Source organism: Amblyomma maculatum, chromosome 6 (genome assembly GCF_055883805.1).
Source record: "Amblyomma maculatum isolate TAMU_Amacu chromosome 6, ASM5588380v1, whole genome shotgun sequence".
Lineage (NCBI taxonomy): Eukaryota > Metazoa > Arthropoda > Arachnida > Ixodida > Ixodidae > Amblyomma > Amblyomma maculatum.
In genome coordinates, this window is record NC_139349.1 from 48,077,883 (window position 1) to 48,206,430 (window position 128,548).

The following is a 128,548-nucleotide window of genomic DNA, read 5'->3' on the forward strand; positions in this document are numbered from 1 at the left end:
ACTGGACGTAAGGTCGATGAGCGCAGCCTGTCTAGGGCAGAGGAGGCTCCCCAATCATGCTGTCAAGGTATTTATTTATTTATTTATTTATTTATTTATTTATTTATTTATTTATTTATTTATTTATTTATTTATTTATTTATTTATTTATTTATTTATTTATTTATTTATTTATTTATTTATTTATTTATTTATTTATTTATTTATTTATTTATTTATTTATTTATTTATTTATTAGTGCTAAGCCAATGACAAACCAGCTGTCAGCAAAAGCGACTTGTGCTACGAATGCGGTATCAAGAAAAAGCAATATCATAGAGCAATGGTCTCAGTGCAAGAGTTGAAATTATCTCGTAACCGAACAATATAATAAATAAATTTCAGCACCATTTTATAATAAATCAGCACCTTTGGCATTCAATACTACCAGCTGTGAATATCTTCCATATAGGAAATGTCCTAGGGAGAAATCTGTTGACTACTTCGGCATGTTAGCATTTCTTTGTAATGACGATGATAATGACACCATCGTCTGGGTTGCTTGTGGACTGAGTCTGTTAAGGACGAGACTGCAGCGTGGCCAATTTAATAAACAGTGACTTTAATTAGCAATCAGCAGGGCGTTGCAATATCTTCAATGCAGGCATCAGTAGCCCGAGCATAAATGTGAAAGTGACTGATTAAAAAGTATCACTTAATGTTTCCAAACACATCTATAAAATATATGCTGTTTTTATGTACGGAACAGCCCACTGTTATTCTATACAAAAACAATGTGCTCCTTTAAATATACAGGGTCGTCCACACTTAGTCGGAACACTGTGGCGGTCTTCAGAATGCGATTACGTCCGACGCGGCCGCTTATGGCAGCAAAAGAATGTCAGCACAGAGGGGCATGGAATGTAAGCGGCCTCTTACGTCGGTGGACAAATAAAGTTTTACTAGGGAGCCTACATGTTGTGCCGCGGCACCCGGGCGCATCGGCGCAACATGTAGGCATTTAGTTTCACTCAACTCAGCTCAAACTGGAGGCAGTGCTGCGCATGGCCTGTCAGTCTGCTTCAATGCGCGGTTATATGCAACGGCGCTTTGAAGGCAGCTACAGTGTCCAAACTAAGCATGGACGACCCTGGAAGGGCAGTCTCTTTGCCATAAACTGATAAAAATGCACTCCGGTAATCAGAACTTCGCCGTACTCGCGTTGTGCCTCATAAGTTCGGCTTCTGCCAAACAATGCTATCTTCTTTCTTTTTAATGCAGGAATGCCTTTTAGTGCCATATAGTAGGGTGCAACCTAAAAATAAAAAAAAAAGTAGTTTACGAATATGGGCAGCCGTCCACGGCATGCTTGTTACTCCGCTGAATAGTAAACAGAAGTATATTTTAATATGTGACTATAGCAAACAAGCAGAGGCGTTGAAATTCTTGTTTTAAATTGGTCTGGTAAACAGCGGATACTTTCTCTCACGGAGGAAAGCACGTAACCTTTTCGACGACTTTTGAGTTCACACTCGTATTACGTTGATAAACTTCTAGTTCCAAGTTTACCTGTATAAAGCCTAAGGCTCGTTCTGAAAGCGCGTAGCCATGTATACAGGTTGGTGGTAGGTTATTCATGTTATTCAGGTAGGGTTGGAAGCAAAAGAAAATAGGCCCTCGGGTAGGTTTGTCAGTAAGCAGCGAGAAGTTCATTGCGTGTCTGTCATATTTTTTCCCCTCTAACTTGCTTGCACGGTGGTGGCTTTTAATTCATCCAGTAGGAAGTGTCTACTCCACGCTTTTCAGTCCTGAAGTACACTTATTATTGGGCTGTCCCAAAAACCATACTATAGCGCTAGGGTGCTAATTATTGCCGGTTCGCAGCGGTAGAAAGAACATGGTGGAGACACGAAACTGTCACCAATACAAAAGTTGGCGCTGCCTAGATCTTTCTCTGGTAGAAAAACCTGTATGTAGGGCATTTGCTTAGGCACTTGGGCAGGTTGTTTGGTAGCACAGAGATGCCTCGGTTGACCATCGGGGGCAAAACATTTCTGTACAAGTTGCATCAAGCTTTTAGCGGGTGTTTCACGTATATCTGCACTTCGTCTTTTTTTTTTTTAGTTTTTTAAGGAAGAGGCACGGATAGTCTATGAATTGAGCATGATTTCAAGCCTCCTAAGCCTCTTGTCGCAATTCACAAAGATGGTCGTGAGACTTTTCGTAACAAGTTTAAGTACTGTGTTCTTTATTAGTTCCAAACTGTTTTCATGGCTAGTTTAGCGGCACGCGATTTCTCTCTTATAATTCTGCACTACGGAGTTTCTTTTACTGGCAGTGGATACCAAATAAGGTTCGCACTGCAGCGAGATGTTTAGAATGCAATGGTCTCATGATTTCAAAAGCAGGCTGCCACTATGGGTAGGCAAATGACCAAGAGGATCGCAGATATTATGAAAGATGTTGGCTATGGACAGACGTGACGAACAATATTACCAGAGTAGAGTCGCGAAGGTGATCGCTCGAGCAGCGACCTAAACAAGAGCATCGCTGTGTTACGTCATCACCTTCGTGGCGAAGGAAACGTCAGTGTAGCTGACATCTCTCTTTTGTAGTTCCTCGAGCAGCAGTCATACTTTTCTATCGATGCGCAACTTTTCCTTGTTTTTTTTTTCTTTGTTTTTTTTTTTAACACTCCCCGGTTGCCCGCATAACAAGGGAAAATGAAGGCTATACAAGAGAGATAAAGCGGAGCCCATATAATATGTTTGGCGATAGGATAGTAGTGCTTCACTGAACACCCAAAGGCACAGGGAAGCCATCACGATTCAGCCTTTGTGCGGTAAAAACGCACTACGCAAAGACGCTGTTTTAAAGATTCGTCACCCTTCGCGATATAACCTTTAAATTCAATCTAATCACCTTATAAGCTTGCGCACATAGGCGTCGTTGTTAGCTGAGATATGAGCCAGCGGACCCACATATGATAACCATGAAAGGGAAACGAACACAGAAAAAAATGGGGAGAGTTACTGATGGGGGTGACGGTTGCGGCCCGGAAAAGCCAACTAAGGGAAGAGGACAGAGCTATGCAGTTCCGAAATCGGCCGCAGCTTGAAGGACCGGCTGGTCGATGCTCGAGCGATCACCTCAAATCGATCCCGACTGTACGGCTGTAAGACGAGAATGGCCATCGACACGCCTCACTCAAGCTCGTGTCTGCAGTGACACATGAAGACATCCATATAGTAGTGGATATAATTGTATAAATGAAGTTAGTAAGTGTTTAAGTGTGAGCCTGGTCAGCTAGGCGTGGTTGTATTTTTGGCTCTCCATTATGTTTCGTCTAAAGCTGCCTTTTTTAATCCCTCACATTATTTCTTGCCTATATTTCATAACAGCGTCACCTCCGCGTAAACCACTGCGCTGTTGTGCAACAATGCTACGCGCTGTCTCAAGTCGACGATATCTCATTTTATCTTAGACTTCCCAAATCCGATCAAACTCTGCCACATGTAGGGAAAAACGTTAGGCATGGCTGAACTATGGCTGAACCATTTGTTTTACCGAACGTGAGCTTTGCTTACGCCTTATATAGACACTAACCATGACGTTACATCACGCGATGCGAATGAAGCACCCCCACGCATAGCCGACAACGACCCAAAGGTCAGAGTCAAATATCATGTACACCATGGTGAACATGAACCATCTTGGTAAACCCTAGGTGGACATGATACAACGCTGCTTTAATTTATAGTTCCTCCATACAGTTCCTACTGTGCGCCTTCGCAACGCCAAATGAAGGCAAAACTTATGCACATCCTTGATATCAACTTTTGCATCTAGGGGATCTTACGCACTAAACAGTTCACAGATGATCAATATGCGATTAGTGCCATGGAGTTTGCGTTAGCACTAGTGTTTGGCAGGGGCAGAGCAGCCTAGTTCAAGCTATGAGAACGGACGGTGTAATCTAATCCTTCGAGCTCTTTGCGACACGTCGTACCCCTCGTGATTACCCCGATCCTCAGCTCTATTTGGTAACCGCAGTTTTCCTCTCGCATCAGCTGGTGTCGATCCCAACATCTCTCCCTCTTCCATCTTACCTCACCATCTTCTCTTTTAATGCGAGAAGAGTGAGAGAGAGAGAGAGATTTTCTCTCTTCACTTTACCTCCTATCCTTGGAGGCTACGCAATGCCGGACATGTTTTAGCGGTATTGAATGCTATAATGTTAACGCATTAAAAATGGTAAACTGAAAGGTGACGCCCTCAGCGTGCATGTTATTACCCCAGTTGTGTCTTCGAGTCACTGTCAGAATTTTACTGCTCTCGTACAAAGTGACCAAGCTTTTTTCTGCCACAGTGCGCTGCATCGCTACCAGTGCTATCATGCTCCTTTGCCGGCACACCGCTCTGTACACAAATAACAATTAGCCCCCCCCCCCCCCCCCACACACACACACACAAAAAGCAAACTTCTTTTAAAGTGTTTGCGTACTAACTGCATGACAGTCAAATATTTACCAGGATATTTCCTCTTTACCAGGAGATTTCCTCCTTGATACGTGATTCCCGGCGTTGTCTAACGTTTGTCCGCTTTTATCAGTTTTCAAACGAGCTAAAGAACGTCACTAGGCGCCGACATGGCAACTAAATGTAAACAAAAACAGAGTATGTTCACCTCATATTTTTAGATCTTTCTGCAATTCTAGGTAGATATGAGGGCTACACAAACTTCATGTCACAGCGTAGGATTGTGATTATTTATAGCCCTATTCTTGGCCTTACTCTTACTCTGCCACTGAAATAATATTTAGACTCTAAAATTTGTAGCTGCCATTTCTTATTTAGCGTTTTTTTTTCTTTTTGCTTTTGTGTTTTCGCAAGACGTCACATTCTGCTAGGGGACACGAATTGTTCGGGCTTTTTGGTCTCTTTCCATAGCTTCATACGTCGTCGCAGAATGGCAAAATATATAAATAAATTTACAGGGCGGCAGCCGTCGCCCTGACGCCGCCACGACTGATGCCTGGGCATGTGAATGCGTATGTCTACCCCTTTTAGGCGCCGAGCAAACATGACAAGAAAAGAAAAAGAAAGAAAAATATTTTGTTTCTCAAAATAAACAGTTGCTCTTTCGCCTCGCTCCGGTCATCTGCCTTGTATGTTCGTGGAACATGCCCCGATCCTTCATACGCAGCCTGCTCGCACATCAAGGTAAGACAATGCACGTTTCTGGGAAGAGGCCGCAGTCTTCATGGAAGGCGTGAAGCCATGAACGTCTCTGCGTCAAAGAGCCGACAACGGCCGAACCGAAGTAAGAGCGAACAATTACTTGTGTGCAACGTCAGCAACACTAACAAAAATAAGGCCGACTAAAGACAATAAGAACGCATCGTCAAGGACGTAAAGCAAGCACCCCCACCAAACATGTGGGGAAATTCCAAGTATTTTGTTATTACCAGCTTTAACCTAGCAGCTTCTAAGATATAGTAAATAAAAAATACTACAAAAATTGCTGCCACGGCTTGTTGAAATCACATAGCACGATCAACTTTATTCATTTATCGTTCGTTGTCAATGAAAGTAGATTCTCTTGGCTCTTTTGCTATGCTGACGTCTTTCCGACGAGAAAACATTAATTTTTCGGTGAGAAAATTGATTATTAAAATTTTCCCGCCGCTCGATTCAATCTCTTGACGTCCTTGTCGAAAAGGATCGATTATCACTGTTCTTAAGTAAACGGCAGTGTATACCGTAGCTTCCGGGATCGGCGCTAAAAATCTGACTCGACAAAGAAGGTTCGACACACGGATTTCGCTCGCGAAATTAATCAGTAATAGCGGCGCTTGTGTTATGTATATTTCATATTTTCTAGCTTCTAAAATCTTTTCCAGTGATATCTGCAAATAAGGTGCTTTTTCTCCTCAGTGTCCCTTTGTAAGATCTCACAGCGCTACTGCAATCATTGGTAATGGGTTATTACAATGCATAGATAGAAGCAAATTACGAGAGAGAGAGAGAGAGAGAGAGAGAGAGAGAGAGAGAGAGAGAGAGAGAGAGAGAGAGAGAGAGAGAGAGAGAGAGAGAGAGAGAGAGAGAGAGAGAGAGAGAAATAGAATAGAAAGGCAGGGAGGTTAACTAGGCGATGCACAGTAGGCTACAGGAAAAAGGAGAAAAAGGAGAGAAAGTGCGCCAAGGAAAGGAGTAGGTTACATGTCCAGAGATCTATGCTATGCAATGTCAATCGTTGGAATTATTGCGGATCTGTCTGCTACGGCGTCACTCTCTGCCTTGCCTATTTCTCTTTGCTCTCACCTCACGTCGCGATTTACTGCAGCGCGGTTGCTGTGGATAACAATATATGCATATGTTTTATTTCCATCGCATACAAGTTGACAGAGTAGGCGAGAAAAAATGTGGCAGTGCGCTTAATGAAGTTCTCGTCTCCCTACATATCAGGTGGCAAGGGAGTCGGGACGGATATCAGTTTAACAGAGTGCACATTTAATATGGCATGAAGGACGAAAGCATAAAGAAGAAAGATTTCTGCGATTTCGTGAGGAAGTCTTGTTGCTATTTGTCCATACCTACGCTTATTGAGGCAGCGAAGCGGCTCTCCCAGCTGGACCTCGACGGCTGAGGTGCTGAGCCTCTGCTTCGGCAGCTTTAACAGCTGTATGTGAGCTGCTTCTGAGCAGGCGCCGCATTTACGATTACCGAGTATCGTAATCGGACTAAGAGTTGTTTTTGGTTTTAATTATTGTGCCACGAGAACGTGCTGCCGAGCATCGTAGAAGAGTCCGTTTAAAATCAGAAGCTTTCTGTTGCAGCGTCATTGAACGCGTGAGCAGTTATACGGGGCAGTTCTCGCGTGGAAGTCTCGCGTAGATGAAATCCGTCTTAGGTCAGCGAGCGAAGCGGCCAAGAAAGAAAGTCGACAGCGCTGAGATCGGTGGCGATTGGAAAAAGAAGGGAAGAAGCAGGAGGAAGTAATGGAGAGATACTGAACCTGGCATACGGAGGACGTTATCGCTGGCAACAGTGCCGCCAGGCGTTTACAGCCCTCGTTGCGACTCCAGAAGCGAAAGTGCACGGCGAGATTCCCTCTGCGAGCCGTCGAAAAAAAAAAAAAGTATATATATATATATATATATATATATATATATATATATATATATATATATATATATATATATATATATATATATATATATATATATATATATATATATATATATATATATATATATATATATATATATATATATATATATATATATCGCAGTCGACTCGCCGCTGAGAGATGTAACCATGAAGTACAGGAAAGGCGTACCACACTCAAAGCCGTCTCATTTCTGCTTCGGCAAGTCTACCCTCTGGCACGCTATTGATGTGTCCACCGAGAAATAAAAAGATTTCGTACCGTCTCAATTTTGTGACAGTTCGTTTAGTGTTCGCTTCCGTGTTCACGGCACGTTTGAGGCGTCCGCCGAAAAAGGGAAATAGTTTGGCATGTTTTCAGCTTGGCGCAAAGAAGCCAATGCCTAGAGAAAGATGACACTCGTTGACATATGCAGGCGGTCCCAACGTTACTATAGAACCAGCGATCCAGCGGCAGCGCAGCACGTATATAGGCCCTCCGTGTTCGCCTCCAATTCGGAACCGTGTTCTACCCGGCGGTGCACCGAGAAAAGACGCTGAAAGCAGTGCTACGGGGGATAGCGAGGATGCCAGTTGCGCCCTAGAAGCTAGACGTCGGTGCAGACAAGACCAAGAAGCCGCTCTGCGATCTAGGCGCTGCGGGTGACGAAGACCTGAAACGAGAGCGGCCCCGGCCGCAAGCATACAGTACGCAACTTTAATTTTCGGAACTGCCCTCTTCGCGCTAGGAGGTTCCCGTTGAAGTGAGACCGTTGTAGACATCATCACGAGGCAAAAACCATCTCCCAGCCCTCGTTTACGCTAGCTATAGGCTGATGCGTATAGTTTTCTATAGACATTTTTTTTTTCTGGTTTGTTTTACTCTTTCCTTCACTATTTCACACCTGTTGCGATTGAGCTGTTGAGGTAATGGTTAGGACTCTTGGCTGTTGAGCCCGAGAGCGCGGCAACCAAGTTTCCATGGAAGCGAAACTCAAAAGGCGTCCACGTGTTGTGCGATGTCAATGCATGTTAAAAATCGGCATTATTCCGGAGCCCTTCACTGGGGGGAGGGGGCACCCCTCTCATTCCCGCCTTACTCCATTTCCTCATAGCTCTACAAGTGCCCTCCGAGAAGTGAGACAATTACCGTGGCTTCCATCCTAAAAGTAATTTTCATGATATCACTCACGTCAGACCGCATTACATCACTTCCTTGTTAAACACCTCACAATTTGCGGCGTATTGCATAATGGCTGGAAAGTACAAAACTTGCGTCGTTATGACTACCGAAATAAATAATTAGAATGTCTTGTACTTAAACGGTTAGAAAAAGAGAGGGACACAAAAGAACGGAAAGGCAGGAGGTTAACTGAGCAGATGCTCACTTTGCTATCTTGCTATTCGTCAGTTGAAAAAAAAAAAGAAAAAAAAAAAGCAAGCGTTAAAAGTGGCAGTCAGGGGCGTCGACAAAAAGCTTGTGTATGGATGGCCTGTGCGACAGGCTATGCGAGCTTGCGGGGGATGTATAGGGTAGATGGCCAAACGAATAAAAAAAAGAAAGAGTACGTAGTTGTCAGACCTAATTGTCTTTCAGACGAGGAAGCACTGATGTCGTATGAATCGGCAGAAGTAATTAACCTCGAGACGTGATTTTGAGCCGATTATACTGTGCTGACGAGATACGCTTGGTGCGCACTCCAGAGAGCAGAAGCGCATTTAAATAGTTTTGGTTTAGATATTTGCAGGCGAAAAGTCAACACTAACATGCCATAGACGCTTCAGAAATCTCATCTTTCATCTTTATCTTTATTTTTCACTGTGAGGTACATGTACATGGATTATTAGTATTACAGAAGGAGGTCCCGAAGTATAAACTGTCCGGGGGACCTCCTCAATTAGAGGACGTGCCAATGTTTTTTACGTGTGTGCAACAAGTGAACAAAAGACACCTGCGCTCTTGCTTTCACAGCACTACGAAGTCGAGGGCGATCTGGGCCAATCAGTATGAAGCGCTTATCACCCACGGTGCAGGAATGGCAGGAACGCGATCATGTTGTTCGCGTAGCGCTTATTGGGCGCCCTTATCTTTTCTAGTGATGCAAACAGCTTGTGTAAATGAGTATAGGTACTTACATGAAGATGCAGGCTCTGACGAGACGTTAGCACGTGATTAAACGAAAACGTGTGGATTGCACTACCGGTGAAATGCGAGCATTTACATTTATTTGCGACTTTAGACAATCATCATTTATCAGTGTCTTGCATTCTTTATGGGACACAAATAAAGGCATCATTTTTATTATTATTCGGTTTGTGGGGTTTAACGTCCCAAAGCGTCTCAGGCTATGAGAGACGCCGTAGTAGAGGGCTCCGGAAAATTTGACCACCTGGGGTTCTTTAACGCGCATGGACATCGCACAGCACACGAGCGCCTTGCTTTTCGCCTCCGTCGAAAAGCTGCCGCCGAGGCCGGGATTCGATCCAGCGTTCTTGGGAACAGTAGTCGAGCGCCGTAACCACTGCGCCACCTCGGAAGGGTTTTATTGCGAAAGCAAAACTACTCTAGGTTTCGAGCCTTCAGCGTAGCGCGGCGGCAGCCACGTACGTCTTACCCACGTGACGCCGTTACGTCACACCTGACGTGACACTAGGGTGAGAGCTGGGCTACCAACTCAAGCGGTCGGCGTAGCGCGGTGGTAGCCACGTCTTATCTACGTGACGCCGCAACAGCTTATTTAATTCCTCTAGCATAAAAGTTTGCCGCCTGGGAATTGAACCACTTGACAAAGGCTGTCTTGAGTTCTCGGTCGTCTTCGAACCGTTGTCGCACCAAGCTGATGTTTCAATTGCAAAAATAGGCGCAGGATATACACGCCTTACTACCCGCAGCCCTGTGGAAAAACGAGGCATCTCTGTCTTGGCGATAGCGGTCTGACAACGCTAGTCCACATAGCATTGTTTGTTCTTTGTATTGGCCGAAAATCATTTTTCGTACCCACCTGGCGCGTAATTTTCGATATCCGAGCTTTTCTTTAGCATCGTATAAATAAAAGTGCGCCTAACAAGAGGAGGTCTATCAGCCAGAACAGTCATAGGCAATCATCGTACCAATTGCATTTCTTGCTAGACGAAGACGACGACGACGATTAGGAATAGTTTTAGCAGTAAACACCTGTGCGGTACTATGTCAAAGGCTTTTGCAAAATCTAGAAAGATACCACCAGCCTCGAACCCTCCATCATTTCTTTCATGGTCCGGTTGAGGTGTCCACCGAGAAGTGAGACGTTCATTGAGCGTTAGCATTAAACTAGACCGATTTTCAGTGGTCCGATCTCGTCAGTCTCTGCTTCCTGACTTTTTTGTTATTGTTTACCTGAGCTCTTAGTACTTCTTGACTGACCTTGCATTTTTTTTTTTTTTCGAATGTGGAAGTGCTGTAGCTCGTATCATTTTACGAGTCGATGACAAAGGCTTGATCGCTCAGAATTTGTGGGTCCATCCTGGCGTGCCTGATTGGCGTCGGCCACAAATACTATATAGCTGTCACGCAGCAAACTACGGACGCCATGAATGTTTAGTGTGTGTCCAAAATAAAGTAGCTCATCGTTAGCAATTCAAACACAGTACTCACTTTTTGCCAGCAATATATTGGCGAATTTTTAACATAAACTGGATAATTAAATTACGGGGACACTTAATCGTAATCATTGTGACAATGTGACAGCATAGCGCCTCTGTGAAACTTACAACAGCATGTGACAACGTCGGACGCCGGATTTCTGCTTGAACGAGGCTTCTACGCTGCCACGAAAGATCCCGACAAGGCGACGTCGTTACGAAAGCATCCAGATCGTTGAAGCATCTAGAACGAAAAGTCTCGAAAGTATTTTATGGGAGGCTGAGGTTGACGTTGTTGCTAGCTACAGGTAGGGTTAGCCTTGCGGATTCTTCCAGCAACTTCTTCACCGTAGCGACACTTATATATTAAATAGTGTTCGCAAGTGAGGCAAATAACAATCACGTGTAACAGTTTCTAGTAACTCCTGCTGTCTACATCCATAGTCCTGATCCGTTCCCCGTTGAAAAATTAAAAGAAGGCGTGAAACCTTCTTTAATACAAGACTGATTTTCCCACTGGAGACAATGTCCTCAAGTGAACTGGGGTAGACTCCTGCTTCCTTGTGGGAAGCGAACAATACACTCCTTTCTACGCTGTACCCTGTACATAACATAATGCAATGTTCTATATCCCCGCACACAGCACATGTGGAACAGAATGGAGACGACGCCAGGCTCGTTTTATCACGCACGCACATGGTAAGAGCAGAGTCCGTGCGATTTCGATGTAATTAAGTGGCTTTGGATCTTTTTATTCCTGTGATATCACGCATAGCCTGTGGAGTGTATTCCACAGGGAACTGAAATGTCTAATTGCAGCTTCTGTGAAGATCACTTTGGTGTCTTGAGGTGCTCTTTTGGATGGATGTTCTCACAGCACTTTGCGGGCTAGTCTGTCCGCCACCGCGTTGGCTACGGCATCTATTTGTGAAGGTATTAATTGGAAACGTATCGAAAAGCCCCTGCTGTGCAAATCATGCACCAATCGCAGAGAGCTAAAGCACAGTGCATCTATAGGAACCTGCGCTTTAACCTTTGACGGGCGGATTTATACACAACCGGTCAGGATCACAAAAGGTTGAGCCGGACATGCCAGTAGCTTCCGTAAAGCTGCCTCAACAGCAAGGTGGTGTAAACCTTATTTGGCATTAAAATGCAGGTAGGGGGGCAGAGCCCCCTCATGGCATATGGGAGGGGCCCGCGCAACGGGTCCTCCCTTACAGATGGTGTGCCAGACCCTGGAGGGCCAGCTAGTGGCAGTAGTGATTGTGAGTCGTTGATCCTCTAGCGATGAACCCGACATGAGCTGTTCCCAATAAGTAACTGCCACCTTTGGGAAGGGAGGATGTGGGTATGTGGGACATGTGGAACATGTGAGTAGTACATGAAGGAAATCGGCTGGCTTGCCGCATAGTCTGCAGGAGGCGGAGAAAAGGTCGGGGAAACGTCAGTGCATGACTATCGGGTATGGGAGTTTGTAGCCGCCGCCAGAAGGTTGATTGCATGTTGAACAGCGATGGCTGAGAAGGTGCGTATATCTGTCTATTGCAGCGATAGTATTCAAGAATGTCTCTGAAGTTTAGCAGGCACTTCCCATCGACGGAGGCGACGTGGTGCTCTCCCGTCCGGAGGGTAAGATCTCGGGCGAGGACGTGTGCCTCTTCGTTTCCGGATAGTCCCGCATGGGCTGGCGCCCATATGAGCCTTACCTTTCTGGTGAAGGTCCAGCGCCTGAGTATGGCGCTGGCTGGCCGAGAGATGCGTTTAGAGCTACCTCAATGGCAACGCTTTCGGCCGTTGTGGAGGACGCGACTTCAGCAAAGCGTACAGACCACGAATTATTGAAAGAAGCAATGTGGAAAGCCGTTCTTCTAGCTCCTCTGACCTTGTCCACAGAACCATCAGTAAAACATTTAAGATGGCGGCTATACTCTGCTTCCAAATTCTCAAGTACGAGCGAACGCAGTGCCGCAAAAGAGTCCTGCGCTTCGCGCACGTAAGATATGATGACTGTAAAGTCAAGGCTCGAGAATGACCAAGGTGGTTTCAACCGCTTACTTTACTTTATAAATTTAGACATAAGTCACTAAGAGTCTTGTCTCTTCACAGAGAATACTAATGCAACTGGGCCGCCTCGAAGAAAGGGTAGCTGGGCGAGCCCTTCTCCAGCGGCTACTAAGCCTACTTGGAACTTAATACTCTTAGTTCGAGAGCATCTCAGTTCAAGCGTTTACTGGGTGCTTAAAGAGATTGTTGAAGCATTACCTTAAGGAATGGATATACAAATAACAGGACTTGTAGCACAACTTGCAGCTAATGACAACAGTCGGCAGATCAAAGCCACTTTTTATGTTTGTGCTGAAATTAGTCGGTTTCATAACAGTGCGGACAACAGCTGCAAAAGGAAGGAAAGGAATTAAAGCGAAATCTAACAATGCTCATCAGTACCATTCTCACAGTGGTCTCCAATATTTCTTCAAGCCCTGCCTAAAAACTAGGTAGCACGAGTTTTTTCTACATAAAAGTACTGATTATATCTGCTTAATAAAAAGCAGTTGCTGATTGACACCAAGTGCGTCCCCGCGCCGCATTTTTCGTCATCCCCATTCTGTCCCTATAAGCTTCTCAGCGCGTGAAACAATTTATACACGGGACACCCTGTGCAGCCTGAAGCTCAGTTCCTATCTTAATTTCTAAGCTTTGATTATCGGGTGTCTTTGTGCACAGTTTGTAGAAAAGCGCCCATTAACATTGGCTGCTACATGCCGCAGGAGCATGTGTGGTCGTGGAGCGCGAAGACAAGGGAGTGAGAAAGGGCATTGTTCTCCTCACCGGCAGCAGTGAAGCATGGGCTTCACCTGAAATACGAACGACCGATACAGCCGTACGTGCAGCATGCAGGTTGAGTAATTTCGCCACGACTGTATAAGAAGGAAACGCAGGAGCGCTTCCTACTGTACTTTGTCCAAATTGTGCGCTGTAATAAGAGTTTGTGGTTTAACACTAGCTCTTCGTCATTCACCACGACTGTCATTCATCACGCACCAGCAGGTCTACTGCACGCCATCGGCTCCTCCTTCCAATTATACACACTAATTATGGCTCACAAACAGTATAATTTAGGGAAGCTAACCTATGGAATAGTCTCGATTTCGATTAAAATTTTCAATGTTTGCCTACACTTCATGCATTTCAGAAAAAAACTAAAACTTTTCTTACTTAACTCGCCCTAGTTTGTATTTTGTTGTGATCGCGGATGTTGTTTGTAGTGTTTGAACAGTTGTGTTTATTTGATGTCACGATTGTCGTTAATTCTAACTGCTTTCATGTAATTTGTTAAATAGTTACGTTATGCTGTAGAAGAAATGATTAGTTTGTTTGTTGGGATCCTTAAACAAATTTAGTATCTGACGCATCATAGTGAAAGTTGCTGTTGCGCCATAAAACCCCATATAACTCAATAACTTTGGGTCCCTGAAGTTTCACTTTTGTATACTCATTTTCGTGTAATAAACGAAAAACTTTAAAAAAAAACTTAAAAAAAAAATGAGAAAAAGAAAGGCGCTGTAACCGTCACACTCAAGGTGGCAAAATCCTTGTGAGGCAGAAGACGGAGAGAATAACACTCAGAGAAATAAAAGAAAAATACTTTCCAAAAAAATACTTCGCTCGCACGGAGCCAACAGCGAGTCATAAAGCTGCGCCCCACTGTCAAAACTTAACCAGCAGCTATACAACGCGACCTAACCGAATAAATTTTCAAGCGCATGCTGACCTTGATCTACTTCATTAAAATTCTCATTACTTAATAGGCGTACGCGGTAGATTTCTGATACGGCATGCTACAACAGCGACGCCGACTGCGTCGTCGTTTACTACGTCAGTAAGGCCATTATGCGTCAGCTATCCATTTTTGGGTGTGTAGCAATAAACCTCAAAGCATGCATGCCACCTCAGAAAGCGCGTTCGAAGTCGCCCTGCGAAGGTACAGAAAAAGCAGGTGTCGTCACTCCGCCAGTACAAACAAATGAATCATCGCGTTTCCACGTTGGAGTTGTGTACAAACACAGCCATGTTCTCAGAGTCCCACGTACGCCAAGAAGGTGAGAAGGTTATAAGAACGAAGGCGGGAGGCCAGACAGCGCTGGGTTCACAAATGAGCGTCTCTTTCACACTTGGGAATATTCCCACACACACATTAGTAGCTTCGTGAGAATTCCTACTTGGAGCTGGGCCCAAAGGTCAAGCAGTCACGTGAAGTTTCGCGAGGAGGCAGTAGAGAGGAGGAGTTAGTCCCAAGAGGAGCATCTAGAAACGCGTCATTTAAAATAACAAGCCACCCTACCTTGACAATTACAGAGCGAGAGAAAGGGAGTTGAAGTCAAAGCTTGAACAATAGGTTGTAACGTGTAAACGGAAAGTTACGGCAAATGCAACGCCATACAGTCAGGGGTAAAAAGGAAAAATACAGCAGCCGTACATCACCAAAACAATCTCGGCCGGGGACCTCAGAAGTCCATCCGGAGCACGTTTGGCAACGTTCCCAAGGAGGAGACCAAACGTTGTTTACAAATGTAACCTTTATTTATCTTTTTACGGAAGTTTCCGTCTGTAACCGCACCACATCACGCGCGTCGAAAACAAGTGCTGAGTCACTCGCGTGACGAAGAGCTACGCTAAGCCAATACCTAATACCTGAAAGCAACCAAATGAGTTGCTCAGCGACGAACATGAAACAATGTGGCGTTTCACTAACCAAATGTTTCTTTTCTTTTTTTTTTTTTCGAAGTCGCGCCATTAAAAAGAATGGAGAATGAAATTAAGCTTTATATTCATTGACCTGTCATCGCAGTACACTCATCAAGTGCTGCAATATAGCAATGCCGCTGTTTCTGGTTTATTACCCGCAGAACCACAATTTGGCTAAGGGAAAATTTATTTTAACGATTTACCTTCTTATAGAAACGGTTCGAAGAAAGCTTATTCCGTTGCCTCATTCGAGGCTTATGTGGAGTTTAGTGACACAAAAGCAACAAAAGCTACAGTACTGATGATCATGCTTCGACTAACTAAATAAATTGATTCCCAGGTTACTAGTCCAAGCACTAAACGAAGTTACGGCAAGAGCTGTAATTCCAAAAAAAAATCAAGCAAAGTCAAATGAAATCAATTGCGTTTGTTTTCATATCGTAGCATGTTAAATTAGTAAAAATACAGTGTCCATAATTTATGGTTCTAACTGGTTCTCCTGTTGGGGGCAGTACGAAAAAAATAAAACTTGAAGCTGCAACAGAAGCAGCTGTAATGGATGGCTATAGTTAAGTGTTCTCACGAATATTTTCTAGGAAACAAACAATTGTACAAACTAGCAGTGAGGTGACAATAGGCTAACGATGAAGTATGTGGTGCTAAGTTACATGGTGCATTGCTTGGAGTTTCTCGTGCGCGCAAGAGAACAGCCCCGAAATAAATGTTCTATGTTGCTGCATATCGCATACATCATGCATTTCCAAGGCCTGCATCTAGGTATAGAGCACACCCGTACCCCGGTAAGCAAATGCAAAACCAGCTTGTGAGACGTGCGTAGGATGAGTGAGTGAGTGGCAGTAAATTAGTAAGAGGGAGTGAAAAAGCGAATGACAGTAGAAAAGTAAGAGAGAGTAAGTTGAAGCGAAAACAGTAAATTAGAGAGTGAAAGTAAATGAGCGAGCGAGAGTGGGCATAAATTAGTGAGTTAATGAACGGCCTGAGTGAGAACATGGGTGGCCGCAAATTATTTACAGAGAAAAAAAAAGTGAGTGAGTGAGTGAGTGAGTGAGTGAGTGAGTGAGTGAGTGAGTGAGTGAGTGAGTGAGTGAGTGAGTGAGTGAGTGAGTGAGTGAGTGAGTGAGTGAGTGAGTGAGTGATCATGGGAGTGAGAGAGTACCTGAATGTCAATGAGTGAGTTGGTGACAGTGAGTGGGATAACTGAGCGTTTATTGTAGCATGCGGACACAGTGGCGGCGCATATAATTTACGCCCATTCAAAATAATGCCGCGCTCTCATAGGCCAGCAATAGCATGACTACGCGGTCTTCTGTTAATTTACACACAGAAAAAGTAGAGAACAAGAAAATGTAGCCTTGTCATACTTTGAACCACCCGTCTTTTGCTGGCGGGACACAACTATTTAATAAAAGCAGCGCTCAGAAGCTAATGAATACTGCAATTTCCAGCACAACAGACATCAATGAGCCTTTGGCGTGCCTAAAGTGATTACGTAAATATCTGCAACATAATAAATGGTACATTAATAACAGAAGGAGATGGAATGGTGCGTAGACGTGAAAAAAAGAAAAAAGAACGATATTGTAGCTGTAACTGAAGGCTCCTTTGAATGTCCGAGTGTTAGGCTGCGTAATGGTTGAGTGGCAACGATAATTGCGTATCGTGTAATTGCTTCTATTCCGTCTATTATAATCAGTCGCGATAAGGACAGCACAGCGTTGAAGGAAACGCACGATGCGGGCGGACAAAAGTGCGGCAAGGCTGCGCCACTAGAGGAAGGTTGTTTCACTAATTACGCCCCAATTATTCTAATCGCTTCGAAACGTTGCCGTAGAAGGCGGTAACATTAGAAGACCAGGAAAAGATTCATGGCTTAGACGGACGCCTAGATGTGGGAGGAGATTTCTCTCTCGGAGTTGACAGGCAAAATAATGTTAGGCAAATCGGTAGATACGGCGGGACGAAATGCTGACTGCATGCATTAACTGCTGATGTTTGCTGTAAACGTGTCGTAAGTTGCTCGGCTTAACACCCTGAAGCCGCAAGTGTGCTATGAGGGACGCCATGGAGGAAGGCTCTGGATTTATTCCGCGGTCTCTCGGTGCTACCATGCAGTACCGGTAACGTTAAACAGCACACGGCCTACTGTCAATTTTGCCTCCGTTTCCCAAAAGCGGCGACCGCAGCAGCGGGATTCGGTCCCAAGACCTTGAAATCTACGCTTAACGCTAAATCCACTGGGCCCCCACAGCGGGTCCTTGCAAATTATTCGATTTAAGTTGAGCGCCTGTCGTGCAGTGCGTGTTATTGCCTCTTTTGACGCTGTGTGTAGAACAAGCAGCTTAGATTAAATTTATACAAAGTGGCCTAAGATATTCTGTTATGATTATACTAAATTATCCATTAGGATGTAGTATAAGTGTAGAGATAAGAAGTCAGATTTGACACTGTAATGAAGGACAGTGCATCTCTTGATTAAAGTACGGGAGAAAGATGCCTGGTTTCTTGTTCGATCCATGGATACCGGTAGAAATTGCCAGCACTCAGTATGAGCAAGGATTGTCGTAAAGAAATGAGAGGAGACAGCTTCGTCGGATGCTCTGCCATTATGAAGAAGCATCTCGACGTACTTTCTAACCTCCAACTACGGCAGGACAGCTTCTAAGGCATTCTAAAGACATTCTAGAAAATTTAAAAACAACTTAAATAGCCTTCGTTGGCCGATGTAAATGAGGAACTATCCCCGATGGCATCTCTAGAAGCCTATGGGCAACTTTGGGACATTAAACCCCACCATATCAGAACGTATAGCATATAATACCCAATTTTGCTCGTTAAATTTCAGTAATCAAATCCCCTCGTCCGCTTTCATCCGGCTACTCGTGCTCAAGAAAAAAAACAAGAAGAGATCACAAAAAGCAAGAAAGAGGTCATACATACGCACATACAACTACTCCTGGCGACATGGTGACGCAATCGAGATGTTTTTTTTCCTGCATGCACGTCATAGCCGCGCGCCTTCGCAACTGAACCTCGCTGTCGCAACGCTCAGTGAAGCACAGTGTCCGCCCGTGATGCATCGCCACCATTTCGGAGCATTTTTCTTTTTTTTTTTTTCAGGCCCGAGAAATATAGTATCCGGCCGCGGTTCTCGTGAAGTCAGGATGAAGACGCGTCAGACTCCCGGCCGCTCCGTCACTCACGTCCGTGGCCACCCGTGCTGCGAGGCAGAACCACGCTCGCTCACCAACAGCTTCCTCGCCCTCCATCCACCTCCTGCGCTCGTATACGCATGGGCGATACTCAAACCACGCGGGCGTCTTGGCGGCCGCGTACGCACCTCGTTTTCCGTTGTTGCGATCGCGTGGAAACGATATCAACGCACACGAGCGGCATGTCTGAGGAAAATAAAACGAAAGAACGAAAAAGGGAGAAGAAAGTGAGACAGATCGAGGAAAGAGGTGAGGAAAAGGATATTTCGATACTTCAATGTGACGCAGTGGCGACAAAGAAAAGTCACGACTAAGTGAACGATTTTGTTACTCCAACATAGCCCAACTACTCGTTTATTTAAGCCAGGACGTTGGTGCTATCCGCTCCAGGTGTATTTAAGGGAGTCCCGAAAGCTCGCGATTCTGACATCTACTAAAATTATAAACGAAAACCGTCAACTCGAGCCTACACGAATTTGAATTAAGGAGACTATAAACTTTCCGACATCATACCATTGTCGAAGCTGTCTCACGCTCACGCCACTTACGTCGCGTGCGCGCACGTCATGAAAAATAGGTGCACATTTAAATTTGAACAGCGGCTTCGTGAGATATAATAATAGAGCGTTGCACCAGGGTACTCTGCTTTTCTGCATGGAGTGCGGGCACATGTTCAAATAACTGAAAATGTCTGAACTGTCACTTGCTGTCAGCGTTGGGTGATTTCGACTAACAAACTTTTTATTGCGAAAGCACTCGCACTACTCGCACTTTCAAGCCTTCGCGTGACCCGGTCGCAGTTACGTCTTACCCACGTGACGCTGTGACTTCACACCCCACGTGACATACGGGTTGGCAGGAGCTGCCAACTTGGTTCTCTCATTTCACATGGGACGGTTATGTCAGAATCAGCCTGTTAGGTCCCTGGCATTCACGTTACTCCTATAGGCCACTAAGGCACGTTCATATGGGTTGGTTAAAGCGGGGCTTTATATGTGGGCTCAGGAAGAGGAAAGAGAGAAGAAGAACGCTCGGTCGCCCTCAGCTAATGCTTTCGCTTAATATTTGGTCCAGCAGCGCTGAACTCTTGTATTGGTAATCTCGTGAAGCTAAGAGTATCTTGATCTAGCAAACTCCAACAGGTAGGGCTTCTACGGATTGTGCAGGTGCCCCACGCACGACATATAAGCGAAGGTCCACTCTATACGCTCCAAACGCTTGACAAAGGGTGTACGTGTACTTGCGGCAAGTTTCTGCGCACACTGGTTGCTCGTGCAGCGGATTTCAGTTCATGTCGAATCCCGAAGTTCGATTTCGTCCCTGCACGAAGACAGTCCTTGGAAAAGAGCTACTGCGATCAATTACGCATCGAAGAAAGATTTCTTTCAACGAAAGTCGCGCAAAAAATGTATAAAATTTGGGAAATGGTTCGAATTATAATACAAGATCTCGATTTTCTAGTTTAAAATAAATATATATAATCTGTGCACTGATTGCTCGCTGAGCGCTTACGTGGTTTCAAAGCGAATGTAGAAATGAGCTCTTCCTCGCGGTATGCGACCACTATCATGAGACAGAGCGCAAAAAAAAAAAAAAAAGAAAAGCGCTTTTTTTACGCATGCCTAAGACCATAAAATGTTCCTATAAAACATAGTTTAAAGGTCGTTGTAATATGCACTATTTATTGTTCATCAGGTCCCTTAGCAATAGGCCGCAAGTGACAAGACCTTAGTTGACTGTAACCTTATTTAATGTTGTAGATTAGATACTTGCTCAAAGTACTTAGGGCATCGTTAATGAAACATAAATCTTTGGTTTTAAATTCCATAGTGCACCAGTTTTACCCTTTTTATGTCGTTCATTATTTACAGTAAGCTACTTCGCCGCATCGCATGGTACCAAACCTCAGCGTTAGCCACTCATGGTAGTTATAGGTCCTCGTTTAAGAAAAAAAAAAACACAAATGTGAAGATCTTAGGGTTTAAATTCCATAGAACCTCAATTTCACCCCTTTGAACCGTTTATTCTTTACTGCAACCTATTTCGCTGGATTGTAGAGTACCAAACCTCAGCGCTAGCCATCCAATTGACATTAGCTGTGTCGCAACTGGCAACGACCCCTTTTCGCGATACCTCGAAATGGGTCGATGCGCAAGTTCCTTTCCTCCGTATGTGCACTACAGTGTCGATTCTAGCGATCTCGCAAATTCTCGTATTGATTCGAGTGCATGTAGGGAGACGTGGTGTACGACCGTTTGATGAATACAAATTTCGCAGGTACATTTTACGATATGTCATGTGAAATCCCGGCTGCTACTCACAGCTGCTGACCGTAAAATGTCGATTCTGTTCGATTAATGCGAGGCGTTCACACGTTATGCCGGCCCGAACGGATAGGTTTGCACGAGTGGCCATCTTTTCCAGCGAGGAATATTGAAACAGAAACAAGCCGCTAAGGTGCCACTTAGAGGTTTTCACTTATCGCTTTACGGGCATCCCCACTTACGCTGGAATACGCGATAGAAGTTGCCATCGGCTCTGTACTTTACAGCCAAGCTGCGACGAATTTCCCGCGAAGTTCACCCATGCGTAGCTTAGTTCGACGAATTACGTGGCAATTATATAGTTAGCTGCGCAAAACGATGGCGCTCTGGTGCGATTATTGCTGCATACTACTAGTTTTGCTTCCTAAATGTGAGGCAACGCACGTCTGCGGCACGTTTTCGAACAATCGAAATACAGGTGGAACTGGTGAAAGGGTTCCGGAGCTCGCCTGCAAGATCTGAGGAGACATCGGGGTCAGTTTTGCGTGCTCCAAGGAAATCTTTCGCAGTAAAGCCAAGGATATATTATCCTCAAAATGACTGATAAAGGGCCAGGAAAGGCCTGTATGCGAGAAAGAAAAAAAAAACTATGGTGACCGTATCTCGTTTTCCTCTATTTACGAGTGCCTTCTTTTCCCTCGTGTCCTACTGTATCCTTGTTGGCACACTGCTCTGGAGGAATAACCTAGTCACGCTTGCTGTTATTGCGAGTGTGACTTACAGCGCTCTAAACTACTGTGCGTATATCGCAACGTAACTAGTATGCAAATTTCAACATTATGCCAACGGGAACAGTTCTGTTTTATGGACTGCCGGGACTGCTGCACATACACGTACGTAAAAAGAACGGCCTGGAAATTTAGGACGCCGAAGAAAACGACACACCAAATTACAAGTGATTAATGTGCAGTCTAATTTTCCCGCTTCGCGCAGCACTTGCCCTGACTAGTCGTATTCCTACAGCCGTATTTTGAGGTCTCGATTTGAGGAATGCTGTAGAAAACGGCTCAACCGTCAACTTTGTTAAAGGGAACGAGGAACACGAGAAAACGAATTCCCGACCCGCGCAGCCACGAATCTTTCGTACTTCGCGCGGCGCCTCACGGTGGCAGTAAACAGCGCGTGAATACGAAAGTAATGGTCGCATGCTCGCATCACCTTCAAAGCTTTTTCAGGTAGCAAAGAGAACTCCGCTTGACGCGCCAGGGCAGTGAGGGGGAAGCGAAGCGTTCAAGGAAGTTGGGAGGCAGGCATAGACGTCGTCGGTGTGGCCGCCGCGCGGCCGTAAATTCCTGGTGCGTAAAACACGCAGCCTTGACGACTTTGTTGGTGCTGCTGCTCGGACAGCGAACTGCGTTTTTCGCTCGGGCCAGCGGGTACGATTAAGAAAAGCCTGCTTCTATCTCCACGGGGTTCCCCTTCTAGCACCTGAGTTTGAGGATAAATAAAATCTGCTTCAATAGTGGGCGCATACGCTGCGGAAATTAAGTCTGCTAACCATGCAACTATTCATCTCTGGCGGGCAGCTCTTTAATGCTCCTGCGCTCTGTTCGGCGAGTGTGTTGCGTGACGTCGGTGCGTATAAATCGTGGATGAGAATGCACTCCGAAGGACTCTAATTGCCTGCATATTATGAATCATCACGCTGGTTGCTCACTTTGGATGCACGTGTACAGAATGGCTGATGGGGAATTGTCTCCACTGGCAATGCTCGTGTTCCCCAAGCTGCATTTGTCATAACCTTTTATTGCGATAGCAATACTACGCCAGGTTTCGGCCCGTCCCGTAGTCTGTGGCCGCAGTCACGAATGACCTTGAACAGCCGCGAAGACGACGAAGACGAAGTAGACTAAGATGGAGAAGACGAAGAATATGAAGACAAAGGAGACGAAGACAAAGAAGACGAAGAAGAAGACGAAGACGAAGACGAAGAAGACGTCTACGAAGACGATGAAGAAGAAAAAGAACGCTCGGTAACCCGTAGCTAATATGTTTTCGCTCCACATTCGGTTCAGCAGCATTGAATCCTTCTTGTTTATATGTGGGCTGGTAGCTTACGCTCTCGCGTCATACTCTTAAAGGATGCGCTTAAGTATCTCCAATAATGTAGCACCTTACAGTGATAGGGCGTGATAGGGGAATAATGTAGCAGGCAAAAGACGCTTCCGCCGTTGTTTTCGCAATTCAACTAGGGTTAACCAGAGCTAAATCACAAATATATATATATATATATATATATATATATATTTTTTTTTTTTGGCGGCTTTACCAAGCCGGGCCTTTATATTAAGCTGGCCAAAACGGTCGTGATTTTTTTTCTTTAATTCCTGATGCTCATCACATGTTCTTGCCTCATTTTCTTGATTTGCGGTGTTGCTATTGTTACCGGCTGCAAATCCGGAAACCCAGAGTGGATGGGTCACGCTTGGTGAAGGTAGGTGGGAAAGAAGCTGGCCAGGCTTTTATTCGAACAGTATATTTCAAAATTTTTCCGTTTAAAAATGGGCATCTGCATGATTTTCCTACGCAATATTTGTCGCTTATAGAATACCCCCTTCGCCTTGAAGATTCCATGCGCAGTCCGATGAGGTGATCAGTAAGTGCGAGCACCTCCTCCCTATATACCGACAGCCGGTGCCGCTTTGTAGTGGTCCAAACACAGCTCTTTAAGCCTGTTTTTGACGCTATACAACACAAAAATCTTCGACTATCTTATATTCGTTGAAATTCAGATATTTCCTGGCAGTCAATAAATCAATGCAAACTTTTATTTTCCACCGAAAAGGGGCCCTCTGTTTTCCGCCCCCGGCACGCAGGCCAGGAGGGGTGGGGGGAGAAGCCCCGCAGACTAAGGACTAGTGAAGGTACAGGAGTTCTTCACGGTCTCAGCCGCCAGGCGGATGGCCTGCTGCTGAACGGCGGGGTCCCCGCTCCGCAGCCAAACCTCCCAGGCTTCTCTACTATTAATGTTCATGCCGGAGCCTGGGGAGTCGGCGCATTCTCAAATAATGTGATCTGGTGTGCCTTTTTTCCGCCATTTTTGCATTTCGAATCTTCTTCCTCCCCGGTCTGTGTCAGAAATATTCAGACCGGACAGGTGTAGTTTCCGGCTTGTAATCGCCTCCAAATGGGTGCCTCATTGTTAGAGAGATACCTGGCAGCCAAACGTTGATTTGAGCAACAAACGAAAGCGTCCCCGTAGGTTCTTCGCGACTACCAGTCGCGCGACCCCATCTAGTCGCAAGTGTGAATAGACCTTTATAGCGCGTAAGTGTAATACAAATGCTCGCTCGAACACTGGCAATGGAGATGTCGTTTAAAGTACGGGGCAGCCTGACGGAAGAGTCTGAACAAATAAGATGCGACCAGAAAACTCCGAACGGCTGAGGCCTGTTTTTCCCGGTTTGTATAAGAAACCTGCTAAACCACGAATGTTCTGAGGACTGGGGACCCAACATATCTACGCTTAAGTCATAGCCTTGCAGCATTCCAGAACGTCGCAGCCTGCGGACACTCTAGAGGAGCTTTCACTATCTCGCAATGGCTTGAAAAGCGTTTGAAAGGATTTCCATGGGCTGGAGCGCACTGCTTGCCTCCTTCGATTTTAGTTTCGCTTTATTCCTCAAATGAATTATTATCACCGTGCATAGAGAAAATGGGTATAATAACACCCCTGTTTTACACTAGATCTCAATTCTTGAAGCGTTTGGAGGCCCCTGGTCTGCGAACATAAAATATTGTCTAAGCTAGCTTATCTAAAACTGAGACGAAAAACACACTAAGCGTTTAATTACAACGCTTACTCGGCGCTTTAGTTTATGCGATAAGATATAAAGAATAATAATAATAATTGGTTCACAGGAAGGGAAAGGCGCGGTAACTATCTCACTTGTTTTTTGTGGACACCTCAGCCGCGCCGTAAGAGAAGGGAGGAACGTGGGAGTGAAAGTGAAAAGAGAGAAAGAAGGGCCGTAGTGGAGGGCTACGGAGTAATTTCGACCGCCTGGGGTCTTTTGGCTGGCTGGCTGGCTGGCTGGCTGGCTGGCTGGCTGGCTGGCTGGCTGGCTGGCTGGCTGGCTGGCTGGCGGCCGGCCGGTCGGTCGGTCGGTCGGTCGGTCGGTCGGTCGGTTGGTTCACAGGAAGGGAAAGGCGCAGTATCTGTCACACTTGCTATGTGGACACCTGAACCGCGCCGTAAGGGAAGGGAGGAAGGCGGGAGTGAAAAAGGAAAGAGAGAAAGGGGAGCCGTAGTGGACGGCTACGGAGTAATTTCGACCACCTGGGGATCTTTAACGTGCGCTGACATCGCACAGCACACGGACGCCACTTCGTTTCGCCTCCATCGAAACGCAGCCGCCGAGGTTGGGTTCGAACCCGGGAACTCCGGCACAGTAGTCCGGAGTTCCCGGATTCGAATCCGACCTCGGCGGCTGCGGGATCTTTAACGTGCGCTGACATCGCACAGCACACGGACACCTCTTCGTTTCGAAATATAAAGAAGACGCACAAGTGCATTTTATGCAACAGAATTATTTCCGAGTGCGCAGTATTGAGTTCGCTCAGTCATTAGGATCATCATTTCTCCGTTTAAATGCTTTATGTCTAATGCAAGTGAAAACAAAAGCAAAACATATCCCACAGGTGAAATACCCACATTGCCTGTTTACGAGCTCAGTAATATTGCATTTATTGGCGCTCTGTTACTTCCATCACTTGAATTTCTCTTACGCTTCAATTTCACCTTGGAAGCGTTCTTCACTCGTGATCCTAAGAAAGCTACTTATTTGTCGAATGTCTTTGTTTCGTTTAAACCCTTCGTTTTTGGCTGCGTTGAAGGCATATTGTGACTGCTTTTCGAGGCGTTAGAAGGCAGCTGCGCACTTTGTGCGGGCACCGTCTGCAGCAGGTGTGTTCAAAGATTGTGGCCGACGCCCGATATCGCGGGGAATTCCAGAGCGGAGACATCCGCGCAGCCGGATCGCCCAGTTCCTCCTGGTCGCTAACTCGGCTCGCAGGCCGCTGCGCGACAGAAGGCCCCGGTAACCGGAGTGCTCGATCGCCGATACGGCTATCGGAATCCACTCGCGTTCCGCGACAGGCCTACCACGGAAACGAAAAAGATCGAGACACTGCACTAGTCCGTAATGGAGGCTGCTGACTCCCTTTGACTGTCACGTTGCAAGTAGCCACGCTGCAAACAAATCTCCCTTGACGCTGACAGCGTATCTACGTTTTGAAGAGGCTCGCATGTTTGTTTTTGTTGTTCACCCTAAAGCGAGGACCCTGACTGCTCAGCTTCGACAGCAGCAATGATGGAGCGATCAAAAACAGGTATGATTGTGTGCATGGTCGCAGAACGGGTTAAAAAGCACAACATCGCTATTGTGTGATAGCTTGCGCCATGCTCACCATGATATGCCGAGTGAGCATGTATACACCTGCGAAGTTTGGAGATCAACACTACGTAAAATCAGCGGAATTTGGGAACAAATAGGTCCCCTCTTTACGAGAGGCATTTCCAGTTTAAGCAGCTGCCTCTCTATGCTCAAATCCGCGGCTACGGTTATCAACGAAACAGGCTTCTTTTCGCGAGTGGGCAATCCACACCCTGAAGACACTTTTCAGAGAATTTGCTACGGTTAGGCTGTGCGAATTGACCTTATAATCTGAAGCGTGACAGTAAGCGACAGACGAAAACATAGAGGAGAACATTGTCGCTTGAAGCATGCCTTGTTCCAGTTAATGCCGCCGTCCCTTGCTCGCTTTATTGCTTATCGCTTCGCTTGACCGCAATAATCGCCAGCTAGCTTGCCAATGTGTAAGCTGTCGCTAAAAGAGACGAGTATGACACGAGGCGTGAACGCCACAAAGGGACGAGTGAGACGGGGCTTCCTTGTACCTTCGCTTTGTGTCGCGCATTTGTCTTTTCCCAAAAGGAATGGACACACCCGCCCGACAGCATGTTGTGCGGGAAAGCTACATGAATATATAAGATTGCACTTGCTGGTCAGGAGCTGGCTAAGGAACTCAATCCCCCTGGGTGTTCCCATATAGTTGGTTGGGCTGCTGTGAACGTACAAAGCCCCCCTGAATGCGCTCCTCTAAGTTTAGGGTTTTGCTTTCTGGGCTGCTTTGAACACCTTGTGCACGCCCCGTGGAAATGATAGTGGCAGCTGTACATGATATTTTATGATTCGGTATGGTGGCCATAGGTACGTTACGTTAAATTATATTGTCACGTCTCGATGGACCCCAAGAAGGCGAGGCGTTTCAATGAGCTACTGCGAGCATTCTTGCACTGCAGACTCCCCTTCGCCCTCCCCCCCATTTTATTTTCTTCTAGCAACCCGACCACAGCGACGTTTTCTTCGCTGTCTTCTTCTATAAAGCAATATGCTGTGTTACGTTATGTTACGTTACGTCGTGCTGTGTTAGGTTCATTATGTTAAACTATGTTTTTCTAATGTTTATGAGAATCATACAAGAAGGAGTAGATATGTGATGAGGGAGTAATTACTCATTATCATGCACTCATGTTAAGTTGCTTTTACTATGCTTGGCTAGACTGTACGACGTTGTGCTAAGTCTTTATAGGCTATACTCGGCTATACTATGCTGGGATAGACTATATGTTATATATAGTGCACCATGGAAGCGTTCGGCATAGCCTAGAACGTAGACATGACGCGTGGCAGCTCCCCTCGTTCCTCCGACACGTGAGAAAACCCAAGGCTGTTTTCGACATATTTGACACACATACTGCTTAGGCGGGCACTGTAACGCGTCGACGATGCACCCGTGCGCCCTTCCGGAATGCATAAGTAATGGCCCGCTCGCGGAGAAGGCCGCAGCGCGTGTCGTCGTTCGCTTTAAGTGGCCCGCAAAGCTCTTTCTTCGCGACACGCGTCAGGCACGCGTCGGTGACGCGACAGCAGGAGGGGCCTCGGACACTGTATTTTCAGGCGGCGCGCGAGTGCACTTCCGCACCGTCGTCCAGAGGGCTCTTCAACACGCGCTTAAAGCACCTCACGTAGTGAATCTTCAAGCAGATGCTCAAGGCATCACAGACACCAATAAACCCATAAAAGAAATCTAATTATTAGCTCGCGGTATGTGGATATTTTGCGAGGGAAAGTGTTGCCCTGAATAAAGAAGATGCTTGAGGAGTGCTCTGTTTACGTAAGCAAAAATGCGAGCACTTCGGCCCGTTTATTCTCGGTAAGCAGGGTGCAAGGGTGTTTTCAATGATGACGTGCTACAACGGGAGACACGAGAAAACAGCGCGTGACAAAACAGCAAAAGTCAGAACAGCAGACAGAAACGACGCAGGGAGAAAACAGCACAGTGACAAAACATCAGAAAGGAAAAGCAGCGCGAAGACAGGCTGGCACAGAGGAAAAAGGCCCAGCGCAGTTCAGAGCAGCGCCGCGGGAGGAGGAATCTATTATAATCATAATTACAAGGGGTAAAGCATAACCCAAATGATAGCGGCATTGCTAGGTTAGATGACGTTACATATGTGGAAGGAAGCTAGATCGAAGGGCATGGTATATTTATAGCAAAACAGCGTGCCTGTTTGACATGTACTACTTGCGTTTTTTGCTCTCGCTCTTTCTCTCTCTTTGTTCTCTCATTGTCTGAACAGTAGGACTGCGGAACCTCGATGCAAACTTTTGAGGTCTACTTATAGGGAAATAAAAATGCCTATGCATTTGACTAGTAACGTCGAAACGAGAAAGGAATGAGCACTGCGCACAATGCTGTTAACACACCTAAATTCTAAACTTCCATTCTAGCTTCAAGAATTTCATCCAGGGAATCAAACTTCTATTTCAGTGTGATGTACTTCCGTTCAACCTATACTAAAAGAAGGCGACTGCAAAGCTGGCAGCGCTTGTTGAGCACCTCTGGTACCATGCCGGATTGAAATAAAAATACGCCTGTAGTTAGCGCTCGAGTGAGCAACACGACATCAGTGAGAAACTATGATGAGCGCACACTTCGCGGGGGTCTTTGCCTACGTGAATCACACTATTGCTATAGCTAAAGCTGAAAGTGAAAGAGCGAACGATCGTGCTGTGTCCGCAAGTGACGTAGTCATTTTCTCCCCACCGGATGGCACATATCTGCAAATATGACTGTCTAATAACAAAAACAACAAAAACCTATAACTACTCCTTCACTCCTCGAGGCATGCAGAAAAGTATTGAAAAATACCGCTGCTCGTTTTTCTTTCTGGGCATGCAAATAAAAAATAATAAAATGAAAAAGAAAAACTAAACGACTGGCCCAACACTTTCTACGGGCGGCGTCTTTTGCAGAATGCACTCCGTTCACAGCTTTCGTGGCCGCCCACCTGTCTGTTCATCGACCACACTGCAGGTGAGCCGCTGAGAACACAATTCAGGGAGCTTGCAACGCCTGTAGCCACGCAGTAGCCGCTCGTGTGCAGCAAATATGTCGACGCGCTTCTTTCTCGGAATACCCTCGGAAACCCCATACTCGGGAACGTCGCACCAGCGCGAGCTGAAAGTTGCCGAACAGAAGAAAAGCGAGCGGGAAAACACATGCTGATGAGGGCTCACACGTCTTCGGGCAGAGCCGTGCACTTTGCACGCGCGAGCACATATATCCGTGGCCCGTGATATCGTCGCGGTCCCGTCGCCTTTCACACAGGCGCGGATTTCCCTGAGACGCGTAGCACTGAGCTTTCTGAAGGCAGTGGCCGCCATGAACGACAGGGTGATATAGCACTCCCTTCGCAAACAAAGGACCGCGTTGTGATGGAAGAGGGGAGCGCGTCAAACTGTCACGAGTCACGATAAAGTGCGTTCGTTTACGTACGATATATATCTGCACAATGATGTTTACTGAACGGTGGTTGCGGAATGTTGCGCGATATGCAGGGGGGTTTCGGAGGTAATGACCGAGACGGGGAATTTCGCATCATGCGTCAAATGGTTATCATAAAGACGCAGATCAAACTAGCGCAGGCATCTAGTGAAAGTGATGCAAGTATAGCGAAGCGCGAGCGCATATGCGCGGTCAAGTACGGGTTTTTTCATATCATGAGCCCCTAAATTATAGCTACAAGTAATCAACGCAATGATTCTACATTGCAGTGTTCCAAATTAGAAAATTTCACAGTACTGCCCACTTATACTATAAGGTTTCCCTTCGCTAACTATACCTTCTCGATTGGCTGACTCGTGATGTGGATGGTGTAACTTCACAGCAGTGGTTTTAGCAATCTTTGAATGACGCGTCATTCAGTCGAAGTCATGAACAAATTCGCAGAAAGCACATTAGGCACACAAGGCGCAGTACGTAGCTCTTTGCGGCTATCCGCCAACAACCGTGTGAATATAAAGGGGCAGAGAGAAATGTAGGAGGAAGAGGAGCAAACAAGTCTGCCGTATTATTTAGTTGCCACTAATTCTTAATTCGGCCACCAAGGTCACCCGAGCGTAGCATTATCAAATAATTATAAGACTGAACGCTATGTAAATAACCGTTACGCATTCATGCAGGCGTATCCTTTCCATTCTTTGAGAGAGCCGATGGTGCGGACGACACTTTTAAAAATTTATTTTCAAAATTTGTAACTTTCTTTTTCGAACACTGTAGGCCCGGACAACATGACGATTTAGGTCGTTTCACACGGTATGCACTTGCTGGTTGGTTTATTTAATTAATTTATTCATTTATTTGCCCACAGTGCCAAGCGACATTAGTGGGGGACGGTATACATAAAAAAAAAAACATCACATAAGCAGTGTCAGCTACGGAAACAGACTTGCTGCATGCATTTTGTTCCCTCCACAAACACAGCAGGAATTTCTCCATATTCGAGGCACGGCCCCTGTTTCCGGCGCACATAGCCTTGGAACCGTAATTATGTCTGCGTATCCTTGTCAGCGCAAGAAAAAAGATTGCATAGCGTGCACCATACTGGCTTCCCACAGAGGAGACAACTTGGCACCACACTGAGAAAAGGTTTTCAAAAATACAATGTCGTTCGCGCTATATGATATTCAAGTTGCCACAAAAAGTGTATTTCTTTCACAGCCTCTGTTGCTAAACGCATGCAAAGCAAAATGATCAATGCTTTCGGGGAAGCCTCAGTCCGCTAGCCACCCATTGGACAAAAGATCTTGTCTGGGTATGAGTCTTTTAACGTGGCACATTTAAAAACGCGCTATACACAAAAAGTATTGATACATTGATTTAACAAGTTTTCGCGCTATAATTACAAAAACAAAAACTTGTTGTTGTTGTTGTTGTTGTGGCTGTAGGAAGAAGGAAAAGAAAATGCACGGGCCTGCTACTGGCTCTGTAGCTGAGCCACCTCCACTGCCTTGTGCAGCCAAAAGAGAAAATAGAGAAGAAAGAAAAGGAAGAAGGAGAGAAAGACGCGCGTCGCAACAACAGCCGTCGTCCACCACCGAAACGGTGGTGGGTGCAATGACGGCCTACAACAGATAAATATTCTGTGGCAGGGTAGCCACCGCCGTAAGCGTGACCAGCCCAGTATATTGAACACGCGCAATTGACAATAACTTGTCTACGCGTGAAAGTGTGCAAATGCCTTTCTTGTGTACTACTCGTCTGCTGCTGCATACAAATGGGTTTCTCAGACTCTCTGCATAAGTAGCTTTTAGCCAAGGTATCATCTATACTGTAATTATACTGATTTGATATTTTGCTTGATGCAATTTCGGCCGAGAGTGGCACTGGTCACGCAGCGAGCGGCACCGCCCGGAAAGCAAACAAGGTTGTACATTCTGGCACGATTCACCAGCACGTTCATGCAGGTCACAGCAGAAGGCACGCAAATTCTTCATGCATGCTTGACAAATCATTTGTCGGTATGCGTCGTCTTTTATGACTATTTCTGAAGCGACAGCTTCGCTAAGTCACTTCAGACCAAGGTCAGCGTGGACAATGAGCCAGAGACCTAAGTGCGGCTATAAGCAAAGACAATACTGACGCTTAAAGAGAAAAAATATGTATTTATCGGGAACCAAATCCCTATGCCTCCGATCAACAGCCGAGCGCGAACCACTACTCCACGTCAAACTCAATTCGTAATTCTCCTTTTCTAGCGTAAAAATGGCAGTAGCGATGACAGAAGCGACGCAGTTAGTGATAAGGATGGTAGTAGTGATGATAATGACGCTGCAGTCAGTGAAAATGATAATGATTATAGTACAGATGACAAGCACAGTGCGTTTAGTTGATAATGATGATGGTAGCGATAGTGAGCATGATTATGGTAGTGATAGTGAACATGATGATAATGACGAGTAACAATAAACGTAACCAAGCCTATGAAGCTTTCGCTTCGTCTGTCCTGCGAAAGCACTATTTCGCCTTATGTAGAACAAAGAAGCAGCCAATAGGCCATTAGGCCTATATGTTCAGTGACGCCGCGAACAGTATGCAAATGAAGTAAGGAACAGAGAAGACGGCCTGGGTTTAGGGAGCAGTTGCGGAATCGAACCTTTATAACAGGATAACGCTGTTCATCGACTTACGACAGATTAAGGATGGAGTGTCTTATCGATCGCTTGTCCGCAAACACCAGTGGTGTGCATACGAGCAGCTCCTTATTTGGTGTTTTTTTAAGCGAAAGCTTCGCTACGTTATATTGAGCCGCGCTTCGCGTTTCTGACAATTAGACATTCATTTGACCTTCAAGGAGCAGGAGGACAAACTGTTGCTATGCGGTGCAGGTGTCCAAAAAAATATGTGACAGATACCTTAAACCAACAGTGTCAGAGTGCTTGTGTTATGGTTCATCATGTCACCACAACTAAGTCGTTAAGCCAAACCTTGTGGACCACCTTGATGTCGAACCACAAGTTCAGGACCTTGACTATTTGACCTTAGGGTGGCCTTCGATCTTGAATGACATTTGAGTGACCTTTGACCTTTCAGGTGACCTTTCAAATATGGTTAGCGACAGCGATGAATGGGGCGGAGCTTTGGGATTAGTCACATGATTGACGTGATACCGCGCCATCGCGTGATGGAAACAACCATGACGTCAGCTGTGGCTGGGGTCTATGAGCACGTAGCAATTACGCCTTGACTCACAGCCAGTCATGGGAGACAATGGAGACGGCAGTGGGCTTAGTGCTCTGCAAGATGTCGTTTAGCTCTTGCTCAGTGTGGACCCTGCATCGATCTAGTCTTCTCCAAAGAAGCACTACAGTCTGAATTCATCGTTGCCCAAGTTGAAACAATGGCTCACTACTTATCTGATCATAAATCTGAGTACATTGCGCTTAGCCCGAATTAGGTCTAAGTCAAGATTAAGGAGAATCACAAGTTGAAACCATGTCTGAATAACGAGTTCTACCAAGCGTGACCATGTTGTGAAGCTTTCGCTGAATACAACGTTTAACTATGCTAAACATCTGCTATTTTTTTCATGGGAGGAGTGGCGTGAGTATCAAAAGTGAGCTTGCATTAAGATCCGATTCTGATAAGCTCTATAACTGCAGGCTTTGCAGGATGTATGTGAGTATCCAACACGTCAGCGCTGCCGCTAATGTCCGACTTAACCAGTCAATATTTAGTTAAGTTCGACAAGACCTGTAGATCCTGTGGTGTGTGCACTTTCACGCCGAATGCTGTGCATGAGACTTGCTCTGAGGCAGATCCAGAGGGCAGAGAATGGGCTTATCGCATGAGGTTACGGTACAGCCGTAACTCTCTTCGCTCAGAGGAAACGCTTAAAGCAAGAGGAAATTATCATTAAATTTCAAGAACATAAGATCATAGCCTTTCAGGCAAGTCTCTCCGAAGCAAGGCACGTCACCAAATGGTATAGACATGAGAATGATGCAGAAAACAGTGCGCCAAGCATCCAGGTTTATTCGCCTCGATCCCAAATGGGCACGAATTTGGAGTGATGGAAGGCAAGCCCAGTGTCGCTGACCAATAACAGTTCGACAAAGAGACTTTTCTTTTCTGGCGCAGGCGAAGACAACTTCCCATGTCGGAACGCTGGTCATCCCCATGCGGCTTTCCTACGACTCCAAAAGTTGTACATAGTATTGAATTACACCTTCCCTACTCTGCACTCCTAGCAACGGGAGATGAATGCCTGTAAAAACGAAGAAAGCTGTGGGAACTGGCAGGGAAAAGAACGATGATTAAGCGCTGAGCATTCGATGTACGAACACCCTTAATGCAAAACTAAGATTTGTAGTTTCCTTACTCAACACTTATTTCTACTTCCGGCTACGAAGCTACGACATGGGCTACTTCCATTTCTCTGTACGGTGTGCGATTATTGCGAGTAGACCTCCATACAATGGCACTCACTTCAAGGCCGACAATGGCTATTACGACACACAGCCGCGATATCGGTGCACAGGAAACAAGTGCCAGCTGGTTGAAAGCGGATTCAATCGGATGGCGACGCACAACCAGTCAGTTCCCTTTCCTTTGAGGCATTTCGCGTTGTCGCGAGCTTCCGTACGTGTCGGCGAACCCGTAAATGGCTGCGGCTTCATACGACGACGACACAACGTCTCTACACGTGCAAGATGACTGCTGTCACGTTTTTAAAAACGTGTGACCGTGAGGGCAGAGGTCGGTCAGAGTAACAGTCTCCCGAGCGAGAGAATACAGCGTGCTAACCTGATTGATTGATTGATTGATTGATTGATTGATTGATTGATTGATTGATTGATTGATTGATTGATTGATTGATTGATTGATTGATTGATTGATTGATTGATTGATTGATTGATTGATTGATTGACTGACTGACTGACTGACTGACTCACCGATTTCAGGACTCGATATTATTCTCGACAACACCGAACTGCTCCGAGATCTTAGTTACGCAGGTGCTTTTGTGATTGCGGCGATAGTGGTTGTAATCAAATCCACTCGAGAACAGACGCCATCGCTATACTATGTCCCACACCTGCCGGTTTCAGCGCTACAGTGCACGCTTAACTTGCGCACGCTACCTAAAGCTAATAACGGCTGCCGCTAATGTGTTTTATAGGCCCAAACATTTTACTTCTGCCGCCTGTACAAGTAAGCAAATACATATAGTCACTGAACTCGTTTCCAACGTTCCTTTCGAGTAACGGAGTGGATTCCAAGAGAGGAAAGTATTCCAGGGGCTGACAGAAAATCAGATGGGGGGGGGGGGGGGATATAGTTAGGAGGTTTTGGGATAATATGACCGCAAATGGAGGAGGACAGGATTAACTGCAAGTACACAAAGGAATGCGAACTAGTGCTGACGGGAAGCCTCAGTGTGGTAGCCAACATTTGGAAAAGTTGAAGTGTTTTCGTCTGGGCAGCCCAGCCATCGCTGGCGGGGTTTATGTAGGAAGGGGACAGGACGGGAGGCGAGTAGGGTAAGGAATAGAGAATTGGAAGGATGTTACCTTCAACATGGCTTTGTCTGAACTGGAAACTTATGATCGCGTGACCTAACAAAGACAACATAAAAGCGTCAGCAACAAAGAAAATAACGATGCAAGGTTCATAATGAGTCCGCCACGGTCCTTTTACCTGCTATTGCCGCATTTGTATTGTCTTTTTCTTTCAGGTCGAAAGACCACGGGGTCTCCATTCAGACAATGCCATCTTCAAGGTAACATTCTTTCATCACGAACCTATATTACCCTCCTCTCCCCTCACCTGCTTTTTTTCTTCTTCGAAAGTAAAAGGTATATAAGCCGAGCCAGCGATGACGGTGCTGCACAGATGAAGACAAGTTCACGTCTCGAAACGCCGGCTAGCAGTGAGGCTCCCCGCCGACCCTTGTTCGCTTTCCTTTGACCAAGTCAGCAGAAGAGGCACTTGTCCCACAGCGGAAGTGGTTAGGCTGACGATGATGACGAACTCTCCTCACACCGTACAAAATCAAATCATTTTGACACAGCAAATCACACATACAAAGATAGATCATTTTGAAGTACCATATTTTGAACAGATTCAACGGTCTTTAGTGATCAAGACTAAATGCTTCCATAATGATACCGCCATCAAAAGCGCTTACTCAGTACAAGCACGAGTACAGCCGCGTTGACCACGTTCCAATGGAGGCGAAATACAAGCGTGCATATATTCTAAGATTCCGATACGTCTTAAAGAAGCCCAGCTGATCCCGGTCACTGCGGATTCTATCGCAATGCACGGGTTCCCCATGTCTCCCAGTGTGTTTTATTTTGCATAGTAAGACCCACTGACGGCTTCGTCGAAAGCGCTCGCCCGCCAAAAGGACAGGCAAGCCCGAAAGTATGATCACCCTGCATATTGAACGAAATGACTCATGAGCTCTGTTTCAGAAGGAAGAGAGCGCAGTAACGCGGATAGAAAGAAATTTCACGATTTGGAGGCTGCTCACATTAATGCAAAGCTTCTCAGCTACTTACATTGCTTGGCAACCTAGGCGAGTAATGCGCTCAATGTACAAGACGCGGGGCTCAGTCTCTGGAAAGAAGAACAAAGTCAAAACTACTGTCCGTAAAAGTACCAATTTTAAAGGTCAGTCAAAACTTTTTATAGGTTTTTAGATTTTTTTCTGCAACAAATGTTTTTATGCATGAAAAGCTGATATGGGATTTTTCATTAACAATTTCTAGTGCTATTCATTTTGCTGAAACACAAGAATAAACGTTTTGAGCGGTATTTTACAGATATTCAAGGCTGCTTTTCAAGGACTGAAGCCTGTCACTGGCTATTTAATTATTTTCTCTTACTTCTTAAAGTGCTACTTTGACTTGCCAAGGTGCATTCGCTGAGTTATAAGCCGGACTGACCATTCATAATTCCGAAGAAAACAAAGTGGCAAAGGGGCGCTAAGGTAATTTTTGTCGTTTAATGAGCCTCATACGGGCACTGCCCACATCCATGGCGAACCCATGTAGAATGCATTTGCACGTCTTGAGGAAACCGCACTCTACGGGAACGACGTAAAGAAGGACGCAGATCAAAAGAATAAAAACAAAAACGGATACCACGAAAAATGTTTCAGTGGAAATTGGAAGGAAGTAAAAGAAGTGACGTTCGCTATATACCGTTAGGAAAAAACCCCGCTTAATCGTGTTCAAACTTGTTACGAGCTGCATATGGCGTTGCATGCTTGTTCGGCATATTCATTGCCGGAAAGCTGCTATTCTTGTGACAGCTGCTAGTAAAGTACTACTTTGCACGGCACGATTATATACAAAGCGTTGGTACACATTAGAAGTTAAAGTAAAACAAGTAAAACAAAGCGCTGCCCCTGCTCCCACGTCACGCTCGTGTGTACTGGTACATTATCCGATATGGGATCCCCGTGTCGCGGGGATGCTGGCCTTTTCTTGTCCGTGCATGTACCCTCGAGTGCGGAAGACTGCGTGATAGTTGCCACGTTCCGTGCTGCCCTCAAAGCTCGGCGAGTTGCGAGGCGCGCTTTCAGCAGAAAGCGACCGCGGTGGCGGCGCAAGCGGGACCGGACGGGGATCGCGCCGTGTTCTGACATGGTTTTCCCGGTGTTTACGAATCGGTCCGGAAGCAGGGCCCGACAATGGGCGCCCGCTCAGGCCAGGGGAGGGGGGGGGGGGGGGGGGGGGGACGGTGCGAACTCACAACCACTGTGGGTGTCGCGGCGAAGTTGTAATATGAAAGCGTTTCGTAATAAGCGGGAAAAGTACTCTAACTGTTCCCCGTATATCAATGTCCGCAGTCACCGTAGAAATCAGAGGCAGGAACCGCGACGAAAGGCCAGCAATTACAATTATTCGTTAGTTATTGCGCTTGACAGAATCATAAGCGACAGGAAGACATATGCGTGAGGAAAGTTCGGCCAAGTTTTCCCGAGCCTTGCGCAGAGAGAGAGAAAGACACCACAAAGGAAATGTTGTAATATTTATCAGGCACAATGCCCGGTTGGCTACTCTACGTCCGTGGAAGGGAATGAGAGTAGAGGAAGAGAAACTTCGTGACCTTTAGTTTGTAACAGCAGAGATCGCATCTCACTGTGAGTCTGCAGCCTGGCGAAGGCTGCATCTATTAAGTCTTTGTGATGCAGCCTCTCTTACAGACTTGTGCAAGTCCCCGTTTCGTCAGGGTGCTGACCTGACGTCAGGTGATGTACAAGCAAAGCACTAATCATGAGACTTCGTAATGCGCGTGTAGAAACGAGTAGTCTCTTACGTCCACGCGTATATTCCTGCGTATATCTGCACCTAGGTACAAGGGGTGCCTGTTTATCCGGTGGTCAGTATCATTCAAACTTTGGCCTTCATGACACGGTCAGCTTTCACAGTCACCGCCTTTTAAAACAAATTAACCGCCTCCTCTAATATACACCCAAAAGGGGAAAAAAGTATACTGCGCACTCTGCGAAAAGTGACTAACGGCAACAGTACGTTGCGTTCACTGCAACTTCTAGAGATCCGCAGGTGGTGCGGGTAAAAGGTGCATGGAACGACAACGAATATGCGTACGTAGACAAATTGCAGGCTGTAGTCGCAGTGCAATAATTAATAACTCGAATAAGAAGCTGGGTCAAGCGAACATCAGTTCCAAAGGATGATACCTCTCAAAAGCACCTCGTGGCACAAGACTTCGCTTCTCGACTGGCTCTGTCTCCCTTCACAGAGAAGAAATCGGTTACGAAAGGCGCGGTCTTGCACAGTCTGTGCTTGCACACTAGCGTGGCTGCGTAAACTTCGTTGTGTATGCCGCGTCGACTATGTGTTTGAGCTGTGATGTGTGTGACGTGCGACATTCTCTACGATTTCCTGTTTTTCTCGTGAAGACTTTTATGCACAGCCGATGGCTAGGTCGGTACCATGCTGGGTGGCTCACTCGAGCTCACAACCATTCAAAGCCATGCCCACTCACACACTCATACCCACTCGCTCATCTCCACTCACGACTACCCACACTCACACCAACTCACACTCACGTGCACCCACGAATACTCGCACTCATGCCCACTCATATCGTCTACTAACTCACACACAAGTGTCAGTGAATTGATATTGGTGCACTCATGAGTGAGCAAAACTATGATTCTATATAATCGCATAATAACCACATAATCATATGATACGAGTAGGAAATGCTGAGCATATATCCCAAGCATTCAAACCGAATCAAATCGATACTTATAACAGTCGGATATATTAATATATACCTGATCACCCTAACACTCCTCAGTCACAGACCGCCGCCGACTCCAACCCGGCCGCGGCGGTCGTGTTTCGATAAAGGCAGATCGCAATGCGCCTGAGCACGGCATGGTTTCAGCGTCTCTAGTAGCCTGAGTTGCTTTTTGACGTTGAAGTTTAGAAGCCATAATCCAAACAGAACATGAAGTATTCAATAATGCCTTCAGTTAGTTCGTTTGGTTGTTTTTATAGAAGACGTGCACTATCATTAACTTACAATAATCCACATCCAGTCGAAAAAACTATAGAACCGTGTCAAAATTATGAAAAATTATTCTCTAGTTCTGTCGTAGACGTCAGATTGTTCAGTAGTTCTGTAGTATTCTTCTTTATTTTTGTTTGTTTGTTTTTTCGTAGTAGATTTCTCTTGTATGTTGTCTGTAGCTCTAGTACTTTTCTGTTGCAAGTAAAGGCACTTCTACAAAAATCCATTCACGTTCCCCAACAACCATTCACTAGCACCCACAATCACGCCCACTTCCGCTCATAACCACTCACACTGATGTCCACCCGCACTCACAACTTGAACTCACGCTCGCACTCATGTCCGCCCATAATCACAGTCACTCACTCGCACTCACGTGAGTGTGAATTTATAGCCTGCAACACTCACAGTTGTGAGTGTGAGTAAATACAATATAAGTGCACTCATGAGTGAATGCGCCGACATGGGAAGATGGGATGTGTCAGCGTAGCGGATGTGGCTTTCCCTGAATGTCCACGAACTAGGAGGCGAGTACTTGAGGCAAGGCTACTTTTGAAGCCCTTAAAGCACAATGGCTTTTCGGGCCACTGGTAGTAGTTATACATACATACATACATACATACATACATACATACATACATACATACATACATACATACATACATACATACATACATACATACATACATACATACATACATACATACATACATACATACATACATACATACATACATACATACATACATACATACATACATACATACATACATACATACATACATACATACATACATACATACATACATACATACATACATACATACATACATACATACATACATACATACATACATACATACATACATACATACATACATACATACATACATACATATATTTAACTACCTGATGCAGACGGAGCGACTCGGACGATAATCTCGCTTCCAACCCCCTCGGAACAACTCGCGAGATAATTTTGACGGTGCCAGCCGTGAGGCACATGAATCCGCGTAGACAGCCCCGAAGCCAAATGTTATTGCATACATCTAGTCATCAATGTTATTGCAAATACATCCAGCCCTCGATCGAATGTAAAAAGAATTACTGTTATTCGTACCTCAACAATTAACCTTACAAAGGCAAGATGTGTGAGCAGGCAAGTGTGGAGTTTGCGAAAACGGTGTCGGACCCAAAGAATGCCGCCCGGTGGCTGGGGAAATGAAGAGCATATATCGCGAACATACATACATACATACATACATACATACATACATACATACATACATACATACATACATACATACATACATACATACATACATACATACATACATACATACATACATACATACATACATACATACATACATACATACATACATACATACATACATACATACATACATACATACATACATACATACATACATACATACATACATACATACATACATACATACATTTAACTACCTGATGCAGACGGAGCGACTCGGACGATAATCTCGCTTCCAACCCCCTCGGAACAACTCGCGAGATTATTTTGACGGTGCCAGCCGTGAGGCACATGAATCCGCGTAGACAGCCCCGAAGCCAAATGTTATTGCATACATCTAGTCATCAATGTTATTGCAAATACATCCAGCACTCGATCGAATGTAAAAAGAATTACTGTTATTCGTAAATCAACAATTAACCTTACAAAGGCAAGATGTGTGAGCAGGCAAGTGTGGAGTTTGCGAAAACGGTGTCGGACCCAAAGAATGCCGCCCGGTGGGAAATGAAGAGCATATATCGCGAACGCTTGTACGACAATTTTTCGAACAGGGTCAGTGGAGCGAACGATTTGGTAATGTTAGTAGACGCTAAGAACATCATATCGCAAGGCGCACAGCAATTTCGGAGCTCTGCAAGTTACACGGCATCGAAAGATTTGACTCCTTGAGCAGATAACAGGGTTCATATATATTGAATACAAGCAGGATTGCGATGTCGATTCGTACATGTAAATTCGGTTATTACTAAATTATCGCTAAAGCAAAAACACAACGGCCAACTGTACGCGATTATCCACGAAGCCTCCGTACGGGCTTCAGTGTACTCGAGGCAACGACAAGCCGGAAAAATATCTCTCCTCTTAACTGCAGTTGTCTTGTAAGCTCGTCCCTTCTGCATGCCAATCAGAATTCAGTAAACAAAAATAAGCATGTGCTTCTGCCCGCCGTTACTCGAGTTCTGAGCTATATCTCCTAACAAATCACGCAGCCGCCGAACCTTCCAGCCTGGCTCGATTCAGCCCTTAGCTTGTTTCCCACAGCCCGTTAAGCTCCGTGACATAAGAACCTACATAACTTGGCCTTGCCGCGAGGGTGCCACATAACGGTTCCTTCTCTATCAGCCGGGGAACCAGCTGCGCCGCCGCAATTATCTCACCAAGGCAACAGCGGGGGGGGGCACCTGGTCTGCTCCGGTGACCCACTAACATTGGCCCAGAAGCCAGCGGTCGCCATGCAGCTGGCTCCGGAATTCCCCCGCTTCGGCCGTGATCGAAAGAAGGCCCTGGCTCCTGTTTTCTTCTTGCTATTGCCGCTCTGCCCAACCGTACTTTTTGCATATTTCTTTACATTCGAAGAAGCGAACCGTTGCTTCGCAGCAGACTGCTTTATCGCTCGCTTCTTGCATCATACCTTTCCTGGCTGCGTTCAGCTTTTCATTCTCTCGTCTTTGTATTTTGCCTCCGATTTGGTAATCATTCGGCGCACCGCAGACCGGGGGCCTTCGGGCACTGCTCCGCTCTCGCCCGCCGACTGCGGAACGAGCGAGAGAAAAGGGTGTTCCCCGGCACTCGCTCGTGCGCTGACGCGCCCACTGCTGGCATTTGCGACCACTTCCTCACCCTGCGCGGTTGCTTCAGCCTGGACGTAATGCGTACAAGGAAATCCGAGCCACACTCAGCAGCCAGTCGGGCCCAAGTCGCTTTCGCGGCAGATGTTCCCGATGCGCCAGATGACCAGCGGGCCTACCTCTAAGCAGTGTTTTGTGCGGACCTCTTACGTTCTGGAGAGAGAGAGAGAGAGAGAGAGAGAGAGAGAGAGAGAGAGAGAGAGAGAGAGAGAGAGAGAGAGAGAGAGAGAGAGATAGTTCGCGAATAAACAGTGCATTGTTTTCCCAGGGAAATCCCGCGTCTTGCAGTGTTTTCTTGGTATGCACGCTCGATGGTAACGCGAAAATACCTGCCGCTGTGGCTTTGCAGTCATGGCAAGGTCAATGCATGGTCATGGCTCGCGGCTGCTCAGTCCGAGGTCACGGGATCGAATCATGGATGCGATGACCGCTTTTGTATGGAGGCGGAATTCGAAAACGTCGTGTGATCTGCAGTATATAGCAGTGCACGCCGAAGAAGCCCGGGTGATTTAAATGTCCTATGTGCAGTTTTGGTACGTTAAACACACGCAAATAGAGTATCACGTTTTGTGACTGTTTTTCTCCCCGCCCTACTAACTGCATTTCTGGGGTGATGTGTGCTGCCGCTCCGCGTATCAAAGGGGGCATGGACGGATAGAATAAAACCAGGAAAAGACTCAAGAAAACAATTAAAAAGGAAGTGCAAAAAATTAAAGGCCCCGGCAAAAAATATTGAAAAAGTGCTCGTCTAGGTAACTAACAGCACTTCGTTTTCTCTGATTAAAATATAAAAGCAGTCCGCCCTTTCTTTTTCTTTCTTCTTTTTGTTTGAGTTAGAATGCTTAGGCTGTCATTATCGCCAAGTGTGACAAAGCCTGCGCAGCGGTCCGTGTTCCCCTAATGAACACAAGATGTGCACGACGACCTGACTTGCCATCCACAAGTTAAATACAAAGGACTCACAACAGACACTGAAACGGATCCCTCATTGTGCGATGGAACCAGCTACGCACAACGTTTAGTGAAGGAAGTTAAAAGCGGCGGATGTAACTACCAATACGGAAAATTTTTAAATGAACCTGTGCTGAGTTAGGCTAAAAATATGACGGCTCGACACACTGCCCTGAAAATTCTGCGTAATTTTGTTTAGTGTTTAGGGTCGAACGCCCCAAAAAGACGAACTATGAGAGGCGCCACAGTGAAGGCTTCAAAACTTTCGACCACCTGTTCTGTGCACTGACATCGTGCTGCACACGGGCGCCATGTAGGCTCCATTGAAAAGCGGCCGCCGCTCCGGGACCGAGATGCGTCGTTGGGAAATTGGTATAGTGGAGCGGCCTAACAGATCCACAGAAACGAAGTTCCATGTAAGTATATATCTATGAAAACTCGACGCCTTGCCCTCAAAATCTCGTGTAAGTAATAGCTATGAAAGCTCTATGCTCTGGCCTGAAAATAGCGTGAATAGGCAAATGAAACGTCCTCGGAAGACACCGGCATTACATAAGTCGTGGCTGACACAAACAATTCAAGGGTATAACAATTAGCACCTGATAATGTCAAAGACCAACGAAAATTCCGCAGCTACAGGGATGCGCTCTAGACAAGTGTCAGTTATTCCCTGTTAGTATCGCATTAAGATTATTCTCTCTCGCTTTGGGATGTTGCCCACATACATGCGCAGATGAAGAAGAGATTCCTCGTCTGCTCTTTCCTATTTCGTCCGAGCAGACGATAAAGAAACAGACACGCCGCGCAACGCATGCAGGCGGAGACAACGCCTTTCAAGAATTCCCCACCATCGAAAACGCTCATCAGGACGCCCATACGCCCTCTTGATGCGGATGGTTGGAGAACCGCGCGTCCCCGCATGAAAGAACGAGCCGGCGATACGCAACGCCCGGACGCCTCGTCCACGATCGTTTCTGCAGATGTAATCGGTTTGCCGGGCGGGTGGACAACAACAACAACAGCCGCTCTAGCTGTGGCGTTTGACCTCTGCGCCGCCAAACGAGCGAAGCGTGCCCGGGGGTTGTCCAGGACGGCGCGTGGCGGCCATTTGCGCAACGCCGCAGGGAAGGCCGACAGCGCAGAGGAAAGGTCGCCATTGTGATGATCGAGGAAGAAGAGAACCCGGCGCTTTCCGACCTTCGGTGGCGTTGGCGGCGCCGCCACGAAGGATGTCACCTGCGGGCCGCGGCACAAGCTGCGACTCACCCGGGGCACTATGTGCGGGACGTGCCAGGAACGATGACCTTGCGCGGGCCATGATTAATGAGCCTCGACCGTGAACGTTGAGTGGCGCGTTGCTGACGAAAGCGCTGGTCAGGGCGGCGGGGAGCCGCACGGGGAACAGCTGGCGAGATACTGTCGCGGGAGAACGAAGTGTAGAGTGCAAGGGTAAGTTGATTCGGGTACACAAAAAATATTATGAGAAGCGCCGCGGAAGACCGGCAGGTGCTCAAGCATCTGGTGTGATTGTACATTCCGGCGATGCCGAATGATAACTGATTTCTTTTTCTGAAACGGAAAGCGCGCAGGATTTCGTACTCCGTTGGTGATAGTCCGCTGGTGTTTTCACGAAGTATATTCTTTTCTCATTAGCGATGGCTCAGAGTGGAATTCCATGTCTACTTGTTCGAAGGTAACGGCGGCCGACCGGCTCTCCTCATTATATTCGACCCAGTACCGTGTGTCCATTGCTCCGATGAAGGACTGAATGATAAAAACAGTGCTAGTTAAACGGGCCACGGGAACACACAGACAGATGTCCGACCATGTGTGCAACCAAACAGATCGTCTCAGTGCCTTGGTTTCGCTAATCTCTGCATCAGCACCCGGCAAGCAGCATGGTGGTTAAAATCTGTCACAATCAACCTTGTGGAATGTCATTCCTCTCGGTCGCCTATAGTTGTAAGCCGGGCCTTCTTCACTAGACATCATGTTTGGTGGTACCTCACAACTGGCAACAAGTATGTTTAACTTTTTTTTGCAAGCCTCGATATTATGATGCGATCACAGCGAGAACGCTCTTCGCATCTTTTCTGTGACAACCCCGTATTGCAGAATTGAATCTGTTCTTCAGATCTGCCCTGTCCTATACTACGGTTCCTTTGTCCGTTAACTGGACAAGCCAACAATCGTTTCATTGTTTCAGAAGTCGTGTTACTTTTGTAAACCCTCTATTGTCGCGTGGCGTTCTCACAGCCACGTGGCATTCTCGCGGCACGTGATACCTTGTCACGTGATACTCTCATAGCGACTTGTCACGTGATACTCTCATAGCCACTTGGCATTTTCATGCAACTTGACAGCCCGTTATACTATGTGGCACGGGCAGAGGCCCTTTATTTTTCTTTCCTTTGCATGCCTCAACATAATATATGTCATATATGTCATGTGACCTCCTATGTGCACGGGCAGAGGCTCTTTATTTTTCTTTCCTTTTCATGCCTCAACATAATATATGTCATGTGACCTCGCCACACGATACTCTCAGTCACGTGACATTTTCATGCAACTTGATTCTCACATGTCTTCGTGACGTGAGACCCTCATAGCCATGCACGTGACATGCTCGTACAACCTGCTATGTGACGTGGCCGTGTAAGGTGAATGTCGCGCGATTGAGAAGTGAATAAACTGAATTAATTCAATTGCGTAACTATTTCTCGTACGCAGCAGTTATCTGTCAATTGACTTTGACGGCTAATTAATCATTAATTAATTACACTAATATTTGATTGAAAATTTTGTTTTTAATCTCCTCACAGTAGATTATATGCTCGAGGTAGTCTTCTTACACCCTATATTTCACCAATAAATTCACACATAACACCGCTTCGAATGGAGCATTCAATTCATTCAATTAATTTAATTATTTACTGATCACAACTGGTCAACTTCACTATAACATATCACACAGTCATTCATGCACTACCTAAAACCATTAAACATTTTCACATGACGTTTTCGTGACTTTAGCCGACACGCTTTGCGGACACTTTTTGCCGACAGGATATAGCCATAAATTCTCACATTAATAATTCAAAACTCCTGACTAGCAAGACGTAACGCGTGCAGGAAAATACAGCTGCTAACGACAGCGGAAAAAGAAAAAAAAAAAAAAACAGAGTTGCGTTCACATTGAAACTGCCAAGACAAAAGAGGCGGAGGCGTGACTCCTGGCGCGAACTGAAACGCTCCCTGGAAAGCACAGAAGTGTCATTCCCGACGCCTTGTCGTCTCCTCTGAGGCTGTGGGCGGGCGAATGGGCAAACACGGCCCAGACTGCCGGCGTCGAAGACCCCAAATGACGAAAGGGTTGCAAAGTACTGGCCTGACACTAGGTGCCCAGGAAAGAACAGGGACGGAGACGGCGACTAGACAGTCGGCTCCGGTTAAACGCGAAGAAAAACCGAGCACCTTCCTTGCTAGACTACCGTGAAGCAAAAACGTGCGGGAAAGAAAATAAATATAGGAGAATGAACTGTTCGGCCTAGCACCATTACTTGCTTTCGCAGCTTGGCCGAGTCGTTATGGCATTTGCCATTTTCTCGGCGAACGCAGGTAAATTCTCTGCGAAGAAACGGCTTGCATGGTGGGGAAGGGGAAGAGAGGAACGGAAACTCGCGAGAGAAGGTGAAGCAAGGAGGCGGGACGTGAGTTCACGGTGGGCAGATGTGCTCGCACAACCGTGATTAGATAGATGACCCGGGAGGAATCCCGGCTTGAATCGCACGAAGCCGTCTGCGGAACGTCCGGCGGTGCTGCGCTAACGACTAGTCCCGACTGCACACAAAGCGAAGGAAGCGTAGAAAGCCGCTCTCCGGTAAATCGCAACTCGCTCCGCTCCCTCTCTCCCTCCGCTGCATCTTCCAGGTCGGCCCCTTGCCCGTGACCGTGAAGGTGGGGTCGTCGCCGCTGACCGGCATTGTGTGAGACGCGGTGTGTGCGTTGGGTACCATCCTCAACGGAGCGGCGGCAACGGAAAGGGGGAACGGCCAGCGGCGGCTCGCCAACGTCCCAGGCGGCGCGGCGCTTTCGTGCTGCGAGAAAGAAGGGCGCGCGCCGGTGCCGGGGTTTTCCAGGACAGCGCGCGCAACGTCAGACGGTTCTCGGCAGCACCTCCTCTCCACCAGCGTCCGGGGACGACACTTCTTGTGTGGTGGTGCATCCGATAAGCGGCGAACCCCCTCCTCTCTACCTCCTCGCGACCCCGACGTCCCACCACCCTCCCCGCGAAGAGCCCCACGCCAAACGAGCAGCGCCCGTTTTGAGCGCGCGCTAGCTGCGCTCAGCTGTCAGTCAGCGTGTGCGCGCGTCCGTGCATGTGTGTGTGCTCTCCCAACGGCCATGCAGGCCTCTTCCTAGAGCGCGGTCGTGCCCCCACTACAGTGACGGAGGACGCGACTTCCCGACGGCGTTCTCCTTCCTCCCCTGAGTGCCTCAAGAAGTGATGCCGACTGCGGCGGACGGCAGTGAACTAACCGTGAACTCGGGCGCTCCAACCTCGGCGCCTGCACCCTTAGTCCTCTGCGTAGGCGACAACACCGGCGTTGTGTCGCGCAAGACGCTAAGCTCGGACGACGTGGCAACGACGTGCGAGAAGCGCCCGAAGCGCTCACACAGCGAGGACAGCGGCTGCCCAGACTCGGCTGCCTCGGACAGCGGTTTAGTGTGCGACGACTGCTCACCCCCGCCCCCTGCGAGCCGCGAATTGTCGGCGAGCTCCGAGGACTCGACCACGTCGGACTACTCGTCCGCGGGCAGCGGTACGGAACACGCCGAGCCTTCCTCGCATTCGGCGGTTGACGGCATGGTGGTGCGGCCAGCGCGAACGCCGCTGGTTCCGGCCGGCGCGGTCGCGTCGGCCGTCAAGCCCACGTCCATCCAGCAAGCTCTGCATCTGAAGCGAGCGCGACGCTGTGCGCGGCAGGAGCATAGGCGCTCACTCGAAGTCAAGTACGCGCTGCTCTCGGACGCCGACGGAGACAGGTGAGCATCCCTTCATTCACACACGTGTGCTATACCCGTTTTCCGACGCGCATCGCGGAAGCGTGGCAAGCTGCTTACTCATTCCGTCCAGCGGGGTGGTCATGAGTCAGCTGTGGGATTTCTGTTGTGCCATGGCAGCTCCTCGTTGAATCTCTCTCTGAATGGTTGCACCTTGGCAATGACCGCAGTAAGGAATACAATTAAAGATCTCATGCACTGGCTTCTGCACACTTGCTGCAGGGCGGGCTCTTTGAAACAGGTGATCTTGTATCCTTCGAGGTAAGGTGGTTACATATATATTTATATAGGAGGCGCTAGTCAATCACTAATCAGCAATGGCCAAATCCTGTTCCGTGTAGGGATTGCTTTTCTAACGGCACCCCCCGGATGAGGCCACAGCTAAGACCTGGTTGTGCATTTCGATCAACATGCGATTTTTTTTTTTTCGACCGGTAGAGAATCGCGCGTCACCGGGATTCGAACCACGGTACTCTTGCACGCGAGGCGAATTTTCTGCCATTGATTACACCACCACTCCGGCTGACTGGAGGACCCGGTTAATCGGAGGGATATGGGAAAGGCGTCTTGAAGGTGTCTGGCAAGGCTGATGATGAGTCATACATATATTACACTAAGTCAAAAATACGTCTATTTGCTATCACGACAGAGATAGTACAATGCTTGAAATCAAGTTTAACCCGTTTATTTACCATGTAGTTATGTCACAGTCGCATCCTCGCTGGTCAGTGAGCCACCGAACTGAAAAGTGTCGTAGTAGAAGCCTGTTTTATTAGAATTTTGTGCTTTTACTAACTTGAGAGACGTATGGATCAGTGAACAATCTTGGCCGACTAGCGTTTCGTGCGCATGGCGAGTTCAGCGAACCTGTTCTGCAAACAACAACAAACAATATGTTGCAGCACTCCTGCATAGTACATGCAGCCTCACGGCATAGTACCATACAGGGCATCTGAACATAGTTTTTGGCTCTGCTTACATGCAACAGCTCCTCTAAGCTAAAGCTATGCAGCGTTCCTCTATCTTATGAGTAATCAAATCATATGTCGTATGATCTGCGCGGCCTTACAGAGTACAGTGAATACTGCGACCGTGCCTCTCGAGTGGATATCACATTGTCGTTGCTGGCATTATGCAATCTACACATGGAATATCACGCGATGGATTAAAGCAGGCTATCGCCGGTGCACTCTGCACTCACTAGCCAGATTTAGCTACAAACAGCCTCAGGTTTCCCTAAACAAATGCGCAAATACGCACTCAGTAAATATACTTGAATTTTAGGGCTCGTTACGCACTGCCTCGAGCAGTGCGTAACAAAAAAATGGAAAGGTTGTGCATTTACGTCTACATTGAAGTTGTAATGGTGGTAAAGAGATTGTGCATCTAAACGAATACGGTTAAACAATAATAAGATCCTTCTCACTCTTGGAACGTAATCGTGAATGCAGGTCATTTAGTGTTCCCCTTAATGTTGCTTTCAACTGCATATGCCTCTGTGTATGCATCATTTTCCCTGATCTCTTATTCTCTATTGCTGGACATACGGAAGTTCGCGCACACGCTCGGTGAGGAATGTGTGGCGCATGTTAGAGAACTAGAACACATGAAGTGCGGAATAGTTATTCGGGTGGAAAGAAGTCTTACTATCATCCAAAGAGCATGCAGTGCTCAGCAGCTCGCATCGCCTGCTGCAACGAAAGGACTGGTTTAGGTTTTCCCTTCTTTTCGCGCCCAATACTGGACTTTCCGCGCCGCCGGGGTTTTCATGAGTGGGAGGAGCACGCACCGTGGAAGGCAAAAAAGCACAGGCATCCTCACCCTCGCGCTTCTCAGTAAACGGCCTTGTTTCTCGAAGCCCGGCCAATCGGTTGATGCGGGCTTCCTCAAAGACCGTGTATTCTTTACGCGACGAGAATTGGGGCCGAAAAAGAGGGTTGATCAACGCGACTATATATGCTCCAGGCGTTCGCTCGCCTTTAATGCAATTAAAGCAGGGAAAGCTATAGAAACATCACACCATGTGGGGGGTCTTGTGCACAGCGATGAAATTAAATTCTGGGTGCACGAACAGAGCGAAGGGGAACATTTGATTCAGTTTCACGCTTGCGAGCCTTTTGTTTTACTTCCGCCGATGCAGTCCAAATATGAAAAAAGAGCCCCGTGCAAGCAAACAAAAGAAAAAGCAACCTCTAGAAGCTAACTGCGCTTTTCATTTATTCTGTGAGGCAGTATTAATTTCACTGCGCTCTGAGAAAGGCTTCCTTAAGTATTGTTGCCGCCTGTATATGATTCCGTAGCTCTTGTTCGATGCCGTACAAGGTCGCTCAATATGAAACGGAAACGATCAGTTCAGTCACAAAAAGGCGAATTTATTCGTTAATTTTTGCACTAAAATCGAAAATTACTTTTGGTCATTAGAAGAATTCTGATTAGCAAATAGGAAAGTGTGCACATGTGTTTATCACTCGTAGTTACGGACTAATTAATCATTTATTGAATGCCCAAATTTAATATATATAGTCTTTTTCCCAGTCTCCTTCAGCGTTGTTTCTACGTAAGAAGCTTTTATCATACTGAACAAGATCCACTATGTACACGGCACAGCACGCAACGATGTTTACAGTGGCGTAGTCTATGTGTTCCGCGGATTACACCACAGTTTTCTTTTTATTTTTTTTTTTTCACGCGGCCATTACATTTCATAGGTGGATCTTTGCGGCAGTAAATTATATAATGAAGAATAATAAAAAAACAAAAAGCGGTATGTTTGGCCACCGTTCGCCGGGCACGTTTTCTCGTCACGTCTGGCAGAACATTTTGCTTGCGATACAGTCAACGATGAGAAAGGTTGGAGATGTGCATACCTGCATCGCAATGTGTGTGCAGCAATAGAAGCTTTGCTATCGGACCCCGCCGTAGTTTTTGCAATTGCGCTAAAAGGAAAAGAAAGTTTCACACAGCAAAGCGCGCTTCAGTAAAGAAGTTGGTTGGTTTGGTTGGTTTGTGTTGTTTAACGTCCCAAAGCGACTCAGGCTATGAGAGACGCCGTAGTGGAGGACTCCGGAAATTTCGACCACCTGGGGTTCTTTAACGTGTTCAGTTGACTAATATTGTCTATAGCTAGAATTAGTTTTATCACTGCACATAATGGCTTTTACGGTGCATTGACCATTGTCAAATCAATTATAACTAAATGCGTATTTGTTTCCCGTTAAAGGCCAGTAGCCGTTTTTTCTTGTTTATTTAAGGCACAGTAATAAGTACACACCTATATATATATATATATATATATATATATATATATATATATATATATATATATATTTTGTTTAGAGTAGTGTTGTGACTGTGAGTAATCCCCTGGCTCAGACATGCGGGTTTGCCCGACGCTTATATCATTACCAGACGGAAAACACGGTAGTGCGTCGGTGTGACGACCGTGGGAAGCACGCGATCGTAAGACGCTTCGCCCATTTTTTTTTTTCTTTTGTCTGGGGGAAAAGTGAGGCCTATTCTTTGCACGTACGGCGGGTGCTAGCGACTGTCATTTGTGGCGTTACGTCATACTTTCTTTCTTTTTTTTTTTTTTTTTCGGCTACGCATGCCGCTTTCTTGATGAGAAAAATAAGCGTTTTATTTTTTTTTTTTTGTTCATACGCTGCCTTCCGACAGCAAGCCTGATGCGTCCTTGTCACACGCACTTCACGCATCACGTATATAGTGTTCATTCGTCGAATGATCAGCATATCCAGGCAAAGGGCTTCTTTCAACGAGTGCACCGCCAAACAAGATTGTGTGTTTTATGGCACGAGTATTTCGTTCGTTTACTTCCTCTCCCGTCCTTTCGATAGCGAGTTCGCGGCGTCGCATATATTGCGCCTCGAAAACAGGATGTCAGACGAGTCCGCGTGAAGTGCCCAGCGCGGAACCGTTATTGGAAGCAGGATACTGTCGTGTGCCACCATATTCACGCGAGGAGACATCAGAGGGCATTCGAAATACTGCACCTGATTAGGCATCAAGAGTCGGCAGCAGCGAGTTATCGTCATCTAAATAACGATAACGGGTGCTCTATCTGTAAGACCGGGCCAGGAGTACCACATAAATGGTATATGCCCGAGTGAAAGCTTTCCTTGCCCGCATCCTGCTGGATGTTGCTCAAGTAGACAGTGCGAATAACACGTCACTGGCAGTCCGCTTCGATGTCCGGTTAAGAACGCGCATGTATGGCGGGAAGTCGCCCCCAATGAAGAAATTCTACGTTAACAAAATCTCCTTCGACAAAAAGAGTCCAAAATATACAGGGCTTTAACGGGATCGTAATCCCTAACCACCCCCTCCAGAAGTTGCCCATAAATCTGCTCTTGTTGCAAGATATAGTTGCCCAACATGGCTAGGTCAGCAGATTACCGTATCGACTGGCCAACTATGCTAGAGACCACTTGTTTCTGCCGGGAGCATGATGGTCATTTCATTTGCCCCACGGCCGTGCGTCACAGGGACGGAGCGTGACAATCACGGTTGCCGCCGCTAAGCGTTGCCCTGCTTCAGGAAATGCGTGTGACGCAGAAGAGCTGGCTCATCCCGTTTCCCTCAGCAAGAGTGCACGTGTGACGGAGCGTCCATTTCGCTCTTCTGGCGAAGACGTTGCTCGAGACGGACATCACTCTTCTTTGTCCGACGTCAGAGATCGAGAAGAAGAAAGGTGCATTCGGGGCTTCGTTTATCACGTAAACATCCTCTTCACCTCGCCCCCTTTTTTCACTTCTTTTTCCCTCGCGGCTAACATCGGGTATCCAGGGCTGACAACAGTCGCCTGACTGCGCTCGACAGGGTGGAACGTCAGAGTTTCCATCAGAGACAGAATGTTTGCATCTGCATGACAGTATTTAGCAGCGTCCGTATCTTTTCATCATTCGTTATCTGGTTTTGCCCACATGCTGCCACTGAATTCTGTTTTTTTTTTTAAACGTGAGCCTGTGAGCACTTGATTATGTCACAAGCGGCAATGATAAGTGGTGTAGGGCCAAAAGAATGTATCGCAAAAGGATGTCCGTGATCTGAATTTTGAAAGAAACTTCATGTGTTCGTTTACCACGTCTTCGAATCAAAGGAAAAATTATATTTTTAGCATTTTCTTTACAAGAGACTCGGGACACAGTACTATAGTCCTGGCATCGGGCCTCTCCAGTTTGGTTGGAAAGCATGCAAGAGGCACCTGAAGCTTGAATGCATCGTCTGTGCTGCAAGGCGGCGAAGAATTGTGTTTATGAAGAACCTTCATCGCATCTCGTCCGTGCAGTCGTTTCATATACACGCGACCGAACAAAGCACGTCTACAATAGTGTCCAATGGCGAAATAATTTCAATCGAGGTACAAGAGAGCCGGGACTCACAGCCCACATCAGAAGGGCAGCGTGACCATGTTTCCTTAAAAAAAAAAGAAAAAAAAAACATGGAAAGGAGGTGGTACATAATGGAGCGTCAGAAAAGAGTGCCAGTTTCCTGGTATTCGTAGGCTCGGAGGAACCGTCAATCGGCGAGCCTGGTCTTCGCGAGCACGTGGTTCGAGACGACGCAGCGTTCAGCTCCGCTGGGTCTTCCCCAGCCTCACGGCATTCCGGCGGTGCGCGGACATCTTCTCGCACGGTGTGCGTGCCGGTACATCGTGTCAGGGCTACGCCTAAGTGAGGGCGGCAATTAGGAAACCTGAGAGGTTTTTCCGCGCCATTTCGGCGCAATCAAAAACATTTAGTCTCGCATGAACCATGCAGCGTCGCTCAAGTTAAGAACAGATCTTGCTTCGTTGGCGCCTTGGCTGCTGGCCGATGCCATGCGCAAATAGCTTGCTAGAACTCGGCCTCTGAACGAACAATTCCCGCTCTGCGTAGCTTGCGTGAAGCTGCATGGATTCTATAGTGATGCGCATACATGGACTATACGGCTCTCATTTTCACCGCGCTCAATAGACCCCGTGGTCGTTATTGTCGACTCTTCGGATCGCTGTCGTAGGCGCCGCTGTGACGTATACAATACACCGATTTGCGCCATTTCACGAAGGTCACGGCGTATTAATAGGAGGCAGGTTGCTGGCGTGATCGCTCGCACGTAGGCGGCCAGGTGGACACAACAGCATAGGAGATTAACTGAAAATATATGAAAAAGAAAACCTTGCCACAGCTTCCTTGCGTGTCTCGGATTCATTCGTATCCACCAGAGATGAGAAATTACAGAGTATACCAAGATTGCATCTCGGTACATTTCCCCTTGCTTTGGTCCTTCACTGTATTTGCAATGTTAAAAAGAAAAGGAACAAATGTTTCCAAATCACACCATCTCTCGCTTCTCTGACCTTGTTTGTGTTGTTCCGACTACAGCCGACTTGATACTATTGGGCGCGCCTGCCGACGCTCGCTTATTTGCCCTCTACAGCGACCATCGCGGGGCGGACGGGTTATGACTTCCGTTGTGGAAGGTTGCAAAGCGGACGACCTTCCCGAGGTGCTTGAGAAGTACAGCCGGGAAGAGAACCACAACCGGTTATACCAAGCGCAGTTCACAACGTGGGGAGTTAGCCAGCTTGTTCTAATTAGAGGCCGGTCGGGGAGGTGCAGGGTTAGTCCGGTGTCATCGAACTTTCGAAAGACGCGCGGGCGCAATTACGTAATTAAACCACAGCGTGACAATGACCTCACAAAACAGACATGCACTTTATGGATGAGTTTTGGGCTGCGAAGTAATATGGCCGTATTGACAAAGACAAAAGTAGGAGTTTTATTTTAATTTCGTTCTTAATGCATGTCTCCTCTCTCATGCAGCACATTTTTCAGTGCGATTACGTTGTCAGTGGCAGTTTTTGGCTGCCTATGCTCAGGAGACGGGCGGCCTACATAAGACTCGCGTCACTTTTATGTTGGGAAAGGATGAAAGTGTGGGAACTGCGGGCCTGACCCTATGCATCCTTCTCCTGCACTGCCCGGCAGTTTAAATGAGGAACGAATGTACCTCAGCACACGCACCCTGACCAACGCGGTTTAAGTATGCACCGAGTATACCTCACCTCATGCACTCCTATCGGCGCAAGCGCAGATGGCGTGTCGGACGGAGGCTTCTGCTGTAAATGTATCTTGGACCTGCACGGTGTAAGCGTAGTCATCGATTCCGGCAGGTCTGTATCACTCACCCAGGTGTACCTCGGCAAGAGTCGATTGCACCAGCTTCTTTTTCCTCCGTCAGAGTAGCACGCATCATTAAACTCGTACATACGGGTACTTGATTCTGTGTCTGGCAAGCGACCAGAAACAAGAGAGAGAGAGAGAGAGCAAGGAACGGATGCGTATCGCTGAACTACAGCTGGTAAACCGAAACTAACTCGTTGTCATTCGCATTCGAGCGGGGCAATCGCTTTGTTGAGACGCTGCACGTCAATATGGGACTGACGCGTGCACCTCACAGGCGACATGCACCGTCCTGCCGCGTCACCTGTGCAACGGCTGATTCTCCAAGTGACGTCACTCTGGAGTCGAGAGTGTTTTCCACTAATGATTGCGCGTGCCACCCAAGAAAGTGCTACGTGTACGAGAGCTGTGGACTGTAATCGCACTTTAATTGAGCATAAGAAAGATGTCTTCATTGTAGCCACATTAACGCCCTTCTAATTCGGTTTCAACAACATCTAAACGTCACCATAACGTGTGCAGCTCACAAAACGACAGGAAAGTTTCGCTGATAGAAGAGCTTTGCCTCTCTAAAGGCAGCTGTAAGACCCGCTGAACTTGTCTTCGGCGTCTTCTTTTGAAGCCCAGCTGATGACAATAAGGCCAAAACAAAAAAGTTATCATTTCACCGACAGAGGCGACGCCTCCAGTTCCTGTCGTCACCGCGGCCACACCTCCGGTCGAAAGTGGCCAGTGATCACCTTTAATGACGAACCGACCGCGCAGTCGCCATCGTCGGCGCTTCCGAGAAACGCGAAGCCGCGCTAGAAAACTGCAACTGCGCCGCACGTTTCCGACAGCGGCCTTCGCTGTCCACAAGTGCGCACGAGCCCCGTTCGATTTCGACGCTGCTAGTTTCCTGGTCCGGCAGCCCACGGAGAATAACAAATGCGCGCCGAAAGACGGGAGTGAGAGGGGGAAAAAAAGAAACAAGGAAGAAGGAGAGAGAGACAAAAAAAAAAAAAAAGAAGGAACGGTCAGGAGATATATGATGCCTGCCGTGCATTATCTCCTAAAACATCGCTTGCTTCGAATTCGATTATTGCCATCGCGGCCGCGTGCGCGCGGCGATTCCGAGAAGACAAGTCTGAAGGCGCGGGTCGCGCGCGTCCGCATGCCGGTGGTGGTTTCCCCGCTACGTGCACTTTCCTTGAACCCGGGAAGAATAAGGAACGACGTCACCGCTGCCGCCGGGAGGGAGTCTTCAAGCCGCGGCAATGCGCAGTTGAGAGACGCGGCCGTGAACTGATTGCAAGGACGGCTCCCACCACGCGCTGCGCGTGTCCCTCAAGCGCTAGAGTGTGTATACAGAGCACGTGTCCCTCAAGCGCTAGAGTGTGTATACAGAGCACGTGCTCCGTGCCCCTGCCTTGCGCAACAGCAGTCTGGACGTTACCAATTGGAAGGCCTCCACCGTGCGTGTCTTGATTCCCCTTCGAGACACATGACTAATTTCACCTGCCGCGGAGGTTTCGCACTGTGGCTGAGACCTGACGCTCCAACCCATCCGCAGCGATCGCATTACCACATCTTTGTTCATCATGAAAGAACGGAGGAGGAAGGGAGATGGAGAAAATCTTTGCGCATTGGTGCACATTGCGAATAATTTCATGAGGGTCGGTCGAGCACTTTTTTTGACCACGGCCATACCAAAAGCCCGCTCCAAATCTTTAGGACGCCAAAATGGCACGTATTTTCATGTTTTGTGGAAAAATGCGCGCTAGATACCCTTCCGTGCCGTTCTTGGTAACGTTTGAAGTTTCCCACAGTGAGCTTTTAGCTTCCTCAATTATCTATCATGTTTATCATTCAAAGAGTCTTAATTAGGAGGGAGGCTCTCGCGACGTGTTCTTTGCTGCCTCGCAGCTTTGAGGGTCACATTCCAGATAAGCAGGCGCGTTTTTGTAAGTTTTCGTGTAAGAGACGGCAACAGTTTCACATTAGTTCTCTTACCTAACCGCTCGTTTTCTTCTTTTATATATAGCGCAACCCTTATGCGCCCGTTCGGCGGTCGAGCCACACCGCCGTTAGTGCTTATGCCAGTGTGACCGAGTGAAGAGAGTCACGAGCCGCGAGAGAGTTACGAGCCAAATTTCTCAGAAGAAGAGCAACGAACTCCGTCGTGGCTCTTCTTCCTCTCCTGAGAAATTCTCGTTGGCTCATGAGAAAAACGGTGCTTCGTAACTGCACATACATACATATACATACAATCATATCTAAAATGTAATGTCTCATTATGCCGCAGTCAAATAGCTGCGCCCAAATTCCGCTTTAGGGAGTATCGTAATCGTCCTTATTTTTATTTTTTTTTTACGCTCACTCTACGGCGTCATACATGCGAAGCCGGTCGGTCATACGTGTCTACGATTTACGTCGTCTCGTGGTTACATCGCGTTTTAGGCTCGCGGGCATCGTCTCTTAGCTGACGAAACGAATTTTCCCCGATTCGGGCATGGGATCTCCTCCTGTAGTGCGGATAGTAATAGCCGCCGTGACATCAGCGCGCCAGGAACTTCCGTCCGTCCCCCGACCGGCTAGCCCCGGTGGGGGACATGCACATTGCGTCGAGATACACGAAAGCGGCGACGTGCACGTAGCGAGGCGATGGAGGCATGAATGGTCAGTAGTCACGCCTTTCGTCGGGCGCTGCAGCAAAACGTGAGGAAGGCGCTCGCGTATCCGGCGCTGACCTTGCGTCTTGCCCTGCGGGTTACTCTCTCTCATAATGGTCGCGGGTCCGAGGGAAGACGAGCTTGCGTCCTGTTTCGTCGAGGAGGAAGCGGCGAAGCCGTGCGATGACAAGAGTGTGGAGCGAGGATGCAGAAGCGGGGAGCGGCCGTTCAGCGCCACACAGAGCAGTCGCAACAGCTTTGTGACACGCAAACATACCGAGGAACTGAACTGTAAGGGAAGCGTGCGCCGTCAAAACATGCCGTCCTCACCACCGTCGAATAATGAAGCCCGCAGTATAAGCAGAAAGGAGGTGTAGTAGAGTGAGAGAGATAGTCCGGAGTCATTAGGAGCAGTGCTTATACCCTTCGTTTCAGCTGATTAGTGTATACGTAATGAAGACAAGCGTTTTTTTTATTACTATTTTAGTGCTGCCGAAAGTGGAATGGTACATATACTTTTTTTTTGGACATTAGGAGTACAAGTAGTGAAGACGGAAGTTTCTTTTAATTTCAGAGTCGCCCTGCAGAGGTGTTTCTGAGGCCACATTACGTGTTTTCGCTTTCACTCTGTCCTAGTTACATGGCTATAAACAAATCCTAACTATCAAAAATCACTGGGTAACGATCACAAAGAATACGCCTTGATAGCAGTCAAACTACGTTTTCGCTGCTGTGTCCTTGAGCTTCGGTATCGCGCGTCAAAGTTGGCGGGCCCTCTTGGAGCGCTGAAGCGATCTCTGCCCCTTCCGACGCTGCACTCCCTTTGTCCACAGTGCTGAACGGAGGTTAGATCGCAAACTGGCCGCGCTTTCAAAACCTTTTTTCCTTGGATAGCAGCCTTACATCACTGCTTGGAGCAATTAAGGGATGACCAGTCGACGAGGCAAGCAAAGATAACTTTGTCAGCGTCACCACTGGTTTTTATCCGCACAGTGTAACTCAAAAAGTTCACTTGGGTCTGCAAAGCCACTAATTCAGCAAACAATATTAGAGATTTCTAGCGGATAGAGCGAGTTGTATTCCATAAGCTTCCATTTCGGATACATTAGGTCCTCTGGCACTGGTCACTGTTGCTGGGTGACAAAGCCGCGCTTTTCAGACGTCCGTGACAAGTGATTGGACAATTAGCGACCGCGTGCGGCAAGGTGAGATGGCTATCGCCGATGGCAGGATCCGTTATCTTGTGGTGTTTGTGACTGGCCGCCTGCTGCTTGACTCTGCCGTCATGCTGACGTCCGGCTGAAACTGGACGGCCTTGTGTATGCGTCTTCACTGTGCAGCGCTTACTTTTCAGCTCCAGTTACCTTGCATAAATGAAATGGAAGCTTGTGGAATATGAACCCTGCTGTCACCTACTGCCCTACGAAAGGCGGCGCATGCACAGTTAGTCTTACTACTGGAGCAAACAATGGATGCAAAGGCGCATCCACCAAGGCCGATACGGTTGCTTTCTAGCGCAAGCGGATAGCGATAACTCTTTGTGCAGTGCTAGAACTTTCTATTACCGATACCCGTGTTAACTTCACGGTCAAAACGCCAGGCAGTGCCAGCAACAAACAAACAAACAAACAAACAAACAAACAAACAAACAAACAAACAAACAAACAAACAAACAAACAAACCGTTCAGTTTTTAGAGCAGAAAGCTGGCGCTGTTGTTTAACGCACCTCGACCCTCGTTGTTATGCCACCGCCAAATAGCGAGTACATGCAGCCGCAGTTTTGCACAAATCGGAGGGCCGCCCCTCCTATTGCGTTGCTCGCGCGCACCTCCTCGGCCGGCCAGCGGTGGAGTGAGAGGCGCCCCAGGAAGCCGGTGCTGCTTGTCCGGCAGCTGGGATGCCTGCACGTACGCTCAAGGTGGCCGCCGTGGGGATTCCCCTTTAGGACGGCCGCCACACGCAGCATCGTCCGACGGGTTTTGTCGAGGTTGCCGGCCACTACCGCTGCCTGAGCAGCTGCGTGGAGGTCGAGGCATCTCCGCCGGACCGGAGGGATTCAGGCGCGCAGTGGACGGTTCGCGTTCGCCGAAACACCGATAATTTTGTGCCTAAATGCCGCGAAAGATGCATTTAATATAGTTTAAAACCATGCGCGTATAGCGCCCAACGTGCGTGAATGGTGGGCCGGCTGGTGCAGCGATGTCAAGGAGGACAAAGGACAACCTATGCCGCGGCGATAACTGTGTAGATAACGAGTTTTGTGAAGTTCGGCACACGAGGCTGTAAGCGCGCTCGCAGTCTCACGTCATAAGCAACCAAAGGACATAATCTGGACCGCCCAACTTCAACATATTTCCTTTGAAGCGCCAGTAGTTGCGCCGATGATCCCCCGGTGAGTTTCGGAGAAAGAAGTCGTGAATCCACTCGATCTTCGCGAGCTGTGCGGATAAAGCACCTTTCAGAAGCACTGATCGCTCACCTCACGGAAAACTCGGAACTGTGTGCGCTGAAACAACAATAACACGGAGCACGATTGGATCCATCCATCTTTCGAAAGCTGATATAGACCGAAGAACGCCTTTACTGGAGCTGAGGTGGAGCTCCATTCTAGTGAGCGATAGCTTTAAACAAATCTTAATGCTTCGTTATCCGTGCAGTCCGATATGCCCGCGCTTTTTGTGTTCGTGTGCACGAGAAACCGGCTGAACAAAAAAAAAAAAAAAAAAGAAAGAGCACACAACAAACAGGGACATATGTTAGACGGCCCGACGATGAAAGCCGCACTACGTGTGCATCTCAGCTTATCAAAATAGCGTGAGCATGAGAGCGACATGGCTGCAATTAGGCGTTTCATGTGCCGTCTCCATAAATTGTATCGCTCCTATCACACTATGCGATCAGTTCTACGTTTTCGCGCTTGTGACCGCGTTAAAAGCGTCATGATTCTGCAACTCACCCTACTTTCTACATTACATGCATAGAAAAGAGTCGTAAATACGGCATATATCACTATGCGATCAGTTCTACGTTTTCGCGCTTCTGACCGCGTTAAAAGCGTCATGATTCTGCAACTCACCCTACTTTCTACATTACATGCATAGAAAGGGGTCGTAAATACGGCATATATCACTATGCGATCAGTTCTACGTTTTCGCGCTTCTGACCGCGTTAAAAGCGTCATGATTCTGCAACTCACCCTACTTTCTACATTACATGCATAGAAAAGAGTCGTAAATACGGCATATATCACTATACGATCAGTTCTACGTTTTCGCGCTTCTGACCGCGTTAAAAGCGTCATGATCCTGCAACTCACCCTACTTTCTACATTACATGCATAGAAAAGAGTCGTAAATACGGCATATATCCATATTTTCTGTCGCGCCTCCGCCGTCTAGATGGCGTCACATTCAAGGAGCTTATAGCCGGCGCCTACGTACAAGGTCAACGCCTGCCTACGTACACTAGTACGCGCTGCTACAAGACGTCGAATGCCTCCGACAATGGTCCGTTACTGATTCGCGTGTAGAGCACTGCGGCTTAGATAACTGCCGTAGATCTCCGTCTTTTCGTTTTTTTTTTGTTTTTGTTTTTTTCCGCGCCTATCCTGCTTATTCAGGCACGTATTATCCCGCACGATAGATAGAGCAGCGCTTGAGTTGTTTACCTTCCGTCGTCCTTCGTCGATCCGTCGAGATGTTTGCGGTGCGTGACCCAGTGGCTCACTGCACAGCGTATACGCCAGCCAGGAGCCCAATCCATCACGCACTGGTGCACCTTCTGTCGACAAAATAAGCGGGGGGTGGAGGGAGGGGGGCGACATCGCACGCCTCGACGACAGTCGAGTCTTACCTCCCTCATCAACCGCTCAATTGTCTCCAGCCGCTGTAGAGGTTGCGTGTGACGCAATTGAGGGAGACTGCGCGAGAGTGACACCCCCTCTGCGATGCCGCAATCGGGGAAATACTCTGTTTCGGGTCTTTTTCCATTGTCTTCTCTTTCTCTTCCCGCCTTCGATAAAAAAAAAAAAAAAAAAAAAAAAAAAGCACCCGATACCTCAGATTTCATCACGTAACACGCTACTCACTTCTAGTTGTGCCTTTCCTTGATTAAAAAAAAAAAAAAGAAAAGAAAAACAGAACTCTAATATTGCCAAGTTTCCTCACATTATCTGAAGCGCGATTAAGGCTTTCGATCATGTATGAAAAGCTCCTTTTCCATTACAGCATTCACACAGAGTTCAGGCATTTGTCTTCGGCAATTCTTTTGAGGCTTTTGGCTTTATTTTCTTGTTGTTTTTTTTTTTTTATCCGCCTTCAAGAAGAAGTAGCGTAGACGATCAACTTTCGGTTAAAAAAAAAAAAAAAAGTAACACACACCAAGGAGCTTCCGTAGGGGCCACAAGGCAAGCTGCGTCCTCTGTGAAAGCGAGCCGACATTCCTGTTTTTAAGAGCCAGATGAGACGGGATAGTTTCAAAATGGCAGCACAGTTGAAAACATTTTCTTCTCTTATCTGTTTCTAGAAAAACGGGCGACAAGGAGAAAGTAGTCGGTTTTGAGAGCTCGCTGCTCACGTCCTTTTCATACAACTCGGCAACCGTTCCAGGACGCAAACGCGGAGCTCTCGGCCGGAGGAGAGCGCATGAGAAACCAAGCGCGAAGGGGCGCCTTTGTTGTTCGATTAGGAAACCACTGAGTTTTGAAAGCAGGGATGCGGAACGGACCGTGTCTGGGCCTAGCGTGCACTGCAACCTCCGGGCAGGATCTCCGAGGCGTGGTCCGCGATTGCGACGCCAGCCTACTCGAAATCACCGCTATATTGTCCGCGTTTACGTCTCTGAAACGTCTCCTGCCGAGTGCTAGGTCGAAGCTTTGATGCCTCGCCATGCATTCACGATGAAATACGACGTCACGAAACCAAGGAATGAGGGAAAAAAAGAAAAGAACTCGGTCATCGTGATTTATTTGCCATCTAGACATGTACTGTGGCCGAAGCTAACGAGGCTTGCATCACACTGCAAGCACGGATCTGGGACGTGTTACATAACGATAACATTAGTGAAGATAGTGAATATTTTAAAGCGTAATCACCAAAACATTCGTTTTCTTTGTGTGTATCAGCGGTGTATCGACCGCCTTTTTAAGCATTCCAATATGTACTACTGATATCATTCAAAATTACTAAAGGACGGAACATCACAGCGCACGACTAGAATCATGTTAACCTCGCAATCAAGTCCGGCTTTTCTGGACATAAGCAGCTGTGGAATATTTTAAAACACTGTTACGAATATTGGGATATAAATGACATAATCTTGCGCGACGCGCTCCAGAATCTTGATTTCAATTTTTGTCCCGCACTATAGCATCGAATAGTTGACTGCGCCAGGAAACCGAGGGGGTGCGTCTTTTACAATAAATCGAAGAATATTACAAGAGTACCGAGGAGACACCTAAGGATTGATAACTGTCACAGTGCGGTCTTACGACATGATAAAAAAAGAAATGCGTTCTCAAACAACTTCCTGTTGAAAAATAAACTGCTCCAGAATTTCTGAACTGGAGTCGTACCGCGACTTCTGGGCTTATATATGCACGCATTTGAACGACTCTCTTCCTCTTCCACGCAGGCCCCTGCACATTGCCGTGCTCCACGACGACATCGCGCTCGTTCAGCGGCTATGCCGACTGACCAGGGCAGCGGGTGCCAGCGTCGACGTCCTCAACAGTCTCAGACAGGTGGGCACCGTATGCTGTCCGTCTCTCCACATCTATACGCACAAGCATGGCTAAAATGCTCTCGAGGGGCGCCGCCTTAGTTGGAACATGCATTTTTAAAGCAGTGTAATCGCCTGGATCCGTGCACTTGCAAACTAAGTCCTCAGTACAAAATAAATGTTGAGTAGTTAACGCTAACGCCCCTGCGAGGCTTAACGTGTTGTAAACTGTAAACTATGCATTTTTAGGAGAAATGCGCCTTGTGGCGTTTGCAGCAGCGTCTACTGTGCCCGCGCACTTCATGTATTCACAAATACTGTATAGTCTATGGTGATAGACTTAAAAAACAAACACCCGTCGTGCTGTTGGCGCGACGGGTGTTTGTTGACCGAGAGAAAACGATAACAGACAAATAAAGCAAGCGTGGCTTACAAAATACGTCGCAAGCTATGAAAATAACATCTTCGTTTTGCAACTGACGCACTGGCATTGTGTGTGTGTGTGTGTGTGGGGGGGGGGGGGGGGGGGGGGGTTAAAGGCTTTTTTTCGGTGTAAATATAACCATGGCCGTTTGAAAGGCTCCAGGGCCTTCGTAACTCTGTGATGTGAATCACGGTGGAAGAACATGTTCATCCATAGTGATGCGAATCGAAGAGTTATTTGCTTCATGGGGTGAAGAACAAAACAAAGATTTCTGTTCGAAAAGCTTGTATGCTGGTTGTATAAACTGTTTATCCATTTCTTTTTTCGACCCGCCGGGGTGGCGCAGTGGTTACGGCGCTCGACTACTATTCCAAGAACGCGGGATCGAATCCCGGCCTCGGCGGCAGCTTTTCGATGGAGGCGAAAAGCAGGGCGCCCGTGTGCTGTCCGTTGTCAGTGCACGTTAAAGAACCCCAGGTGGTCGAAATTTCCGGAGTCCTCCACTACGGCGTCTCTCATAGCCTGTTGCTTTGGGGCGTTAAACCCCACAAACCAAACCAAATTCTTTTTTCGAAGCACGAAGAAAAAGATAACGATAGTTTTCTGAACAGCAACGCTGCACCTATATAGTGCTGTTTTGCCGATAAAACTTAAACAAAACAGGATTGTAAAGAACAAAACGGCAGAAGCAACAGGACTGAGATGCAAGGCGACGACACAAGCCCTGTACTTGTTGCCTCTGTCCGGTCGTTTCTGCGGTTTTGTTCCTTACGACGTCTCGGTAACTGGCCTACAACCACGCTCTATTAAATTACTAAACAGGATACCTGCTCAATTTTATGGCAGAGCTATTAAAAGCAATACGGACAGACTTCCGCTTATAACATTCTCTTCGCATTTTGAGGAAAACGACGCGAGGCTTGGGCGCGGTTACATATACTCCTCAGTAACCCTTGCAAGGTCACAGTCAGTCGTTGTCCCCGAAGAGCTGAAGTGAAATGACAGCAGCCCTCGAGCGAGCGGTTCGCTACCGCTTGGATATATCGTGCGGGAAGCAGAGAGGGCGGCGCTATCACGCAACCTCTCCACCTGGACACGGATGTTGCGCACCTGCCCGAAGAAACGCGGCTGTCGCCAGCACGGACCATGCGCAGGACGAAGGAAAGAAAAAGGGTGGCAGTTTCGCCGCACGCAGATAATTTACTCAACGAACGCGCCGTGCCGGTTTTCCCCGTGTTTAAGGTCGTGCCACTTTAAAGAAAGAACGCGTGCAAACCAACTTTAGCCAGTTTACTAACTAGTGCACTAAGCCGTAACCGCATCAGATGTTCCGGACCTCGAAGAAGGCGATGTGCCAAATTGCTGCACGCTCTAATGGGCTTTTCTTTTTTTTTTTTCCTAACAAGGAAGTATGAATGCGCAATACGAATGTGAAAGCTTGCGAATTCATATTCACAACTCTCGCTGCAGCCTGAGTGTCACGGCAGAAGACGCATTTTCTAGAACAACTACTCAACTTTGAATAGTGCGAGTTAATTATTTGTGATACTGCGCGACAGGGGCAGCTGCGCTATAGTAAAATCATTCTGGTCCGAACTTTACCATTGTTGCGCAAGAATAGCGAGATACCGTGTACTATATCCGTCTTTGCAGTTATTTTTAATCTCGTAGACGTAAACGCATGCGTCTTAGTGCAAAAAGAATACAACAAAAATCAAAGTAAGCAAACCAAGCGTTGAAGCGGATACCCGCTTAGGTTGTTCATAATAAATATCGATTCCAAACGGGTGATGACCTTCGTTCTGCACTTGCTCAGCACAGTCGCTGGCCCCAATCTCACTGTTCACACTAAAGGAGTATAGTAATTACTGCTCTTCGTCGTAACTTGAATATGAGTAAAGGCATCGCCTGTAAACACGCAGACATCTCTTCCATGCGTGTAGATAAAAATGGCAGTCGGACCCTGCAGACAGGCTATAAGGCAATTTTTTAATTACCTCGGTTCGCGCAAAAAAGCGAATTCCCGCACGTAAGCAAGATATAATTGGTTACATCGCTTCATACCAGGCACGCCTGTTTCGAATGCTCCGCAAAAGGGCCGAACTCGATTGGAAGTAACCTACAGCAGGGATAATGGATTGGGTGTCCGACAACATCTAGTTTTGAGGCGACCCTTCGTTTCGACAAACAATCCATTGTTCGCTCTCTGCACGCTACGACCGACCGGCCGACCTTCTCCACGAAGTCTTTGCTCCCGCGCTAATTCATCGCGCCAAGGTTATGCGGACGACAGCGTACGCCGGGCGGACCGGCAAACCGGAACGGCGTATTATTAAACGCGCGACGCGGGCCTATTACAGCGGAGTTACTACAGCGCACTGTAGGTCCAGAGATGAGGCAAAAAAAAAGGGGGGGGGGGGCAGATAAAGAGGGGGCGGCAAACGGGTAAAACCCAGCTAGGAAACCAGTGTTAGACCATAGTAGGCGAAGCATCGTGACACAAGAGCTTCCCCTCTCTCTCTCTCTCTCTCTCTCTTTCTCTCTCTCTCTCTCTCGTCGGTCGTAGGCTGCGGCACTCGGGAAGAGGACCGGCACTGCCGGCACCGCGGGCGCGTTATCTTGATCGACAATCGCTCACTCCCTTCAGAGCACCACTACGCAGCGCTCGGTTTTCCCAGGCAGCCACTCAAAGCGCAGGCATTTCGGCGGTGGTTGCGGAGAGGTAGCGAGAGGAAAGACGAAAAGGGGTGGGAGAAACTGAAACAAAGAAGACAGTAGCGGCCACGGTGGCTAAGGAGCAGGATGATACATAAGGCATTGAAAAGAAAAATATGAAAGGGTAGTTGTTGGGAGAATATTGTCGCCACTCCGACGGAGAGCAACGTTCAGCCGAGCGCGACGCCGGAGGTCAAGGAGCCGGGATTCACGGGGCGCCGCCGCTGAAAATCCGGCGGCTATACAAAGCCATTCCAAGCGAAGGGGTGAAGTGGCCGAGGGAGAAGTATGAAGAAAAAAAGAAGTAAATCAAGACACGAAGAGGACAGCTCGGCGCCTGCCTCGAATTCCCACACCAGCAAGCAGTGTGCGCGGTGCGCGATCATCGGAACCTCTTTTGTGAAAAGCAGCGCCGGCGGAACAGCAGGGTTTTTCCCCCGGCGGTAGCGATGATCGAAACAACGAGCGTGCGGGCATTTTTATTCTTATTTTTTTTTTTTTTTACAGTGATTATGTGCCGCCGGCGGACGCTCACTCAGCGCGGACTGCGAACACGAGCGCGCGTCACTCACAGCGCGAACTGCCTACCCTCTTCCTTTCATCTCCTCCTCCCTGCATTCGCTGCAGTGAACAAATAAAACAGGCGATAGCCTAACAACAACGCCTACCGCCTAGATGAGAGGCGAGAGCGCAGTCGTTCGGCAGCATCCTCCGGTCCTACAATGGGGCTTTCCCGCCACCACGGCGATTGTTGACCCTCCCAGCAACGAGAGCAGCTGAGGCAGGACTCCGTGCAAAGGAAAGAGAGAGAGAGAGGGAAAGAGGAAGAGGATCGGGCCGGGTCACGGTGAACGAACGACAGGCGCGTTTCCGCTGGGCGACGACTTTCTTCCACACGTAAGGGGAGGAGGATCATTGTACGCTTATGCTTTTCAGGTAAATTAGAGAACTGATGTTGAAATGACTTGATAACGCGGCGGTGGCCACACAGCAACCGTCGAATTCAGCAGTGACTGCCAAGCACGCAAATTTCAATGAAAGAAAGTATAAACGGAGAATGAATGACCCGCTCAGCTGCGGGAGCTGTATTTGCATTGCGACCATATTTTTTTCGTAATCGGCAGAAAAAGAAAGGCAATATATATATATATCTCTCAAAGCTGCTAACTGTGTAATATCACCTAAGGCAACTACTATTTATTTGCTCTACGAACCTGCTATTGTGAAAAACAGTCAGTCGGCAAGTTTAGATGTATTAGAAGGAAGACTTGCTCGTCATTCCCTTTCGTGCCCTCTTTTGCGCTGAGCTGTTGTATGGATGATGATGGGTTGATCAGTTATGTGTAACTCCGGGGCAAGACACTTTAGGGTCTATGTTACGATGCTAGAACGGGAGCTATAAGCTACAATGGGCTGGATATTGTTTTAACTAAATTTCTTACTCTTTGCTACGTGCTCAGATGAGAACGGCGCACTTCCGTGCAGCGTTCACGAGCACCACGCTTGAGGGAGGAAAAAGCGCGGTACTTTTGGTCACGTACTTTCACGGCTCATCAGTGTGCGGGCAGCTCGCAGCGCCTCAAATGATCCATCTCAGTGTGCTCTACATAAGCACACCACAAAGTCGCCTTATGTTGGCCTCGTTTGTGTCAGGTTGCTACTTCACGGCGATGGGAATATCGAACTCGTTGGAAATAACACAACACAGGTGTAAACTTCTCACAGATTTTTTTTTTTGTTACATATTGGCGAATATTTAGGCAAGCTCATCCCTTTAGCTTTAGCCTAATGCCAATCGGCAAATTTCCCTCCGCAGTGGCTCTGTGTCGCGACGCGTTCGACAACCGAGCTGGAGATGCGGTCGAATCGAGGCCCCATTTCGATAAGGGCGAAATAATAATATAATAATAATAATAAAAGTACCCGTGTGCTGTGCGATGTCAGTGCATGTAGGATATCTCCAGATGGTCGAACTTGCACTCTGGTGTCTCTCTCCCGCCTTCATCCTTTCACGTGTCACTGTGATTGGGGCCTGGCTTTATTTCAACACGAAACGTCTCCACTTGCATTTTGCAATAAGTAAAGCGAAACAACATGGCGGCCATAGAGAGGTCGTGTTTGTTGCCCTTCTGATTGCTCTAAAATACTGCGTCAGATATATCTTGCATTAGTGCATCAGGATGTCATGACAGCGCAAGTGACACGTGCTGCTCTCTCTTGTCAAACAGACGCCCTTGCACCTGGCGCTGATCGTGGGCAACGTGCCCGCTGTCGAGGTCCTGCTCCGAGAGGGCGCCTCGGTGCTGCTCAGGGACCGCAACGGGAACACGGCGTTGCACCTGGCGCTCAAGTACCCGAGCCTGGGCTGCGTGCGGCTCGTTCTGGCGCACCGGCTCGCGCCCAAGATCGTCGACGTGCCCGACTTCGACGGTGAGCCTCCTCGCTCTCGGTGTGCGCGTCACCGCCAATTACACGAGAGAACGTACCGACGAAATCAATTCGGCGCGAGCCTCGAAAAAATTACACGAACGCGCATTATTTGCCCGCTTAAGGGTATAATACGCAATTCTTGAAGAAACCGATTTGTTTTATGATTGAGCTTGAAAGGGCGAGAACAGAGAGAATTTATCCTGTATCCAGCTCGACGGACTGAAAATAAACCTGTTATACTTAGTGGCACGGGCAGAGGCATATTATTTTTTTATTATTTTGGGCAACCTCACCATACTATATGTGTCTCGACAGCGCGGCGATATTTACGGTGTATTCGCTCTGCTTGGCTAAGCCTACTAAGCACTCTTCGCCGCAATGCCGGTGTAGCTCTGATACCAGGGGGCACACCTGAGGTTGACGGGAGGAGCGGAGTTGAAGGTGAAACAAAGAGAAAGCGCCGAAGCTGCTATGTTTCACCGGGAGTTCCGTTGCCGTGCTTTCGGCACTTCAGCGCGTGTTAGGATTGACACCGCAATTCCGCCCGCATAAAAAAACTCGTGCGTACGTGCCCCCGCTACTGGCGCGCTGTCGAGGAACAGCTACAAAGCAAGTCAATACTGCTGAAAGCTAGGACTGCAATAGCTTGCAAGGAAATAAGAATAACAAGTCGAATGATTGTCTGCGGGTTTTATGCAACACGCACACTTTACATGTGCTTGTTTACAGGTAACCACATACAGCTTTTAGACATTCCAAATACGGCACTTGCTGGACATTGTGTTTCCAGTAGATGTCCAGATTTGTCCACTAGACTATCAGAAATGCATCCGTATCTCTAAAATTGTGCATACCTATAAAATAAACATTGTAAACGTACGCACATAATGTCAAACTACAGACGTGTCATATGCAGATATAGTTCGATGTACTTTACAGGAGACGTTTTACTTATACAAACTCTTCTTCTAACTCAGGCTACTCCCCTCTGCACCTGGCAGTACTCCTCAATAAGCCGGAAGCGGTCAGCCTGTTAATCAAGGCCAACTGTGATATAAATGTTCCTGTAAGTATGCATTTCCCTCATTCTCCTTTTACAATTTGCGTCATTGCCCTCTGCGCAAGTTAAAATTTCTCGTTTTCTGATCACGGGATCAGAGGAACCGCACTTCGCGGCGCAACGACTCAAATAAAAAAGAAAAAAAAAAATGGACCTCAACGTGAAGCAACCTCACAGTAAGGCGCAGCATACCGCTAGAGGAGAGGTAGCATCGTTTTGAGAAGGAGCATTACAGCGGGGTATTAATTCAGTGTACGGGCACAAGGGTACCTCTATAAACATTAAGAAGGTGAAAACAAGGAAAGAGTACAATTTTGCACTTGCCTTGCTACCATTGGTTCGCATAAGCTGCCTGAACCACGATGTTATTCGCAAGCACATATTTGCTGGCTGCGTCGTTTTCGTTTTATTTTACGATGTGATGCTCCTTCGCCCAGGACGCATTAAGCGAGGAGTGAATATATATATATATATATATATATATATATATATATATATATATATATATATATATATATATATATATATATATATATATACACACACACGCACGCGCATTCGACGCAGCAAATAACTGGGCGTTAGAAGTACTGTTCTTCCAACCTAAAGCGTGCTTCACTGCGTAGCTAGGTTGTATGGCGGCATAGCTGACCTCCGTTAGCCAAGCTTCCACGTCGAGTTGTTCAGCCGGCCACGCCACATACTTTTTGTTTTGCGCTGCAGTCGAGTGACCTTAAACTGAGTTTTTCAGCCGGCCACACTTCACGAACCTGGACAGGGAGATTCATAAACGAGCATATGGAAGAACTAACAGGATGACCAAAAGGGTGCTACCTTGCTCGACAGAGCACATTTCACAATCAGTCGCCTCATTCGTGATCTAGAACGCGCGGGTCGCATTGTAGAACTATTTTCTTCAATCAGAAGCGCGACTGCAGCCACTCGGAGACATGTTTATGCGGTGCACGTGTTAAGTGGGCAGTGCCGTTCTCGGCGCACTCGTCAGTAAACACGCGTGGCGCGTCGCCTACCGTGTTTGGATAGCCTCATAAGTTGGTTGCGAAAAGTCCGGTTACCTGGGAAAAAAATGCGTCCCATACCCGCACGGAGGCACTGCGTCAGGAATAAATATAATGCGTAGTTAGCATGGTAGGCACGTCCGCGTACTCCATTTTCTTTTTTGGCACAACTTTTCTACACCTAGCTTTCATGCGCTAGCTGTTTCACATATGCACAATTTTGCACCTGAAGTACTCGGCGTGAGTACACATAAGGGCGCATATTATATATATATATATATATATATATATATATATATATATATATATATATATATATATATATATATATATATATATATATATATATATATATATATTGCTTTGATTACGGCTGGCTAGGAAAGAGTTCACGCCGGCTACAAACTGTGCCATGTCATTAGGACAAGTACACCGCAAGTGGCCCAAAAGGAACAGAAAGGATGCTAGGAAGAATACCGTAACAGTTACGAAAATCGTTTTGAAATCTGTGAAGGTTTTAAAGTTTCGAAACCTTTTAGCAGTGTTCAGCATTCCATATTTTCGTGCAGGTGACACGACTGTATCAGTATTTGAAGTTTTGAACCGATTAGCACATTGGACTATATCTTCAAAACGGGAGGTTTATGAGCTGTGATCTGAGATCTCATACACGCGTATTTTTTATTAACGGCCATTTTTCCCTTCTGTTTGTGCGCAGGACTGCAGAAGCGGACGGACGCCCCTGTACCACGCCATCGCGCTGCAACGTGAGCACCTAGTCAAGCAGCTCGTGTCGCATGGCGCCAGCATAGAGGCCCAAGACTACGCGGGACACTCGTGCCTCGCGCTCGCCAAAGAAGCAAAGAGCCCCTGCCTGCCGCTGCTCCAGCAGGGGAAGGCGTCCTCGCTCTGCAGCTGACCGTGGCGGCACCACCAATGCGGATACACACCGGAAGAGCACGGGTCGAACCTGTGTGCCCACCAAATACGCTAAGGAACAAGGGGATGGCCGCGAAATCCTTCGTCTCGCATGCGCCACTCAAGAACCGGCCCTGACCGCCAAGTGCCATCGCGACGAGCTGCCGACAAGCCGATCTCTTTTCCTCGTACCAGCTGCGAAACTCCCACCAGTACTGCACACATTTCGAAATCCAATGCGGCACTTTTCTAGAACAAAAAACTGAAGCTTGCAGATTGTCGCGCCATCTGCTGGAGAAATCCGCAAGAGATGCACGTTTTCTTTTGTTATTGGAGTTTTGCAACTGGTACATTTGAAGAACCCCGGCCTACATCGGCACACAACACCTGAGTGGAGCACTGCAACCCACATCATGAGCGCTCCATACCAGTGAAACTGCCAACTGTGCCCTAACATTTGTTACAAAGAGTCACTCCTGGATTCTTTGTGCTGACCTCCTTGCAAAGTCTGGCCATGAATCTGCTCCCCATCCACCAACGCTGACATGGAATGATACTGGAATCATCAGATGGTCAACCACAACACCACAATATAAGGCCTCACCAAGCACAATCAGAAAAATAGCATGATATGCATGCTTCAAAGGCAACTCCAATCTAGTAGTTACTGCAGTTCAAGAAGCATTGCAAGCAAGGTAACCAAAGAACCCAGTGAGAACTCAGAGTAGTACTACAGATGTTACAATGCACTCAGGTGAAGACTGCACACTTGGTAAAGACTATATGCTCCTCACCAGCAGGCTGACATGTGCAGCCAGTTTGTGATAGGAGGCTGAAGGAAGAGCGAGGACATACCAACAGTCCTTAAAAAGTGTTCTGTGCTCTGTGGTCCTAAGTGGGACAACAGTGTTTGTGATCTTGTTGTGTGGAACTGCACTGGCACCAACATATTTATTAGCATTAAAACAATTTTTTTCGAGGTACTGTTCGTGTCTGATGGAGTGTCTCAGTCTTAAGGCAACACGTTTCTGTTGCCCCTGATAGATAAAATGGGTAAATAGGTAAAATGGGATGGATAAAATGGGCCAATGGGTGAAAGAGCCAATACAAACGAAGAAGTGTCTGAACAACCAAAAGGTAACTGAATATAGCAAAGGCATGTAACTTTGCGTACAGTAGCCCAAGAGTTAGTGCCCAAAGTCAGGTTGTTATAATCTTCACACTGTGTTGCTTCAGTTAGTAAGGTTCTAAGATGGTTTGGTTTGGTTTGTGGGGTTTAATGTCCCAAAGCGACTCAGGCAGTGAGAGACGCCATACTGGAGGACTCCGAAAATTTCGACCGCCTGGGGTTCCTTAACGTGCACTGACATCGCACAGCACATCGGTACCTTGCTTTACGCCTCCATTGAAAAGCGGCCGCCGAGGCCGGGATTCGATCCTGCATCCTTGTGAACAGTAGTCGAGCGCCGTAACCACTGTGTCACCCCAGCGGGGCAATAAGGAAAGGTTCTAAGACCTACTACATCAATGTGCAGAAGCTAATTGGGCAGTTTATTTATGTCGCTATACAATTACACGAGCAGCAAAGCAATGTCCATCACCCTTTCGCCTTGGCGGAGCATGGCTGAAAGGATAGTCACTGCTGGAGTAACGAGGAGAGAAGGCCCAGTGTGCGGCTGTGATGGCGACAGGCACAGTGCTGAAAGTGGTCACGGCGCACAACTAGTGATCAGAACATGTGGTACCCAGTGTACTAGAGTGGCAGCAACTCGCTTGTAGTGGAGATAGTAAAGAGAATGATTGCATTAATCTAAAAAATGAAAAAAAAAGAAAAGGAAAAAGAAAGTCGTAAAAAGAAAAGGAGCTGGTCTGTCCCCCATATGATCACAACACATGATAGCTTGCAGTGATATCTATTGCTGTGCCCGCACATGCACAAACTAGTGCAATAAAATTAAAATCTGACCGTATTTCGATGGGGGTGAACGCAAAGATGCCCGTGTGCTGTGTGATGTTAGTGCATGTTAAAGATCCTTAAGTGGTAGAAATTATTCCACAGCCCTCAACTATAGCATCTTACTTCTCTCGCTCCCATCTTTTCTTCCCTTACAGTGCGACTCAAGTGTCCACGGAGAAGTGTGGCAGACACTACTACCTTTCTTTTCCTATAAAACAATTTACATTTAATAGTTCGAAAAATGTGGTGAAGAAATTCTTTCGCCTGGTGTCGAAGAAAATCTGTGCTAACTTTTAATTAAAACAGCAGGAAAAATTGACATGTGCATGAGAAGTGCGTACTAATACACACCAACATCAAAAAATGAGGAGCACACTTTGGGAGCAAAAGAAAGGGGAAAAACAGTGAAGTACATGGGTTGCGAGAATGGCCATGTGATGCCATGCTCTCTCCAGATTTTTTTTCCTGTGACGAATCTCTGCATAATCACGTGTTTTATATGACGCCATGCAACCACAAAAGCAATCTGTAGCCAGCGGTCTAACTGATTGCTGTGTTGCAGCAGCTGGTTCACCAACAATCGGTTTGTTCTGGGTTCTGTACACGACTGTGAAAGTGCAGTATTGCAGTGACGAGATAAGGTAGTGTCTAAGCATAGAATCCGTGAGACATGCCGACAACATAATCAAACCGAAGACTACGAAAGAAGGCAGAATATGCACGTGCAATCTGTAGCCAGCGGTCTAACTGATTGCTGTGTTGCAGCAGCTGGTTCACCAACAATCGGTTTGTCCTGGGTTCTGTACACGACTGTGAAAGTGCAGTGTTGCAGTGACGAGATAACGTAGTGTCTAAGCATAGAATCCGTGAGACATGCCGACAACATAATCAAACCGAAGACTACGAAAGAAGGCAGAATATGCACGTAAGCGCAGAGAGGCTAAAACAGACCTGTGTGATTCTGAAAACAGGCAGATGGTTGTGATACTCCAAAACAGCACTGCTACTCCAGACCAATTGGGCAGTAATACCAATATGAATTAGCTTTCGCTGAATAATGCACTGTGCTGGTCAACATAGCAGTACTACCTTTTTTTTCCTGATGCAATAGATGGCCCAACCTTTCAATGACATATGTGCAGAATTGGCTGTTTCTTCCCTTAAGCATCTAGTCTGTATTTGAACACCCTTCATACCCCTATAAGTGTTCAACACAAGAAGGATATGCGCAAGAAACAGTAATGTAAATTTATTCACATCACTGTGTTAAAAAAAATATATACACCACTCGAAGTCCCTTCTTCCATCACTACCGTTGGTCATGCACCAGTTCCAGTAGTGACTTCATCTGGTCTGCATGCTCGGGGCTGTCTTTCTCACTTGGGCACCAAGGTCACTTGGGTTTCAAAACATGTCCCACAATGCACACAGTGAGGTGAAATCGAGTGGCGAAATAGGGTGGGGCTCATGTTTCCACAGCTGTGGTGATGCATCACTCAAGTGAAAACGTTAACATATTGCACCCATAGCTTCGTCAGGCAGACTAACCGCAAACTGCCAACTCTGGCAGAAGTGAAGCACTGCAGCCACATTGCAGCTCCTGCAAATTTTTGTTACAATTTCACTTTGAACTACTACACTTCAGAGAGTGTCATGTTTCAGCGAGAAGAGTACAGCAATGCTTTCACCACAGCTGCTTCAACAAAAGGCTGAACCCCGTGTCATTAACCTCATCCACCCTGGTTGACACACCTCCTTTCCGGCCGGTAAGAGGAGCCCCCTGAGGAACCCGTGAGTGGGTTATAATCAGAGCCACGCAAGCGCTCGCCATCGTCCCGTTTCCCTTTGGGCCTCCGTGACAGCCCGCTTGACTCGGCACTGCTCTCTTCAGCCCCTATATTGCGTAGCTTGGAGCCTAAGCCACGACCTTGCTGAAACTGCTCCCAGTTGTCAATCTTCTCTTGTCGCTTCTGCTCTTCAAGCTGCGTGCAGAGCACGAAAGACAGACAATAAATAAGCGCAAGAAATGAAAAGAAAAATGAAAGGGGCACGTAATGAAAACAAAAGGTAACCTGTGGTTCTTTAGGCTAAATGAATTGCTTTCGAAAGAAGGTAAATGTAGCAGGAAATAGCAGAAAACCATATGGGAAAATTAAATTGGGCAGATGGGAAACCAACAATGTTAATCAGTTGTTAATGGGAGAGGCATTTGTTCTACGGACCTAACTGGAGTGATGGCGATGAGAATAAGGCACTTGAAAAAGTGTGAAAGACTCTGCCTGTTGGTAGCCAGAAAATCGTAAAATTGCAAAAAAGAAAAAAAAGAAAAGGAGATAAGACAAACAGGCGGACAGAAAATAATCCAAACAGCTCTCTCTCTACTGTAAGGCAAATATTTGTAACCCCTAGAACAGGCATAAGGTGCTCAGTGAATATCACACCTGCAAGCTTCATGTCGCAGTGCTTAATACTTTCCTATTCCCTTCCACTCGCGGTGAGCATATGATTGAAACCAAACAGACATTGAAAGGCCGCATCAGGTTTTGAAAACATGAAAAGAACAATGGCCAAGCACTGAAAGTCGCTGCTTGTGAACAAGTTCAAAAGGTCTTCAAGGGACAGATTCCTCACTACTACTACAAGAAAGCTGTAAGCTGGTTCCAGAACTGATCTCTGAAGTTTCAGAAACATCTCTGCAACAAGCTGGGGGGGTGTTAGAAAGAAAACATCATAAAATGGCAACAATGAAATTAAAAAGTCTGTTGACAAAGAAGGCAACTAGGTTCTCTGTATATATTGAAGAAAGTTATAACAATAGTGATATGAAATAGAACATATAGATAGTACCAGGCAAATTATCGACAGCTTGTGTTGGATTGTTCCTCCTAGTGTCCACTTATAGAAATGCTATTATTATACTGGGTCATGCTATTTTGCAATAATTTATATGTAAGGCCACTCAACACTGCAGTCTGAAAGATGCAAAACGAAAAATGAATGACTGGATATCCGGTTGCTCCTTTCACCTCATTTTCCCCCTTTCGCATCCTTATCACTATGCATATTAATTTAGATATCCTTTGTTCTGTATGCATATACATTGAACTGTTAGCTGTTTGAAACTATGCTAAAAGCTAAAGAATGGCTAAATAAAGAATGTTCTACATCCCACGTGCAGTTCCTACCACTAAAGTGACCCAGACGCCTTGCCTGCCAACCTGGCAAGATCAAATATCTGGAGATTTTCTTATTCACTCATACGGGGTGGGAGGCAATACATGCCACATTGAATGTTCCGCAAGGAAGAGGTGGGGGAGGGGGTGTTAAAGCTTTAAGGCAGTGTCCTGAGTCCTTTTGTAGGGGAAACCCTTCAGTAGCAGTTGGCTGGCAAAAATAAAGAGAGAAAGAGAGAGAGAGATAAAATCTCGGAATAGTTTTGCTCAAAGGATGGTCGAGATTAATGGTCCTTCACCAGCAGCAGAAGCTGGAGGCTTGTGTTGAACACTACTGAGCGGAATTCAGTTCGAGTTCCAGTTTCAAATCACCTAAAATCTCAGAATAGTTTTGCTCAAAGGATGGTCGAGATTGATGGTCCTTCACCAGCAGCAGAAGCTGGAGGCTGGTGTTGAACACTACTGAGCAGAATTCAGTTCGAGTTCCAGTTTCAAATCACCTAAAATCTCGGAATAGTTTTGCTCAAAGGATGGTCGAGATTGATGGTCCTTCACCAGCAGCAGAAGCTGGAGGCTTGTGTTGAACACTACTGAGCAGAATTCAGTTCGAGTTCCAGTTTCAAATCACCTTTGCCATCGGGACACACGCTGATGTCGAATCCGTACGTTGTGCAAAACGTTCACCTTTTCTCAATGTTATCAAGCACAGAAACTCAGAAGTATAAGATTGCAAAAGTTTCTGCAAATATATCTTTTCCTGAGCTTTGATAGCACCCAGTGCTGCAAAGAATGACATATATACAAAGCCATGCGAACCTGCTTGCATGTACTAGGGGCAACGTGTCTAACTCGAGTCCAAGGGTCCTGAAATGCTAGATTCCAATTCCACCCTGCTATCTCAATGGCGAAGTCTGCGTGGCCATCAGTTGTGATTTCGCTGTGGATTCGGCCATGAAATATGGTCTTGTCACATCACAGAAACTGTTGACCAATCAATGTTTGCCCACGCAACCTGCAAACTACCCCCTGACAGAGACAGCCTCAATGGTTAAATGTCAAAAGGTTAAGGCTTCAGCCATACCTGCTGTGCTTCTTACAACCAGTGAAGTAATGTTTTTGTACTAGAAATTTTAAGGTGACCCATTTGATTGATGCAGAGGAAATGTAAACGCATGTACATGTTTGGCTCCATTACAGCAATGAAAAGCATGTTATTCAGAGTGTCTGTCTGATCTTGCACACCGGCCCTGCCAGAGGGAAGGGGAGATTTACCTCTTCATGTAGCCACCTGTCAGACGTGACAAGAGACAAGAGGCTTCAGACACATGGCAGACAGTTTTAACCCGATAGCGTTACCCAGAAAGTCCGACGTCAGTGGTATTAGTTAAAAATCACGGGCATGGCTCTGGCAGGTGGTAGACAGCAGCTGATTTGGTTGAGCACTGATTCTTCATTGGTTTGTGCGACTTAACGAGGTGACCACTTGATATCAGAAAGTTGGGAGGAGTTGCCAACTCAGGTTGCTTTTCTGAGGTGGGAAAGTGGACTAGAATAAACCTTGCATTTTACTTGGATGCAGAGTACATGTAGTAGCAGTTTCTCGTGAATGAGGAACCAATGTCATGTCATACTCTTAAAGACGGAGCTTAAGTGTCCCTCCAGATTTTTTTTTGTCTTAGTTCTCCTATGTTTTGCAGCGAAAGCTACACTAAAGAGCGTCTCGCTGCCTACGCTGCCTAGAAACCAATTTTGCCAACTCAGCCCTCTCCTTTCATTTGGGAGGGTGACATTAGAATCAGCTTGCCATAACATTTTAATTCACGTCCCCCCTATGCCACGCAGGCACGTTCATACAGCTTAGTTAAAGTGGGGCTTTATATGTGGGCTGATAGCCTACTTAAAGGCAGAGCTTAAGTGTGAACCATAATTTTGCAGCAAAAGGAACACTATGCTACCCATGAGAATTTCACCGGTGCCTGAAAGAGCGGCTCGTTGCCTAGCAACCGGTTGCACCACTGTTGCAGAGGGACGACGACAAGAAGAAGAAGATAAAGAAACCATCGGTGATAACAACAACGCAGCAGCTGTCACCCTGGTAGAGACGAACGACATCAGTGAGTTGCTAGGACAGAAGGTTCATTTGAACGTTGTGACAGTGGTGTGCCCCGTAGTTCGATGTAGAGACGCTGTCATACCACTGGAAGACTTCTACACCGAAGTGAAAAGAAGCCGTGGCAAAATTGATGGTGCCTGGAAAAAAAGGGTGGCAGTGCACATATGCAGAGACTAGTTTTCGCTACAGGTGCGCTGCATGTTCCGTCGCTGGCTGCGCAACTAAAAGTGCCAAATAAACGTTTTCAAGACCTTAGTGTTAACCCCAAGTTCCCCATCATACATAAAACGAGGTCCCGATTGCACCAACACTGCTCATAACGCGAGAGCATTGAAGGTCCTGTTCTAAACAAAATCCACCGTTGTTGGTGTTGTCGCAGACATTAAAATCACAGGCATGGCTCTGGCAGGAGGGTACTAGTTGGCAGGTTACTTGGCCGAGCACTGATTCTTCGATGGGTTATGCGATTTATCAAAACCACACAAAATCCCAAAGTTGGGAGGAGCTGGAAACTCAACGTGTTCATTTATGCGTATTGTGTTACGTTGGTTTTATGAACTGAGGCTGTCATGCACTAAAAACAACATTATTTCAGACAGGAGGGTGGAATTGGAACCAACCTTCCAGGGACCCTGTGCGCCGAGTTGGGCACACTACTGCTAGGCCACGCAGACACTTTCGTATGGCATGATTAAAGCAGGGCTTTCTTTATATCTATGTTAGGTAATCACTGATGACTGAAAGTTGGATAATGTGGCAGCTTAGGACTGTATGCTAATAAGAATGCGTGATACATTAGGGAACTGGTAATTAAGTGAGAAGAGAGCACATGCATGAGGAGGAGCAACTGCAAAGCGGGGTTGCACATGGGAGCCTTTAATGCTTCACATCATACCCTTAAAGGTGGAGCTGAAGTGCACACCATTCTTTTTTTTTTTTTTGCCTTTACAACAATGGGTGCAAAACAAAGTGCCACCGTCTGCTTTCTTAATACAATGTCTGCCGAGATATTTGATGACACCAAGGCACACATGCCGAAACCAATGATGCAGTGCAGTGTGACGTGCTGCGGGAGGAGGGCAGATACTACAGCAAAACATGCCGACTGAATTTGCTAGCAACTTTAAACCTTGGGAAAATGGTGTTGAGTATTGTAAGCTATGTACTATAAAGCATTCCACCATGAATTTCTGCCTCGAGTACTGTCAATTGTATATTTTTCAGGCCTCGCAAATTGCAATGCTGTCCTCTTCAGAGACATTGCCCTGCACTTGCTTTGCTTCATTCCCTTTGACACTCAGCTCCTTGACTTTGTGGGATTCGAGCCTCCCGCAGCTGCCTGCGCATGGCCGCTGCCTGCTTCCCCTGGTGTTCTCCTCTTTCCATTTCTCCTGCCTTGGACGGAGAAGTGACCAGATGACTTGTCATTGTCATTCTGCAGACGCTCCGCCCCAGCTTCCCAATGGCCTTTGTCCATTGGGGCCTTTTAGCAGGAAGATGCAACTCCTCCGACCACCATGCTCGCGCGATCGTCAGAGCGAGGCCAAGAAAGAGACCCTTCTGAGACATCGCAAAGTGCGTACACTATTGTTGTTGTCTGCTGGCCTCTTTGTTCGTGCAGAGACTGCACACCAGTGTGTACTTGAGCTCACCTGCTCAGGGTCTTACCTTCGAGTGCAGCTTCGAGTATCGCTCGCTCTATGAGACATTTATTCATGCTACGCACTATGTACTTAGATGAGGTGAATGTAGATATATGAAAAAAGTTTGAATGGCAGCTTAGCAACTGCCTCTCCCGTTACGAAAGATGACCACCCAATGCCTACCTACACAATTGTACATGCTATATACCTGGCCTCTCTTGTCATATTCATACTAGAACATTGTCATACTAGGAAACCCAGGAGGCACTGGAGGCCATTTGAAGATCGCTACACCAGTGGAAACTGGCTGGTGCTTAGTGGCACTTAACCAATCCATGGATAGGTGTAGTGTGATTGAAAATAATATTATACTGAACATTACTGATGCTGTGAATAAAACATTGATGACCTATTGGTTCTCTATTAAAATCTTCTCATTCTGAGGAAAACAGAAAGCTGGGCGAGATGGTTGTTATCTCTATACAAACAGCATGAAAAAAAAAAAGAAAAGAAAAGAAAGAGACGACGACGAAACCAGCACAACACAAGCAGTGAAAGCTAATTCTCTCATATGAAATTTTTCACAATTGCAGTTCCTCTAAAATACTGAAGAGAGAAATGTAAAAAGTGCACTTCTGACATGACAATAGAAGGAAGGCATGGCTGCTTTCCTGCTGGAAAAGATAACTGGTCAGCATGTTAAGCATGCATTAGTTACCTGTGCCATTTTTTCCTTCTGTTTTTCAGCCAGTGCATTCTGAATTTCTTGCATCCTTCGACGTGCCCGTTCCATGGCTTCTTGCCGTTGCACAAATTCGTTCGCTTCCGCAGCTCCTACAAAAAGGAAATTTAAAATTTGAGATTCTTGTATTCTCTTATTACACAGCGCCGGGAATAGTCGCGAGCCATGAGAGTTTTGGAGCAGACCTTGCAGCAGGAAAGATTTAATTTTAAAGCAAGCGCTATCCGTTTTCTAACAGAAACACGAACACCAGAGTAGAAGCTAAAAAAAAAAAAAGCATCTTTTGTAGGCCTCTCAAATAAACAATATATGCAAGCAGGCAATCAAAAATGAAAATAAAATTGGGTATGATGAATAGGTCCCCATAAAAAAATAGGATTAGGCTTTTTATGGTTCTCAGAAATAATCTTGTGAATGTCACATGACACACTAAAAAAATGTAAAAAAAAAAAGCCCAACAATGATGCAGCAGCAGGAATGGTGAAAACAGATCTCCTTATCAACAGCAAAATTATTGCATACAAGCACAAAATAAGCACATTTAACTGACTAGGCGAATAAAATTTTGTACAGGAGGAGACAGGACGGCAGAAGAAATCAGGTTTTCGGTCCACCCAGAAACCTATCCCGCATAATGGCACAGCACAAAACACCAGTAAATTAGCTGTGGTTGGATACATAAAAATAATAAATAATAAATTAATAAAAATATGTCCCGGTAAAACTTTTCTTGTTACTTAAACCTAAAGTCAACTACCTGGCAAGCATAGGCGTGCGCAGGGTTCTGCATTAGGGGGAGCAAAGTTTCACTACAGATCCCCCCGATCCCCCCCACCCCAAGGCCCCTACAGCGAAAACACAGGGCGAAGGTGAGGAATGTTTATAAAACACTTATTTTGATGTGATGGAATAGCAACACATATAAAATACTTTGCGCTTAGTAAACAAAATGAGCTTTGCCGTGGATGCAGAATTGAAAATTACTCGACGCCGCGCTTCTCACAGCAGTTCCTTAATTAAATACCCGGCATTCCGGAGGTAAAGGTAGCTTTGAACGCAACATCACAAGTTTCCGGCCACTATAGTATAGTAAAGAAATCTATATGACAATATGCCTGCACTTTTAAAAAAAGACGGTACAGGTCCAACACAGTGAAGGTATGGGGGCGAACTTGGCGCCCGCCTTAGAACATTGAGAAGGGGAAGGGGAGGGGGGGGGGGGAGTTTTGTTTCACCTGCAACAAAACTCTGCCGCCACAGCTGGGTTCGAACCCTGGTATTCTGGCTCTGAGAACAATATTTGGATGCTGTTGTCTTCAGTGCCCCTTTAAAGGGATCTGGCATCTAAATCTATTTTTGTTGGTTATGCATGAAATATAACCAATCTGGACAGAGTTAAGCAATTTTTTATGTTACATTCAGAACTGCTTTTTATTTTAAGCTAGCTGGTAGCAGAGTTAAGAAGAATGTGCACAAGTTTTGGATATTAGCACGTTTGTAATGATGTGTTGTGTGTGATAGACAATTTTTTGTTTAAATACCTTAAAAAAAGTAAAGATTTACTATGTGCAATCATTTACATGGAAGCGGTGGCCTTGTGGTAGAGCATCCGCCTCGCATTCGGGAGGTACCGGGTTCAATCCCTGGTGCCGCCGGGTACCCACCGGTTATAAAATGGGTACAAGCTATCCCCCGGCCTGGTGCTCGGCTCTTCTGGGGTGAAATGCTTGGGAAAAGGGGTCACGGCCCAAATAGTTGCGCCGATGTGGCAGTGATTCGTTCCGCCATCGGACAACAATAAGTCCGCCTTGCGCGGCAACAGCCCATTATGTGGCCCTTTTGAATAGCACAGCTGGCTACGGCCCTTTGACGCAGTGCACGCCTTTCAGCTCGATGAAATTTGAACTCTGATTGGTCGGGTTGAAGCGCAGGTTACTCAGTTCTCTTGCAATCACCACCTCCGGGATAGCTCCAGCAAGCGACCTGTGATTTTCGGTGCCTTCTTCCCCATCCCCGTCCACGGCAACCACCTTTACGACGCTGTCGCCAGCGTCCGCCCTTGAAGTACACGTCGGCATAGCAGCCTTCGTCCAGCTTCCGGGTAGACAGGCACTCCTCGTTCAAGCGCAGTGCTTCTTCTAAGGTCCCCGGTGCACTCTGGCCGCACAGCTGAAACACTTGGTTCAGCGCATCCACTGGTCCGATCTTATCAAAGCGGTGTTGTTTTTCCTCCTGGACTTTTTTTCCCGCAGCGGACAGCTGGCGATGTAGGCCGCCTTTAGCGCAGAAGCTCGCGATGGCGACCGCAGCCGTGGCCTAATGGTTAGAGCGCCCGTCTCGGCTGCGGGAGGTGGTTAGTTCGAAACCCACCGCCGGACACCCACCGGTAAAAATGGGTACAAGCGTCCCCCGGCCTGGCGCTCGGCTTTTCCAGGGGTGTGCGTTTGGGAGAAGCTCCGTAAACCCCGCTGCGCGCCCCTCCTCCGCAGTGGGCCCAAACCCAGTTTCGAACCTCGCAGCCTGCATAGGTGGTTCTGTTTGTCTTTCAAAGGTACTTCCTTTGACCCCTCACCTGAAGTGCTCCCTTAGAGCCTCAGCTGCAGCAGCGGTGGTTTTTAAATGGGTACAAGCTTTCCCCCGGCCTGGTGCTCGGCTCTTCTGGGGTGAAATGCTTGGGAAAAGGGGTCACGGCCCAAATAGTTGCGCCGATGTGGCAGTGATTCGTTCCGCCATCGGACAACAATAAGTCGCAGTCGTGGCCTAGTGGTTAGGGCGTCCGTCTCGGCTGCGGGAGGTGGTTCGTTCGAAACCCGCCGCCGGACACCCACCGGTAAAAATGGGTACAAGCGTCCCCCGGCCTGGCGCCCGGCTCTCACAGGGGTGTGCGCTTGGAAGAGGCTCCGCAAACCCCGCTGCGCTCCTTCTGGGGCAAAATAGTTTCGAACATTCAGCCTGCAAAGGTGGTTCGAGTTACCGTGTTTCACGGGGTTCAAAACTGAAAACGAGTCGTGTCCTGCACACGCGAAAACTCAGAAAATGCCTTGTTTCAAGTGCGAAACGCTTTAAGCCAGCGTGTCGAAAGACGTAAAGGTTCACTGTCACTGATGAAGTTCACTTCTCAGAGATCACTGCAGTCCCACGGCAAGTCCGGATTTCCGGCCTGTCTGACTTTGCGTGCACAAGTTTTGGATATTAGCACGTTTGTAATGATGTGTTGTGTGTGATAGACAATTTTTTGTTTAAATACCTTAAAAAAAGTAAAGATTTACTATGTGCAATCATTTACATGGCAACTGTTTCCATAAAAATCAATTTCAGAAATTATTAGTGATATATGCAGAAATTAGGTGCTTTATTGCAATCTGCAAAGCCTTGAAGCCAAGAGGACCAAAATATTCTACTGCAATTGATTACCGAATGCTTCAAGGATGAGTTAGGGTAATTACATGAACAGAGCAAGCTGAATACTATTGGCCTTAGTTTATTGTTGCATTTTCCTCATATATTACTTTAAGTTTATTAGGAGGCTCTGCTAAACCACCATTCATTCATTTAGTAGTGGCTGCAATCAGCCCTCCGAGCGTGTGTCCTGAATAAAGTATCATGAGCTTTTCTTTTTTTCTTTTTTTTTATTGCTTACAGAGAAGAATTAAACATACCTAGAAAGAGCCAGGGGATCAATTTTACCGAGGCCAGTAACTGAATGGAGTAAAAAAATGAAGTCCGTGGATTGTGCCCCTTTCGTTGTAATACATTATCGTGTCCATCATTAGCATGCCTTGAAACACCATCGTTGGTACTTTTACACGAGTCTTTCAATTCCTTCATAATTGGTGTTTTGTCTTATGCTGCTGCACCATTAAAAATGAAAATCACAAGCCAAAACAGCATAGGCTGGGTGTTCACTGTGTACAGTACGATCCACTGCTAAAGGGAACGTGCAATCGCATGGCCAACACACTTTGCAAAAGCGCCGCACTGACAACTGGGGAGAATGGGCAGCACCATGTGCCTGCTGGAGACGAACAGCCAGTGGTGGTTACTGCGCATGCTACTTGAGCGATCGTTTGCCACCTGCTCTCACGGGAGAGCCTTGAAAAGCGCTGCAGCTACGCGGTCTCGTGTTCCCTTTAACAGTGGACCATACTGTACAAACAGCTCTTATTGTTCTTTTCCTTTCTTCACAACCAATGATTATTTTTTAGTTTCTATGCCATAGGAGAATATTTGCAAGTGCACTGCTAGACTTTAAGAATAATGGAGTGATGTATACTCTATATTCTGGTATAACAGCCACATCTAGCAAAACAGCAAAGGAAATGGCAATTCTTAAGAATGGTGAGGGGGAAACTGAATTTCTGTGAAGGCTTGAAAGATGCTTCAAAGAACCTGAAACTACTGTTTTTGGTTATAAGTGTTGAACTGTGCTCTACAGCTTAATCAATTGAACAAAAAATAACAAAACTTGCCCTGTGACACACACATACATTAGAGTGACAATCAGTTCAGTTCAGTCGTTCAGTCGTGTCCGACTCTTCGTGACCCTATGGACCATATCACGCCACACTTTCCGGTCTCTCCCTATCTTCCTAACATCACATAACTTCATGTGCAGCGCCTCGAGGATGCCATCTAACCATCGCGTTCGCTGCCTACCCCTTCTCCGGTGACCCTCAACCTTCCCTAACATCAAATCTTTCTTCAGCGACTCGTCTCTTCTCATCAGATGACCAAAGTAGCTGAGCTTTAACTTTAGAATTTGACCCTCCAATGAGCAGTCAGGGTTTATGGTCGATAATATCGACCGATTTGATCTTCTGGCAGTCCAAGGAACTCTCAAGAGTCTTCGCCAGCACCACAATTGAAACGCGTCAATTCTTCGGCGGTCAGCCTTTTTCACAGTCCAACTCTCGCATCCGTACATCACAACTGGAAAGACCATTGCACGAGTTATACGGATCTTGGCTGGCAGTGTGATGTCTCTGCTCTTTACTAGGCGGTCAAGGCTAGCCATGGCTCTCTTTCCCAGAAGCAGGCGTCTCCTAATCTCATGGCTGCAGTCTCCTTCCGGGGTAATCTTGGAGCCCAAGAAGAGAAAATCTGTCACAGCTTCCCCTTCTGGTCCCTTGATGCTCCAGGACTTGATAGGGCAAGACGCCATAATCTTTGTCTTTTTAATGTTCAGTTTAGGCCCAAACTTCTCACTCTGTTCTTGTACGCGCATCAGTCTCTTGAGTTCCATTTCACTTTCTGCCATTAAAGTGGTATCATCCGCATATCTACGGTTGTTGATACGTTTCTCAGCAATCTTCACTCCAGCTGAAGATTCGTCCAGACCGGCCTTACTCATGATGCACTCAGCATATAGGTTAAATAGCCAGGGCGACAGTATGCAGCCTTGTCTCACTCCTTGCTCAATCGGAAACCAATCAGTAAGACCATGCCCAGTTCTGACTGTGGCCTCTTGCCCTTCATACAGGTTCCTGAGGAGACAGATGAGGTGAATTGGAACTCCCATCTCTTGGAGAGCTTGCCACAATCTGCTGTGATCTACGCAGTCAAACGCTTTCGCATAATGAATAAAGCAGAAGTAGATGGGTTTCTGGAACTCTCGTGCTTTTTCCATGATCCAGCGAAGGTTGGCAATCTGGTCTCTAGTTCCTCTGCCCTTGCGAAACCCAGCTTGAATGTCCAGAAGCTCCCGATCCACATACTGCTGCAGCCTAGCTTGGAGGATTTTCAACATCACCTTGCTAGCATGCGAAATAAGCGTGATAGTGCGGTAGTTGGAACAATCTTTGGCACTGCCTTTTTTTGGAATAGGGATGTAAACTGACCTCCTCCAATCCTGTGGCCACTGCAGGGTTGTCCATATTTGCTGACATAATGTATACAGAATGTTAACAGCGTCGTCATGGTTGAGGTTTTGAAGCAGCTCTGCTGGAATGCCATCAATTCCGCTATCTTTGTTCTTACCAAGGCTGCCTAAGGCCCATTCAACTTCACTCTTCAGGATGCCTGGCTCGAGATCAGTAATCACAACCATCTTATGTTGGGTTTGCACATCCGGGTCCTTCTTGTACAGTTCTCCTGTGTATTCCCACCACATCTTCTTTATCTCTGAGGCTTTCGTGAGGTCCCTGCCTCGTTTGTCCTTTATTACGCCCAGCTTAGCACAGAAGCTTCCTTTGATATCTTTGATTGTCTTATACAAAGCTCTTGTGTTCCTCAATTGGCTGTTGTCCTCAACTGCTTGGCACTGTATGTTCAGGAAGGCATTCTTGTCTCTTCTTGCTATTTTCTGAAAATCCGCATTGAGGACCTAGTATCTTTCTCTTTCCCCCATAACTTTTGCCATCCTCCTTTCCTCAGCTATTTGCAAAGCCTCTTGAGATAACCAGTTTGCTTTCTTGCATTTCTTTTGCTTTGGAACTACCTTAGTAGCAACTTCTTGTATTATATCACGAACATCAGTCCACACCTCTTCAGGCTCTGTCTTCTAGATCTAATTCTTGAAATCGATACCTCACTTTCACAGCATATTCTGATGGAATTTGATCCAGATCATACCTGAAAGGCCTTCTAGTTTTCTGCATTTTTCCTCAATCGAAGCTTAAATTTGGCAACAAGAAGGTGATGATCGGTGCCACAATCGGCCCCAGGCCTTGTTTTTACTGCTTGTATAGCGCTTTGCCATTTCTGCCGGCAAAGAATATAATTACTCTGATTCCTGTACAGACCGTCCGGTGAAATCCATGTGTACAGGCGCCTCTTGTGCTGTTGAAAATGAGTATTCGCTATGGTCAGGTTGCTTTTTTGACAAAACTCTACTAGCCTCTGCCCAGCTTCATTTGGCTCACCAAAACCGAACTTGCCTGTAATTCCGGTTATTTCTTCACTCCCCACCTTAGCATTCCAGTCTACTATGAGAAAAAGGACGTCTGATGATGGAGTGTGGTCTAAAAGGCATTGCAGGTCAGCATAAAATCTCTCAACATCAGCTTCTTCAGCAGTAGTGGTTGGTGCATAGACTTGGATAACTGTTATGTTGAAAGGGTGACCTTGGATCCGAAGTGAAATCATTCGGTCGTTTTTTTGGGGGTTGTACCCTAGCACTGCTTTGCCCATTCTTCTGTTTACTATGAGAGCGACCCCATTCCTTCTCCTAGATTCGTGCCCACAATAAAAGACATAATGGTCGCCGGAATTAAATTCTCTCATTCTGGTCCACTTGAGCTCGCTGATACCCAAGATATCAATCTTCAATATGTCCATTTCTCGCTTGACGACATCCAGTTTACCTTGCGTCATAGATCTTACATTCCATGTTGCTATGTGATACATCTCCTTGCAACACTGGACTTTCCGGTCGCTTCCCGACACATCCACAACTGAGCGCCCTTTTGGCTTTAGCCCAGCCGCTTCATTTGTCCTGGAGCTACTAGGAAAATCCCTTTGTTCGTCCCCAGTAACTTGTGGGACGCCTTCCATCCTGGGGGGCTCATCTTCCGGCGCCATATCATTAATGCTATTGTGACTGGTCATAGGGTTTTCTTGGCAGGAAACACTGGAGTGGGTTGCCATTACTTTCTCCAGTGAATCACATTTTGTCAGAACTCTCTGCCGTGGCCTGTCTATCTTGGGCGGCCCTACACAGCACAGCTCACGACTTCGAGTTTCGAAAGCCCCTCCGCCACGACAAGGCAGTGATCCATGAAGGGGAAAGTGACAATACCACGATCCAATATGATGATAGCAAAGTGAATTGTGCAGTCACGAGTAACAAAACAGATTCCCAGGCAATGCATCTTACCATAATTTTGCTGCTGTTGTGGTGCACTTGTTCTCCATGATGGCAGATATGAACCCAGCTTTGTGTACAGTATGTACAGGCCTATGAGCCCAAATGTGACAAACCATCCATTTGCAGAGACGAAATTGAGAACTGAAAGCAAAGGACAATTAATGAGTACCACAGTAGCAGGAAATATAAGGGAATATACACAACATGCGGCCAAGTTAACTGATGTAAATACAGACCAGTAGTATATTGATAAGTGAAGCGGCACTTCAAAAGTTCAAATGTGCACCTAAAAAGAATCGTGCTACCTTCCCTTAAGGGAGATTAAAGATATTCAGTAATACATACAAGAGAATGATGTCAGTCTATTTTCCGTCCGTGCGTTTCACCTAAAGTTACGCAGTGACAACCAGCCATCAACAGCACAAGAAATGTAAAATATAACTACACACACAGTGTGCATGCAGTAAGAAAACAACCTTCCATGTCAAAAAAGCATTCCCGCTTGCTACGCTAATAACACAGCTCGATCATCGAGGCATTAGCACACAAACGCAACGTGCAACGCTTTCCGTTACGAACTCGGCTAGAGCCGCGAAATATCACTTGTCAACAGTGTGCACAGTTTCTTCTCAATTTTCATCTCGTAAAAACGAAGAGAAAGAAGCTTGCGTCCTTGACTCGCGAGAAAAACATGTTCAGGGAAACGACACATCAGCCTTGAAGAAACGGAAAACATGCCATGGTCGAGTAGTGAACGTCATAGTGCCCATTATGGTTGTATAGGCTTGTGCACGCTATTTTATAAGTACAACACCTCAGAAAATTGCTCAAAACGATTTCATATCAAACGACCAAATCAGACACACATCTACGTGTACGCGAGACGCTGGGACTCTTAGCACGGTCGCCTACTTTACGGCAGGGTGCATCCGTAATTCCGCAGCATTTTTCGCGCAGAAACGTTTCACGACTAAGATAATTAGCATCTACACAGTCCAAATATAAACAGAAAAGCATTTTTGTTATTTGGGACACGTCGCGCGGCCTTACCTGTATCAGCGAAGCTAGGGTCTGCGTCACTCTGTACACCGTAGGGGCTGGTGCTACCGCCGAAAGGGTTATCGATAGACTGCATTGTGCACTGGGATTTCGCAGTGAAAAAAAGTGTTTGAAGCAAGAACGAAAGTAAACAGATCGGAAAGACACTTCCCGCACCCAGTGCACAGCGCTACATCATTGCGCGGCTGCGGGTTTACTCGATCGTGGCGCCACTTGCGGCCGCGAACACCGAAACACGTGTTGTCCGCTCAAATTAAACACAGCGGAACGCGCATGTGAGTACCCAAGTGTTTGCTATTCATTCTGCAGTGCTTTCAGCTGGTGACTGTTCCTTGAAATAGGAGAGTGCAATCTGCAAACGCGGTGTGTAAGTATGTGTACTTACATTTAACATGCACGTATAATCGGCAGCCACTGACTTTATCAGTATCATGCACAACTTTGCGCGCTTTGCAGATAGCAAACCGCCCCCAGAACGGCACATTTTCTCAGCTGAGCCACCGAGGTCACTAAAGATGAGACCCAGTCTTTGCAGAGTTACCTACCCTCGGATTTTTTTATTCGGAGACTCGTTGACTCAGGTGTGTGAAACCGTAAAATGCTATAACAGAAATTCCTCGGCGTTGATACCTCATGCCAGCTTACTTTCTGTCCTTACAGAGATCCTTTAGTGAAGACGGTTGTTGGGGATCTCTTTTGGCTGAAGCATTTGAAAGGTCGGTATGTTCATTCGTTGTGTTCCCTTTTCGTTTCTGGATTGGAAGGTTTTGAAAAATAGTTTCAAGTTGCAACTAGTGCGCAAAACACTGTCTTTTTCACCTGTAGGGCCTTAATTCAAGTGGGACCGCTTCGATTCCCGCTTTTTCACCTGGGTTTCCAACCACGAATGCTTGAGACAGAAAATCAAAGTTATAAATGCACAGTCCAGTGTTCCAGCTGTACATTTATTGAAAACTGTTCAGTTTTTCTTGCCAGTCACAGGGCTCTCTCGGTCGAATGTATATTATTATTATTATTATTATTATTATTATTATTATTATTATTGTTATTATTATTGTTATTGTTATTATTATTATTATTTAACGTTCCAGATTTGTGAAATGTCATTTTAATTGCTGCTTGACGCTACTGTACGTACCGCTTATATATAACGATTCTTTATCCCACAGGCGGTGTGATATAGTAGTTCGAGGCTTTTCAGGATACAATACACGTATGTGCAAGTATGTCCTGCCCAAGATCTTTGGTCCTGGCGATACTGGAAATCTGGCTGCATTTGTGATGTTCCTTGGTGCCAATGACTGTGCCGAGCCCACAGACTGCGGAAAGCAGCACGTTCCACTGAATGAATATATTTCAAACATCGAAGAGATGCTGAAGTACCTCAAGGTAGCCTTTTTGGTGCATGTCTTCCCTTTTTATTTTTTCCTTTCTTTGTCTTAGTTTTGGTGCAAGGTCTTGCGGTTTTCTTTGAGTTGGAGTTAACGCTTGTGGTGTGTGTTGTCGCTTGTTCGTCGGCCTGGTTATGTGCTCTCCCTTATGTTATGGATGAATACCATTTGCCCAAATTTCTATCCTCGTCAATTATGGTCCAACGATGATTATGTACCCACTTACTAGACTTACTCACTACTTATTTACTTACTACTTAGACTTACTAGCTACTTACTTCCATGCTCACTTTTTTATTCAATCATCACGAATCTTCATGGCAAATGTTTTATATACCATGGGACATGTGAACACCAAATTGTGACTTTTTTTTTCTTTTTTACCACAGTCTGCAGTCAATGTACAAGTGGTATAATATCGTTAATACAAGGAAAAATATCCAGTTTTATTAGCTTTGCATGCATTTTAATGAAAAGTAAGTCTTCAAAAATAAGGCGCAGCTTTTGGAAACAACTTAACATTACCTGTTATAATATTCAGGGTTGCGGTGTACCTGAGAACAGAGTCATTCTGTTGACACCCCCTCCATATTGCGACGAAATGTGGATGGCCTGCTGTACAGCGACTGGTAAGTGAGCAGCAGACTTGCGCACTACTGTCCTGAGTTCCGCCTTAAAGGAAGCTGCCGTCAAAGAAAGTTTCATTTCCTGACAGACTTTGCTGCACAAGTTAAAATCTAATACAGGAGCTTTACATAAATGTATATATTATTGGATTGCTTTATTTGCAGTAACAGACAGAATCTTCATCTTTGGAATACCAGTCACAGTACATTGTAACAGCAAAGACAATGCTACATGTTGCGCAGCTGTTGATAGTAGTTAACCCGACAGCGTTAACGATCCTGTTCTCCAAAAAATCCGACGTTGGTGCTGTCGGCGTTTTGAGCGAAAAATCACGGGCATGGCTCTGGCAGGTGGTAGCTAGCAGCTGGCAACTGACATGGGCAGCAGTGATTGGTCATGACAGCATGAGATGGCCAGTATGGCAGGAGTTGCCAACTCTGGCTTCTCTTTTCATATGGGAAGGTAAGGGAAATCGAATCTTCTATGATCCTTGTATTCGGAGTCGGACATGTTATCCCTAGGCTATGCAGGAACATTCATACAGCTTGGTTAAGTGGGGCTTCATATTTGTGTCGAGTGGTCTTGCGTATAATGTGTCATGCATTAAAAAGTATGTGCGAGATAACAGACATAAAATTGAGTTCTGTGATTGAGTTCTAAAGTGCATGTATAAGAACAAGGATCCGCAAGTGTTGCCGTAGAGGGGAGCCATTAATGTTTTCGCTTACATACCCCTAAAGGTGACGCTTAAGTGTCCTTCCAATTTTTTCCCCCTTGCCGTCACTTTTCCTTTTTGGGCCATTGCCAGCCCTGTAAGGGAATGTTAGTTTTTCTGGTTACTAAGTGTCATTGTTTTTGTGCACTAATACATGAAAAAAGCAAGAACAAACAGGAATGGTTAATAGTTTCCACCTGTTCATTTCCTGACAGAGTCCAAGGTGAATGTAAGAAAGAGGGCTAGGACCTCTTGGTGAGCTGTGTAGGCAATATGTGTATGAAGATGTTACATCATTAATAAATGTTTTGTCGACAACATGATGCGCTACTCTCTCCACAAGCACATGTAGCTAGGGTTTAACACTTGTAAGCCTATTAAGATGTGCGAAAGCACTGTTTGGCCTGGTTTGGCATGGTTTTGCTTGGCGATTTAGCATAGAGGGACTGGCAGAGAGTTTGGCAAAATATTAATCTTTAGTTGGTTTGGTACTTTGGCAAAGGAAAGGCACATTGTTCATCTCACTAATCCCCTTGCAAACTAGCCTCTAACTTGAGTAGCAGATGGATGCTAAATGAGAAATGAAATGGCATGACACCACCCTAAATGCTGCACAAAGAACGGTTGCATCACAGTTTTTATACGAAATTACGTGATATTTTTTGTCGAACATGGGAGCGTTAGATGATTTTGCTTGGCTCTGCACCTCCAGATTAATGCTTTCACACTAAAAGCTGCTTTTTGCATATTTTGAGAAAAGTCACTGTCACAAGCATGTTGAAGTTTGGTCAGTCACAGTACTTTTAAAAGTGAAGCTTTTCATTTAAAGACTTAGATGAATAAGCTTTTGGTCTGTCATAGGGAGGAGTCTGCCGAGGCGAAGCTTGGAGTCGGTGCGAAGATATGTGGAAGCAGTTTCCAAGCTCGGCGAGGAAAATAACGTCGCTGTTCTCAACCTCTTCGCGTCATTTCAGCAGGAGTCGGTAAGCACTTGCGATTAGTAATAACAAGGAGCTTAATCTTCTGCTCTGTGAGCACGATTCAATAGGTTGAAGTCATGCATTATTAGACCTTGCTGTGCCTGCATGCACCACATTTTTGTGTAGACCTGAACTGAGAGCACCAGCTATACAGCATCGTTTTTAAATGTCCATAAATGCTTGTGTGCTGTAGTTACTGGAATACTCAAAACAAACAGGCAAAGTCAAGTACATTTGAATGTGCTATTTGGGCCGCGCAGTAATCCTATTGCAGCTCATTTCATGAATAATGTTGAGCTGTCCAGAATTACTGAAAGAACCAAAGAAAGCTCTGTGGAAACTGTTGTTTTATTCTTTGATTTTTATCAGCATAATTAGGCACTGTTAAAATGGCACTGAAAGGAAGTGTGCATGCTTTAAAAATTCTTTCACACGTTTACTTCCGATTCAGCACATTTGCGAGGTGCCAGTTGGCGTTGGCTGATTGGCTTCCCTCACCGCCCCACCTTCGAAGGGAGCTACTTATTGGGTCATGCTTGTGGCGACCACCCTTGGGCTGTGTTTCCCTCCACCCTTATGCTGCTCCTCCTCTGTGCTGTCGGAAGGCACATACGGAGAGCAGCATAAAGAAATGAATTGTAGAGCTAAGGTTGTCGGTTTAGTGAATTAATCGGCAAAAGCGCAACCATTTAACCCATCAGCCCTGCATTTTTTCCATGGAGTCTACATTGTCATGCATAAGGGATATTGTGTGCTGTGCGTAACTGCTGCCATGCCACTGAGGGCATGGTATCACCGGGAGAGCTGGTGGCACCAAAGCGCAGATATTTAATTCTGTTGCAATTACTATTTGGTTGATTCGTTATTTAAATATATAATCGTTTTATGGCTGGTGCTCTAAGTTCTATGGTAGATTGCAAGGGCATGCGGCTACACGAATCCTGTAACAGTTTTAGCTGTAAAAAAAACGAAAAATGCAACTTTCCAGACTGCTGCTGCAATTTTACTTTAATACATTGTTTAGTGAAGCAGATTGACTATGCACCATGAGCTCAGTGCCATTTGCGCAGCTGGTCATCACGTTTGCGAAGCAGTGATGGGGCTTCTTCCAATTGCCTGCTGTGCAACACCTGCTTGTTGCAGCCGCCTGCTGGCTTTTTGCTCACACGTGTCCAACAAAAACGTGCCATATTTGCATCTGCTGCTGTGTAGGCGGGCTTTACAGAATCGAGTTATTGGATGCGCACATATCACAGAGGCACTAAAAATTTATTCTTGCAAAACTAGATTTCCCTTCCTGCAGAAATTACCTGCATTACTTTGTTTAGGATGTGAATCGCAACATACATTTGGGCAAATGTCACAAAGAAAGAAGCTGGTATAGGAATGTGATCAGTTTCTGTTGTGAAAAATTATTAGCAGCCGTGCATTGAGCGGTATAGGAAACCTCCATTGCTACGAATGACATGGGACGATACATATCCACGTTATGCTGACTGCTTAACTCTGCATTTCATGTATTCTGCCATGGCATGTTCTTTTGTTGGCTCATTCGTGCATGCTCTGTTAAACTCTACTAAACTACTTTAGTGTGTGTAGATGTTCGATGCCAGGTAGTTCGAGCCGTTGGGTATGCACAGTTTTCACCTTGAGGGAGATTTAGAGGTCAAGCTTGTGTGTTAAGCCTGGTTGGTGGTCGCCATGTGACTTTGGGGCATGGTAACATAAGCCACCAAGTGGCCCGTGACCACTGTTAAGGTCCTTTGACCTGGTGGTCGCCATGCGACTTTGGAGCATAGTCAAGTAGACCACAAAGTGGTTCGTGACCACTGCAAAGGTCCAGGTCACATGAGGTGACGTCAGTGTGACTTGGAGTAGAGGGTGCCAGAGGGGCGATACGTGTATAAAAAGGAGCGCCCGAGCTCCTGCCTAGGTTACAACACTGTGCGAGAGGGAGAAGGACGAACACCCTGCTACAATAGTGCGTCAGAGCACGAAGAAGGCACATCAGAATGAGGCCCTGAAAAGACTGTGCCGAATAGACCGATGAAGAACGGCTTTACGTTTGGAGAAACGCACAATGGGTTTAATCCAAGCTTGGCGATGAGCGTACCCATGTACATGAAGCTTTCGCTTCCCTCCAAAGTTAACCAAAATTAATCCACCAGCTAATTTTTTTTTTCTTTATTGGCTAACTTCCAATTGGTACTAATCACCCACCTGTGTTAAAAAAATTAGTTTGCTTGGGTGTGCAATTGGAAGCCTTTGCAGTTAATTACACCTTCCGCAATGCAGTTTGTTCCTGAATCAGTCTTTTTTTTTTATTTTGAACTCCCTGCATATAGTAATTCTTGAAATTGTTCTCAAACACCCCACATGTACAGCATTCAGTAGTTCAAGAGAGTGAGAATTCTTTGAATAATTTTTCTTTATGGTTCTTTAGTGTTATGGCGAGAATGCATTGCTGGTGTGATTAAGCTTGAGAAACAACAGCAGTTACAAGATGCGTTAAGGTTTAAGTGATTAATTAACGAAAGCAGGATTGAGTTACCAGCTAATATTTCTTTTGCTTGGAGGAGTTACCCTGCCGAGTATGGTTCCTATATTTTGCCACTATGATTTAATTCACCCAGAAAATATATTGTGAAGATATGATAGGGCTTGGAACATCCAAACATTACTGAAAAAAGCAAATTGATGTGAAGCTCACAATTGTTTACCATGTTCGTTAATGGTTGCTATACTTGCTGTTTGCAGAACTGGCAGAAGCTGCTGCTGGACGGCCTGCACCTGTCAAAGTCAGGTTCACAGAAGCTTGCAAAACTTTTAGTACCTTTACTTAATCGGGTCATTGGTCCTGCTCCCGAAATGTTTCCAAATTGGAGGAATGTAGATCCTGTGCATCCTGAGAGTGATATTGTTTCCTGGGTTCCCGATACATGAACAGTGACAGTGTCTATGTTAGCAAGGTAGCTTAGTCTGCTACACTGCCAGCTTTGCAAGACAGAACAACACTTTGGAGGAGGAGAGTCAATATGATGCGAAGAAAGCGTGCCAACCACCCAGTTCAACAGGACAGGGTAAGAAGCATTCAGACGAATGAACTACTGCGAGCTATCTACGTTCCTTCCAGGAAAAGGCTGCGACTATAAGAATGGTCATGTACTGGCAGTTTCTTGTTGTGCCTGTCCTTTTTTACAGGTCATAAAGGAACTGGTGAAGTTTTCTTTGTGCTTTCATCATCATATTGTGAGCACACGATATTCTTACGAGAATTGTGTTCAGCTTAAAAGGATTGATTAAATATGTTTAAAAAGAATTACGATAAATAATGAGAAGGCAAATATTAGTGCCAGTCAGATAGCAGGGATCTGTGTCTCTTGTGCCTCTCCAGCGACAAAGGCTAATGATAGAGGACAAAGTGTGTCAGCATGAAGAAAATGCACAATAGGCAAGAAAGATGCACACAGGAGCCTAATAATACCAGATGTATTGATATGAATATGCAGGCAATAAACAGCAAGAACAAAGATACTGTGGGTACTATGCTTGAGCACTTTGCAGATGTTTTATTTTTCCTTCAAGATTTTGAATTGTGTGCTCACACGTGCCTCTTCATAACTTCTCATGGATTGTGCTTTGACTACACATCAAACCAATTTGTCATTGCTTCTTTCTATCACGCTTGTCCTCTTAGCACTGCACTGCCAGTGCGAATGATGAAAGGTTCAAAGCTAGCTAAGTACCGTCAATAGTAGCTTGTTCGATTTAGTGAAATGCACGCAAGAGTGGGATTTTATGAACAAAGCTTCGACTTGCAATGCACTGTATGCATGGCGTGCTGCGCATGTCTGTGAACATGCGCCAATCATTCACTCTGCTCATTTTTCGGCATGGGGAATATGCTTGTTTGGAGTGGAGCACGTGATGTCGGCGCATTCTGTGTGCAGCCTTCATTAGGTTGTATGCGATCCAGTGGCCGTGTGGTTGAAGGTTGAAGCAATATACAGCTTGAGGCACCTTGCATTAGCAGGGCTTTATCAGTGTGGATTCAAGGACTGCTTTTTCCAGCTCATGTTTCGAACTTGAAGAGGTCTTCCAGAGTTTCGCTCGAGTCAGGACATATTGTTACGGGGAATATTCACAGTACGACAGCTGTCCACACCACTGAGGATGATCACCGCACAGATATCAGCACTCGTCTGAGTCTTCTTCTTCTGGGACTCTGTCGCACTTCTTTTTCCTCAGCACGACCAGCGAATACTGCTCAGTAACACTACCCCCCCCCCCCCCCCCCCCCCCTCGGGAAAAGCACAGTTCTGGTGCGTTCTACGTTAGTGAAACAGAACGTGCATAATAATATATTTTTTTCTCTTTTTTCTCTTGCTGTTTGTAATCTATATAGAGTAGAATTTCAAAAAAATTTGGTACAAATTTTTAGAATTCTTTGACCAGAGTGCATTTAGTGCAGTTGCCAAATTTCAGATGTTTCAAACACTTTCCCACACCACTACAGATATGAACATCCAAGCTGTGTGTGAACCCTAGAGCATTAAGCACAGACTGTACTTGTTGATGCTGCGATCACTGGTCTTTTGCCAACAGACCGAAATTCTTACAGTAACACTCTTCTCCCTGAACCTTGCCCTTTCATAGAGAAATACCTGCAGTGCTTAATGAATGGGAGAGTGCATCTCATCCAGTCTTGCTGGTTTTAATTGAAAGTTAGCTTATATTTCCTTCAATGCCAAGAAAGAGAACCTTTCTCAACATTTCCCAAACAATTAATGAAGAATACTTTCTTGTGTTACAAATTTTGGGTTTTCTTGCACTAAATTTAAAGGAAACTGCTTGCAGATTTTTGACATTACACAAAACATTGTGTCGCTGCTGAACAGCAGCATTTGTTGAAAGGTCATTCCACACTGTTAACACTGCACAAATAAAGATATTTTATTGCCAAGCACTTCCACGTGCTTGTTTAAGCAACCACGGTTGATTGAGACAGTTTTATCTTTGCAAAGGTTTAGAAAAAAAAAAAAAATTTGCCAAGCTTTTACCAGACTATGACACTGTCACCAGGTCAGCCTTCGTGCAGAGATGTCAAAGCCATTTCCAGGAAGCCTATTGTCATGGATGAAATGCATTGTCATTAGAATAGACTATACTGCCAAAGAGGGCAAAAAAGGCGGATAGTTTCATTTAGAAGAGGTTTATTTTGTCAAAACAAAAGCTTGACGTTTTTCACAGGAAAAGGAGGGACACAAAACAGCTCAGCTGGAAAAAGGCTGACAGTTGCCCATTCAAGCTTGAACTACACACTGAGCTCCTGTTTGCAATAAAAAGAATGTACGGATCTTAACATATTACACAGGGAAAGCCATTATTAACAGCTTTGTTGTTGTTGATCAATGTGAGCAATTTGACAACAGCTTCCGTTCCTGTCAAACAGTAGATTTCCACCTTAGCACAACATTTTAATGCTTGCTACACAGATCACTGCTGCCTGCAAGTCATGCTACAATAGTACGGCTTTGAGCCCTGTATCAATAACCATAAAAGCATGTGCCAGAAATGCTTGCTGTAGTCTGTAAAGAATGAAGAGTGAACCAATCATCTTCAGATTTATTGTAATCACCAGTACATAACCTGTAGTTCTGTCAAACATTTTACTACCATGTAGAGGAGTTTCAATATACATGTAACTTGTACACCAACTTATTAAACTTACCCATTCCCAGTCACCCCTAATAATGGGCCAAATGAGTGCCTTAGACAGAAAAACCAAAGGATCATTCTGTACTAGTATGTACTACTTATAACTGATCACGGTAGCGTTCTACAGCTTACTATCTAGAATACCACTCTTCAGCAATGATATAATCAGAAAGCCAATGCATGCAATCCGTACACACAGTGTGCAGAGTACTATACAATGTAATAATGCACTCCTGTGAGTAATCAGCCATTTACTACTTAAATACTTTTCCCATCTGCTCAAGAACTAACATTTAAAACCACATTGATCTAACAAGTTTGCTGGAAGCATTTTTGCGCAACCTATTGCATTAAACGGCAATGAGCAAGTTTTCTTCAGTAAATGAGCCCTGTTTGTGCTACAGCAGTGCAAAATACCACAGTAGAAGCTTCCTGCTTGTGCTTTGAAAGGCTCAAAAAATGTTCTTAAAAACTTTCCCACGACAGGAAGGCGAATTAATATTCTCTTCTTAGTCAGCCGATGTGCCAAACATACTCAGCAGAGTTGATTTAACAATGTATCTTAATCGCATTAGGTGAAATAGACCATGATAGCATCATACCAGCGAACTGACAAAGAAAACATTGAAGTTGCAGCTGCGTTCATTGTTATGTATGTGCATTCCTTAAGTATGCAGTAGCCACTTCAGAGGTTGGTTACAGCTTAAGTTTCTGAAAAAAGCATCTGCTGCGCAACTGTGGTATTTGAGGTATAAACAGTATCCTTGCCATTGCCACAGAATCCACTGAAAACAGATAACCTCAGCTGCTGAAGTATTGCCAAGCAGTTGGGTCAGTTTCCCTGAGCAAGTTATCATGAGCCATGTTCTCTTATGTGTGGTTTGTGCACAATTAAACGTGATGTAACACTGCCGTTGGTGCATATCAGTAAGGTGGCACATAGCAGAGGCATTTATACATAGCAGTGCACTACATTCAAGGTATTTGGAAGAGGACAGGATTCAGTGAAAAACAAAAAAAGCCGACTGTAAAACTAAGTGGAAGAATTGAGTTCTTGGTGTGGCAACATCTGAAATACATGTGTACAATGTCATACGCATCATGTAAACTGAAGTATGATGCGTAAAAAATTTCTGTTAATACCATTGGTGGCATCAAGCTTTCAATTTCTTGGCTGTCTATGGACAAACGAAATGGGTTAGTAAAGTGAGTTATAAAAGAGAAAACCCTGCAATACACTGCCTTTCATGTTGAATTTTCAGCAGGGATTACTACTAAACCATCGCCAGGCTACTGACATATACGGGATAACTGCTGGCATTTCGAACCCACCATAGTCGCATCTATTTCAACTAATTGATAATCATGCACATCTGCTGGCATGTTTTCTACTGCCGCTGAACTTTAGTATTCATGAGCACATCTCTTATTGAAAATGTGCGAGTGGGTAGCAGAGAACTGCTTTTACAGAATGCGACCACTTCGAAAAAGATCAAAACTTTGTGTCACATCTATGGTAACCTACTGCTGTCCATTAAAACCGCTAATCAACACACGTTAGCACCTCGAACTGTGTAATGCTTCAAACATTTATTCTGAAACTATGTATAAATCAGGCTGACAATAACCGCTCTGGCTTTGATTCAAAAACAATTTCTGCGATAGCACTTACTAAGAGCTAAACTGTGCGGTTTTGCTAAAGTAAATGAAAACGACTCATCGTACATACCTTTCTGTTCCTTATATTTTGAGCAACTATTCCAATTTCAGACATTATAAATGATAAGAAAGAAATACACCTCACTATGTAATGATCTCCAACAAAAATTTTTTATTATAAAACACAAGAAACAGGTTTCAATTAAAACAAATAAATGATATGAATGCTTCCTACTAAATACTATACCTTCGTATTTCACTTTACATAATATGCAGATTTCCCCCAGACTCTGTGTAAAATTCCTGGCAAGCAAAACAGTGAAAAGACAGAAGTTCGGTTTATGCATATAGCGCAATCTCTCGGGCATAATACTAACAAAGTGGGCTGTGCGAGATATTAATCTCCTTATGTAACAGTTCCCAATTTTGTAAAGAATGCTGGCGACCTTGCTAAAATATATATAAATATGGCAAGCATAGGCTCAGCATTAAAAAAAAGGAACTGACGAGAATAAAAAAATTCATCACTACCCTAAAAATACAAATAAAGCCTTACAAATTGAATAATGCATGTCTCATGCTGCAAGGTAGCACATAATGCAATGCTCGTAAGTGGCATAGTCCTTTGGTCCACACAGGGTCCAATGGGAATGCAATAGTTGCAACAGACTCAGCTGTGCCTGAATTGCAGAAAACAGTTTGCAGGTATGAGTGTCTGGGTGCTGTAGGCAAGTACAAGGTCTTGGGTAACCATAGCACCTTTCAACAATAAGTCAGACTTAACGTGCAGTTCAACATCATACCCAGAATCATATCAAACTTGTGTTGGAAAGTAATTTCACGAAGTCTCACATCGAATGAGTACAGTTTTGTACCCTCTCGCAAGTGCCTGCCAGTGCCCAGCAAAAGAACTCCACAATCTATTTTTTCTCATTTCACTAACTTAAAACCAACATGGAAAGAACTGCTGCAGAGTAGAAACAAAGTGCAGCAGCAGCAAACATAAGTCGCAAAATAATATTTTCGAAGCCTCTGGTTTAACACTTTTGAATGTAGCGCGAGAGAACACAACAAAAAGGAATGCGAGTGAAAGCCGTTAATGACACCAGTTTGCATGCGCTTTTATTTTTACTGCAAGTTCTACTGCAAGTTCAGATGCATGCGTCAACTAGGTGTGGAACATCAAAGAAAGAGAGAGAGAGGTCCAAACAATTTCAGATTGCGCACCTCTCACTCTCTACCTGTGCTATCAAACAATATGTGACACAGCAAGTCTGCTCCCATACGAAACCAGCAAGACAAAAGCCCAGTAATGTTTGGGGCTACACATGCAAGGATGGTTGCCTGTCACAATGCCATTTTTATCAGACACACATGATCTTCATCATGCAATAATTGAACAGGGAAAAAAAGCTTTCTTGGCAAGTGTGCATTCCTGTTCCATTCTTTTTGCTTTTTGTGGGCCATACAGGTGACCAACTACTATAGGTGTTGGCATTGTCCCCAAGCAATTACGCATGTATAACATGACTCTGTACAAAGGGGCGCCTGCAATCGCACTCCAGCACGCAATTTCGCAACATTGAGCTGAAGACTCAAACATTTTGAGGCGATCATCTCTACTTCACATTGCCGTTAGCTTCCCATATGCAGTTCACAATGCGTGCCAATGTGGTCCAACCAGTCTCATCACCATACAACTAAATATGAAAAATATAATCTTGTGCTGCTCATGTACTGTACACACTCACGTAAGGGTCAATTTACTCTAAAACATAAGAATGAAAGCAGAGATTTGTGCGCATGGTTATACGAGACTGCACATGATGACTATAACCATGGATTAGCGAACGATTCAAGATTGCAGTAGATGTAAATAAGTGTTCGCTGACCCCCCCCCCCTCCTTCAAATTTTTTGGCTTTAAAGGTGGGGGAAGTGGCCCTTAAAGGAATGTATTTTATTTTTCCCCCTGTGCAGTACTATTAATGTCAGGTTCGTACTTCGCAAATTACTTCCCAGGCTTGGAAGTGCATAATAAAGATCATGACAGGAAGCAGTCGATAACCTTACAGTGCAGTGTGATGAGGCATCATGATGGTGCAGGAAGAAAACTGCACCAAAAATTGAAGGGACAGTGTACTCACCTTCAACATTTTTTTTTTTCTGCAAAAATTAAAAGATGCTTGCCCAAATAAACAATTATCTGGCTATGATGCTCACAAACAAGGCAGAATAACTTATAACAATTCTTCCATAACATAACGCCATTTTCTAGTGGTAGCTGGCATCAGAAAATCCCGACGTCTCAGATATGGTTACCGTGCCACAAAGGTGGACTGCAGCAGCAATAATGAGCTTGACATTCATTTACATGCATAAGTTTTGTTAAAGCTATAAAAGACAAATGTTAAAGTGGTTTTAAAAATGCTATTAACAAAATAAGACTGGTGGTCTCAATCACAAATACCTGCAACCATAAGAAAGATTTCTTCTTTTTTTTCTAGCAGGTTGCTCTCTCAGTCCTGTCCATAAAGTGTAGTATCCACTCCATGCATGGTAGTCCAAATACATTGAGAGCCACACGTTTTAACACAGCATGGCACAAACACCGGCTGTGGCCTGACTTTCCTTTGCCAATTTAACATATAAATTCTGTCGAAACTGTCAGTTCTGCCCTTGCCATTATTAGAACAGAGAAAGGTCTACAACCGTATGCCAATGTGTTTAAGCTCGTCTTTGAGAGTGCACTGTCCCTTTAAGACAAAAAAAAAGAAAAAGAAAATCAAATACAACACCACCTGTGTGCAACCATCTGGGTGTAAAGAACAGCTACAAGATTTAAAAAGAAAACTTTCAAGCCTCACACAAAATTAATCTTGCATCAGGAATTGAACATGGGACCACTGCTAGACTAAGAAAGCCACATCAGCCCAATACTTGCTAAAACCAGATGGTTAAGAAAAAGGTCAAAGATGATTTCAATGACATGAAGCAGCAGCGGCATTTCAATTGCAATGACCGGGTAAAACGGCTTCACCCGTTTCCGCAGCTGTACCTAGGAGCAGTGCTATTCATTCCCTACCTCCAACCTTCTAAACCTGGGGACATTCCCTAAAAGCACTAATGACTCGACACAAAAGTATGGCCAGTCCAAATGGACCAACTTGGAATAAAGACGAACGCACAGGAAAGAAGACACACACACACACACACACAAAAAAAAAAACCGGAATGTGAAAGGGCTTTGGTGTTGCACATGTGTTTGTGGTGGGGACAAGGAATGCCAGAAAATGTGGGGAAAGAGAGAGAGAGAAATAGAAAGTTGGGTGGCCTGTCACGTGACACGAGCTCCTCCACCCAGCAGAAGGTAAGGATCCGCCTCGGGGTCTTTTTGGAGTCGGTAACGGTAAGCCACAAATACGGCCACCAGCTGGAAAACACCATCAATAACAGAGGAGAGAAGAGACAAACACGTGAGGACAACGAGCCAGAGACAAACATTCTGAAAGAAATTAGAAGCTCGAGAGCAACACTTTAAAGGGCCACTGAGAACACTACTGCACCCAATCCCTTTTTTTTTTTCCTGGCTCTATTAACGTTTTTCAACATAGCAGTGTTTTGTTTAAAATCAGTGTTGGCGCATGCATTTTACTCTAGAAATTGGTTAGTAGTGGCAACACGTGAGAGTGGCTTCTTTGCCATTAGAAGCTGGCCTGTATCAATTGGATACCACATTCTATGTCTTCTGTGTCCCTTTGATCAATGCAAGCAAATAGGTGCACCATTTTGATCCCTTGCAAGACAGTGCCTCCAACAAGTCCAACACAGCACTTCAGAAAGACTACAAGAAAATGAGGCAGAAGACATGAGACTAGGTCAAACAAATTTAGAGTGAGCTGATATAAACATGAGCAACAAAAGATCTTGGGAGCGTCTGGTCATTAATTTAAAACGGAATTGGTGGTTTCTGGTTCCCACTTGCTTATCCAAGGTGATTGCTTCATGCTGGTAAAAAATGATCCCAATATTCATCGCTGATCATCATCGTTTAACAGCAAAACAATGATCTACCGAATTTTGCGACACAAAATCGTAGTTCTACTAATACCCGGCCAGCTCCATTTTTTTTTTTTTTTTCCTTGCAGTGAAGACCAGTAGCTCTTTTTTCACTCCTGCCTGAGTCCAAGGACTCTGCACCCAGTTACAACTGACAAGGTTTCCGTGCAGGCTACTGTACCAGAAACACACAGCAAAATTATTGTGCTGAGTATAATCGAGTAGATTAAAAAAAAAAAACAAATGGGGACACAAAGAATCTTGTGCGTATCACTTCCACTACCAAAACCTCAACTTAGTAAAATCTTTCAATTCGAAAAAACAAAATTGAGTGTTTGCATGAGCCCATGGCATGCAAACATTGCTGCTAAATGGCAATTATTTTAGTGCAATTTTATTACACTGAAATTTGGCTTCATGTGTTGCAACTCTCGTTTGAATCATCATACCTAAATTCACACAGATAGGCACCTTTGCTACTTCTTTGCTCATGGTGAGAGTTCTAGTGTCACGCATGAATGTCGAACACTGGCTGAAGAAAAACAGCATTTGTAAATGGGACATTCTGGGTGCCCTAACCCTCGGAACAAGTGGACAAAGTGGCAGATGCCACCTACTGTGGCTGACATCAGCAACAAAGGCCTCCAGAGAGCAAGATAAACAAGCTATAGATCATAACATGACAAATGAGAAAAAGCACCAGTGCTAGGCCGTCTGCAACAGAATCTACAAGAAATTCTTATATAAGCAATCTGCAAAGGGGAAGTAGGCTAGCACCCTTCTGCACAAGTCTCTTCATGTGAAATATGAAAATACTGGTGGTCCCTTCCACGTTTCAAAAGCATTTTAAATCCTTGGTATTTACAGGGTTCTGGGAGCCGCACCAACAACAAGATTGGCATTAATATACAATAAATAACTAGTGTCAGCATATATAAAGACATACAGTTAAACCTGGATATTGCAAAATCTAAAAAAGTATGTTTCTTTTTGTTGGTTACATAGAGGTTTTACTACATGCAGTTTCCACATGGTGACTTAAGGTGACAATGCTGAGTAAATGCAGGTGAAATCACCATGTAAGCCCCTGTTACTTTTAAGCTTCAAAAAATAAGAAATATTTCGCAGCTGATAATGCGACTGCAGCAGTGGCCGCTGCCATCTTTGCCATGGCTCACACAACACTGTTACAAGTACACTCTATCCCAGTAGTTCCTTGTAGCACTACCGAAGCTACGATGAGTGCAGAGGCGGCTGCGTGTCATTGTAGAGTATAGTTCTAGTATGAAGTGGCCATAAAGCACACGGGATGACATGTCTTAAAGCGTGCATTCGCGAAACACCACTTTTTAACTGAACCTTGACATATACTTGATTTATTTACACTTTCCCTTGAATTTAGCGTTTGTGACTCTTGCGTATGCTAAACCGCACTTTCAACATAGCGGCGTGCTTCAAAGCAGCTTGTTTCGCTTTGCGGTTAACTACTCGTTACTGGGTTTTTGATTTGTTCACTGACCATAAACTGCACATTCAGCGTTCATTTGGTCTCATCTTGCCTACAGCAACATTCATGAGCACGATTTTGCCTCGCGCAGGCCTAAAGAAGAAATTTGGTACCGTAAAAAATGGTTACAGTTCAGAAAACCAGGTGGCGCCATTTGGCTGAAGTTGCCACCATGGCTCCGTTTGCATAAAACAAACTAAAAGCGCGGATGTGACAAACAGTGTTACGTTACTGAAAACACTATTTCAACAACTTGCAAATGCATTTTTTTTATTTGTAATGTTTAGTATATACCCAGAATTTATTTATACTCTTTTACAACCACATCTGCATATGCTGCGAGCAGACGCAGCACAGAGGAGCATGCTTAATGACTCCTTGTGATTGGCTAACAGGCCTCCCACCTTCCACAATTATGCAAGGAAGTGGTGATATAGAGTACAATGAAGGAGAGGAGGAGCCTGAGGCCCCTGTCTTTTCCCACATGCGCCGTCCTTTCCCTCCTCCGCCTGGCCAGTTGAAACGCTTTGCAATATAAAGAATTTACTACACCTAGGTCCTTTACATCCAGGCTTAACTGTATGTGTTCACTAGAATAGGAGGTTGCCAGAAGCGATGTGCTTCATCAATACCATCTTTTCATGGGAGCTTGAAGAGAACCTCACCTATTCAACACAGACTGCATTTTGTCTTTCTGACAATACATCCTTTTTTCTCGCCCAACTGACAATACAGCTTTTTTTTTTTTCTCAGTTTCTTTTCTTGTTCTTCCAGGCATATTTGTAACACTGTATTCTATTCGGGCTACACTGGGCACAAGAAAAGTGTTCACACCAGCCCTATAAATGCTTCTGTATTTAAAAGAAAGCATAGACCTTTTTGTACACACCCACAGATGGCAAGAGGAGCCAGCAACATGTTGTAAATGCTATATAAAGAGATGAGCTTGGCTGCAATAAATGAGAGCTACAGAGAGCAGCCTAAGCAAAAAAACTTTGCAAAATACAAAAATAAAAAAAAAAATCAACATGCTTGGTTAGTCTCACTACCCCATTAAAAGATGCAATCTGTTTACAACCATACAAGGGTGAGTAAGGGAGAAAGAGAGCAGTCACAGAGGCAACATATTGCTTCTCTGATGGGGTACACGTGCACGTTGATGAATCAGAGATGGCGGCAGCGGCAGGGGCACAGGGTCCGTACCTTGTGGTGTGCCAGAGAGAGCCCCTTGCAAGAGAGCCATTTCAAGCAGCCACTGGAGAGTGGTGGTTAGTGGTTACAGAAAGGCGCTAGGGTTAGCACGAGGGTCCTTCTGGTTGCGGTACCGCACCGTCAACCACACCCCGATGAACTGCAGGCAGCCGGAAGGAAGAGGCAGGATTGAAAGAGGGTTACTTGAATGCACCAACACCATGAAAGCGTAAATCTGGGGACCTCCACCTTTATCCTGACAAATCCGAGGAAATTCATTTACGTACGCTCCGGGCTTATTTGCACACAGTGTCCATGGAAGACAGCGTTCATCTACAAACATGGCAGTGAGAAAGCAGGCCTAGCCAGTTGATTTACCTAGTGCTGCCATCTCCTGGGAAAACACTGAACCAGTACCATTAATGGCAGATGTAGAGTTGCTAGTACAACATCCTCTAAAGTCGCAAATTACTGAACAAGTAAAAATTTTTCCCATGTCCCACGGAGCTGTGCATCAATTTTCTGCTGAGATCCTGCACTCTAATCCAGCCTGCCATCAGCCAGCCTCCATCACTCGGTACTGAATGGCTGTGCAATGGATGGAGAAAGTAAGCAACGATTACAGATGAAAAACTAATAATATAATAAACCATGCCGAAAGCAAATTCTCAGTGGAAGGTTTAGTGGCAAATAAGCCAGGACCGTACACTAAATAATCTAATATTTAGGTTTAATGTTGCACGATATATCAATTGCCATAAGCACCAAAGCTTCTGCACAGTAATACCGTATATGTGGGTCAATGAACTGTAAAGAATGTCGGAAGTGGACACCATGCAGATAATCACAATGCTGCTGTGAAATTTAAAAGCAGGCATAACTCCTGTAACCTTTCCTTCGGTGGCATACACTTCTCTAACGTTCACCCGATCATGATGATTGCACCATGAAATGCTGAAGCACATCTAATGTTCTTCCACGGTCTTCTTGATTTGAATAAGAATACGAGGGGGTATCCAAAAGAAACCGAACTAATATTTTGGTGGTCAGCGCTTTCATAGTACCGTGTTTTGCCGCTACGAGCGCATAGAGTGAACATTCCAGAGTCAGTCAGCCGAGCGGCGTCGCTGAAGGTCAGACATACCAGCTTCGGCAGAGTTTACCGTGGCAACTGTTTTCGATGAGCGTTGTTTTTTGCAATGGCTGATTTTCGTGCACAGCATGCGGCATTAAAATTCTGCTTTCTGCTCGAAAAAAAAAAAAAAAATAAAAAAATAGAACAGAAACTCCTGAAATGTTAAAAACAGCATACAAGGATGATGCTATGGGGAAAACTGAAGTGTTTGAGTGGTTTTCCCATTTTAAAAATGGTGAAATGTCAAGTGATGACCAACATCGTTCTGGTCGTCCTTTCAGGATTTGAACACATGAAAATGTTGAAAAAATTTGAGCAATCAACGAAGATCGACGACGGACGATTGAAGAAATTGTGAAGCTGTTGGAAGTGACTTGGAGTTCAGTGCAGTGAATTTTGACAGAAGCTTTGGGAATGAAAAGGGTGTCTTCCAAATTCGTGCCACGAATGCTGACTGCTGAACAAAAAAAAAAAGGTCACGTGGAAGCATGCTGTGTTTTGAAAGATTTCCGAAATGATCCAAACTTTTTTTCAAATAATTATCACAGGTGACAAACCTTAGTGCTATGCTTACGATCGTGAATCAAAGCAACAATCAAGCCAGTGGAAGAAGTTTGCCTCGCCCCAGAAAGCTCGTCAGGTGAAATCAAACCTCAAAACAATGATTTGTTTTTTCGACGTGAGAGGAGTCGTTTAGTCAGAGTTCGTTCTGCGGGATCGGACAGTTAACCAGGCTTTCTACTTGCAAGTTCTGAAAAGATTGCGCAACAGTGTGCAGTGGACGCGGCCTGATTTGTGGTAGTCGGGTAACTGGTTCCTCCATCTCCATCATGTCCCTGCTCAAACAGCCTTATCTGTGCGACAATATTTGGCCAAAAATGGTATGACCCCTGTTCGTCACCTCCCCCATACTCACCAGACCTTGCCCTGTGTGACTGTTTTTTGTTTCCCAGAATGAAAAGAACACATGAAAGGAAAGCGTTTTGCTGATGTTGCGGAGGTGAAAAAAAAAAAGAGGGAGGCGCTGTCAAGCATCACAAAAGATGCATTTAAACAATGTTTTGAAAAAGTGTAATGTAAGATTAGGCAAGTGTATTAGTCCAAGTGGAGAGTACTTTGAAGGAGATTGAAGGTTTGCGCTTAAAATGTGAATAAATAGGTTCCAAAAAAATAAGTTTGGTTTCTTTTGGGTACTCCCTCGTAAAGGCAAGAAGCTGCTGAACATGACCTGGCCAGAGTAACAGAAATCTCTCCTCTTTAGTTAGCAGCCTGACATGATAAACTTCCAAAAACAGATGCTGGTATGCATGTGATTTTTTGGGCAGTTCAGCATTGTGGTATGCCATCCACCTGCCAAACCAGCAATGACCTAAAGGCTCCTAAAGGGGCCTTCTATAAGGTGAGGGTTTTTATAGAATATACAATTCATAAAGCACCGTGCTTCTACGTATACAGCCATGTGGTGTTTCCACAAAATGAATACACCCATTTGACTGATACCTTAAAAGACTGCTGCTTCTTCCCAAGAATTTGCATGTGTCAACACCTCGGAGGAAGTTGGGCAATGGTTCAGGATGGAGTGGAAGTGCGAGTGAAAAATAGATGCAGGGCTAAAATTGAGGAAATAAGAGCTAAATACTAAACGCTTAATGTTTCTACTCAGTAGCGCGATTAGTAAAATCACTTAGAAAATAACATTACGAGGTCCCCACAGTCTTCAAGAGGCTTCTAGCAGTCGACAAGAGCTGACTTAGGGCCCTCTTCTGGTTCCGATAATAAACCTCATAGTAAAGGTAGCATATTTGGAGTAAACAGAGCTGTGAAATGCCTTATGTCAAGGTGCAAGAACGATGGCAGGTACACAAAGGTGTTCTGTACAATGCACATAATGTAGCTGAATGCCACTGTACCGAGTTTTTTATATTTTCCCCTCTTGAAAAAAGTCTACCAACTTAACTTCCCACAGTCAAATTAAACTGCAATAACCTACTTCATTTCGTTACACACCATGCCTCGTCTAACACAACAAAGCTATTAAAGATAGCATGGGTTAAAAAGAAATGCGAGAAGAGGGCCGCCAAGTATGTTTTAAGTCTTTTTGTGCAACTATGGTAAGCTGTAAAGCTGGCCGGTACTGCATTGGTCTGGATTTTCGGCAGTGCTAGCAATACTAGGATAAAACATGAAGACGCACCAAAGCACACCAGCACTCGTTTGTCACGTCTCAAGTTTTAGCCGCATGTTGCGACGCGCTGCTGACTTCTCGTGTAAACAGATGAGCAGTCATCTATACTCAAGGACAGCTTTCTGTGGCCATGCAGCCAAGGCTACGTATGTAGGGTTGTTGATTGTTCGCTACATTAAGCTGGTGCCTCTACTAATATTTTCTGGCGGCAAGACATGAAATTAGGCTAATCGATCGTAGTTCCAGAAATTTCAAAACCGCGCAAAGACTGGTGAAAAAATACACGAACACGCACACAGATCGCATACAACAAAATAAGGAACAAGCATGAATGGAATTGTGCACAAAACAGGGATAACAACAGGACGCGTGTGCATTTTGACTGCTGAAATATTCTGTTGTGTCCTAGAATTCAATCGCTTTTATTGATAGTGATGAACATAGAGAGCCAAGCCAGTTGTCACCCCTTTGGCGATATAGAATGCCTTGGTAACTTTAGTCGCTATTCACCCTTTGAATCAAAGGTTTTTTTTTGTTTTTTTTTTTCAGATAAGGTAGCTAACTAGCCTTTGCTGTTGCAGCTCTTGCAATGCAGGGTGAGACTGCTTGTACTGGTGCTCATGGAGCACTTCTGCACTACATTACGCTTATTGAAACAGCGCCCAGACTGTCCTATGTAGGAGCGACCGCAAGACAGGGGAACCTCGTAAAAAAACATGAGATGCATTTGCATGGTGACCTTGTTGTGATGATTCTTCCTTCATGAACTGGAACCTTTTTTTGCATTGGCCAGAAGAGGAGACACCTTAGTTTGCAAAGCACTGAAAGTTAGAAAGGTGATCCCCTCCATAGCTAATACAAAAAGGATTCGATCCAGTTCCAAAATGATTTGATTCAGCTGTACTGAGCATATGTCGCCATTCACCTGCCAGCTACTGCACACTGCCGGTTAGGGAGCAAATAAAAGGTGGCAGTACCAAACAAAAAAAGCATCCCTGTGGTGATTCTAGCTTTTTAAAATGTGCGCTGCCAGTAAAATTATTTTTTTTTTCGTTATGGCTTAAAAAATTGTATTTACTATGACATATGTTTGCTGTTCCCATCATGTCGAGTTCTATAGTATTTTGCTTCCAAAAAAGTTATCCTAGCCACATGGTTCTTGGCTTTTCATTTTGGCTATTGTTTTCAGCGGCATTCGATTACTGGTGTTGTGTGGCTCGCCGCTGACAGTAATTATGGGGCAAAACAATTAAAAGAAATGCCCGATACTTTACCAAAGAACAAGGACTCGATTCATATTCAAATCTGCGTGGATAAGGATTCCGTGTACCAACTGACGAATCTTAACCATGTCTCAGTGGAATGTGGTCATTCTTGTAGCTTCATGCCACCTTGTTTGCGGATCTCTAATACTGCTCCTTTTTTGCAGTACAGTGTCTTACACTGCAACTAAAATATAATGCTTAAGCAATCTCTAGGAAATGATTCGCCTGAAGCGCAATTATCTGCGTAAATTGGCGTTAAACACGGAGCGCTGGCTTTGCAACACTCGTGCGGCTGGGCGAACAGTGGAGGAAGCGCCACCTCGTGAGCGGATGTGGGAAGCTTTTCGCCGCGGAATCCCAGCGGAGTTAGCAAACTGACCAGGTAATTTAATAACATTACATTCAATGCAACAGAAGAATTGAGGAAGCACAAGAATGCAAGAGAGAGGAATATGCATAGGCATTAGAATGGCGCGACGCCATCCTGGAATAATATTAAAAGATTAGTGATGCACAAAACAGTGTCAAAACAACACAACTGATCAATGAGTACGCACGATGGCAGCAGCGAATTGGGGTGAATTTAAGGGAAGCGAAACAAATTATGCTGCTGGGCTATATTTCGACAATGGGGGACTTCCGATCGTAATTGCACCTGCCGCAATGTGCATGCCCAATTCAGGTTCAGGAAGGTCTATCCAGACAACCACCGGCTTCGTGGGTCGTATATCTCAATGTGACCTCAAACAAAATTAATCAGTGCGAGCCTGCCCATGTCCAAATTAACGAGTGTCAGACAGCATAGACAAACATGGGCTTCAGTCAAAACTGCATACTCAGTTCGAACTGTGTGAATTTCCAAATTCAGAAGAAAATTTTCAAAAGAGTCAAATTAGCAGGATTTCACTGTATGTTTTGTTGACGGGAGTTCGAAAAACATACTCAGGAATGTTATACTTTTTGCGCGGGATATTCAAGGAGATTCTCAATGGTATAAGCAATAACTGGATATGTCTGAGTTCGACGCATCCGGAACAGACTGTATCAACAATGCACAAACTGCAACCCAAGCACAGCTATGCTGTCTGGTTGGTTAATATGATTTAGCATCCCAAAGCACCACAAGGACGCTGCAGCGCAGAGCTCCGTTAACGTGCAGTGGCACTGCACAGCACAGCATGCAGGCACCTTGCTTTTCAACTCCGCACGGCTGCTGCGACTGGGATTTGATCCCACATCCTTGGGCACAGCAGCCGAGCACACTGACCACTGAGCCACTGCGGCAGGGTCAAGCACTGCTATGTACAGCCGCCCAAATCTTTAACTGGCGCATGTGCTGGCCATATTTTCTGGGATTCTGAGCGCTACACACAACTTAGCCTGTGGAAATTCCAAGTACATATAAGCAAGGGATCACCAAACCCTTTTGTAATCTTAACCTTCCAGCAACTTTTATCCGCAATAAGATGCAGGAGCACAGAAAGGGCGGCCGTCAGGCACGCCAGCTAAAGATTCGGCCGGCTGTAGCTGTACAAGTATCAAGGAGCTGCCTTGGCTGACGTGGCTGCTCACTGGAGATCTGCACACATGTCGTTAAAACTGAAGCAGCATGGTTTCAAACAGTGTCATTTGAGCCTTGCTCTGCTTGACAGGTGAAGATTAGCTGAATCAGATTGAAACACGAAGCTTTAATCTTTTAACGGCCGATATCAAAGCCGTAATGAAGCCAGCCAAATTGGACTCACCTCCGTGAAGCTGAAGAACATTCCTATGCCACCTGTGATCTTAAGCCCATTACGAATGGCCTGATGCAGAGCAGACCAGCAACCCTGGCATTCGCACGTGCCGTCAGGAGGAATCTGCAAGGAACAAAAAAGAGAAGAAGATGCAATATCACCTCACAGAAATCATCCTGCAATATTACAAACGTGCCAGCTAGCAGGTCAAAATTTGGTTCAGTTTGTTTCTCCAGGAGGAGAATGTATGACTTGACCTCTTTTTCAACTTGAGGGAGGCCCAGATCACCACTAAATGACAGTTTAGAGAAAGCTATTATAAAACGGTACTGCACCAATAACTGCTGGTTAAAATAAGTCTATGCAGGTGAAAGGCACGCATTTTTTGAAGAAACATACTGCCAGAGGACTGCACAGAAAATCGCATTTTGGAAATACTGAATGAAGACGGCAGTTAATTGCTTGGCGGTTCAGCATTCTGCTGCGATAAGTTTTTTATTCCACTAACTGCTGCATTGACACCACCATGGCAAACCTTTTACAACATGACTTCAACGGCAGGGAATATGTGTGGTGGGTTTTTTGTCTTGGTGCTTGCTACAGTTTAACCAAATCTGCAACTTCAAATATGCCGAGTGCTACCTCTGTGCTACTCGTGCAACAAACTACTTTTCACATTGTATGCTGTGGTCAGTTAATATGCTGTCTTTCATTTTTTTTTTTTGTCTACACAACACTTTTTGGTGCCCATGTGTATCAAAATTTTTCGGCACTCATGATTTTGTACCCACACTCTGTCAGTTTTTTTGAGAAAAAGCTTAGTGTACATTTCTTTCATGGAAATGTTTTTAAAAGTGTCCTGTGTTACTGTTCAGACATTTTGTAGTTGTCTGTTTTTGCAATCATACAACAAAGCATGCAAAAAACTTCAAATCACTTATCATTTTATCATACTATGCTACTTTGTTGTAAATGCATGCACAGGGAGCTGAGACCATTATCTGCCTTCAATACTGGCCCGATTTCAGACCCTTTCTCTTGAATAAAAAAAAAAAAAAAGCATGCATTTTTTTACCCTCCCTAGGTGAGCATTAAGCATGCCACATCTCTGCCGCAATGAGTGAAATTCCACTTTCATACACCAGCCCACCTGCAGGCACTGTGAAATTACTGGCGGCCTATTCTCAAAAGTTCCCAGTGCCTGGTACCCATATGCTTTGGCCGAACAAATCCATTATGGCTCAGGCCTAAATGAAAAGCACAGTCTTTGGGAAGCGGGCAAATCTAGATGTTTTCAGTCAGAATGAGAAGGCAGCAATGCACCAACTAGCCCAAGTTGTCATTCTATCGCGAAAGCAATACTCCAACAGCCAAAGTGAGACCTCGGGTGGTCACAGCTATGTCGTGAAGAGGCGTAGCTACGGTTTCCTCAGCCTGCCATGACATTTGAATTCACATTACCCTTATGCCACGGGCAGGAGCTGCCAACTTGGGTCGCTACTTTCATATGGCAGAGTGGTATCAGAATCAGCCTGCCATAACCGTTTGCATTCTTGTTACCCCCATGACACGCAGGCACGTCCATACAGTTTGGCTGAAGCATGACTTTATATGTGGGCTGGTAGCTTATGCTCTGGTGCACTTGAGTTTATCCTTAAAGGATAAGCTCAAGTGTCCCCCATAATGTAGCGTCTTACACTGATGCCCTGTGACAGGCGAATAATGTAGCAGGCAAAGAAACTTTCGCCACTGCTTTCGCAATTTAACTAGGGTTAACCAGAGCTAAACCACAACTCATTTTTTTTTTCTGTCACAACCTGCTGCACAACTACCGGGGAAGCCTTTCACCCCTAAAAACGTCTCTCACACAACTACTGCTGTGACAGAATAAAGGACACCAAAACGTCTGCTCAAACACAGATCAACTGACTGGTCCTCCTCACCTCCTGCGGTGGACAGCATGTTGGCACGTGCTCACACTGTGGCTCAGCCGTTGGGTCCGAGGCGTTGCGCTCGAAGCCGCAGCAGTGGAAAAGGCGCTCGGCCTGGGCCCTTACGGCAGGCGAGGCCTTCTTCCAGCCCTGGCTGGCCAGCTCCCGCTCCTGATCCTCAGTCATGGCCAGGCAAGCACAGGCAACGCTGAACTGGACCACGAACAGCAGGAACAGGATCACCATGTACTAGAACAAGGGGTCAAGGAGCATACACCACAACCAGAGAGGAAGGGGAACCAGTACAGAGGAGCTTGGTGAAGTGTGCGGGTGCAGATTTTTCTTCAGCATGCCTTATAACAGTTTCACCCCAATGCTGCAGTTCTTTGAGCAGCTAACTATACTTAGTGGTGTTTGCTGTCAGGGCGAGCTTGTTTTGTGCCACCACTTTACCACTAACTGAAGTGCAACTGAGAACAAAGTCAGAGGTATATGACACTGCCCAGACTATCGAAGCAAATGATGTGATAATCAGCTTGACATTCTTGTTTTGAAGTTTATTTCGAGATTTCTTCATGCAAGGGTCAGGTCATGACTCCCTGAGGTCTCCACACTGGCACCAAAACTAAGTCATTCTGTTAATGACTGATTCTTCTGATCAGACAGTACAAATCACATAAGTTTAATTAATTCACAGCAATTATCAGTGGGCCATGCCAATACTGAAAATTAAATTCATTAGACCTAAAAACCCTCATTTCAGGCAGTTTTCCCTGCAGCAGCTCGAAAACTCTATCAATTTAGAAAAAATGAAACAATTTCAGTCCTTAAAATTCCCTGGAACTAAGTTAAACATTACCTTTTTGATAAATTGTACTTCTCAAATTTACTGAAAAACGTGGAAGGTACGTCACAGAGGCACGCGACTATGAAGCTTTCTACAAGGAGGATACGAAAAACAGCAGCACTTGATGGTGCTTGACAGCTCCAATGAGACCAACAAGGGAAAGGAGGAGCAGGAACACTCCACAGGCTATCACTGCACCAAATATGGTGATGTTGGTCACAATGCTCGACACTCGGCCATATGCTGCCACCCCGATGAGGATGAAAGAGACAATCTGTAGGAAAAAAGCAAGAAAAAGAGCAGAGTGCAGTCAGTAATACTATATTACACAGCTCATACACCGACTCTTGAATGATTTAATTATATGACAGTTTTCTCTACAACCATCACCTTTTAATGACGTCATTAACCAGTTTTAAACAGAACACCTGCACTGCCATGTGCTGCTATGCTCCAACACTCGCATTTTACTCTGTCTTTCTCACATATAGAGTTATAAGAGGTATGCATATAATACATACACATATACACATAATTTACACACAAGTGGACTGCTAGGATAAGTTAGGAACCACGCTAGCTCTTACACAGGTTCCAAATTAAAGTCAATGTCATGCAGTAATGGACAAAAAAAAAAAATTAATTGAAGATCAATAAGATTCATGCGGTATATACCTGTAAGCATTCTTTTTCTACAACATGCTTTGTGGATGTGTTACCACATGTCTAAAAATAACAGACATTACTGTTAATTTCTGAAGGATTCCCATCTGAAAGAGGCTATTGAAGCAGGTAGCTCTAGCAAAATTGACCATGCCATCTGGTTGATCTCGTGAAGTCACACAACCTGCTGACCAGTCATTGTGTAGCCATTTCATCTGCCAACTACCACCTGCAAGGGGAATGCCCGCAATTTTTGAGGCTGCAAGGCTTCAAACGGCTAACGCTACCTCCACCGATGCTGCCTGACATTTTTTTCCGATATGGTGGTACTAACGCTCACACATTAACACATTTGATGGGATAATCATGACACTTGATATGCAAGAGCTGCTATAGCAGTTAGGTTTATCCTAGATGGCTATGTCAATGCTTTTACTCCACCAAATGCTTTTAATCTAAGCTGAGGCCTCACACATGTGGCAAATTTTTATGGAGGTTGCAGGTGGGTGGAGGAGGGGTAGACAGGCAGCTAATGTAAAACGGCTCATGTACCTGCTGCATCTTTGAATTTCAATTTGCTTTTTCAGTCCGCTGCTGTGTGAGCTTCCAGAGGACAAATGCCTTGTGAAGGGTGGAGGTACAGTGAAACTTCACTTGAACGAACTTCAATGGGCCTTAGGAAAATGTTTGGTAAAGTGAAAGTTCGCTGAACTGAAATTTTGCAGCACTTTTGAACTATGACTGCAGTGGTCTTGGCCTCAGTCACTGTGTGCAAGCTCCCATGAACCCCGTCCGGCACAGCGTTCTGCTGGGCAGGAATTCATTTCCTCCAAACAGATCATTCCTTCCGCAGATCACAATTAACCCGCATGTATACGTACGCCTGTCTTGGAGCTAAGAAGCTTTGTAGGGCTGAAGTTGGGACTATGGGTGGCCATGACTGTGGATCTAATTAAGCATGCAAAGCTAGCTGTGATTCCGCTGGATACAAGCTTGCTTAGATAGCCAGTTAAGCTTAGAGCTAAATGACGGCCAGCTTTTGTCACGCGTTAATAAAATATGTTTCTCAAAATATTCAGTAAAAAGGTGCACGTTGTTCTGGTTGAAATACTCAGTATGACGTGGGAAACACAGGATGACGTTACAGAAAATGTTCATAGAACTGAAATAAGCAACAATTGAATTTCGTTAAAATGAAGGGCGTTTGCATAGCGTTCAATGGAGCTTCGGCGGGGAAATTTAATAAAGTTCGTACAACTGAATACTACGTTTAAGTGACGTTCGTTCAAGTGGTATCTTACTGTAGTTGGTTTGGTGGCACTACTGAAGGGCAAATTTGGGAGTGTGGGTGGGGGTGGTTGATGGCACTTCTGTATGGTGAGGGGGTAGGGTTGGGAGGTGGGAAGCTCCCTAGATCAAGAGGGGGGAGGTAGAGGTGGGGGAGGCTAGACAGTGCATTTTCGCTAAGTGCCACTGGTATTGCTGTTGTAGTAAAAGACATGCAACTGGCTTTCTTGCCCAGCCATAGCAGTGTTTGCTTTTGCTTAAGGTAAAAGCAAGAATGAGTGCAACTAAATGCTATCTGATGACAAGTGTACACACATGAGTGGGCTTGCCTTCAGCACTTAAAGTGATGCTTTATGGAGCAGAAGGAAGCGAAATTTTAAAGCACGCATTAGATTTCCCAACCAATACTTGCACATCCAACACAGCCGGCTAGACGCACTCAACTAGGCATGAGCACTGCGCCAAGGTTATTTTTTATTAGTTCTACAACATATACCTCCAGTACTAAGCAAGATTGATCACATTTGTGTATGGAGATCAGATTTGATGGAGACATGGCGGGGTATTTGATGTGAGATGAACTCCTAAAACAATAAAAGCTTTTTTTCTTCATGGTTATTCTGTCTGCTCTTGGCCTTATTACCACTTCTGAAAGAGTTTAAAACAGCAGCGCGGTGAACCTGCACCTCGCAATCTTGGGAAGCGTAAAATACGCAAGACTGACTCTTATGATTCCAATGTGAGGTAATGAAAGGGTATAGAACGAGGTGGCCACAATGATGGCATTGAACAGGCCTTCTAACTTCATCTTTCCACATACAACGCAAGCACCTCCCAGTACGTTGCCTATCGTACTAAATGTATACATACGTTACGTTTGTCGTGTAATTCGCGACATCGCAGTGGTTGATAAAAGCTGCCGAAGAATCTCAGATGTAGACGGAAAGCTTCCTTGCGATCTCAAAAGTGCGCGAATGGAGCGAGATAGGGGCCGCGCAAAGTTCGGAAGCCAACGAAACGTCAAAACAACTGATACGGTCTTGAAGACGCTGCTGTTTTCTTTGTATTTTTTGTTAGGGTGCAGAATATGAATGAAACTCAAGTTCAATCTTATTCTGGAATGTACACTAGGTCTGCCGATGTCAGGTAGCCAATTAGAAACAAAGACCAGATCGACTAGAAATCACAGCACGTAACGACCATCACTACCATCCGCAAAGCTCGCAAATGGAAGCCGCACCTCGTCAGCGAGTTCGTAACATGTGTGACGAGTCACGGAATGAAAAGTCGTTACTTACGATATACATAATGTTGAGCGCTGTTAGAGCATTCTTGGAGCACGTGAATCCCCCACACATGGTTGAAGTTTGTGTATGTACAAAGTATAAATGCCAGAAACTTCAAATGACTAGAAACATGCGCGAGCGGTGCAAGTACCACAGCAGAAATCGGAAAAGATCTACAAAATTAGCAGCAACCCCATTGTGAGTACGGCTTGACTGTGCCCGTCTTTTAACTTTTGAATCCCTTGGTGTTTGACAGCGCTGCCTATTGTATACCATCAAAAAATCTATGTTTACTTTTATTTTAAAAAGATAGTGTTAACATATAACAAAAACATATGAAATTTGTATAAATTATGTTTAATATTTTCTCAAAAGTAATAAGTTGTTTTAGTTTTGGGTTTCCATGAAAGCGCGAAAAGCGCTTTGATTTGGACCGTGATTCGGATAATCGGACGGGCGGACGTGTCTGATGTTCGGACTGGTTTGGATCTTTGATCATAAGAAGTTTCTGCACAACTAAATAGTTTGAATGGTCTGGATAACGTTGGACTGGATTGCTTGAAACAAGCAAAGAAACTTTTGGTGGGTTCCCAATGGACGACGGAGATGATTCGAATTGCGATGTCTCCGCAGGAGGAGACCAACTTTATGCAGTGGCTGGTGAACCTTTGTGCCCGGACAATACGCGCAAACGCACAGCTGCCACGGCGAGCGAAAAGCGTGAACTCTGCCTTTGGAAGCGAAATCATCCGCGATCTACACTGCAAGATGTCGTCCTCTGGACCCGTATCAACCTCGGTCTGGACATCGGCAAGTCAACAGTCTCCCGCATCCTGCAGGAGAGCGACAAGTGGATCAGCACTATGCCGAACACTGCCAGTTCCACAAACTCAAGGAACCAGCTTGTAGCCGAAGTAGAGACATCTCTGGTGTCCTGGCTGCAAGGGGCTCGCTCCCGGGGCGTCTACGTAAGCGACATGATGATCGTCGAAAAGGCCCGCTCTCTTGGGAAGCTGCTCAGTAAGCTCTCTGAAGTACTTGTCTGTCGACGCGTGGGCACCATCATAAACATATTTATTTGTGATAGCTAAACAGTAATCCAGTGCTGCATAGGAAATGGCCTCAAAAACAGCTACTAAGAGAGCACCGTGAAGCAAGCCGTGTTTAATGCGAACTCCAGTGGCTACTATTTGTGCATTTTGTTCAATGTGCGTGCAAAAAGCTTTGCAGTTGAGAATATTATATGGGTCCTTTTAAATCTGTTTAGCTGTCTAAATTAAACTGCAAAAACAATGATTTCAGCCAGTTATTACCACATACGACTTGGAAAGTATCCCTTTTTTATCCGGGCTGCAGCCTCAACTTTGTTATGTATTTTCTTTCCTGCAACATATTCCAGTCTTTATTTAAATCCTTGGCTTGCATTCAGTTCAGTTCAGTCGTTCAGTCGTGTCCGACTCTTCGTGACCCTATGGACCATATCACGCCACGCTTTCCGGTCTCTGACTATCTTCCTAACATCGCATAACTTCATTACGTGGATTGCAATGTATGTGTGTAGTTATATATGTTGTATGTTATGTTTAGCAATTAGGCTTCAGTTTTTACCGATAAAAAATAAAAAAAAATTACACCTTGAGCATTCGGTTTTATCTTAAAACAGTCGGTAACCTTTACATGCACATGATGGCTGTCCGGCTGTTGAGCAGAAGTTACAGTCAGGCAAAGAGAAAATTGAAAGAGTGGAAGACTGGGTTACAGCGAGATGGTGAGACTAAGTGCCTTGATTGTGCGCTTTGCTGTACTGCTCTATTACCTTGTATGCCTCTGCAGACTGGAAGGCTTCATCTTGTTACCAAAAGTCATCTATCAGTGTAACTCTGTTCACCTCATCATTCACATAGGACACAACTTGGCTAAACAACCTTCTCAACTATAGTGGAAACGACACATAAATGCCACAGAAAACTGTCATAATTTGGCTATCGTGATGGTTCCGCAACAGAGCCATTGTTGTCATCAGCATGCAGATGACATGATGCCCTGCCTCCTCGCTCAACCAAGCTCAACAACTCTGCTATAACATGGCAACCCTTTTAGAAATTAGATTCTTCCTATATTTTAGTGTTAATGTTCTGACGTTCAATTTTCGTTATTTTTTTTTTTGTGGGTACTAACATTTCGTTCTCGAAGCAGAGCTATAAGTGCTTTACTAGTAATTTAGGGCCATTTGTGCTTTCGTTACTAATAAACCACAAGGGGAGAAGTGCTGCTTCATTTGCTCTATTCTGTTCCAAACAACTTTTTTTGCTTCATCATGCTCCAAAGCACATCATTGCTCCAAAACTGCTTTAAACTGGCTGTCTCGATGTTCTGCCACCAAATTTTTGCATAATGGGCCATTTTATGACCTAAATGATTAGAACCGGTGATAGGCGACCATGAAAAGCATGGCAGGATGGTAGCATGCTGTGAGTTTCATGTACATAGCAGACCATAGTCTAAACAATGGCAGCACTCTGGTGACAGAGTTGTAATGCAACTCTTGCTGGACCTAGTACATATAAAATTTCCATAAACTAGAAAAGCATAGAGCATAAAAACATTTGTTCGGAAGTAAATTTCGAACGTGCTACAAGCATTTTCAGGGTATTAATTGCGGAAAATTTTTTTATGCACTCGACATAGCGCCTCCCAGCCTTTTGAATTACCGGACAAGTGAGAGTAGCCAGCAGAGTAGTCACTGCGGGCTAGCCATTAGGAAAATTATTCAACAGCAAAGAAAAGCACGGCGTTGTTCTTATGGTTCAGCTGTGAAACGAAGCAGTTAATTTACCATCGAGCCTTATTGTTAATGTCAAGCCTACATCAGGCAAAAGCATATTTGAAGCATTTCATGTTGAAATTAAGAAGCCCCAACGCCGTTCAGCGAAAATATGAGGACTCATTGGCAGAAGGCCACTAAGTAAAGAATCTGAAGGACAAAAAATTTACCCTTGAGTGCAGTGTATCCACCCTGAAGGCACTGCTGGCTAGTGTTTGGAAATTTATCAGCAAAGGCATAGGGTCAGAAAGGGTATGCACAAGATAGTGAGTGGAAATGTGTTGCTCATTGAACTCTGAACTAGTCATAGTGCTTGTGTGAATTAAAGTGGTAAACTCCACTTTTGGATCTATCAAGTCAAAGGAGCCTGCTGCAAGCAGTTGCCACATGCTGCTGCGTGCTCGTGCGACGCTCGCTGCGGCTGGCACGGGCATGAGCATCTCAACATAATGTCAGAAGTGGTGCAATTCCCACAATAAGCTCAGCCGGGGCTGCTTCCTCTCCCATCTTCAGTGGCACATGTCACAACAGCGTCTATGGCCTGAACTATGCGGTCGGAACATGGCATCTTTCATCATACAACCACCTGAGGCCTTCTGCTTCACGACGCCTGCCGACTGGCCGAAATGGAGGAAGCATTTAGACCGTTTCTACATGGCTTCCGGTCTCTACGACAAACCAGGGCCACAGCAAGTAGACACGCTGCTCCACTTGAAGGGCGACCAGGTTGAAGGCGTCTTCAGCACCTTCCAACTCGCCGGTGAGAATGCCCAGAACTTAGAACTCGTCCTGAAGCAGTTCGACAGCTACTTCATACCGCGGCGTAACGTCATCTATGAACGGGCATGCTTCAACATGAGGGTCCAACACGACGGCAAGTCAATGGAAGACTTCGTGACTATACTTCACACTCTGTCCTGCTCTGTCCAACCATTGTGAATACGCACCCTCCGAGAGGAACTGGTTCAAGACAGACTGGTCATCGGCATTCAAGATCTGAAATCGCCAGCGAGACTACATTTTGATGCTGATCTAATTTTCCAGGAGGCGCTTGAGCCCATCAGGCAGGTTGAAAGCGTAGTCAGCAACAAGTGGAGCTTCACCCTGAAACACTGACCGTCACCAAACTTGCTTCAGGCAGACAGCATATCAGGCATCTCTCAAGCACTACTCACATCAACGACGGCCAAGACCAGTTTGAATCAAGGCCACATCCTCGTACAGCTGATGAAGTCCTGACTTAGTTTCGTTCGTGCGGAAAAGGTCGACACCCACGTTCGCTTTGCCCAGCGCGGTCACAGGTATGCAAGGGCTGCCACAAGAAGGGCCACTACGCGTCTGTCTGCATGTCACGCCAGGTGGACCCGACAGCGAAGGTGCATTTATCGGAACAGTCTCGTCCTTCGATACGTCGACATGGACCAACCTGTCATATTCAAGATCGACACAGGAGCCGACGATTCTGTCCTGCCAACTACGACTTTCAGCATGCTCCAACATCAGCCTCTGTTGTCGTGTGCTCCTCGGCAGCTCTACGATCCTGGTGGGAGGCACTTCGCAGCTAAAGGCACGGTGTGTCTTCAACTCACCTACCTTGGACGTGAAATACTCCAAGACGTCTACACATGCTGGAGGATATCCACACTTCCTTACTTGGCAAGTCCACCCACCATCAAAGACTTGCAGATGCCAACCTTCATCACCGCCATCGCAAAGGTGAGCCCAAGAGATGAATTTCCTTTGTCGTTTCAAGATCTTGACAAGTTACCAAGAGAGCACCACATTCGCCTGTGCGAAGGTACGAAGCCATTTGCTTTGAGCTCCCCTCGCTGCATACCAAATCCACTCTACCAGAAAACAAGGCTTGAAATGCAGCAAATGGAAAATATTGGTGTCATTTCACCAGTTGATGAGCCAGCTGAATGGTGTGCACCTATGATGGTAGTCCAAAAACCAAGTGGTGACGTCCGAATCTGCGTGGACTTCACTGATCTCAACCGTTACGTCCTGAGAGAGTGGCATCCCATTCCGTCCGTTGAGCGTACAGCCGCTTACTTGTTTGCTGTCGAAAAAGCAGGAATTCGTTGAAAGCAGCTACTTTCATCTAGCCCAGTGCTAGGGGTATACACTCCTGCTAAGGAGACAATGGTCAGTGCAGATGCCTCTTCCTTTGGACTGGGGACAGTGATTAGACAGAAACATACCAGTGGCAAGTCTCCAGTCATCGCATATGCCTTCCAGTTTCTATCTGAAATGGAGAAACGCTATGTGCAAATAGAGAAAGGCTCTTGCCTCAGTTTCGGCTTGCGGGAAATACCTTGTCGGCAACCTGCTCACAATCGAAACAGGCCACAAACCGTTGGTACCCATATTTACCTCAATACATCTTTATGATTATCTTACACCATGGCTACAAAGACTTAAAATGCGAATAATGAGGTACCAGTACGAAGTGGTATATGTCCCTGGGAAAGAACTCCTCGCGACCGACACACTTTCCGGAACGCCTCTACAAGAGACTGGTGACTTAGAGTTAGAGAGCAACGTTGAAGCTTTTGTTTGCTGTGTGAGGACAAACCTTCCCATTAAGCAGCACTACCTTGAGTGGCTTAAAAAAGCCCAGAAAATGGATAGCATTTGCTTATATCTTCGAGAATTCTGCACGAAAGCCTGGCCTTCCCGACGAGATTTACGCTTGATGCGAGACCTTTCTATGAGCATTGTCAGCAGCTTACTGCAGAAGACGATCTGCTACTCTACATAGCTCGAGTGGTTGTCCCACTCACATGCATGAAAGAAATTTTGCGCCTCTTGCACGAAGGTCACTTTGGTATCACCAAGGCGCAAGACCGCGTTAAGGACTCTGTTTGATGACCTATAGTGGCCAAAGACATCAAAACCACCATAAAACATTGTCAGGAATGTGTGAAGATATCCAGCAACTCGAAAATGCCCCTTCAAAGCACAGTGTTTCTAGCAAGGCCATGGCAGAGAGTTACAATGGACCTGTTCTTAAACAGTCACTGGTGGTTAATCGTCACAGATTATTACTCCAGATACCCGGAGCTCGCTCATCGGTTACAGTGATCAAACGTTGCGAATCAATTTTCGCCTGACGTGGTATTCCAAAAGTGGTGGTCTCCGACAGTGTTCCTCAGTTCTCGCCATCTGATTTCGACAAGTTTTCTTAGGAATATACAGGTTTACACGCCTAACATCAAGCCCACACTACCCTCAGAGCAAGGGATTTGCTGAGGCTGCGGTGAAAATCATCAAAACTTCAATGAAAAAGACCCAAGACACGTACTTGACCCTCTTATCCTACAGGTCAACCTTGCTAAAAAAATGGCTACAGCCCTTCCGAACTATTAATAGGGAGGCAATTGAGGACAAAGCTTCCTCTAACTCCCGGAAGTCTTATTCCCTGTTTGTGAGACGACTCTAAACTTCGCAATTTCGAAACCCAATACCGCAAACAGCGGTGGAGAAATTGATAGATGACATGACGTACGGCAACTTCCAACCCTTCTGGAAGGTGATGAAGTCTGGGTTACAGACTTACAGCAAAAAGGGAACACGCTGCCCACAAAAGAGCCCAGGTCATACGTGATTGACACCAGGAATGGCACTGTAGGGCAAAATTGAACCCATCTTATCCCTTTTCTCAAGCCTGCGGAAGAGGAGAGAGACAACCAAGCCGTTGTGTACGAGACATCTCTGTGTGGCGACACACACACAGACACGTCTCCGGGAGATTCTCAAACAACCTGCGCTGACGCCTCCTACCAGCACGCCAGGAGTGGATGTTGCGTCATTCCTCCCAAGAGACTGCTCTTCTGTCAGGGGAGATGTTGTAGGCACTAGCCACATGCAGTGGCTAGGCCTGTTAGATTGGCTGCGCTGCTGCGTGCTCGCACGGCGCTCGCTATGGCTGACATGTGTCTCGTGCTCGTGCCAGTGTTCACCTGGAATAAACCTGTCTTGTTGGCATCTCAACTGAGCCAAAAGCTTTTAGTCGAACCTAATGTTCAGGTATGAAGTGTAGAAGGAAGCATTCCATTTGCTTCTAGTCTGATCCAAACAATTACTTTGGTTAGTGTGCTGTGTTCGATTTAAGCATCTGTACATATTTTGGTCGTTTGTCTCGTCTTGTGAAGAGATGTGTGCATCGTGAGCAAAGCATCTAATGAAAGGGATGTAATTAGATGGTTTTGTATGTCAGGAATAGAAAATTGCAGTTATTACAGCCATTTTACTTTAGGAAATGCTCCAAAACATTATTAAAATGCTCCAAAACTGCTCTAGAATGCTCGAGCTTCCACCCCTGAAATTAAATTCTCAGGCGGACAAAAAACCTAAATTCTAAGGCACTTTTGACTACCTAAGAATACAACTTGCATCATAAAGAAAAAGATAATTCATCTGCGGGAAATAATAGTCTGAAAAAATACTGCATTTACCCTGCTGCAGTAGCTCAGTGGTTATTACAATCGATTGCTAAGCTGGATTACCTAGATTTTATCCTGGCCATGGCGGCTGCATTTTGATGAAGGTGAAAAA

General features: G+C 45.7%; 4 protein-coding genes across 12 annotated transcripts; 2 read left to right on the forward strand and 2 right to left on the reverse strand.

Moving 5' to 3' along the window:
* Positions 1 to 47,135: 47,135 nt before the first annotated feature.
* On the forward strand, positions 47,136 to 73,477 carry LOC146185679 (B-cell lymphoma 3 protein homolog). The gene is made up of 5 exons (XM_084606588.1): positions 47,136 to 48,358; positions 63,841 to 63,949; positions 69,295 to 69,496; positions 70,474 to 70,562; positions 72,294 to 73,477. The coding sequence occupies exons 1-5, from the start codon at positions 47,820 to 47,822 to the stop codon at positions 72,492 to 72,494; spliced, it is 1,140 nt and encodes a 379-aa protein (XP_084462714.1). The 5' UTR covers positions 47,136 to 47,819; the 3' UTR covers positions 72,495 to 73,477.
* Positions 73,478 to 75,683: 2,206 nt separating this feature from the next.
* On the reverse strand, positions 75,684 to 91,110 carry LOC146185680 (selenoprotein S-like). The gene is made up of 4 exons (XM_084606598.1): positions 90,976 to 91,110; positions 89,935 to 90,066; positions 82,098 to 82,213; positions 75,684 to 76,432 (listed from the first exon to the last, which is right to left on the reverse strand). The coding sequence occupies exons 1-4, from the start codon at positions 91,058 to 91,060 to the stop codon at positions 76,181 to 76,183; spliced, it is 585 nt and encodes a 194-aa protein (XP_084462724.1). The 5' UTR covers positions 91,061 to 91,110; the 3' UTR covers positions 75,684 to 76,180.
* A 29-nt stretch (positions 91,111 to 91,139) lies between these two features.
* Positions 91,140 to 97,922, forward strand: LOC146185681 (isoamyl acetate-hydrolyzing esterase 1 homolog). 4 transcript variants are annotated; one of them, XM_084606592.1, is made up of 7 exons: positions 91,140 to 91,259; positions 91,441 to 91,565; positions 91,645 to 91,700; positions 92,154 to 92,373; positions 92,917 to 93,004; positions 94,579 to 94,700; positions 97,455 to 97,922. In XM_084606592.1, the coding sequence occupies exons 2-7, from the start codon at positions 91,500 to 91,502 to the stop codon at positions 97,638 to 97,640; spliced, it is 738 nt and encodes a 245-aa protein (XP_084462718.1). In that variant the 5' UTR covers positions 91,140 to 91,259; positions 91,441 to 91,499; the 3' UTR covers positions 97,641 to 97,922. The 4 variants fall into 4 exon arrangements, with proteins under 4 accessions (XP_084462718.1, XP_084462717.1, XP_084462715.1 ...); XM_084606591.1 differs by having other exon boundaries at positions 91,204 to 91,355; XM_084606589.1 differs by having other exon boundaries at positions 91,204 to 91,351.
* A 1,738-nt stretch (positions 97,923 to 99,660) lies between these two features.
* On the reverse strand, positions 99,661 to 121,382 carry Tsp97E (Tetraspanin 97E). Of its 6 annotated transcripts, none has more exons than XR_014708022.1 (6): positions 121,177 to 121,381; positions 118,035 to 118,202; positions 117,094 to 117,330; positions 115,160 to 115,273; positions 108,842 to 108,989; positions 99,894 to 105,505 (listed from the first exon to the last, which is right to left on the reverse strand). XR_014708022.1 is itself a non-coding variant. In XM_084606597.1 (5 exons), the coding sequence occupies exons 1-5, from the start codon at positions 121,234 to 121,236 to the stop codon at positions 99,801 to 99,803; spliced, it is 600 nt and encodes a 199-aa protein (XP_084462723.1). In that variant the 5' UTR covers positions 121,237 to 121,382; the 3' UTR covers positions 99,661 to 99,800. The 6 variants fall into 6 exon arrangements, 4 of the variants coding, with proteins under 4 accessions (XP_084462723.1, XP_084462720.1, XP_084462719.1 ...); XR_014708023.1 differs by lacking the exon at positions 99,894 to 105,505 and adding an exon at positions 105,955 to 106,080 and having other exon boundaries at positions 121,177 to 121,382; XM_084606597.1 differs by lacking the exons at positions 99,894 to 105,505; positions 108,842 to 108,989 and adding an exon at positions 99,661 to 99,821 and having other exon boundaries at positions 121,177 to 121,382.
* Positions 121,383 to 128,548: the final 7,166 nt, after the last annotated feature.

Excerpts from the sequence above, each read along its gene's own strand:
- LOC146185679 (XM_084606588.1), top strand. The coding sequence starts at position 47,820 with ATGCCGACTGCGGCGGACGGCAGTGAACTAACCGTGAACTCGGGCGCT. Across the intron at positions 48,359-63,840 it reads TCGGACGCCGACGGAGACAG|GCCCCTGCACATTGCCGTGC; the intron begins GTGAGCATCCCT and ends TCTTCCACGCAG. Across the intron at positions 63,950-69,294 it reads TCCTCAACAGTCTCAGACAG|ACGCCCTTGCACCTGGCGCT; the intron begins GTGGGCACCGTA and ends CTTGTCAAACAG.
- Tsp97E (XM_084606593.1), bottom strand. The coding sequence starts at position 121,236 with ATGTGTGGGGGATTCACGTGCTCCAAGAATGCTCTAACAGCGCTCAAC. Across the intron at positions 118,203-121,176 it reads CGCTCAACATTATGTATATC|ATTGTCTCTTTCATCCTCAT; the intron begins GTAAGTAACGAC and ends TTTTTCCTACAG. Across the intron at positions 117,331-118,034 it reads ATCAAGTGCTGCTGTTTTTC|TACATGGTGATCCTGTTCCT; the intron begins GTATCCTCCTTG and ends CCCTTGTTCTAG.
- LOC146185681 (XM_084606592.1), top strand. The coding sequence starts at position 91,500 with ATGAGACCCAGTCTTTGCAGAGTTACCTACCCTCGGATTTTTTTATTC. Across the intron at positions 91,701-92,153 it reads TTGGCTGAAGCATTTGAAAG|GCGGTGTGATATAGTAGTTC; the intron begins GTCGGTATGTTC and ends TTTATCCCACAG. Across the intron at positions 94,701-97,454 it reads CGTCATTTCAGCAGGAGTCG|AACTGGCAGAAGCTGCTGCT; the intron begins GTAAGCACTTGC and ends TGCTGTTTGCAG.
- LOC146185680 (XM_084606598.1), bottom strand. The coding sequence starts at position 91,060 with ATGCAGTCTATCGATAACCCTTTCGGCGGTAGCACCAGCCCCTACGGT. Across the intron at positions 82,214-89,934 it reads ACAACAGCAGCAAAATTATG|GAGCTGCGGAAGCGAACGAA; the intron begins GTAAGATGCATT and ends TCCTTTTTGTAG. Across the intron at positions 76,433-82,097 it reads AGAAGGAAAAAATGGCACAG|CTTGAAGAGCAGAAGCGACA; the intron begins GTAACTAATGCA and ends CTCTGCACGCAG.